General features: G+C 41.9%; 2 protein-coding genes across 2 annotated transcripts; both read left to right on the top strand.

Moving 5' to 3' along the window:
• Positions 1–5,406: 5,406 nt before the first annotated feature.
• Positions 5,407–13,700, top strand: fjx1 (four-jointed box kinase 1). The gene is made up of 2 exons (XM_087996780.1): positions 5,407–7,260; positions 12,720–13,700. Exons 1-2 carry the CDS (start codon positions 6,265–6,267, stop codon positions 12,828–12,830), a joined length of 1,107 nt encoding a protein of 368 aa, XP_087852906.1. The 5' UTR covers positions 5,407–6,264; the 3' UTR covers positions 12,831–13,700.
• A 13,062-nt stretch (positions 13,701–26,762) lies between these two features.
• On the top strand, positions 26,763–141,351 carry trim44 (TRIM family member 44). Its single transcript, XM_043706263.2, has 6 exons — positions 26,763–27,623; positions 54,327–54,404; positions 72,172–72,411; positions 74,023–74,042; positions 136,426–136,527; positions 138,909–141,351. Exons 1-5 carry the CDS (start codon positions 27,195–27,197, stop codon positions 136,508–136,510), a joined length of 852 nt encoding a protein of 283 aa, XP_043562198.2. The 5' UTR covers positions 26,763–27,194; the 3' UTR covers positions 136,511–136,527; positions 138,909–141,351.
• The last annotated feature ends 2,828 nt before the right edge of the window (positions 141,352–144,179 follow it).

Below are 144,179 nucleotides of genomic sequence, written 5' to 3'. Positions count from 1 at the left end.
CCACTTTCCATTATTTATATAAATGATTTGGATATGAACATCGAAGGTATAGTTAGTAAGCTTGCAGATGACACCAAAATTGGAGGTATAGTTCACAGCGAAGAAGGTTCCCTCAGAGCACAATGGGATCTTGATCAGATGGAGAAAGTGAGGTCTGCAGATGCTGGAGATCAAAGTTGAAACTTTATTGCTGGAACAGCACAGCAGGTCAGGCAGCATCCAGGGAACAGGAGATTCGACGTTTCGGGCACAGGCCCTTCTTCAGGAATGGGCCAATGGGTCGAAGAGTGGCAGAAGGAATTTAATTAGAGGTGCTGCACTGTGAGGTGCTGTACTTTGGAAAGGCAAATCAAGGCAGGACTTATACACTTAATGGCAAGGTCCTAGGGAGTGTTGCTAAACAAAGAGACCTTGGGGTGCAGGTTCATTGTTCCTTGAAAGTGGAGTCTTAGGCAGATAGGATAATGAAGAAGTCATTTAGTATGCTTTCTTTCATTGGTAAGAGCATTGAGTATGGGAGTTGGTAGGTCATGTTGTGGATGTACAGGGCATTGGTTAGGCTACTTTTGGAATATTGTGTGCATTCTGGTCTCCCTGCTATCAGAACAATGTTGTGAAATTCGAAAGAGTTCAGAAAAAAATGATACAAGGATGTTGCCAGGGTTGGAGAATTTGAGCGACAGCAAGTGGCTGAATAGGCTGGGGCTGTATTCCCTGGAGCATCAGAGACTGAGGGGTGACCTTATAGAGGCTTACAAAATCATGAGGGGCATGGATTGAGTAAATAGATAAGGTATTTTCCTTGGGATGGGGGAGTCCAGAACTATAAGTCGAGGCTGAGAGGAGAAAGATTTAAAAGGGACCTAAAAGTCCAATGTTTCACGCAAAGGGTGGTTCATGAGTCGAATGAGAGGCCAGAGGATGTGGTGGAGGCTGGTACAATTACAACATTTAAAAGGCATCTAGATGGTTATATGAATAGGAAGGGTTTAGGGGGATTTGGGCGAAGTGCTGGCAAATGGGACTAGATTAATTTGAATATCTGGTCGGCATGGACAAGTTAGACTGAAGGGTCTGTTTCCGTGCTGTACATCTCTATGTCTCTATATGTTTGTGAAGACAGAAAAGACAGCTGTGGGAAGTACATCATACATGTTGCTTCATCGGAAGAATTCCCAATCTCTTTGAACATTTATTACAGAAATCTTGTAGAGATTCAACTTTGTAGGTTATGTATTTGTCAGCTGTCCCATGACACTACAGTATTAGTCAATGGGGCAGCAGAGGTCATTGGGCTCACCAGATTATTTTAGAAAAGACAGGTTTTTGTACTTTTAGCCAATATTTAGTCACTGCAGTTTCCAGTAGATCAGCATCATGAGGAAGTGGATATTTCACAGCAAATGCACCGTCTGTACAGGGAATTTTAGCATGCAATGAATAGATTTTTCAATCCATTTTTATTATTCTCTCTTTTTTTTGTATTGTTCTTCTACTGCAGTTCTTCTTTCCCTTCCCCTTTGTCCCCTTTCTCTTAACCCCACTCCCTACACATTTACAATCCCTCTTTCCTGAAATAGACCAATATTCTCCATATACCTATTTAATTACAGGTCATATTTACATATGATACATAGGAGAAAGTAAGGACTGCAGATGCTGGAGATCAGAGTCAAGAGTGTACTGCTGGAAAAGCACAGCAGGTCAGGCAGCATCTGGAAAGCAGGAGAATCGATGTTTCGGGCATAAGCCCTTCATCAGGAATGAGGCTTGTGGTTTGGGGCTGATAGATAAATGGGCGGGGGTGGGGTTTAGGGAAAGGTAGCTGAGAAAGTGAAGGTGGATGAAGGTGAGGGAGAACATTATAGTTCAGAGGGGGGAGTGATGGACAGGTCCGGAGGGCGGTGCCAAGTTGGAGGTTTGGGATTGGGATAATGTGGGGGGAGGGGAAATGAGGAAGCTGTTGAAATCCACATTTATCCCGTGTGGTTGCAGGGTCCCAAGGCGGAATATGAAGCATTGCTCCTCCAGGCATTTGGCAGTGATGGAGACCGAGGACTGCATGTCCTTGATGGAGTGGGAGGGGGAGTTGAAGTGGTCAGCCACGGGGCTGTGGGGTTGGTGAGTGTGGATGTCCCAGAGATGTTCTCTGAAATGATCTGCAAGAAGGAATCCTGTCTCCCTGATGTAGAGGAGACCACACCAGGTCCAAAGGATGCAATAGACGACATTGGTAGGGGTACAGGTAAATTTCTGACATGCGGAAGGATCCTTTGGGGCCTTGGATGGAGGTGAGAGGAGTATGTGGGCGCAGGTTTTGCACTTCCTGTGGTGGCAGGGAAAGGTGCCAGGAGTGGGGTTGGAGGGTATGGAACTGATGAGGGAATCATGGAGGGAGTAGTCTTTTTGGAATGTTGATAAGGTGGGGAGGGGAATATATCTCTGGTGGTGGGGTCCATTTGAAGCTGATGGAGGATGATGTGTTGTTTGCGAAGGTTGGTGGGGTGGAAGGTGAGGACCGGGGGTGGGGGTCGGTTCTGTCCTTGTTGCATTGGGAGGGGTGGGGTTCAAGGGCGGTGGTGCACGAAGTGGAGGAGATGCACTGGAGGGCATCGTTGATCACATGGGAAGGGAAGTTGCAGTGGTGGAAGAAGGAGGCCACCTGGGACTTTCTGAGGTGGATTTGGTCATCCTGGGAACAGATGCAGTGAAGGCGGAGGAATTAGGAATAAAGGATGATGCTTTTACACGAGGTATGGTTGGAGGAGGTGTAGTCTAGGTAGCTGTGGGAGTTGGTGGGCTTGTAGTATATGTCTGTGGTTAGTCGGTCGCCAGAGACAGTGATAGAGAGGTCCAGGAAGGGGATGGAGGTTTCTGAGATGGTCCAGGTGAATTTGAGGTCAGGGTGAAAGGTGTTGGTAAAGTTCAACCTCCTCATGGGAGCACGAGACAGTGCCGATACAGTCATTGATGTCGTGGAGGAACAGGTGGGGGGTGGTGCTGGTGTAACTGTGGAAGATGGATTGTTCCACATATCCGACAAAAAGGCAGGCATAGCTGGGTCCCATGTGGGTGCCCATGGCTACCCCTTTGTTTTGGAAGAAGTGGGAGGATTGGAAGGAGAAGTTGTTGAGGATGAGGACCAGTTCAGCCAAGCGGATGAGGTTGTCGGTGGAAAGGTACTGGTTGGGACAGTGTGAGAGGATGAAACAGAGAGATTGGAGACCTTCATCATGGCGGATTGATGTGTACAGGAACTGGATGTCTATGGTGAAGATGAGGCTTTGGGGGCCAGGGAAATGCAAATCTTGGAGGAGGTGAAGGGCATGGGTGGTGTCATGAGCATAGGTGGGGAGATCCTGGACTAAGGGGGAGAGGACAGTGTCAAGGTAGGAAGAGATGAGTTCGGTGGGACAGGCGCAGGCTGAGACAATGGGCAGTCAGGTTTGTGAATCTTAGGAAGGAGGTAGAATCGGGCAGTGCGGGGTTCACGGACAATGTGGTTGGAGGCTGTGGATGGGAGTTCCCCAGAGGTGATGGGGTTTTGGATGGTCTGGGAGATGATGGTTTGGTGATGGAAGGTGAGGGGGGCAGTAGGACGAGGTGTCTGCGAGTTGGCACCTGGCTTCAGCAGTGCAGAGGTTGGTATGCCACATGACTACTACACCTCTGCCACTACTCCCACCCCTCTCCCCCCGACTGTGGGTTTGATGGCGAGATTGGGGTTGGAGCAAAGGGAGTGGAGGGCTGCACATCATGAGGGAGGGAGGTTGGAGAGGTTGACACGGTCGATGTCACGGTAACAGTTTGAAATGAAGAGGTCAAGTGTGGGTAACAGTTTGGCATGGGGTGTATAGGTGGATGAAGTGTGTTAGAGATGGTAGAAGGAGTCCTAGGTAGGTGGGCGGGTGGCTTGGTTGAAAAAGTGGGCATGGAGGCAGCGGAAGAAATGTTCAAGGTTGCAGTGTGTGTCGAAACTCATTAACCTGAGACTGTGGGGTGTTGGAAAGAGGACTGCTAAGCGCGAGTTGGGGAGATTGGGAAAAAGGGTTGCTGAGTGAGTGTTAGGGAGTACGTGTGCGCAAGTTGTCAGTGCTTGGCAAGCCTCTCTGGCAGTATGTAATGATGTAAATTGGAAATGTCAGCTATGTACAACAGACGGCGCTAGTCTAGGTTTCGAGTTAAAACACTTTGGAGAGGGGAAATTAGGTGCGTTACTCTGATCGGAAATGATCCGGATGAGACTGTCTAATTCTGACACTGGCAGTGAAAAGGTTTATGCTGCCTCAACTCGAATAAAATGTGTTCGATCCGGCTGACGAAAGTTAGCACTGAGCGTGTTAACAGTGAAACTGGAGGATATCTATTTTCCACAGACATCTTGCCCGCAAATCAAACTGCAACCTGGAATTATCAACACTTCATCAAAAGCAAAACAAGCCTGGGCAGACCAGACCTCTTCCCGCTGTCTTTACCGGGCCTTTAAGTAGGTTGTTACTGGAATGAAACATTCCTAAATTTTCTCCAATTTTACATGGCGCCCAGACATGGTCTCTCATTGACATTTACAGCTTAAAAAATAATTTGTATATGTAGAGAACCACTTTATACAAGTCAGCAACGAACTCTGCATGCGAGTTTGTTCTGCTTGAGAATAGTGCGTATAAATTTTGTATACGAGCAGGTTTGTATGCGTGCGTGTGAATGTGTGTATAAGTGTGTGTTATTCGTATCAGTTGAATGTGTTTAACAATGAGAGTGCGTGTGTCTTTGTGTGTCTGTGTGTGGTCTAGGACTGTCTGCGCAGTGGAATTTGCCGAAGGACTTTGTTAAATTCGGGGCGGCAGAAGACATCCGAAATAGATAAAGCTAAAACAAACATTGCCATCTCCAGGTTCTACGAACCAAATTGGACTTTCCTTCCTCGTTATCTGGTTTGGTTACAAGTATGATCATTGCTTCGTTGTCAGCCTGCTGTCTGCTTAATAATGCACAAGGCGGGTAGGAATTGGTGAACAGAAAAGGAAATTACGTTACTGAGAAAGATGATCTTACATCACAGAAGGGGATCACCGAGAGGAGGGATGAGGGCGTTAAATTGCCCAGTGAGTGAGTGGAAAAGTGAGACAGGGAAGGGGAAACTTGGGATTGGAAATGAGAGATATGGAAAGAGGAAAGAAGAAACAAAATCAGAAATTGCTGGTAAAACCCAGAACTAACGTTTGGGCCCGGTGACCCTTCCTCAGAATGGGAGAGAAGAAAAATTGGGGAAATGAGAATAGAATGTGGGAGAAAAGTAAAGAGGGAAGGGGGAATTTATTCGTTGAGAGGGAGGAGTGTGAGGGTTAATTACGGGAAGAAGAGGGTGTTAATCCTGAGGAGAAAGAGATGGGCAGTAAGGTGGCTCAGTGGTTAGCACTGTTGCCTCATAATACCATGGACCCCGGTTCGATTTCACCCTCTAGATGCCTATGTGGAGTTTGCACATTCTACCCGTGACTGCGTGGGTTTCCACTGGGTGCTCCGGTTTCCTCCCACAGTGCAAAGACGTGCAGGTGAGGTGGATTGGCCGTCGAAATGCAGGGTTACAGGGCTAGGGATGAAGAGCAGGATGCGCATAGTAGGGAAGGTGTGAACTCGAAGGGCCGAAAGACCTGCTCGACACTGTAGGGATTCTTGAGAGGCTTAATTCTAGGAGGGATTTAATCCGCTGAGATGGAGAGGTGGTCAACGCATTGAGTGATTACCTTTTGAGCAGGAAGGGGTTAAACTGAGGGAGGGGTTTAACCCACTGAGCAGGAGGGAGGGGTTACGCCAGTGAGGAGGGGAGGGCCGGGAGCACTGGGTTGAACGCGAGCACTTCATTGTGTGCGAATATCCACCGACCCGAGAGCCTGCCTCGCTTTTCTCTCAGCCGGGACTGGCTGCTCTTTTAAAAGGAGTTGGGCAATCCCAGCCTCTGATCACATGGTGACTTGCTTCAACAACAGAGTGAGAGCAGAAAGCGATCGGTGCCTGAGAACTGAGTTGCCGTCTTTGCAAGTGGCTGGAGTGTGTATATCTGTGCGAGAGAGAAGAGGACGAGTATCGGGCACTGAGCTCGGAAACCCCCGCAGCCAGCAACCGGTCCCCTCGCCTCTTCTTGTGTCGGACGGCGGAGATGCGAGAGGATGGCTGGCCGGTCGGCCGGAGCTGGGAGCCCGGCTTCCAGGCTGAAGAGGTACCGAGCTCTTGGGGATTGACGAGGGGCAGGGAGACGGCACCATGAATCCCCCTCTTTTCACCGGCCTGGCCGGGGTGAGGTTGCTGCTGGCCGCCCTGGCTCTCCTCTTTCTCCCGGCTGTCCTCGGCGAACCCGCCTCCAGCGCGCCGAGCCGAGCGAAAAGTTTGCGAACTCTGCTCGCCGTTCCCGCGGTGCCGAGTCGGAGGCCCCCAGCCGGAGAGGTGCTTTCCCAAGATGTGTTCTGGACCGATGGCCTGGACCGCTCTCCGGCCGCCGGTTTCTCCGAGTTGCACGTCAAGCGCTGGCAGCTGAAAGCCCGCTCCTCCCGCCTCGTCTCCCTGGACCCAGGCTGCGGTAGGTTGTCCAACAGGCTGGCCAGCTTCTCGGATGGCACCAGAGCCTGCCTCAGGTATGGCATCAACCCCGACCAGGTGCTTGGCGAGACTCTCTCGTTCTATCTCTCCAGGCTCCTGGGTATCCGCAATGTGCCGGCCCTGGCTCTATCTAGGGTCAACACCAACGTCGAGCAGTGGCTGGGGGTCAGACGCGATGTTCAAGACTCTCAATGGTCGGATAAACCCATCGTCAGTCTTACCGAGTGGATCAGTAACCTCAGCGACGTGGTGACCCCGCCATCCCTTCGGACAGAGGGAAGGACGCTGTACCCCAGCCTGGAAGACCTCGATAATGTGACCAACCGAGAGCTGATGGAGCTTGTGCAATGGTCAGACCTCATCCTTTTCGATTACGTGACCGCCAACTTCGACAGACTGGCCAGCAGTCTCCTGAACCTGCAGTGGGACTCCAGGGTAATGGAGAGGTCGACCAATAACCTCCACCGGACTGCGAAGGGGGCTTTGGTTTTTATCGACAATGAGGCGGGACTCGTCCATGGTTACCGGGTGCTGCCCATGTGGGACCGGTACCACGAATCACTCCTGAAGACAATCTGCATCTTCCGGAAGGAAACCGCCAGGAAAATCGCCGAGCTGCACAAGTCCCAGAATGTTGCCCAGCAATTATTGGATCTGTACAGGGTAAATGAACCCCTGGCCTCCCAGATGGGATTCCTGTCTGAGGAACATGCTCAGATGTTGCAAAACAGGACTGATCGTTTGTATAAACACATACTGCAATGTAAAGCTAAATATAGTAAATAAGTTTTCATGGCTGTTTAAATTTTAGATCTTGTTCTACAGTTAACCACCTCCTCCGACACCACCCCTACCCTATGTTTTTGATTGCAAGGAAATCGTACTCCAGCCATATGGGTGATATTAACCAATAGACCACAAGGAGGTGCTCTTGATAAAAATTATGAGAGATGTCTCTGGATAATTCTATGGACAATTGATAAACTCCTGGCCTGAAGGAAGGGAAATCTAAATTTGTATGTTGCAGAGGGCTGGAAGCAATGTGTTGAGCAGAAGCTGGTTGTGGATGTGGGCTAGCTGGGCCTGGCATGATGAAGCAGCGGCAACGTAAATCAGAAGAATGGGAGATTCTTATTCAAATTGTGGACACATAAACATTCTTATTGTAACTTGGTTTTATTGTAACATCTTGGAAGTCAAATTCGTAACTTAAAACAGCTGCCAATTTTAAACTCAATCCCAACTTTGAGTTGCCAAGTTGCTTGTGTCGCCCACTTGTAAATTTAATTCTTCCTTGCACAGTTTTAAACTGAGTATACACCATGAATTTGTTGTTCTGGAATTACTCTAAACAAAATAAGACTCTGTTTCCTTTTAGTTACTGCAATGTAGCTGCTTCCCATCAGGTTCTACCACATGCCTAGCACATAAAAGTGACAGATGATTATCTCAATGCAGTTCTCACCTTTCTCTTGCCTGATTCATTAAGACAATCCAGATAGTTGCAAGTCCACTATTGTGTAAGGAGTCACACATTTTAAAGTTAAAATATAATACATATTGCATTACAAATTGTTGATGGTAGATTCTTAAAAGTAGGAATAGTCCATTTAGTATCTTAAGCTTGTTTGCCATTCAGTAAGATTAGGGCAAATCGGCATATTAATTCCATATCCCTTTGCTCCATGTCCTTTGCTCCATGTCCTTTGATACCTTTAACAAAAAAGGCTAATCATGTTAGATTTTCATTGGCCCAGTCTTTTGGGGGAGAGTTCAACTTTGTACTAAACATTGTAAAGAGAAGTGCTTCCTGATTTTCCTGCTAAGTGTATTAGTTCTTATCTTAAAATTACAGGCCCCTTATTCTGAATTCCCACATTAATCATTAATTGCCAGCTATCCTAAATAGTGTTAAGAATTGTTACTGCATATTTGAAGCTTGATTGAGTAGCCTGGGTTCACCATTGGAATATTCAGTTATTGTATGAACATAACACTATCAGTTCTAGTTTCATTCAGTCCAATTGAAGCCCACTTTTCTCTCTCTCAACTTGACAGACAAGAAACAATTGCTCTTGGCCCATCTGTGCTACATAGTAGGAAATAATTGCTAGTGCCTGGGTCATGTCATGAAACAGTGAATCTGTTCCAGGCACTGTAATATTAAAGTGTCAGATTAAAGGGGACTGTCTTACAAACTCGAAGAAAAAGTTGCCCATCTCAGATGCATATGCGGAATGGAATGAAAAATCCATATTTACCACTAGTTTGATTTTTGATACATGTTATATTTTTTAAAAACCTAACCAAGAAGAAATGGAACACCACAGGAAATAAATTGGGAATTTAAAATAGGAAAATGTACATTTCCCTTCAGAATCTTGCAGCAACGATGTGTAAATAGTTATTTTGTGGGTGTCACTAGATCACTAATAATTAAATCCATCCAAAAGATTGCAACAATTTCTAGTTTGGAGAGTATATGAATCATAATAATATTCTAACTTTTTGAATGTGAAGCTTAGTCTATGTCAAACAGAATTGACTTTGGTTATAACTGTGACCAGGCTTGTCTCTCAAACCGACTAATTTCTATTTGGAAATATGACCAAGCACTAATGCAGCCAGCATCTGCCTGACACAGGTTAGGTCCAGTTTAGAAATGAGACAAATGCATTGGTAAGCAGGGATTAATATTTTAAAGAATTGCACAAGAAATAGTGGAAAATGAGAATTGTTTTTCAGAGAGGGTTGTTAATTTTTTTTGTGATATGTAATGGAGTGTTGGAAGTAAATACAGTAGGAGCTATCAAAAGGCACTTAGAGACTAATTTTCAACATTATGGGAAAAAGTTGGGATTTGGGACCAAATTTTACAGCATTTTTATTTTTTAACAAAAACCCCACATGGTTCTTCTATGTTGTATGAATCTATGATATGGAATTAGTTTTGTTTCTAATTGTGATTCGGATCCATCACTATCTAAAGGGAGCTGATAAACAATCAGACATGTTGTAACTGAAGTTCAGGCTTGTGATGGCTTCTTGTGACCTGTGAATCTTAATTGAGTATCTTTGAAATGCTCAGAGAAATTAATTGATCAATTTGTGAAATATACAGACGTGTAGGATTTACTTAACCATTGGAAACTTTGAAAGCTTGAATGTACCAGAATCATGCAAGCAGGCAAATGAGTTCTGTAAAGAGTTCAGAAGTTGCAGTATGCTGTCTATACACATGTGGTACTTATTAGTCCAGACAAAGTAATCTAAACTTAAAGCAGTTTTTAAATGCTTAAAGTGTTGACCAGATTTCTGATGTTTCAATGAAAACATTTGGTTTAGAATGAATAAATATTAACTGCTGCTTTGAGCCTTCAGTAATTTGACCTGCTCATCTCAGTATACGAATTGAGTTGTTACAGTGTGTATAAGGTGTTTACATAGGCTTACATACCACATACAGAAACAGACTATTCAGCTAATCATTCTACATTGGTATTTTAAATATGTTAGAAATGAGTAATGACAGGGTCAAGCCTCTTGCTTGTAACTGTGCTGATAGTCTTGTGATTTGTTTTGTTCAGGGAAGGGCGATTGAATGTGACTGGATAGGTTGCCACATGCTAGATTATGGTCTTAATATAAAATGAGGAACCTTCTGGTTTCAAAGCAAATGCCTGACAGCATGCTCCATGTTTTTTTGTGTTGACATTCAAGGCAGCGAAGTTCCAAGGAAATGGCTATATACCACCTGTGTCTAAAATGAAAACCGTCTGTTGCACATTGATGCTGCTTCTCAAAGAAGACATTGTAAAGCATATAGTTTAGAGGCAAAATGCAAGTCATTTTAATAAATTAATGTTTTATATTTTAATCATAATCCAGCTATTTTAATTAAATCTGCTATTTCTACTGGTTAGACACAAGCAGTTGAGGAATAATGAAGCTGTAAAGCAACATATCTAAATGAACATATCTAAATGTGGATATTTTGAAGCGAATAGCAAACCATTAATCTGCTATTTACTGTTGTATATTGATTGTCATCCATAAAGAAAAATACTCTTCATCTTTTCAAAAGCCATCCAATCCAAACTGTTAAATAGAAGATGCTATCTGTACATTTCCTCGTATCTCTCAGGCAACACTTGATTAAGCAATTTTTGTTTTAGAATTGCTGTCAGATACGATCTGAGTGGAGATGATTTGTGTAGCAAGTTCTTTGTCTTAAGTGGCACCCTGAACAGATCCAGTCATAACCCTGTGAAGTACAGAGCAAAATAGACTGAAATACCAATACTTGTGCAGACAGCAGTGACAATTTTATGGTCATTTTGTAGATCAGAGTTCTCCATTAAACTTCGTGTTTAGTCTTAGCTTCCATCAAAATCAATGGGTATGAATGATTGGGAGTGAGGAAGCATGGGTGGGTGTCTCCATTTTAAAATCTACAACATATTCATTAAAACTGCAGTACACTCTATAACCTCATGGACAATTTGGTTGATAATTGACATGATAGCTTCGTAACTGCTCCATTCATATTAAAATTTTATTATCTCTTAAAAAATATTCAGGAAGTTTCTCAGGTGGAACAATAAGTAAACAAATTACCTTGTGTGGTACTAATGATACATACCAGTGTCTATAATTCAGTGTTCGACCTGTGCTGAATTATCAGTTTCATGCCAATACCTTGATATTTTTAAACATACCTTCCCATAGCCTTGGCCAGATTTGGCACAAGCATAAGTGTCTTTTAAAATTTAATATAATTTCCAAGTAAAGTGCAAGGACTATAAAATGAATCTTTGCACAGCATTCCAACAAGGTAAACATTGCTCTTGGTTAAACCATACTCAATGTATCTGTCATCTCCAGATAGGCAGAATAGGCAAGGGCAGAAAATGTGGGAGGACAAATGAGTTCTAAGGATGTTGTCATACATGCTACCCCTTTAAAAACATTTAATGGTTGCTGTTCATGACTTCCTACCTTGCCCGCCCTCTAACCTCTGCTCACACACATACTGTCACATAAAACTGTCCATACAAGGTATAATTAGCGCTCTCCAGGTGAAAAGCATAAGAAAAACAAAAATGTTTTCTTTGTCCCTCTTCTGTATCGTGAAAAGAGAAAGCAAGTGAAAGTGGTAAGAAAGAATATGAAAAATTAGTTGCTCGGGAGCACTACGTGTGGGCATGTGGATGAGATCTGGGATCTTGTGACAGTAATTGAGTGTAGATTGTGCCCCCACCCCCCCCAGTCCTCACAACTAATTCAGAGGACAGATGGGTGGTATAATGTACTTTACTGTATCCATACATCCTTCCTGTAATTACACGCACAGTGCAGTGGTGGGAGGATTACATTATGGAGCAGATGAAAGAATATAAGCAGAGCACACACTAAGAATTACATACTAAATGGAATTTTCAGCATAAAAAGACTTTGAATGGTCTATATCTGTGATTATGCTTTGCATATAATGTATATAAATAAATCATAAATGTGTCTCCTTTATTCAGTTTGCAGAAATGCAACTGGGTTATCTGTGGTGTGGATATATTTAAGAATGATTATGGGTGAAGGAATGGGATATGATTTTGTAATGGATGCTTTCTGTGGCACTGCCAATCAATGACATCTGCTTGACTCGCTCTATTATTTTCTTGAAAAACTCTGTAGTATTGTTTTTGCTCACATATTTAAAGTGTGACGGTTACTGATTAAAAAGAAAATCTTTTGCTTGATTATCAAAAAAGCTGATGTGTTGGTTGCAGACCTAAGCCTGAAATTTTCTGTGGTGAAACCTCTGGAATCGCAACTCCTATCAATTACTTTTTTGAAGACATATTTAAAAATGGGGTCAGATTCCAATTCAATCTGAATCTGCTATGGCAAGGAGTAAGTTGTGAGTCAACAGCCGAGGAGTTTGTCTTGTGTACTTAGCCACAAGATGGAAACCATTTATTTTAATTTATTGGCAGAATCTATTAAGAATTTGAAAACGCGTATTGGTTCTATAATATACATTTGGTTTTTGTTCCTCTGATGGTAATGTATTGTTGGCACAGCGTATGACTGCACCAATTCTATCCCCTACTGATTTATTGCAGAATAGGTGCCTGCACAGTGCAAGATGGATGCAATATGGAAGGCTTCATCAATTCAGTTCCTTTTCATCCCATCTTGCCAAACATCCATTCCAGATATTCTTCAGTCTTTGAATGGAGAATCTTCTACAATCAATAGCTTAAAACTGTATTTCCCTGTCCTACTTCCACGGCTCAACTAGAATTGATATTTCAGTCATTATACCATGTTGCTATTTTCAGTCTTTCACAATTCCAGGACATTTCCTAAAGATTGAAGAATATAGGTTTCTCTAGTTCTTGGTAATCAAATCCTCCAGCACTAGAAATCAAACTTGTGGCCCTTCTCTGGGTGACAGTGTTTACTGTCTTGAAATATTCCTAAGGTCTACTCCACCTCATGGATACTCCAAACTAGATCTAAAAGTATCATCTCACTTTAGGAGGATTTTCTGTGGTCACAATGTTAGCAACATCATGAACATTATGGAAAGTTTTTTTATGTTCTGGTGAAATAATATTAAATTGTAATCTTTATAATTTTATTCAAAATAGTGCTCAGATGTCACCAATGCATGTTGATTGTTGAAAGTCCTTCTCCAACAATTGAATAGCTACCACTTCAATCTTGAAGTCTCCAGGTCACTTTACACAGATTCAGAGTGTGGTGGATTCCGCAATGTGTAGCTGACATATGACATCTTTTACCAGTCTATCTACACACCGCTCAGCACCAAGCCCTTTCTTTAATGAGAAGCCGTTTATATTTGAAGTCTGTGGCAATGTATAACTTTTACTTAAATTTCTGCAGTGGCCATTTGATGTCAGTGGAAAAGTGAAACTTTGTTTATTATTCACAATTGTACAACATTTCTCTAATGCACCTTATATTTTGTTAATACGTTTTTAAGGATGTCTGAATTATTGTATTAAGATATTGGAAGGCTTTATCAAACTAAAATGCCACGCATTGAAATAAAAGCCCATTCCTTTTGTCATTCTGGACTTTGTTGCCATCAATTGTAATTTATTTGAACTAGGGATTTGAGCACCCTGGGAAGGCCAGTATTCGTTGCTTATCCCTAACCATCTTTCAGAAGGTAGCAGGGACTGCTGCAGACTCTCTGGTGTAAATACATCTATAAAGCTGACAGGGGGCTTCCAGAATTCTGAGCAGTTGCAGTGAAAGAACAATAACCTAGTTCCATGTCAGGATGATAAGTGACTTGGAGGGAAACTTGCAACCACTGGTTGTTCTCATGCTCTTGCACTTGCCCTTTTGGTGACAGAGATTGCAGCTTTGGTACTATTTGGGGAGGCTTCATGATTTGTAGCATGGCATATATGGTCCACAATGCTGCTAAATTCATTGTCAGAGAAATGAACATGTGCTTGAATTTGCAAGAGCGAAAATAACACCTAAAATGTAACTCCCAGAAAAAAAAGTCATTATTTCGATCATTGGATCAGAGCAAAAGTAAACTGCAGAGATATTTTTATGGAGGGTAACAGAAAGAGGGACATAGCTAAGTGTAGTTGAACAAAGGACATTACAGTGGTTACAGATGGATTACAATGAATGTATAAGGATGCACAAGGCACAAACATGTCAGCAGATCTCCCTCAGACATAAGAAATAGGAACAGGAATAGGTCAGTCGGTACGTTGAGTCTGCTCCACAATTCAATAGGATCCTGATTGATCCAACATTCTTTGCATCTATTTTCCCTGTAATCCTTGATTCCCTGATTGATCAAGAATCTATCTACCTCAACCTTATAAATACACAAGGATTCTGCCCCCACCATTCTCTGTGGCAAGGAGTACCAAAGGCTCACGACCTGAAGAGAAGAAATTCCTCTTCATCTCAGTCTTAAATTGCACCCTTTTATTCTGAGACTATACCCTCTGGTCCTAAACTCTCCCTTGAGGGCGACTATCCTTTCAGCATTTACCTTGTCAAGCCCCTTAAGAATTGTATGCTTCAACAAAATCACCTCTCATTCTTCTAAACTCCAGTGAGTACTATCCCAAGCTGTTTAGCTGTTAACCTGTTAACAAAAGAGGTGAAAACACAGAATAAATCTCCCTCGATTCTTTCAGGGAGTCCAAAAGTAAATAACAATGAACCCCCGCCACCCCCCCCCCCCCCCCCCCCAACCAGATGGGCACCATATCAAAATCAAAAACAAATGAAAAAGTAGAATGAAACATACAGAATCTTATTAAATCAAAATGGCATAGTCCAGGCCAATGATACACTCCAGCCCCTGTAGCGCCACTGGTCTCAAAAGGCTTCAACTGTGCCGATGAGACCACGTGAAGACATTTTTGGGGATCATTCTAGCCAACCTTCTTTCAACTTCTTTTCATGAAATGATATCTATCCTAAAATAAGGGCTCCAAAACTGCTCACAGTACTCCAGATGTGGTCTCACCAGCACCTGATACAGTTTCAGTAAGACTTCTCTACTTTTACACCCCAACCCCCTTGAAATAAGGACCAACATTCCATTAACCTTCCTGATTACCTGTTGCACCTGAGTGCTAGCTTTCTGTTTCATGTCAAAGTATCCCCAATTCCGTTTGCATGGCAGTTTACTGCATCTTTTCTCCAAATAAATAATATGCTTTTGTTCTTCCTTCCAAAATGAACAACTTCACATTTTTCCACATTTTACTTCATTTGTCAATTTTTGCCCATATATCTATTTGTAAAACGTGCCATTCCACCTATTTTGTGTTGTTTGTAAATCTGGTACAGTACATGCACTTCCTTCCTCCAAGTCATTAATATATATTGTAAACATTTGTGGTTCAGGCACTGACCCCTGTTGAACCCCACGTGTCACAGATTGCCAATATAAAAGAGAACTCCTTATCCCCACTCACTAATTCCTGCCCATAAGCCGATACTCTGACCATGTTAATATACTACCTCCAATACCATGGCTCTTATGACTTAACTCTTTGTGGGTTACTTCGAATGTCTTCTGGAAGTCCCAATACAACACACCTACTGATTCCCCTCTATCCATTCTGGTTAAGACTTTCTTGAAAACCTCCATAAATTAGTCAGACACAATTTCCCTTTCATAAATCCATGCTGACTCTGCTTGATTAGATTATGATTTTCTAAATGTTCTTCTGTTACTTTCTTAATAATTGTATCCAACACTTTTTCAACAAATGAGTTAGGCTAATCGGCCTATAGTCACCCACTTTTTGCTGCCTGTTCTCTTTGATTAGCGGTGTCACAATGGCAGTTTTCCAATCCTCTGGTACTTCTCCAGAAACCCAAGAATTTTGGAAATTTACAACCAATGCATCCACTATCTATACAGTTACCTCTTTTAGGATCCTAGAATGCAAGCCATCAGGACCAGGGGACTTGTCTGCCTTTTGCCCCATTAGTTTGTGTCATAATACTTTGAGTGATGGTGATTAATTCGTTCTCTATATTCTTTAGAATTAATGGGGTGTTTGATGTATCTTCTACTTTAAAGACTGATGCAAGATAATCTGTTTAACTCCTCGGTCATTTTATTGTTCTCAATACTGTCTCCCTAGATTCATTTTCTAAGGAGCTGATGTTCACATTGATCTCTCACTTCCTTTTTATAAACTTAATGAAACTCTCATTGTTAGTTTTTATATTGCTCGCTAGTTTGCCCTCATAGCTTATTTTCTCTGTTTTCATTATCATTTTAGTCCTCCTCTTCTAGATTCTGAACTTATCCCAGTCTCTTGGGCTGTCATGACTTTGGCCTCCTGGTACATAGAACATAGAGCATTACAGCGCAGTACAGACCCTTCGGCCCTCGATGTTGCACTGACCTGTCATACCAATCCGAAGCCCATCTAACCCACACTATTCCATGTACGTCCATATGCTTGTCCAATGACGACTTAAATGTACTTAAGGTTGGCGAATCTACTACCGTTGCAGGCAAAGCATTCCATACCCTTACTACTCTGAGTAAAGAAACTACCTCTGACATCTGTCCTATATCTATCACCCTCAATTTAAAGCTTTGCGCCCTCGTGCTCGCCATCACCATTCCTGAAAAGGCTCTCCCTGTCCATCCTATCTAACCCTTTGATTATCATATATGTTTCTATTAAGTCACCTTTCAACCTTTTTCTCTCTAACGAAAACAGCCTCAAGTCCCTCAGCCTTTCCTCGTAAGACCTTCCCTCCATACCAGGCAACATCCTAGTAAATCTCCTCTGCACCCTTTCCAAAGCTTCCACATCCTTCTTATAATGCAGTGACCAGAACTGTACACAATACTCCAAGTGCGGCCGCACCAGAGTTTTGTACAGCTGTAGCATAACCTCATGGTTCCAGAACTCGATCCCTCTATTAATAAAAGCTAAAACACTGTATGCCTTCTTAACAACCCTGTCAAACTGGGTAGCAACTTTCAAGGATCTGTGTATCTGGACACCGAGATCTCTCTGCTCATCTACACTACCAAGAATCTTACCATTTGCCCAGCACTTTGCATTCCAGTTACTCCGACCAAAGTGAATCACCTCACACTTGTCCGCATTAAACTCCATTTGCCACCTCTCAGCCCAGCTCTGCAGCTTATCTATGTCTCTCTGTAATCTACAACATCCTTCGTCACTATCCACAACTCCACCAACCTTAGTGTCAACTGCAAATTTACTAACCCACCCTTCTACACCCTCATCCAGGTCGTTTATAAAAACGACAAACAGCAGTGGACCCAATACTGACCCTTGTGGTACACCACTGGTAACTGGACTCCAGGATGAACATTTCCCATCAATCACCACCCTCTGTCTTCTTTCAGCAAGCCAATTACTGATCCAAACTGCTATATTTCCCACAATCCCATTCCTGCGCATTTTGTACAATAGCCGACTGTGGGGAACCTTATCGAATGCCTTGCTGAAATCCATATACACCACATCAACCGGTTTACTCTCATCTACCTGTTTGGTCACCTTCTCAAAGAACTCAATAAGGTTTGTGAGGCACGACCTACCCTTCACAAAACCGTGCTGACTATCCCTAATCAAATTATTCTTTTCTAGATGATTATAAATCCTATCTCTTATAACCTTTTCCAACACTTTACCAACAACTGAAGTAAGGCTCACTGGTCTATAATTACCAGGATTGTCTCTACTCCCCTTCTTGAACAGATGCCGCTCTTTTCAACTTTATACTCCTTAACTTCTTTGGTTAGCCCCAGGGTGGATTTAACCTTGTTTTAAAATCTTTTCTCATAAGTGGGATACATTTATTTAAGAATCACACATTACCTACTTAAATATCTGACCCTGCCTGCTTACTGTTATTCCTGCAAATCTATCTGCACAGTTCATTTTAGTTCTATCCTCATTTCATTGGAAGGCACTTTATATAAGTAAAGTAGAATTGTTTCTGACCCAAGTTTCTCAGTCTTGATCTGAATATTAAAATCCATTACATTTTGATTACTACTTCTTAGGGGATCATTCACTCTGAGGATATCTATTAAACCTATCCCATTATACATTGCCAGATCCAAGACAGCCTGCTCTGATTGATTCCCTGATATATTGCTCTGAGAAACTATCCCAAATGCACTCTATGAATTTATTATTGTAGCTACCCTTTCCAATTTGATTAACCCAATTGACACAATGATTAGTTACCCATAACTATTGCTCTATCCTTTTTGCATGATAATAGTATTTGCTAATTTATAGATTTCCTGTAGAATTGCTACTGTTTTGCGAGTGTGCCTACTACTGCTTCCAATGTCTTCTTTCTCTTGTATCATCTAAGTCTAGATCATCTCTCCCATCTGGCCTCATTTGATCTCTTATGAACAGTGCTAGCTCACCATTTTTTCTATCTCCTGTGTCTCTCCAAAAGGTCAGTTATCCCTGAATGTTCAGTTTTGATCTTGATAGAGATGTACTGCATAGAAACAGATGCTTCAGTCCAATTTGTCCATGCTGACCAGATATCCCAAATGAACCTAGTTGCCAGCACTTGGCCCATATTTCTGTAACCACTTCCTATTCATATGCCTTTTAAATATTGTAATTGTACCAGCCTCCATCACCCTCTCTGACAGCTCATTCCATATGTGCACCACCCTTTGCATGAAAAACTTGGCCCTTGAAGGCCCTTTTAAAGTTTTCTCCTCTCATCTTAAACCTATGCCTCTAGTTGTGGACTCCACCGCTGCCCCCCCCCCCCCGCAACTGAGGAAAAGACCTTGTCTATTTACCCTTTCCACTCCCCTCATGATTTTGTAAACCTCTATAAGTCTCAAGGGAAAACAGCCCCAGGCTATTCAGCCTCTCCCTATAGCTCAAACCCTCCAATCCTGGCAACAAACCCTCCAACCCTGGCAACATCCTTGATTATCTTTTCTGAACCCTTTCAAGTTTCACAACATCCTTCCTATAGGAGGGAGACCAGAATTGCGCACAATATTCCAAAAGTGGCATAACCAATGTCCTGTACAGCTGCAACACGACCTCCAAACTTCTATACTCAATGCCCTGACCAATAAAGGAAAGCATACTAAACGCCTTCTTCACTATGTTATCTACCTGAGACTCCACTTTCAAGGAGCTATGAACCTGCACTCCAATGTCTATGTTCAGCAACACTTCCCAGGACCTTACCATGAAGTATATAAGTCCTGATTTGCCTTTCCAAAATGCAACACCTCACATTTATTTAAATTAAACTCCATCTGCCACTCCTCAGCCCATTGGCCCATCTAATCAAGATCCCGTTGTGCTCTGAGGTAACCTTCCTCACTGCCCACTTCATCTCCAATTTTGGTGTCATCTACAAACTTACTAACCATACATCCTGTGTTCACATCCAAAACATTTATATAAATGATGAAAAGCAGTGGGCCTGGCACTGATCCTTGTGGTACACTACTAGTCACAGACATCCAGTCTGAAAAGCAACCCTCTACCACCACCTTCTGTCTTCTACTTTCAAGCCAGTTATGTATCCAAATGGCTAGTTCTCCCTTTATTCCTTGTGGTCTAACCTTGCTCGCCAGTCTACCAGGAGGAACCTTGCTTTACTGAAGTCCATATAGGTTACATTCATCACCCTGCCCTCATCAATCCTCTTTGTTACTTCTTCAAAAAACTCAATCAAGTTAGCAAGACATGATTTCCCATGCACAAAGCTATGTTGACTACCTTGAATCAGTCCTTGCCTGTCCAAACGCATGTAAATCCAGTCCTTCAGGATCCCCTCCAACAACTTGCCCACCATTGATGTCAGACTCATCGGTCCATAGTTCCCTGGCTTTTCCTTACCACCTTTCCTATAAATAGAGGCACCACGTTAGCCAACCTCCAGTTGTGTCATCCAAAATTCTTAGCAAGGGGCCCAGCAATCATTTCCCTAGTTTCCTACAGAGTTCTTGGGTACACCTGATTGGACCCAAGGGATTTATTCACATTTATGCATCCTTGTAACCGTATGTCCATAATGGTTATGAGATCATATTAATTTACTTCAAATTGCGTCGTCACTTCATCTACCTTATCCCAAATGCTTCATGCATTAGCATCCTTGAAGTTTGTTCTATTATCAAATTACCTTACACTTTTATGGTTCATTGGTACAATATAGCATTCACACATTGTCCCTTCCTTTTATTTTCTGGTAACAATCAGCCCCAAGACAAACTTGTGTGGAAAATACAGCAGCCAATGTTTACACAATGTGTTCCCCAAAAAAATGTACGATGATGACAAGGTAATTTCTTTTGTGATTTTGTTGAAAGGATAAGTATTGGTCAGCACACAACAGATAAGTGGCCTGATCTATTCAAAATAGTGCCATGGGATCTTTTACAATCACTTTATGCTGCAAGCAGCAACTCAATTTAACTTATAATCTGAAACACTGAGTCCCAGTACAGTATTCCCTCAGAACTGCTCTAGTTTATCAGCCAATATATTTGTTTTGAAGTTTCTGGAGCAGGACTTGCACTCAAAACTTTTTGACTCGGATAAGATTGCAACCAAATGAGCCACAGTTGCAGTATTTAACATCAGTTCTGTTTCTCAATTACAAGTTACTTTTAATGTTTTGTATTTTCACCTCTTCTTTAGCTGCCTTTGCTTTTAAGTTTGGCTGTGTTTGCTGATGTTGCTGACACATGTTGTTCCTCATTTCCACCGCGTCCTCTCTCCCCTTGCCCATTCTTCTCTCCTTTTCCCTCCCCATCCCACATCCTTTCTCTCTTCCCTCCCATCCCATGTCCTCTCTCCCCTTCCTTCTTATCCTCCATTCCCACCCCTGCCATCCTCTCTCCTCTAAAAGAAGCAATTAGAGTCAACTGAACATAATCTTTATGTTCGAAATAATTTTGTAACAATGCGTGTTTAAGTTTGTAACTGTAAAATCCTTCAGAATTTCTTACTTAAGACTATGTACTGATTGAATGTATAAGGATATCTCATTACTTCACTCGTTATACACACCCTGTCTGTCAATTTATTTTAATCAGTGATCTTCTCTATTAGTTTTCTATAGTTCTGACGTTATAAACAACGTTTCCATTATATCTTTACTTCAAAAAAGGCACCGAAAACCACAGAGACAAAAACATCTGATGAACAGCCCCTTCAAAAGAACAAACAATCAATGTTTGATTTGATGAGTAACCTGGACCAATTAAATGAAAACTGAAACGATGAGCTCAAGAGTATCAGTCATGGGGGGCCTGACAATATACATCTCCCTAACCTAATCAAATCAGCAAATAAAGTATCTTCTTCTTAGCAAACAGTCATAAAAGTAACAATAACAGACAATAACGAAGAGGATTGGCCCAGAGATAATTGACACCTTAAGGAACCACTCAGAAGATAGTGAGATGTGGCATTACTTCTCAGTTCTAAAGGGTCCCATGTTATGCCATTTCAGTCTTTCCTGGTTCAATGAACAAAATGGGTGAGCTAGATATTTTATACAGAGTTATAAATGGAAATCTGTTAATCTTTGGAGGAAGCTCCTTGGAGTTCTTGTATTCTCTTAAATTTCCATCTGCCAAATCAGAAGAGGAGGCGGTCTTCATGAAGAAGTAAGTTACTATCTCTGAACCTTGCAAGCAGAAGCTGTGATGTTGGTACCATGTACATGTTGTGGTTCTGTTCGCCGAGCTGGGAATTTGTGTTGCAGACATTTCGTCCCCTGTCTAGGTGACATCCTCAGTGCTTGGGAGCCTCCTGTGAAAAGCTTCTGTGATGTTTCCTCCGGCATTTATAGTGATTTGTACCTGCCGCTTCCGGTTGTCAGTTCCAGCTGTCCACTGCAGTGGCCGGTATATTGGGTCCAGGTCGATGTGCTTATTGATTGAATCTGTGGATGAGTGCCATGCCTCTAATAAGCACATCGACCTGGACCTCAGGATAAATCACCACCAGTCGTTTCTCTATTCAGACAGCATGCCTTTAACCTTTTACTGCAGTGATCTTGCATTCATTCTTCCTTTAGCAAAAAAATGGTGCTGGAAAAATTGATAAAATGGAAAGCTAATAAATACCTAGGGTCTGATAATCTACATCCCAAAGTACTTCGGGAAGTGGCCTTGGAAATAGTGGTGTTTATCTTCCAAGATTCTTTAGACTCTGAAATAGTTCCTACAGATTGAACGGTAGTGAATCCAACCCCACTATTAAAAAGGGAGGTCGAGAGAAAACGGAATTAGATTAGATTACATTACAGTGTGGAAACAGGCCCTTCGGCCCAACAAGTCCACACCGACCCGCCGAAGCGCAACCCACCCATACCCCTACATTTACCCCTTACCTAACACTATGGGCAATTTAGCATGGCCAATTCACCTGACCTGCACATCTTTGGACTATGGGAGGAAACCGGAGCACCCGGAGGAAACCACGCAGACACAGGGAGAACGTGCAAACTCCACGCAGTCAGTCGCCTGAGGCGGGAATGGAAACCGGGTCTCTGGCGCTGTGAGGCAGCAGTGCTAACCACTGTGCCACCATGCCGCCAGTAATTATAGACCAGTAAGTTGAACATTGGTCATGGAAATGAGCTAGAGTCCAATCATCAAGGGTTTTATAGCAGAACACTTAGAAAAGAGTGAGCACGGATTTACAAAAGTGAAATCATGCTTGACAAATCTGCTGGAATTGTTTGAGGATGTAACTAGTAGAGTTGAATGGGAGAGCCAGTAGATGTGTCAGAGTATTGAGTACAGGCGTTGGGAGGTCATGTTGCGACTGTACAGGACATTGGTTAGGCCACTGTTGGAATATTGCGTGCAATTCTGGTCTCCTTCCTATCGGAAAGATGTTGTGAAATTTGAAAGGGTTAAGAAAAGATTTACAAGGATGTTGCCAGGGTTGGAGGTTTTGAGCTATAGGGAGAGGCTGAACAGGCTGGGGCTGTTCTCCCTGAAGTGTTGGAGGCCAAGGGGTGACTTTATAGAGGTTTACAAAATTATGAGGGGCATGGATAGGGTAAATAGGCAAAGTCTTTTCCCTGGGGTGGGAGAGTCCAGAACTAGAGGGCATAGGTTTTGGGTGAGAGGGGAAAGATATAAAATAAACCTAAGGGGCAACCTTTTCACACAGAGAGTGGTATCTGTACAGAATGAGCTGCCAGAGGAAGTGGTGGAGGCTGGTACAATTGCAATATTTAAGAGGCATTTTGATGGGTATATGAATAGGAAGGGTTTGGAGGGATATGGGCCGGGTATTGGCAGGTGGGACTAGATTGAGTTGGGATATCTGGTCAGCATGGACGGGTTGGACCAGAGGGTCTGTTCCCATGCTGTACATCTCTATGACTCTAAGTGGTTTTATGTGGACTTACAGAAGGCTTTCAACAAAGTCCACATAAGGGAATAATGGGTAAAATTAAACTACATGGCATTGGGGTGATGTCTTGAGACAGTGGGTACCACAGGGGTCAGTACTGGGACTCCAACAACTATTCACAATATATGTTATGATTAAGATGAGGGAATTAAATATACAAAAAGCTGGATAGAAAGATAAGCTATAAGGAGGAAGCAGGAATGTTACAGTGTCATTTGGACAAGCTGAGTGAGTTGGTGAATGCATGGCAGCTGCAGTATAATGTGGATAAATGTGAGTTTATCCATTTTGATAGTAAAAATAGGAATGCAGATTATTGTTTGAAAGACTGTAACTGGAGAGAGGGGAATGATCAACAAGACCTGGGTGTCCTCGTGCACCAGTTGCTGTAAGTAAGTGTGCAGATGCATCAGGCTGTAAAGAAGGTAAACTGTACGTAGGCCTTCATAGTGAGAGGATTTGAGTACAGGAAAAAGGATGGCTTGCTGCAATCGTACAGGACCTTAGTGAGACCAAGAAATTTTGTGTGTAGTTTTGGTCTCTGTATCTGAGGCAGGATGTTCTTGCTCTAGAGTTTATCAAATTTATTCCTGGGATGGCAGTATCAACATATGAGGGGAGAGATTGAGTTGGTTAGAATTATAATTGCTGGAGTTAGGAAGAATAAATGGAGAGGGTGGGATTAGTTTATTGAGTTGATGATCAGCCATGATCAGGTTACTGAGCTCAATGATCAGCTGTGATCATATTGAATGGTGTAGCAGGCCTGAGAGGTCAAATGGCCTACTCCTGCCTTCTATGTTTCCATGACATTTTCAACTCTCTGACTGAAAGTTATCACATCCTGGCAATTTGTCAACTTACAGTTTCATCGATTTTTCCAATACTACATTTTAACCATTATTAATTTCTTTTAATTCTACACATCCTCTAGATTGTTCAGTCTTAATTATTTGAGGAAGATGTACTGTGGCTATGTTCACAGTCAAAGGCACTAAAGAGTTATTTAGCTTCTCAGCCATTTTCTATTCCCTATTATAACTCTCTTGTCTCTGCCTATAATGGACCCACATCTGTCTGTTCAAATCTTTTCTTTATCACATATCTATAGATATAGATTGTGTATTTTTAAAGATTCTTGTGGTTTTATTTTCATATTGATTCTTTCATTCTTTAATAAATTCTTTATCCTCCTTTGGTGATCTCTAAAGTTCTCCCAGTCTTCATGCTCGCACTTTTTTTTTGGCAATTTTATAAGCCTCTTCTTTTGCCCTATTACTATATTTAACATTCCTTGCCAGCCATAGCACTCTCACTTTTTCTGTTGTGTAATTTAATCTTAAATGAATGCATGTTTTTGATAACCAAGTATTAACTATTTAAATGCTAGCCATTATATATCCACCATCAAATCTTTTAATATATTTTTCCATTCCATTATAGCCATTTCCTCTTCATTTCTTCATAATTCTCTTGTTGAGATTTATAACCCTAGTTTCAAATTGAACTACATCTTTTTCATACTGTTTGAAATATTCAATCATACTATGGTCACTATTACCTAAAATTTCTTTCAATATATGCTTATTAATTAGTACCTTCACATTACATAACACTAGACTAAAATAATCCCATGACCTTGTTATTTCCTGAACACTACTTTAAGAATGAATTTTTCCTTGACAACATTGGTGCTCATTAGATTTACCCAGACTATGTAGATTGAAGTCTTTCAGAATACTGCACTTGTCTTGCTACACACACTCTACTTTTCTGATTTACACTGTGTCTTACTGAGATTCTGTCAAACTAATAACTGGCCTTGTCCCTTACAATCAGTACTACTTCCACCCCATTCCCAATGAAGGACTTTTGCCCGAAATGTCGATTCTCCTGCTCCTTGGATGCTGCCTGTCCTGCTGTGCTTTTCCAGCACCACACTCTCCACTACTTCAACCCTAGCCCCACCACCCCATTTATCTCTCCACCCTGGAGGCTTCCAGCCTCTATTCCTGATGAAAGGCTTTTGCCCGAAACATCAATTTTCCTGCTCTACAGATGTTGTCTGACCTGCTGTGCTTTTCCAGCACCACTCTGATCTAAACTCTGGTTACCAGCATCTGCAGTCCTCACTTTTGCCTACTTCAACTCCTGTCTTGTGTCGCCTATATCTGCTAAATGTCAAATATCCTTTTATATTAGTTCCCCCTGTATTGATCACTCTGCAGCTATATTTCTATAATGGCAATTAACTTGAACCCTTTTAGTATTTCTAGCAGTATCATTATCCCATTGAAAATGTTGCTTGCACTCATACAATGTTTTTTTTTAACACAATTTGAATATTTAACCCGAGTTGATTCTAGGATTTGTTTCTGCTGATTTCCACTTTCATTTATAGCTTTTCTTCATATTTTACCAGCTTTTAAAAAATATTTTGGAATTCCCTTGTAAATTCCCATTGAACAATTGCTTAATTTAAACCTTCCGGATTGCATTAGCATATCTACCGAGAAAGGTATTTATTAGTCCCTGTCCTGCAAAGGTGTCACATATCCCCCTAGTTCAAGTTTCACTTACTCTGGAATTGGTCCCAGTGCCTCAAATCTAAAACCGTCCCTCTTGCATCTGTTTTCCAGCGATCTGTTCAGTCGCTTGATCTTGTATTTTATATTCACTAGCATGTGGTCTTGGCAACAATTCTGAGATTAGCGCCTTTTCAGTGTCTTGCCCAGCTCCCTAAATCCTATTTTCAGAACCTCCGCTACCTTTCAAAATTAAAACTTTAAATAAAGAATGTCCTACACCGCTCTTGATATCCTGAGGGGACACCAAACCATTCTTAAGTGACATCTGCAGTGGCAGAAATCATTCCTCTAATAAATGTACCTTTTCTGGTCAATTTGAACTTAGTCCTCTGGTTCAACAAGACAGATCACTAGCCACTGCTGCCCACGGCACATCAGTACATGTCACAAAACCATGCTGGCTCTTACCAACTAACACTTTGTCCTAGTCTTCAGACACTCTTGTTGAAGGTAGATTGTAGCAGTTTCTCCATCCCAGTTGCAAAAAGAACCACGTCAAGGGTCAAACCACGTGTAAGTAAAGGAGTTTGTCAGAGCCCCTGGCAACGTACGCATCCCATCAGTGCTTCAGAAAAGGAAGGCGGAGAAGAGGAGAACTGGAATAAGCTTCTAAAATAGATCCAACATATCTGGCCATCTATACTAATCGGTTTTATAATTGTGAATGGCCCTGAGGTCTAGAAAAATATCCTCACTTTACATTTAAATTGGATTGATTTCCCAGCTATGCAAGTGGCGTTTTGAAATTAGGACGCTTTTTTACCCTCAGCTATCCAAGGTCTCCGAGATGCCGTCAAACCAGGAAGTTGTGCGATTTTTTTTGCCCTGAAAAGAAAACGAGCTGAGAACGCGATTATCAACCTTTCCGCTTCCTGTAGTGCCTGTTCCGTGATAAATATTTATTTTTCAAAGTCAGTACATTTTCCCTAATCTTGTGGCGGGCTGAGGGAAGCAGGCTGTTTTGAAGAGAGAGGTGATCAGAGGTTTGCACTGGACAGATACATTGTGGCGGCTGATGTACATTGTTGCAGCCGCATAGTGGGCCCGAATGGCGAGCGAGGGCCCCAGCAGCAGCAGCCTGGCGCACGCAGACGAGCCTGCTCCAGACGGCTTCTGCGATGTCTGCGAGCCGGACGAGGCACGGCCCGCCCTCAAGCTCTGCGACGCCTGCTGCCTGTCCTTCTGCGAGCCGCACGCCCGCGAGCACGATGCGAAGCCGGCCTGGCGCCGGCACGGGCTCCGGGACTTCCAGGCAGCCGCCGAAAGCGGAGAGCCCCAGCCCGCGGACACGGCTGGCAACCAGGAAGCCGCCGAGGGAGACGGCAAGCAAGGCGAGAGGAAGAAATGCGTGGATCACAACCAGGAGATCACACTTTACTGCAAAGACGACGAGAAGATCATCTGCGTGTTGTGCGCCCTGGGCCCCCACTGTCAGCACCAGTTGATCACACTGGATGAAGCCTATCTAGCCCTCAGAGTAAGTTGCGTGCAAGTTCACAGGGATCCCACTAAAATGGGAGAAACAGTTCGCCGCCGTATTTCTGGGGGCATACTACATACTTAGAATACACACGACCATTGTAGATTGTAGTCAGGAAAGGCCCCTTGTGGTGTTGTGGTAGTGTCCCTACCTCTGAGCTAGGAGGGGTTCACATTCCACCTGCTGCAAGGGTGTGTAGTAAAGTTACTGAACAGAATGATTGGTGACTACCGACAGTGCAGTCAGGTTCGTGTCTGGGTGGGATGGTGTTCGGAGGGTCTGTGTGGACTCGATGGGACGAATGGCCTGCGTCCATACGATAGGGATTAAATGATTCTACCTCAAAACCTTTCAGACCCCGTGCTCCAGTATGGGGATCAAACCCATTAATGGACGATGACATCAATTCCTTTCAGACTGAATCACCACCGCTCCTTAAAGTTCCCCTTCGCTACAACCTCCACACCTGAGTTATCGGACACCAACAACTTGGATTTGTGTAACCCTGAACATCATAAAACCTTGTAAGGCATTCACAGGAGCATTGCAAAATGAGGTATGGCACCAAAACATAATGTAAGAACATAAGAACTAGGACCAAGGGTAAGCAATTCAGCCCCTTGACTCTGCTGTACAATCCAGTATGGTCATGGCTAATCTCATTTTGAGCTGAAAATGTGTTGCTGGAAAAGCGCAGCAGGTCAGGCAGCATCCAAGGAACAGGAGAATCGACGTTTCGGGCATAAGCCCTTCTTCAGGAATTCCTGAAGAAGGGCTTATGCCCGAAACGTCGATTCTCCTGTTCCTTGGATGCTGCCTGACCTGCTGCGCTTTTCCAGCAACACATTTTCAGCTCTGATCTCCAACATCTGCAGCCCTCACTTTCTCCCCTAATCTCATCTTGACCTCAATTCCATTTTCCTGCTGGCTCTCTATTACCCTTCAATCCATTACTAATTAGAATCAAACTCGAGTTTGAGAATTCCTTAATGTAACAAATCACGTCAAATAATATTGCTTAAAAAAAAACCATGTGAACTGCTGAGATCATTGTTAATCCTAGTCCACCATTGTTTCCAGTATTTGGATTCTTTTAGCTTGGATCTCAAGCTTTGTTATTCATTCACAGGAGGTAATGGTGAGTTGCTTTCTTGAACTGATGCATTCTTGCATTGCACTTATAGTGCTGTTACGGATGGAGAACGAGAATTTTGATTAAGTGAAAATGAAGGAATAGCGGCATAGTCCCAAGTTAGCATGACATTTGGAGGGAAAGTTACAGATGGTGCTGACCCCATACATCTGCTGCCATTTCCCTTCCACATGGCAGACATTATGTGGTTTGGAAAGTGAAGTCAATTTGGTCATTTGTTGCAGTGCATAGAGTCGGAGAGATGTACAGCACGGAAACAGACCCTTCGGTCCAACCCGTCCATGCCGACCAGATATCCCAACCCAATCTAGTCCCACCTGCGAGCACCCGGCCCATATCCCTCCAAACCCTTCCTATTCATATAACCATCCAAATGCCTCTTAAATGTTGCAATTGTACCAGCCTCCACCACTTCCTCTGGCAGCTCATTCCATACACGAATCACCCTCTGCGTGAAAAAGTTGCCCCTTAGGTCTCTTTTATATCTTTCCCCTCTCACCCTAAACCGATGCCCTCTAGTTCTGGACTCCCTGACACCATGGAAAAGACTTTGTCTATTTTTCCTATCCATGCCCCTCATAATTTTGTAAACCTCTATAAGGTCACCCCTCATCCTCTGACGCTCCAGGGAAAACAGCACCAGCGTGTTCAGCCTCTCCCTGTAGTTCAGATCCTCCAACCCTGGCAACATCCTTGTAAATCTTTTCTTAAACCCTTTCAAGTTTCACAACATCCTTCCGATAGGAAGGAGACCAGAATTGCATGCAATATTTCAACAGTGACCTAACCAATGTCCTGGACAGTTGCAACATGACCTCCCAACTCCTGTACTCAATACTCTGACCAATAAAGGAAAGCATACCAAATGCTTTCTTCACTATCCTCTCTACCTGCGACTCCACTTTCAAGGAGCTATGAACCTGCACTCCAAGGTCTCTTTGTTCAGCAACACTCCCTAGGACCTTACCATTAAGTGTATAAGTCCTGCTAAGATTTGCTTTCCCAAAATGCAGCACCTCGCATTTATCTGAATTAAACTCCATCTGCCACTTCTCAGCCCATTGGCCCATCTGGTCCAGATCCTGTTATAATCTGAGGTAGCCCTCTTCGCTGTCCACTACACCTTCAATTTTGGTGTCATCTGCAAACTTACTAACTGTACCTCTTATGCTTGCATCCAAATCATTTATGTAAATGACAAAAAGTAGAGGGCCCAGCACCGATCCTTGTGGCACTCCACTGGTCACAGGCCTCCAGTCTGAAAAACAACCCTCCACCACCACCCTGTCTTCTACCTTTGAGCCAGCTCTGTATCCAAATGGCTAGTTCTCCCTTTATTGCATGAGATCTAACCTTGCTAATCAGTCTCCCATGGGGAACCTTGTTGAACACCTTACTGAAGTCCATATAGATCACATCTACCGCTCTGCCCTCATCAATCTTCTTTGTTACTTCTTCAAAAAACTCAATCAAGTTTGTGAGACATGATTTCCCATGCACAAACCCATGTTGACTATCCCTAATCAGTCCTTGCCTTTCCAAATACATGTACATCCTGTCCCTCAGGATTCCCTCCAACAACTTGGCAACCACCACTGACGTCAGGCTCACTGGTCTGTAGTTCCCTGGCTTGTCTTTACCACCCTTCTTGAACAGTGGCACCACGTTTGCCAACCTCCAGTCTTCCGGCACCTCACCTGTGACTATCGATGATACAAATATCTCAGCAAGAGGCCCAGCAATCACTTCTCTAGCTTCCCACAGAGTTCTCGGGTACACCTGATCAGGTCCTGGGGTTTCATACACTTTTATGCTTTTCAAGACATCCAGCACTTCTGCCTCTGTAATCTGGACATTTTGCAAGATGTCACCATCTATTTCCCTACAGTCTATATCTTTCATATCCTTTATCACAGTAAATACTGATGCAAAATATTCATTTAGTAGCTCCCCTATTTCCTGTGTCTCCACACAAATACCGCCTTGCTGATCTTTGAGGTGCCCTATTCTCTCCCTAGTTACCCTCTTTGATATATTTGTAAAAACTCTTTGGATTCTCCTTAATTCTGTTTGCCAAAGCTATCTCATGTCCCCGTTTTGCCCTCCTGATTTCCCTCTTAAGTATACTCCTACTTTCTTTATACTGTTCTAAGGATTCACTCGATCTATCCTGTCTATACTTGACATATGCTTCCTTCTTTTCCTTAACCAAACCCTCAATTTCTTTAGTCATCCAGCATTCCCTATACCTACCAGCCTTCCCTTTCACCCTGACAGGAATATACTTTCTCTGGATTCTTGTTATCTCATTTCTGAATGCTTTCCATTTTCCAGCCATCCCTTTATCTGCGAACATCTGCCTCCAATCAGCTTTCGAAAGTTCTTGCCTAATACCGTCAAAATTGGCCTTTCTCAAATTTAGAACTTCAACTTTTAGATCTGGTCTATCCTTTTCCATCGTTATTTTAAAACGAATAGAATTATGGTCGCCTGCCCCAAAATGCTCCCCCACTGACACCTCAGTCACCTGCCCTGACTTATTTCCCAAGAGTAGGTCAAGTTTTGCACCTTAAAATCCCCTACCATAACGACCCTATTATTCTTACAGATAGCTGAGATCTCCTTACAAGTTTGTTTCTCAATTTCCCTCTGACTATTAGGGGGTCTATAATACAATCCCAATAAGGTGATCATCCCTTTCTTATTTCTCAGTTCCACCCAAATAACCTCCCTGGATGTATTTCCAGTAATATCCTCCCTCAGCACAGCTGTAATGACATATCAAAAATGCCACTTCCCCTCCTCTCTTGCCTCCCTTTCTATCCTTCCTGTAGCATTTGTATCCTGGAACATTAAGCTGCCAGTCCTGCCCATCCCTGAGCCATGATTCCGTAATTGCTATAATATCCCAGTCCCATGTTGCTAACCATGTGTCTTGTAGATGGTGCACATTTCTGCCAGTATGTGTCAGTGGTGAAGGGAGTGAATGTTGAAGATGATGGATGAGGTGCCAATCAAGCCAGATGTTTATCCTGGATGGTGTAAGCTTCCTAAGTCTTGTTGAAATTGCACCCATCCAAGCAAGTGGGTAGTGTTCCATCACTTTTCTGACTTCTGTCTTGTAGATAGTGCACAGACGTTGGGAGGTCAGGTGGTGAATCATACGCAGCAGAAATCCTCCAATCGCTGACTTGTTTTTGTAGCCACAATATTAATATAGCTAGTCCAGTTCAGTTGCTGGAAAATGGTTATCAACTTGATTGTAGTTCAATAGTAACACCTGGAATGAGCAGAATGTCTGTTGAGGAAAATCTAGAAAAAGGCTAGGCCTGTACCATATGGAGTCTAGAAGTGTCAGAGCTGACTTAATTGGAACATATAAGGTCATGAGGGGACTTGGGTGGGTAGGAGTTGAAAGGATGACTCTCTTATGGTAGAACCTAGAACTAGGGGGTCATAGCTTAAAAATGGCATTGCCCATTTAAACAGAGGTGATGAAACGTTTTTTCACTCAGATGGTTAGGAGTCTATGGAATTCCCTTCCTCCAAAGGTAGAGAGTGCAAAATCCTTAATTATTTTCATGACAGTCATAGATCCTCATTATCAAAGGGATGAAAGATTATCAGAGGTATGCAGGAGTCGAAATGAAGTTAAAATAATCAGCCATGATCGTATTGAATGGCAGAGCAGGCTCAAAGGGCAGAGTGGCATACAGAGTTCCTTACTCATATGATTGCTATGGAGGGGAGTGGCAAGTTTCTGTTTTGTTTGAGATGGTAATTGTCTGGCACTTGTGTGGCACGAATTTTATTGCCAAGCCTTGTATATTCCTTTTTATGTATTCTCTTGTGATATGTGGGCATCATTGGCTGAGCCAGTGTTTATTGTCCATCCCCATTGAGAAGGTGGTGATGAACTGCCTTCTTAAACTTCTGCAGTCTGTGTTATATGTAGATCCACAATGCTATTAGGGAGGGAATTCCAGGATTTTGACCGAGCAACAGTGAAGGAACAACGATATATTTCCAAGGCAGGATGGTAAGTGACTAAGAGGGGATCTTGGAGGTGATTTGGAAGATGCTTTCTAAGGATCTTTGGTGAATTTCTGCAGTGCATCTTGAAGATAGTATACACGGCTGCTACTGAGTGTTAGTGGTGGAGGGAGTGGATACTTGTGGGTGTGGTGCCAATGGAGCAGACTGCTTTGTCTTGGATGGTGTCAAGCTGCTTTAGTATTGTTGGAGCTGCACCCACCCAGGGAAATGGGGTGTAATCCATCACACTCCTCACTTTTGCATTGCAGATGGCAGACAGGCATGAGGGACTCAAGAGGTGAGTTACTCACCATAGTATTCCTAGCCTCTGACCTTCAGTGGCCACTGTATTTATATGGCAAGTCCATTTGAGTTTCTGGTCAATGGTAACCCCCAAGATGTGATAATGGGAGATTCAGTGATATTAACATCATTGAATATCAAAGGGTAGTGGTTAGATTGTAGGGTGCAAATGTTACTTGCCACTTGTAAGCCCAAGCCTGGATATTGCCCAGATCCTGATGCATTTGAACATGGACTGCTTCAGTATCTGAGGAGTCATGAATGTTGCTGATCGGTGAATCACTAGTGAACATTCCCACTTATGACCTTATGATGTAGGGAAGCTCATTGATGATGCAGCTGCAGATGGTTGACCGTAGGACATTACCCTGAGGAACTCATGCAGAAATGTCCTGTTGCTGAGATAACTGTCCTCCGACAACCACAACCATCTTTCTATGTGCTAGGTCTGACTCCAATCAGCAGCAAATTTTCCCCCAATACCCATTGATTCCAGTTTTGCTATGGCTCCTTAATGCCACCCTCATTTGAACGTGGCCTTGATGTTAAAGGCTGTCGCTCTCACCTCACCTCTAGATTCAGCTCTTTTGTCCAAGCTTGAACCAAGGCTGTAATGACGTCAGGAGCAATGGAGCCCAAACTGGGCATCAGAGAGTAGATTATTGATGATCATGTGCTGCTGATAGCAGTGTTGATGACACCTTCCATCACTTTACTAATGACCGAGAATAGACTGACAAGGTGGTAATTGGCCGAGTTGGATTTATTCTGTCTTTTGTGTACAGCAGATACTTGGGCAATTTGTCATATCGTCGATAGGTGCTAATGTTATAACTATACTGGAACAGCTTGGCGAGGCAAGTGGCAAGTTCTGGAGCACAAGTCTTCAGTACTCTTGTTGGAATGTTGTCAAGTCCCACAGCCTTTGCAATATCCAATGTCTCCAATCAATTCTTGATATTATGTGGAGTGAATTGAGTTGTCTGAAGACTGGTAACTGTGATGCTGGGGACCACTGCAGGAGGCCATGATGAATCATCCATTTGCACTTCCGGCTGAAGATTGCTTCAAATTGTTCGACCTTATTTTTTGCACTAATGTGCTGGGCTCTTCCATCATTGAGGATGGAAATATTTGTGGAACCTCTTCCTCCAGCGAGTTATTTCATTGTCCACCATTTATAATTGGATGTGGCAGGACTACAGAGCTTTGATCAGATCCGTTGGTTGAGGGAATGTTTAGCTCTGTCCATCATAGAGTCATAAAGATGTACTGCATAGAAACAGACCCTTCGGTCCAACTCGACCATGCTGACCAGATATCCTAAATAAATCTAGTCCCATTTGCCAGCATTTGGCTCTAAACCCTTTGAATTCATATACCCATATGCCTTTTAAACGTTGTAATTGTACCAGCCTTCACCACTTCCACTGGTATCTCATTCCATACACACACCACCCCTTAGGTCCCTTTTTTAAACTTTTCCTCTCTCAACATAAACTTATGCCCTCTAGTTATGCGTTCTGAGGCAACCTTCTTTGCTGTCCAACTACACCTCCAATTTTGAGGTCATCTGCAAACCTACTAATCATACCTTCTGTGTTCAAAGCCAAATTATTATGTAAATGTCAAAAATCAGAAGACCTAGCACCAATTCTTTTGGCACACCGCTGGTTGCAGGCCTCCACTCTGAAAAGCAACCCTCCACCACTCTCTGTCTCTATCTTCAAGCCAGTTCTGTATTCAAATGGCTAGTTCTCCCTGTATGCCATGTGATCATGTGATCTAACTTTGCTAACCAGTCTACCATGAGGAACCTTGTCAATGCCTAACTGAAATCCATATAGATCCACCTTTGTCAATCCTCTTTGTTACTTCTTCAAAAAGCTCAATCAGGTTAGTGAGACATGATTTCCCATGCATAAAGCCATGTTGACTATCCCAAATTAGTCCTTGCTGTTGCAAATACATGTGAATCCTGTCCCACAGGATCTCCTCCAACAACTTGCCCACCTCTGATGTCAAGCTCATTGGTCCATAGGTCCCTGGCTTTTCCTTACCACCTTTCCTAAACAGTGGCATCATGTTAGCAAACCTCTTCTGGCAACTCACCTGTGGCTATCAATGATACAAGCCAGAGGATCAACCCTGGTTCAATGGGAAGTGCAGGAGGGCATGCCAGGAGCAGTTAGGTGAAAGTGAGGACTGCAGATGCTGGAGATTAGAGGTGAGAGTGTGGTCCTGGGAAAGCACAACAGGTCAGGCAACATCCTAAAAATGAGGTGTCAGCCTAGTGAAGTTTAAGTCTGCATGCCAAACAGCATAAGCAGCAAAGCTTCACTAGGTTGACACCTTATGTTTTGGTGTGCCTGGCACTGCTCCTGGCATGCCCTCCTGCACTCTCCATTGTACCAGGGTTGATCCCTTGGCTTGATGAAAATGGTTGAGTGGGGTTGAGTGCAACCATGAGGTTGTAGATTGTGATGGAGTACAATTCTGCAGTTGATGGCCCACAGTGCCTCATGGATGTCCAGTCTTGAGTTGGTAGATCTGTTTGAAATCTGTCCCATTTTATCACAGTGATAGTGCCACACAATACAATGGAAGTTTTTCTCAATGTAATGGCGGGACTTTGTCTCCACAAGGATTGTGCAGTGGTCACTCTTACTGGTGCTATCATGGGCAAATGCATCTATGGCTGGTAGATTGGTAAGGATGAGGTCAAGTATGTTTTTCCCTCACGTTGGTTCCCTCACCACGTGCTGCAAGCCCAGTCTAGCAGCTACGCCATTTAGGAACCATCCAACTCAATCAGTCGTGCTGCTGCTGAGCCATTCTTAGTGGTGGACGTTGAAATTCCACATCCAGAGTACATTTGTGTCCTTGCCATCCTCAGTGATTCTTCTCAAGTGTTGTTCAATATGGTGGAGGATTTACCAGCCAAAGGAGGGCGGTACATGGTAACTAGTAGGAGATTTCTTTGCCCGTTTTTAATTCAAAGCCATGAGACTTCTGGGATCCAGATTCAATGTTGAGGATGCCCAGGACAATTCCCTACTGATTGCATCCCATACGGATGAGGAAGGACATCATCAACCCAAAGAAGCCCAAACATATAAATAGAAAGCAGGAATTATCAGCAGTGCTTTGCCTGAGGCCCACTGAAGATGTTAGCTAGTAGGGTGACAAAATGTCTGGAAATGAACTTTCCAACTCAGCGAACAAACCTACGTCCAAAAACTCTCAAATGGCCTACCAAGTCACTCAGTTGTATCAATCGCTATGAAGTCTCAACAAAGAAATGAAACCAGACGTACCACTCAAAATCCACCTAAGCACTGGAAAAGACAATGGCAGAAACAGCTCTGGTAACCCTACAAAGTCCTCCTTACAGCTCAGCGAGCAAACCTACATCCAAAACCTCAACCTGAGCTACAAATCTTCTCAAAACTCATTTGAGAGTCAACCATATTGCTGTGGGTCTGAAGTCACGTGTAGGTCAGACCAGATAAGGCTGGCAAATTTCCTTCCCTGGAGAACGAGTGAGCTAGGTGGGGTTTCCTGACAATCGACAATGGATTCATGATCATCAGTAGATTCTTAATTCCAGGTATTTTTTGTTGAATGTAAATTCAACCATTTGCCATGGCAGGATTTGAACTAGGGTCCCCAGAACATTAGCTTCAGTATCAGAGGAGTGACAAGTGGTGCTGAACATTGTGCAATCATTGGCAAACATCCCCATTTCTGACTTGACAACAGGAAAAGTCATTGATGAAACAGCTGAATATGGTTCAGCCTGGGATACTTCCCTTAGGAACTTCTGGAGAGATGTCCTGAGACTGAGATAATGGACCTCCAGCATTCACAACCATTTTCTTTTGTGGCATGTAAGACTTCAACCAGCAAAGACAAAATACATCAGGAGGAAACAAGTCAATGGTAGCCCCGAAGATTAGGATGAAATAAGAATCCAACAAAGATAATAAAAAGAAAGAAAGAAAATAAAGTACAAGACAAACAAGCGAGGAATATAAAAAGTGATAATAAGAGCTTCTTTAAATATATACATAGGAAGAGAAAGGTCAAAGTGAACATTGGCCCTTTAGAAAATGAATCTGAAGAGAGAGTCCTGGAGAACAAGGAAATAGAAGAGGAGTTCATTAGTCTTTGTGGTGGAGGATATGTCCATCATCCCATTCATACTAAAGAATAAGGGGAGATGAATTATGTACCATCACCATCACTAAAGAAGTAGTAATAGACAAAGTAATGGGACAAAAGGCAAATAAGTTGCGTGGCCCTCATAGCTTACATCCTAGGATCCTAAAGAGGCCAAAATTGGAGGAGCACATGGATCTTGGCGGGGGGGGTTATAGAAAATAAGAGTGAAAGTGGATGAGACTGGGGACAGTTTTGTAAACAAGGAGAGAATTTTTAAATTGTCAAACCAGAGTAAGTGGGATGAAAAGCATTTTCATCCCTCCAGGGAGGGTAGCAACAAAATGGAATCCAGGCTTGTTTGGTGATGTCATATTGCCCAGACAAACAATTGCCTTGCTCTGCTGCGGGAGACACCAGCTAAAGAATTGCTGTCTCTATTTTCTGACATTCTAATAATTTGTGTTATTGTTTTGGCAGAGTTTTGCACTTGGAGTGGAGGGTCGCAGAGTGAAGGGTAATAGCTGTTGCAAACAATGTTTTCTTGCTTTTACCAACAAAGTGTCATTCCCCAAATTTGGTGAAACATAAATTAAATACAGGTGAAGCCATTATTGTTGCATATTCCACCTCTATGACGTGCTGCATACTTGACCCAAATCAAAGGTATATGGGTGAGTTTTACAGGGTGACCAAAGACTTAATAACCCTAGTAAAGGATCAACATTTTAAAGAACTTAAACTGAAAATGGGAGGAGGAGTGTTTAAAACTATTAGTTAGGGACCTGGAGGAAACAATTTGTGTTCACTGCCAACTGTAGTGACTGCAGAATGGTCTCCACTGTTTGTGCCTGGCCCTAACCTACATAACATAATTCTCTAACTGGGTGGGTTCTTATGAAGCATAATATCAGTTAATTGTTGAAGGAAACCATTTTCTAAGATAATTAAATGGGCTAGTTTTGATTGTCAGAGGGGCTCAATGACTTTTTTCTCCATCCTGTTTGACCCTAGGTTTGTCTGGGGTTTTGTTTTCCTTTTCTCAGGTTACATATTGATGAGGATCAGGGTTCCTGTTGGGTATGCAGGAAATGTTAAGTCTTGCTTTTTCCATCGTCGGGACAGGCTCAGTAGACTACTTGTCATTTCCGACCCAGCATTTCTACAGTCAGTGGGACATGTCCAGCAAACGTTTAAACTACCTGAACCCAAACAGGGAAACTGTGGAAAACACCTCAGCACAACTTTGTGGAGAGGTAAGATTTAGGGTGTGAGTGGCCGAGAGAGCCTTCGGGGTCAAAACCGCTGCCAGTGGCTGCACCAATTAACCGACGAAGCAGTACTCTCTTTTTAGACCCAGTTGATGACCAACTGAATAACTGAGAACTTGGCATCGCCGTCAGTGGCTAAATAAGGGACATTAATTATGGGCAGAAGGCAAAGCACTGTACGTTCTAGGGATATAAAGTAAAAATGCTGGGAACACTTTTAGCAGGCAGCAGCAATGGAGAGAGGGATGAAAGGGTTAATTTTCAAACTAATGACTTGTTGACAGATCTGATGAAAACTCATCAACTCGACACGCTTGGACGTTTGCTTTCCCACTGATCCTGTACACTATCGATGCTCAGTAGCTGTAATATTGTTCTTAAAGGAGAGAGGAATCTGTGGCAACATCACAGCAGCCAATGCTACTACACATTGCCTTTTAAGATACAGCGTGTTGTTATTTATGTTTTTTCCACAACTTTCTGTGGGGAGGAAAAGATTCTTTATTGCTGGTTTCAGTTGCACATCTACATGCAGATTGTAACAATACATCTCTCAGTAAGTGGTTGTTAATTTATGCAGGGTATTAAAAGCTAAATAATGGCTCCTTTCATACAGGGCAAGTACAGTCTTGCAAGAGTTTGCTTTTCTTGGGTATAAGCCCATTAACTGCGGGAGTTACTTTGGATCACAAAGTACTCTCTGCACTGGACAAGTGACAGAGGATGTGGTAGTTGGCATCTATGCTCAGTGAGGTCTCATAATCAGTGATGACATTTCTGTGGAAAACATCCAAAATGGGACCATTTTACCAAAAGTCAAAATTCCCAACAGTCAATTGTCATAAACTAACAGTAGATGTGATCTTTGACTGCTGCTTTAGTTGCCTTTCCTGGAACCCACAATGTGATTGAGACTGGACACTCATGGCTTTAAATGCTGTTGTGCCACCTATTTTTTTAACTGTCACTCTCTGTACAATAGTAGCCGTGACCTGTGTTATAATGTCCACTTACTGAATAAAGAAAGGCTCTGTTCACATTGTAACCAACGGTCATCTTCATCTTAGTCAGTAGGATGTTAAATTGACAGTACAGATCACCAACTGTTACGTAACCCATCTGTTGTCCATCTGCAAAAAGACATATTGATGATTTCATCGAAATGTTCAAAATTTCAAGGGTGTTTTAATTAGGGAGATCAATATCTGCTCTGAGTTGTTGGTAATGAAAGGCAACAGATGTAAGATTATTGTCAAAAAAAGAGCAAGATGAGGTCAATTTCTTTGCATAGTGCATTCTGACTTTGAGTGCACTGCCTAAGAAGGTGGTACTGCAGAAGCCATCTGAACTTTCAGAAGAAAATTGGATACAAACATGAAAAGAAACATTTGCAAGCCTCTGTGAAATGAATAGATGAGGCTAAATGAACAGCTATTTGGAGAGGTGGCACAGGTATAATGGGCTTCTGCTGTAACATTATTTTATTCTGAATCTATACTCTGGATTGACTGTTTATATGAAAGCTGTCACTGATGCCTTACATGAGTAACAAAAACGTTAGTAGATGGTAACTTTTGTGTGTTCTGTAAAGTATCGGGACACTCTTGGTTGGATATAAATGTCGAACGTGGAGTGTCCTGTTGAGATGTTTGGTTTGAACAATAAGTATTCACAAAATAGAGTCAAGTAGGAAGCAGAGCTTTTATTATTATCACAAGCACGTCACTGGGGAAATAAAATGAATAATGCTCAATACAATGCACTATACCATAGAGAAAGTGAAGAATGGTTTGTCAAACACTTCTCGTGAAGGCACCTGTATCCCTATGCATTGAACAAATCAGAATTATACACAATTGAAAGAGAGGCTGGAGGTAAATTGTTAAAAAGTAGATATTTTTAATCAACCTGTTCAGACGTATTATAACAAACTTCTGGAGCAGGTGAGACTTGAATCTGGGCTTTTTTGCTCAGAGATAAGGATACGGTCATTGTGCCACAAGAGCCTCTTAAAATTTCTTTTAATCAACCTAGTCAAACATGTTATGACACTTCCTTTAGTAAGGTAGGACTTGAACCTGAATCTTCAGGTCCAGAGGTAGGAACATTAAGCCTTAGTTATTAAAAAGAAAACTTCATTTTATACAGATACTTTGCGAATTAGCTATTAATTGTTTATTTATTGTGTTTAATTGTTTGCAGGTGATGAACATTAACTGGAAAATAAGTAACAGTTTGTAGGTTAGGAATTGTGTAACTTTATAAATACATGTTATAAATATTTATAAAGATGGGCTCCAGTTCTGTAATTTACCACTTGGCTTCCTGAGATATAACAGGTCGTCTAAGGGTGAAGGTTGGGAGTTAAGAAAAAACATTGAGGTTGTGGTTTTGAGCTTGTTATTATCCTAAGAAAAGTAAAGTCAGAAGTACAATATTTTGTGAGCTGAATGTTAGCCAGTCAAATAATAATGGTGGTTTGGATCTTCTGAAGTTTTTGGATAAGATTTGGAAGAAAGATGATCTATTAAATTCCTGAAGCATGGTAGGACTTTGCTAAATTCTGGAAAGCAGATTGTGCACGGAGAAAGAAATCATGAACATTAATGGCTTGTGCAGACGATTGACAAAATTCAAGTTGGGAATCCCTGCATAAGTACTTGTGTTTAAATTGCTACATTTTACTAATAAGCCCCATATGATTTTAGTTAGTGTTGAGTCATCAGAAGGTCAACCTTTTGACAATATCTGGGCAGTGTGTTATGATCCTTGAGGAGACCAGTAATTTTTGACAAAGAAATTCAAACTCAATTTATCAACTGAAAGAATTTCACCACAAGATTATTGTGTAAGAAAGAGTTAAGTAAAGCAAGCCTGCTAACTTGACACAAGATTTTGTGAACACTTTTGTTCAAACCAAGCTACGAGGTAGTGAGGGCAGGAATAGGAGAATAGAGAAAATGAATGCATGGCTGAGGAGCTGGTATATGGGGGAAGGAGTTACATTTTTGGATCATTGCAATCTCTTTTGGGGTAGAAGTGACCTGTACAAGAAGGATGGATTGCACTTAAATTGGAAGGGGACTAATATACTGGCAGGGAGATTTGTGAGAGCTGCTTGGGAGGATTTAAACTAGTAAGGTGAGGGGTGGGAGCCAGGGAGATAGTGAGGAAAGAGATCAATCTGAGACTGGTACAGTTGAGAACAGGAGTGAGTCAAACAGTCAGGGCAGGCAGAGCTAATAAGTTAGACTGCATTCATTTCAATGCAAGGGGCCCAACAGGAAAGGCAGATGAACTCAGGACATGGTTAGGAACATGGGTCTGGGATATCATAGCAATTACAGAAATATGGCTCAGGGATGGGCAGGACTGGCAGTTTAATGTTCCAGGATACAAATGCTACAGGAAGGATAGAAAGGGAGGTGGGGGGGGGGGGGGGGCATTTTTGATAAGGGATAGCATTACAGCTGTGCTGAGGGAGGATATTCCCAGAAATACATCCAGGGAAATTATTTGGATAGAACTGAGAAATAAGAAAGAGATGATAACCTTATTGGGATTGTATTATAGACCCCCTAATAGTCAGAGGGAAATTGAGAAACAAACTTGTAAGGAGATCTCAGCTATCTGTAAGAATAATAGGGTAGTTATGGTAGGGGATTTTAACTTTCCAAACATAGACTGGGACTGCCAATTTTGATGGTATTAGGCAAGAACTTTCAAAAGCTGATTAGGGGCAGATGTTCGCAGGTAAAGGGACGGCTGGAAAATGGGAAGCCTTCAGAAATGAGATAACAAGAATCCAGAGAAAGTATATTCCTGTCAGGGTGAAAGGAAAGGCTGGTAGGTATAGGGAATGCTGGATGACTAAAGAAATTGAGGGTTTGGTACAGAAAAAGAAGGAAGCATATGTAAGGTATAGACAGGATAGATCAAGTGAATCCTTAGAAGAGTATAAACGAAGTAGGAGTATACTTAAGAGGGAAATCAGGAGGGCAAAACGGGGACATGAGATAGCTTTGGCAAATACAATCAAGGAGAATCCAAAGAGTTTTTACAAATACATTACGGACAAAAGGGTAACTAGGGAGACAATAGGGCCCCTCAAAGATCAGCAAGGCGGTATTTGTGTGGAGCCACAGAAAATAGGGGAGATACTAAATGAGTATTTTGCATCAGTATTTACCGTGGAAAAGGATATGGAAGATATAGACTGTAGGGAAATAGATGGTGACATCTTGCAAAATGTTCATATTACAGAGGAGGAAGTGCTGGATGTCGTGAAAAGCATAAAAGTGGATAAAACCCCAGGACCTGACCAGGTGTACCCTAGAACTCTGTGGGAAGCTAGAGAAGTGATTGCTGGATCTCTTGCTGAGATATCTGTATCATCGATAGTCACAGGTGAGGTGCCAGAAGATTGGAGGTTGGCAAACGTGGAGCCACTGTTTAAGAAGGGCGGTAAAGACAAGCCAGGGAACTATAGACCAGTGAGCCTGACCTCGGTGATGGGCAAGTTGTTGGAGGGAATCCTGAGGGACAGGTTGTACATGTATTTGGAAAAGCGAGGACTGATTAGGGATAGTCAACATGGGTTTGTGCATGGGAAATCATGCCTCACAAACTTGATTGAGCTTTTTTGAAGAAGTAACAAAGTGGATTGATGAGGGAAGAGCGGTAGATGTGATCTATATGGACTTCAGTAAGGCGTTCGACAAGGTTCCCCATGGGAGACTGATTAGCAAGGTTCGATCTCACGGAATACAGGGAGAACTAGCCATTTGGATACAGAACTGGCTCAAAGGTAGAAGACAGAGGGTGGTGGTGGAGGGTTGTTTTTCAGACTGGAATCCTGTGACCAGTGGAGTGCCACAAGGATCGGTGCTGGGCCCTCTACTTTTTGTCATTTACATAAATGATTTGATTTGGATGAGAGCATAAGAGGTACAGTTAGTAAGTTTGCAGATGACTCCAAAAGTGGTGGTGTAGTGGACAGCGAAGAGGGTGACCTCAGATTACAACAAGATCTTGACCAGACGAGCCAATGGGCTGAAAAGTGGCAGATGGAGTTTAATTCAGATAAATGTGAGGTGCTGCATTTTGGGAAAGCAAATCTTAGCAGGACTTATGCACTTAATGGTAAGGTCCTAGGGAGTGTTGCTGAACAAAGAGATCTTGGAGTGCAGGTTCATAGCTCCTTGAAAGTGGAGTCGCAGGTAGATAAGGTAGTGAAGAAGACATTTGGTATGCTTTCCTTTATTGGTCAGAGTTTTGAGTACAGGAGTTAGGAGGTCATGTTGCAGCTGTACAGGGTATTGGTTAGCCCACTGTTGGAATATTGCATGCAATTCTGGTCTCCTTCCTATCAGAAAGATGTTGTGAAACTTGAAAGAGTTCAGAAAAGATTTACAAGGATGTTGCCAGGGTTAGATGATTTGAGCTATAGGGAGAGGGTGAACAGGCCAGGGCTGTGTTCCCTGGAGCGTCGGAGGCTGAGGGGTGACCTTATAGAAGTTTACAAAATTGTGAGGAGCATGGATCAGGTAAATAGGCAAAGTATTTTCCCTGGGGTGGGGGAGTCCAGAACTAGAGGGCATAGGTTTAGGGTGAGAGGAGAAAGATATAAAAGAGACCTATGGGGCAATTTTTTCACACAGAGGGTAGTACGTGTATGGAATGAGCTGCCAGAGGAAGTGGTGGAGGCTGGTACAATTGCAACATTTAAGAGGCATTTAGATGGTTATATGAATAGGAAGGGTTTGGAAGGATATGGGCCAAGTGCTGGCAGGTGGGACTAGATTGGGTTGGGATATCTGGCCGACATGGACGAGTTGGACTAAAGGGTCTGTTTCCATGGTGTACATCTCTATGACACTCCATGTTTGACATTTATCTCCAACCAATAGTGCCCCTACACTTTACAGGATCTTCAGAATTACTTCACTTCTCCTGGCATGAAATCAAACATTTTGTTTCTACTTGTCTCAAATCTGCTACAAGGCTGATTTAAGCTATTTATTCCTGTGAAACATCACACAGATTAAAAACACAAAACCAAAAGAAAAATATCTCCCTCCAATCTGTCCCCGTTTCAGTTTGGAACACTACGAGACATCTGAGAAAGAGATTTAAACTAATTAACTTAACCTTCAAAATGGACTTGTTGGGCCAAATGGCCTGTTTTCACAGTGTAGGAATTCTATGATGATGGTAATGATCCGTTTGAACCATATGAATAGTGTAAACCTGTAGATTTGCTGTCTCCATCATGAAACTCAAAGGGGCAAAATATTGTTTGCTGTCTTCCAACTCCAATTCAGACTTTATTAAATGAACATATTTCCATTCAAATAATTTCAATTTCTAAACTCAGACATATTTGTAAAACACAGGAATCATAAAACATGATTCATAACCAATAGAACATTGAACAGTACAGCAATAGGGACAGGCCCTTCAGCTCACCAAGCCATTCTAAACTAATTTCATCTGCCTCACATGGTCTGTATCTTTTTATTCTCTGCCTCTTCATGTGTTTGTCTACTTGCCTCTTAAGCGTTGCTATCATATCTGCTTCCACCACCTCCCCCAGCAGCATGTTACAAGCACCTTACACGCTCTGTGTTAAAACAAAAGCTTGCATTGCTCATCTCCTTTAAACATTCCCCTTCTCACCTTAAATATATACCCCTTGCTATATGACATTTTCACCCTGGGAAAGAGACTCCAACTATCCACCCTATCCATGCCTGTTATAATTTTATATACTTATATTAAACTGCCCCTCAGCCCCTGATACTTAAGCAAAAACATTCCAAGTTTGACCAGGCTCTCTTAATGCACTTCAATCCAGGCAAAAACGGTGATAAAAGTCTTTTGCACCCTCGCCAAAGCCTCCACTTCCTATAGTGTGGTGACCAGCACTGCACACAGTATTCCAAATGTAGCCGAACTAAAGTTTTATATAGATGCCATGGCTTGCCAACTTTTCTACTCACTGCCCCAACCAATCCTGAATGCCTTCTTTATCACCTATTTCACTTTTTGTTGCCACCTTCAGGGGTCTATGGATTTGTACCCCAAACTCCCTCTGTATATTACTTCTAGTAATGGTCCCGCTTTTTACTGTACACTTTCCTCTTGTGTTTAACTTCCCAAATGTATCACTTGTCCAGATTAAACTCCATCGGCCATTTCTGCATTAAATTTTCCTACTGACCTATATCTTACTGTATCCTTTGACAACTTTCCTGACTATCCAGACCTCCACCAATCGTCATGTCACCTACAAACCACTAATTGTACCATCTACATTTTCATCCAAAACATTTATGTTGCAAACAACAGAGGCCCCAGCACCAACCTTTGTGGAACACCACTGGTCACAGATTTCCAGTCAGGAGAAAAGTAATCCTCTGTCTTCTGTGCTCAAGCCAATTTTGTATTCAACTTACCAACTCACTATGGATCCCATTTGGCTTAATCTTCTGGACCAGCCTACCATGAGGGACCTTGTCAAATGCTTTAATAAAGTCCATGCAGACAATATCCACTGCCCTACCTTCAATCTTCTTCGTCACTTCCTCAAAAAGCTCAATCAAGTTTGAGAGGCAAGATCGCCACCACAAAGCCGTGCTGACTATCCATAATAAGTCCATTCTTTTCGAAATGCAAGCGAGTCCTGTTCCTAAGAATCTTCTCCAATAATTTCCCTACCAGTGATGTAGGGCTCACTGCCTTATAACTTCCTGAATTATTCCTGTTGCCCTTCTTTAACAAAGCAACAACATTGGCTATTCTTCTGGGACCTTGCCTGTGGCTAAAGAGGATACAAAGATCTCTGTCAAAGCCCCAGCAATCCCTTCCCTTGCCTCCTTCAGTATTGTGGGATAGATCTCATCAGGTGCTAGGACTTACCTACCTTAATGTTTTCGAGACAACCAACATCACCATCTTTTTAATGTCAACATGCCCTAGAATTTCAACATACCCCTCCCTAAAATTACTATAATCCATGTCTTTCTCCTTGGTGAATACCAATGCAAAGTACTCATTATGGATCACAGCCACTTCCTCTGGCCGCACACATAAATTTCCTCCTTTGTCCTTGAGTGGACCTAGCTACCTTCTTGTTCCTAATAGTTGTCCCCAAGTGGATGTCATAGATTATTCCACAACAAATGATTATCTATCTGCTTCCTAAAGCATGAAGGAGGAAAGGTAGCAGATTGACTCTGCTGCCTTAAAACAAATGCAGTAGAGAAAGCAAATCTTTAAAATTAACGTGGGTGGATGCTAGCCATCAACTGTTTGATTGTTTAACAAAGAAAATAAAAGCAAAGGTTAAGCTTACCAGACCACAGGACTGCTCTTTCATTAGATGGAGATGACTGGTGGTAGTTTAACCTTACTGTCACCATGTCTCAGGTGAGGGGATAGGATGAGAAAGACAGTCCTTCATGGTAACCTCAAAGGTGCAAGAATTGAACTCACACTGTTATACCAAGTAGGAGCAAATTAATTGTTGCCTAGAGGAGGGGAATCCCACATTACATGAAGGCTTTTGATTTAATTTGTGTTAAAGTTTTAGTTGTATAAATATTAACTCTTTATTTAAATGGAGAGAAGAGAATATGTTCATTGTTTCATTTTATGGTGTTGATCAACATAATCTAGTGATTTCATTTGAATCTGTAGAAATACAAGCTGTGGTTGTTGAACTGTGGAGGTGGCTGATCATAATGAATAATACAATAATACAAATAAGTATAAATATAAAGCTGTGTGTAAAGATGAAGGACAAAACTGGAGCCAACCACTTTCTCAGTTATGATATCAGCTGTGTAATTGCACATGTAATCCTGATGTGGAGGTGCTGATGTTGGACTGGAATGGACAAGGTCAGATGGCACACAACAACAGGTTATAGTTCAAAAGGTTTATTTGAAATCGCAAGCTTTCAGAGCACTGCTCCTTCATCAGGTGGAGTGAAGAGAAACACACAGGCACAGAATTTATATGCAGAGAGATAAACGATGGTATAAATAGTGTAAGTGACTGAATAACAAGTCTGCAGGTAATCAAAAGTGTCAGATGGTATGAATAAAGTATGAACAGCTGAATAGCAATGGAAGGGATCACCTATGATGCAATTAATTGAGGCAGGGAGAGAATTACAAAAAATTAAAAATAAGATGGTGCTGGAGACAAACCAAATGGCTGGAATAATATGATAGGTATAAGAGTCACATGCCGAGGGTCTAACCAAAGTAACAAGTAATCCAAAACTGTACAAACTAATGCAGATAGAGAGACCATTGCAAGTTATCAAGGTGATGGTGTCAAAACAAATTAGTAAGGAAGATTTTACAAACACAGAACAGTATGGTGGGGTTTCATGTAGCACGATATGAACCCAAGATCATGGTTGAGGCCACCTTCATGGGTATGAACCTTGGCTATCAGTTTCTACTTGCGATTCTGCATTGTGGTGTATCTGAAAGGCCACTTTGGAGGACATTTACCTGAAGATCAGAGGCTGAATGTCCTTGACCACCGAAGTGTTCCCTTACATGGGAGGGAATATTCCTGTCTAGCAATTGTTGCGCAGGATCCATTCATCCGTTGTCCTAGCATCTGTATGGTCTCACCAATATACCATTCCTCAAGGCGTCCTTATTTGCAGCATATGTGATAGACAACATTGACCGAGTCACGTGTATCTGCCATGTATGTGATGGGTGGTGTTCCCATGTGTGATGGTAATATCCACGATGATCTGGCATGTCTTGCAGAGGTTGCGATGGCAGGATTGTGTGGTGTTGTTGTCAATGTTATCCTGAAGGCTAAGTAGTTTGTTGCAAACAGTGGCCTGTTTAAGGTTTGGCAGCGAGACGTGGAGGCGTAGGGATGATCTTGGCGAGTGTTTCTTCATTATCATCAATGACATGTTGAAGACAGAGAAATGGCATAGTTTCTCTGCTCCGGGGAAGTACTGGGTGACAAAGGTTACTCTATCGGTCTTGTCTCATGGCTGTCTTCTGCAGTTGTTGCACTTTTTTGCTGTGACATATCAAAACTGGCGATCGATGAGTTGAGAATCCTATCCCATTCTTATGAGGGCGTCTTTCATCATCTTTAGGTATCCATCACGTTCCGTCTCGACTGAGCAGATCGTATGTATGCGCAGGGCTTGTCCATAGGGGATGGCTTCTTCAACATATTGTTTTTCAGACAGTGGCCTGTGACCAATGGAGTGCCACAAGGATCGGTGCTGTGTCCAATGCGTTTCAACATTTATACAAATGATTTGGATGTGAGTATAAGAGGTATAGTTGGTAAGTTTGCAGATGACACCAAAATTGGAAGTGTAGTGGACAGCGAAGAAGGTTACCTCAGATTACAACGGGATCTTGATCAGATGGGCCAATGGGCTGAGAAGTGGCAGATAAATGCGAGGTGCTGCATTTTGGGAAAGCAAATCTTAACAGGACTTATACTCTTAATGGTAAGGTCCCAGGGAGTGTTGCTGAACAAAGAGACCTTGGAGTGCAGGTTCATACTCCTTGAAAGTGGAGTCACAGGTAGATAGGATAGTGAAGAAGGCATTTGGTATGCTTTCCTTTATTGAGTACAGGAGTTAGGAGGTCATGTTGCGACTGTACAGGATATTGGTTAGGCCACTGTTGGAATATTGCATGCAATTCTGGTTCCTTCCTATTGGAAAGATGTTGTGAAACTTGAAAGGGTTCAGAAAAGATTTACAAGGATGTTGCCAGGGTTGGTGGATCTGAGCTACAGGGAGAGGCTGAACAGGCTGGGGCTGTTTTCCCTGGAGCGTCGGAGGCTGAGAGGTGACCTTATAGACGTTTCTAAAATCATGAGGGGCATGAATAGGATAAAAAGACAAAGTCTCTTCCTTGGGGTGGGGGAGTCCAGAACTAGAGGGCATTGGTTTAAGGTGAGAGGGGAAAAATATAAAAGAGACTAAAGCGGCAACTTTCTCACGCAGAGGGTGGTACGCGTATAGAATGAGCCGCCAGAGGAAGTGTTGGAGGCTGGTACAATTGCAATATTTCAAAGACATCTGGATGGTTATATGAATAAGAAAGGTTTGGAGGGATATGGGCTGGGTGCTGGCAGGTGGGACTAGATTGGGTTAGGATATCTGGTAGGCATAGACAAATTGGATCGAAGGGTCTGTTTCCATGCTGTACATCTCTTTGACTCTATTTTTAGGGTCAAAACTAGAGAGGTGCAACATCATGAGGCCATCCGTGAGCTTATGGTAGAGTGAGGTACTGAGGTATCTGACCTTGATAGAGATGCATGTGCCCAAGAATGAGACTGATTCTGAAGTGTCGGCCATGGTAATCTGATGATGGAATGAAACTTGTTGATATCATTATGTAGTCATATCAGTGATTCCTCGTCATGAGTCAAAAGGAAGAAAATGTTGATTTATCTGGTGACAGCGTTGGTTGGAAGTCCAGTGCAGCAAATAAGTCTTGCTCAAAGTTGTGCTTGAAAATGTGGGTGTATTGGAGTGCAAATTTGGTCCCCATGGCTGTTTCATGTGTGGATGAGCTAGTTGTCCAAGGTGAAGACGTGGTTGAGGATGAGGCGGATGAGTTGTAGGATGGCGTCTGGAAATTGGCAGATGTTGGTGTTTAGTACTGAAGCTGTTACAGCAATGCCGTCATCGTGGGGAATGCTGGTATAGAGTGCCAAAACATCCATTGAAACAACGAGTGTTCCTGTTTCAACTGATCTGTGGGTGCTGAGTTTCTGTAAGAACTCTGTAGTGTCACGAAAGAGCCTGGGAGTTCCTTGTACAAGGAGTTTCAAGATGTCCTCAACATAGCTAGAAAGGTTCTCTCACAGGGTCCCATTGCCTGATACAATGGGACATCCAGGTGTGTTGGATTTGTGTATCTTTGCAAGGCAGTAGACGTCTCCAATGTGAGAAGTACGCAAGATGAAAGTGCATAGGATACTGTGAAGGTCTGGATCAAAGGTCTTGATCAGTCTGTTGAGTTGATGGGTGTGTTCTTTGGTCAGATCAGCAGGTTCTGCAGTGTTCTTGGCTGTTCAGTTGTCAGTATGCTTCTTTGCAGTAGACCTTTCTATTCTGTATGGCAATGGCTCCTCATTTGCCTGATGTTTGATGACAATGTTGTGGTTGGTCTTGAGAGCGTGGCTGGCATTGCGTTGTGCTTGGGTGACATTCTGTACTACCTTGTGAATGCAGCTGATGGACCTGGCGTTAACGCATCCACTGATGGCTTGAGTCTTGAGCAGTGGCCTTCCAGAGTCGTCCAATTCAATTCTTTCTGCTATGATCACTGCACTGTGGATCTGCATGTAATCCTGCATTAAGGATCTTTCAAAACTGAATGACAAATTGTGAAAAGTGAGAAAACTTGAGGGATAGTGTGAATAAGCAAAGCTGGTGGGAGACTGAGGACAAAGGAAGGGAGAAGGGCATCAAAGAACATAAGAACAAAAAAAATCAATATAGACAAAATATAAGAGGCAGGAATAGAGTGGATCATGAGATGTTCCCTCGATATTCATCATATGTATAAGTATCAGCTTGGTTCAGTTGGGAGCATGCTCACCTGTCAGTTGAAGACCATAGTAAGATGATAAGAATAGTATCAGAACTAGGCCATTCAGCTCCTTGAGTCGATAGAATCATGGCTGATCTAATATTCCTCACATCCACTATCCCGCCTTTTCCCTGTAGCCTTTGATCTCCCCTACTAATCAAGAAGTTATCTCAGCTTTAAATATAAACAAGGACTCTGTCCCCACAGCTCTCTGACAAGGAGTTCCAAAGACACTCAACCTTCAGTGAGAAGAAGTTCCTCTTCACCTCAATCTTAAAATGAAACATTTATTCTGAGACGTTGCCCCCTGGTCCTCGAGTCTCCCAGACAAACGCCTTAAAAATGAAATATTGGCATTTTTCCACATTATACTCCAAATGCTTACTTTTTTTCCCAAGTACTTAAACTATCAGTATATCACTAAGTTGTTTCTGTCTCTTGCACAACTTGCCTTTCCACCTATTTTTATGTTGTTTGTAAATTTGTCTCCAATACATTCACTTCCTTCCGCCAAATCATTAATATGTATTGTAAACATGTGTAGTCTCAGCACTGTCCCCTGCAGAACACACTGGTCACATGTTGCCAATGTATAAAAGAACCCCTTATCCCTATTTGTTGTTTCCTGCTCAAGCCAAATTTCTATCCAGGCCATTATACTCCTAGCACCATGTGTTTCTCTTACCTTATGATGTAACTTTATGAGGTATCTTGTCAAACAACCTTTGGAAGTCCAAATGCAACATGTATACTTGTCGGCCCGGTTCCCCTCTCAGTCGAAGCAAAACACTCAGAGACCCAATATAGTTTTACCTCCATTGTCTTTATTCGGAGCCCTGAAGGGAGAGAGAATGATCACCCACCTGCACAGAGACATGAGTTCATGGTCTTCTCTCGAACAACAGTTTCTCAATTAACTATATAGTCATTTTACAGGGAGGAGCATCCAAATAAGGCAACATACATGTTAATTGGGTGACTGTTAAAATCAATAAGTATCAACAGTAAAGATTAAGCCATCTGCGGTTACGCAATGAATAATTGACTTTACATAATGAATACTTTTCACCTTGTTTACTGACGTTACATACTGAATGCTACCTCATCTTGTTAAATGGCTCTACATAACGAATGATTTTCCACCTTGTTAACCCATTACCCTTGCCTCCAGCACCCCTGTGTTAACTGTAAGTTCTTGTCTGATCTGAGGCATGCTCAGCTGAACTTCTTGTTTCACAAAACTCAGAACTTAACTCTTTCTCTCTGCCTGCTTATACCCTATACACATTCTCATTCTGGTTCCCCTCTATCCATTCTGGTTGAGGCTTCCTTGAAAAACTCTAATAAGTTAGTCAAACATGATTTCCCTTTCATGAATGAATATTAACTCTGCTTGATGAGATGATGATTTTCCAAATGTTCAGCTGTTACTTCCTTAATAATTGATTCCATTACTTTTCCAATAATAGATATTAGACTAATTGGCCTATAGTTAACCAGCTTTTGCCTTTCTCCCTTTTTGAGTAGGGGTGTCACATTAGCATTTTTCCAATCCTTCCGTAATTCTCCAGAATCCAAGGGTTTTTGGAAGTTACAACCAATGTATCCACTACCTTGCATCTAGTACAACACTTGAGATATCTCTCTCCTTTCTATCTCTGAGAACCACGTGCATTAAGTGCGAAATTGATAAGTGGTTAAAAGTGTGTTGGCACTAGAATGGAAGCCATCAGGGCCAGAGGGATTATCTGCCTTTAGCCCGATTAGCCCTGTTTGTCTAATACTACTTCTTTAGTGACAGAGGTGGTACTTAATTTCCCAGTGATATTCTTTAGTATTGATGGAATGTTCAAAGTATCTTCCACCATAAAGACTGTTGCAAAGTATCTGTTTAACTTCTCTGCCCCTATTTCCTTACTCCCTATAGTCATCTCCCCAGATTCATTTTCTAAGGTTTCAGTTTTCAAGCCTCCCTCCAGCAACTGAATGTGTATGCTGACAGGGAACTGGAATACTGAGGGAGCACAGCATTAATTTTCCTTAAACACATGCTTTGACTGACTATTCAATGAATCTTAAAAATCCTAGGGAGTACTTGATGAACGACAGGGAGTTCTCCCAATTTCTTGGCCAACGTTCATCCCTCAAGCAATGCAATCCAAAAAAGGAATGAACTGTTCATTCACCTACGCACATGATAGTGATGATTGTATTGCAAAGCAATGAATTATATATGAATCACTCAGATCTTTCAGTGAAATATGATGAAGCATTGTGTAAATGAAGGTCCCTTTACTGAGCTGTGCCTTTTCTGCTAACAGTAAAGGTATACTTCTCATCCTGCCAGTTGGATTCAATTCTAGTTCAATATCAATGAATCCAAAATTATATTTTGTGGGAATCTGTGTGTAAGGGCACTAATCAATGCTAGTACTTTTGAATTATTTTACAGGACTGCCAACACACTTTTAACCACTTATCAATTTCGCACTTAATGCACGTGGTTCTCAGAGATAGAAAGGAGAGAGATATCTCAAGTGTTGGCAAGATTGACTTTTCTGATTGAAGTTGGAGAGTTTTTTTATCGCTGTGACACAGAAAAATGATGTTTAATCACTAAAGGGGCAAGATTTCCATTTATAAAGGACAGGTTTGTGATTCAGTTGCACAAGTACACAGAGTCTGTCATGTACTCATATTATGATGATCACAGTGAATAAAGCACTAACTTCTACTAGTCCCAGTTCCTATCCAAACAATATGCACTTGATCTCAAAGCAAAATGATCTGGATGTGAGATTGTTTCTTACATTTCTGCTAACAAGTGTATAAGAAATCATCTTTTCCCAGTTTTCCAAAACAAAAGTTGCTCCTCGGCTGGGACCCCACCATCGTTCTTTGGTGACTGAAGTTAGACTATCCCCGTTCCCCTTTTGTCCTCCAGTGTTCATTTCCATTTAGGGAATAAATTACTCTTTCAAAGGTATGAACTTTTTAAATATCCTTTACAGTATGTTTCATAGGATACAAAAGGGCGTGTATATATAAAAATGAAATAACATTGGGATATCCCTAGTGTCTTGTACCTATGAGGTCAAAAGCTGAAAGCTAAGCTGGGTGTGTTTGGACTTCTTTATGACTTATCTCCTTTCCTCTTCCTTAGAATCGACCTCCGATTGACCTGAAGGGTGCCATGCTGGAGATGGTGGAACGATTGAAGATGAAAAGCTCAGACCCCAATGTATGTGCCTACTCCTCTGTATCAATACTCTATTCTCTTTTTAGAGATAGTTTCTTGCACTTGAGCTAACATGAGACACCATTCTTAAAATAACGTTAGGCAAACAGGTGATATCTCGTAGACAATTTGTAGCTAAACAACAGGTTCTCTTGATGTCCTGGCTAATATTTCTCCATTGGTCAACACCATCAAAAAAAGTTTATCTGGCTATTTATTTCCTTACTGGTTGTGGAACCTTCTAATGTGTTACATTCTGACTAAATAATAACACTGATACTGTTTCAACATTGTATGATTCAGTGTGATGTGTTCTTAGAAAATTCACCGTACATATAGATCTTTGAGATAAATAAATACAGCAGTTGTGATCTTGTAGTTCATTTTAAGTTTCAGTCAAGAATAGAGTTCATACACTATCCCTGCTTCACAATTTCATGTCAAGTCTGACCCAGTGGTAATACTGTCGCCTCTAATTAGAGGTTGATCATTTCCTGTTCAACTGCAGTGAATTGAACATATAATCTCAGTTGGCTCTTCAGTACAATCCGAAGTGCCATCTTTCAGATAAGATTTTTTTAAAAACTGACCTGCCACCAGACCTCTGCTGGATGTAAAAGATCCCATCGCACTATTCAAAGCAGAGGAAAGGAGTTGTCACCCGTATTCTGGTCAATATTTACTGTTTGAACCACACCAAGAAACAAATTATCTCGTCATCATCAGATTGATAACTTTGCTTTGTTGAAACTGGCTTTGTACTTCCTACATTGCAATAGTGACTACAATTCAAAAGTACTTAACTGGTTGTAAAGTTTTTTGAGATGTCCTGAGGTCATAAAACAACAATAATTAAAGTAACATAAAATGTTCCAAGGCACATCACAGCAACATTTTAAACCAAAACATGACGCTGAGTGACATAAAAAGATTTTAGGTCGAAAAGGTTGGTCAAGGGGTTGGGTTCTAAGGAGCAACTTAAAGGAAAAAAGTGAGGTAAAGATGCAGACAAGTGTAGAGAGGAAATTCCAGAGTCTAGGAGTGAGGTAATTGAAGGTATGGTCAGTAATGCTGGAGTGATTAAAATTGGATAGAATTAGACAGCACAGATACCTTGGAGGATTGTGAAGCTGGAGGTGATTTCAGAACTCGTGTGCGGTGAAGCCAAGGTGGAATTTGAAAACAAGGATGAGGATTTTAAAATCAAGACATTGTTTGATCAGGAGCCAGTGTGGTCAGGGATAGGTGAAGTGGCCAAGCGTGTACACACAGTCACACACCACCAGAAGAAATAGGGGCAGAATTAGACCATTCGGTCCATCAATCCTGCTTTGCCATTCAATTACGTCTGTTGCGTTTCTTAACCCCCATTCTCCTTCCTTCTCCCCACAACCCATGATCCTCTTACTAATCAAGAAATTATTCATTTTTGTCATAAGTACACATAGTGACCTCCCTTCCAATCACCCTTCCTGGTAGGGGTTTTTCCTACTGATTCAACCCATTCAATTGTTTGACCTTCCTGCCACCTCAGAGACTAAGGTTTGGGCTGTAAGACCCAGAGTTGACTTTTCTGTAATGGTCAATTAACCGTTAAGGGCCCCATCCCTCAAAGGTCTGATTAACTGTGTTCCTGGTACCTTTTTCACTCAAAATAGGGTGGCCTACCAGCTGGATTATGTGTGTGGAGAGGCCTTGATCTGTCCAATCTGGGGTAATTATTGACATAAATTTTGAAAATCACCTCCTTGTCGCTGCCTCTGTTCCCTCCTACCTCATAAACCCTAGCCTATGACCAAACATCCCCACTTCACCCACCCATCCACCCCAAAAGTCACTTGCATTCCTGTTCCTTCTGGTCTTCAGTGCTGTTGTGCAGCTCGCTTTCTTATTTGTGTCTCGCTCATAAAGATGTCCTCTCTGCACATTTAAAAGAAAGGGAAAATCCTGCCCTTTGTTTCAGTGGAGCTTTGTCACTTTATTTGGCAGTTCTCATAACTCATGAATACTTCTGTGTTCTAAATTCAGGGATTAGGGTTAACCTTAACATTAACCCATCCAAGTGAATATTGGTTTTCAGCAGCCACCGTGTTAAGACTTTTGATAATTTCAATTTGATCAGTTCTCATCACTTTTAAACAGTATGGAGTTTAATTTTTTCAAATCTGTCCTGCAAGACTATCTTGTCAGCCCAGGAACCTATCTACTAAACCTTTGTTGCACTCCTCCTAGGCTGCCCTTGTATAAGGGAGCAAACTGTGCATTATACTTTGGGTGTGGTTTTGTAAAACTCTGGTTCCAATTCTATTCTTAGGGTGGAAAATTGTCAGAGGAGGTGGTGGGAGAAAAGTTGGTGGCCAGCTGAGTAACCAGTTGGAAGCCTCCCCCTACCCCCCTCTCCCCCTATCCATCTATCCATAACATATTACAGACAGGCTAAGTTGAAGCAAATTGGGACTTCAACCTCTCGAACTCCAAAACAATCCCATGCTTTAGGCATGATTTTCTAAATTTTACTCAAAATATTTGTTTTATGTCTCTGCCCTTTCCTTATTTCCCTTGTTATAATTTCAGTTGCCTGTGCACCTCATGAATCCATGTTTACTTTCACATATCTTTCTAGATACATATGTATGGGAACAAGGACAATCTGTTTTTGTATCTCTTGTGATTATATTCTTTCTTTTCAATTTCTTAGTCTTTCTTTGCTCAACTCTAAAATCTTTCCCATCTTTAGGCTTTTGTTAACGTCGTAAACTTATTGATTTGATGTCATATTATCTTTAATTCTCATGAGCTGCAGTTGGACCACTCTGTATGTGGGGGATTAATAACATAAAAGCCACTAGGCTAAAAGAAGGCTCCTTCAGACTCTGATAATCAAGTTGAGATTTGAACCCAGACAATTGTTTTAATTTTTGTGCTTTTAGGATAGACATTTATTGTCATCAGTTAAGTATTTCAAATTTACATTTTTAATTGCTCCTTTCTAATAATCAGTTTGCTTTTCAACTTCTTATTGCATATATTCCACAACACTCCTTGAAGTCAGTAATGTTGTATTTCCCACCCACTTTCTCAATGCTATCTGATATGCTGCCATTGTTGAGCCACTTGCTGTGCTCTGTGCTCATAGTAGCTTCAAGATCTATAATTTCTCACAGTTGTGTAGGAATTAGCTCCTTCATTCCAGAAATTGTATTTGTCAGATGGCCTAAACCAGGAATCTGCCACTTCTCCACTGCTTAATTATTCCTCTAGTTGTTCAGCATCAGCCGGTCAGCACTGAGGAGAGCTGCAGATTCTATTTTTTGTATCCAATGCATTCTACTCCTATAACAAGCACGGCTAAATGAGGCAATGAGACAGAAAACAGATTAAATGTGATGTAAAACTTCCTTGACACTGCCTTATCAGAGGTTCCCACAGCAAATATAGCATGTGTTGGATAAAAGACAAAGCTTCCTTGAATCTGCATAATCAAATATTCCCAAGTTATTGCATAATAAAATTCCAATGTAGAGATCTCCATACCATGATAATATTCCTTAGGCCCGGTCTCCTGGCTGAATACCTTCCCATCCCATCACTGCAATGAGCCTAAGCCTTGTTGAAAGGTGCTGAGACTACCCAAAGTCATGGCAACTATTTTATCTACCTTTTGCTATTACTGAAACTTTGCATTATCGTGCTCTCTCTTAATTGTGTGTAATCTTAGGCAGGTGGTGGGCACTAATTGGGGATTCACTTGTGCCATCTTAAGTAAATATTTGCTTATAATCTGTAAATGTGTAAAGGAATGCTTATGTAATTGTATAAAACCGTATATCCAGTTTTAACGTCCGCCAACTGGCTTTCTAAAATATAAGGAAAAAATGGTTGCCAAAAGATGAAGAAAACTAAGAAAAAATAAATTCAAATGAGAAATTATGATTCTAGAGTGACAGAAAGCAAATATAAATTGTTGGACTATGATTACCCTCCAATGTTCTTAAAGTCTGAAGTACCTCATCAGAACAAGGAAGTCGAAATATGGATATGACTCCCATCCCTAATCTTATGAATAAATGTAAATTTAGTTAATATTTTGCAGTAAGGTTCAGGTCTTGGACTTCAACAATTTACAATCGAATACATGATTGGTAAGCAGGGACAGAGTGTATCACAACAAAATTCATGAATGATTCTAAAATAGGTGGGAAATGCAGGCTATAATGAGGAGATAAAAGTTTGCAGATGGATTTTGATAGGTTAGGAGAATGGGCCAGAATCTGGCAGAAAGAGTTTAATGTGGATAAGGGCGAGGTTGTTCATTTTGGCCAGAAAAATAAAAGGACAAATTATTACTTAAATGGGAAGCAGATACAGTGCGGAGAGATCTGGACGTCTCTGTACAAGAAAGTTTGTCTCCAACAACAGTGGACTTCACCAGTTTCCTCTTTTCCCTTCCCCCTACCATACCCCAGTTCCAACTTTCCACCTCAACAATATCCTCATGACCTGTCCCACCTATCAATCTTCCTTCCCACCCATCCACTCCACCCTCCTTTCTAACCTATCACCTTCACCCCCACCTCCATCCACCTATTGCACTCTCAGCTACCTTCTCCCCAGCTCACCCCCCTCCCATTTCTCTCTCCACCTCCAAGGCTTCCAGCCTCTTTACTGATGAAGGACTATTGCCTGAAACATTGATTTTCCTGCTCCTCAGATGCTGCCTGACCTGCTGTGCTTTTCCAGCACCACTCTAATCTTGACTCTAATCTCCAGCATCCACAGTACCCGCCTCCGCATGGTCTCCAACAACAGCCTATAATAAGAAAGGCAGTTGGAATCCTAGCATTTATGCACTGTCTGGATTATAAAAGTAAAAAAAGTGTTGTTGCAATGATATCAGATGTTGGTGGGACTATACCTGGAGTCCTGTGTTCAGTTTTGGTCTCCTTACTTGTGGCACTTGAGGCAGTTCAGAAGAGGTTTACAAGGTTGATTTTGGGTATGAAAGGAGCAGTTGAATAGCTTGGGCTTGCAGCTGCTGGGGTTCAGAAGAATGAGAGGGGCATCTGATTGAGATACATAAAATGCTAAAGAGGATTGATAAGGTGAACATTGAATAGGTGTTCCTTCTTGTGCGACAGTCTTGAATAAGAGGTCATAGGTTATAGAATAAGAGGAGCTATGTTCAAAACGGAGATGAGACAAAACTACTTCTCAAAAGGGTGTGAATCTGTGGAACTCCCTGCCCAAGGGTGCAGTGGAGGCAAAATAAATCAACAGATTCAAGAAGGCAATAGATGGTGTTTCTGATGAAAAGTGGGATAAAGGGCTATGGGGAGTTGGCAGGAGGGTGGAATTGATACCAGGATAAAATCAGTCATCAACATGTTAAATGGCGGTGTGGGCTCGAATTGCCTACTCCAACTCCCAATTCCTATGTTCACATGTGTAACGAAAGCAGAGATAACATTTTAGTTTTGATTTAGATTTGTTCTTGTGGGCTTGATATTTGAAAATCAGGAGGCCTGTCTGTCAATGTGTGTTTTTTAACGAGGTTTTCTAACCTTTGAAATGAAGAGACGGGGGTAATAGTTTAGTGCATAAAAACTAGGTAGCAAAATAAATTGTTGTTAACTCGCAACAGGGGTCCAAATACACACACACAAGTCTAGAAGCAAGTCAATTAGTCAGTGTTTGTGTGTGTACAAACAGAGAGTGGATGTAAAACTTCATGTTAAGAAATCCTGCAAGGCTATTGGAACTGAAGTTTAAGGAACTCCTGTTTACTGTTTATTTTAATCTAATCATGAATTTAGTTTGCAGTTTATTTCAGGGGTTTCAGGGAGCAATCCTAATTCAAGAAAAAGTGTCGCGTCAATGTGCAGAAATTCATCAGAAGGAAACTGCCTGCAGAGTTGCCATCTGAACAGGAAGCCTTAATGTGGAAATTGTTGTAAATCTTTGCTGAGGGTTTGGTGTTTGTAATGACACAGCTGGGATAGAAGCTATAGTGTCAGTTGAAATAAAGGCAAACTATTGCAAATGCTTGAAATCTGAAACAAGCACAGAGTGAGAAACACAGCAGGTCCGGTAGCATCTGTGGAGAAAGAAGAACAAGGTTAACCTTCTGAGTCTGATAGAAGTCTTTGTCTGAATTAGTTTTAACCCTTTCTGATGTTTGTAAGGAGATATTTCCAACCTATTCCGCTTAGTGTCATATAGTTCACACTTTTCTCTTGTTTAAATAATGTTGTATGCTTTATGTTGAAGGCATTCTGGGAGACTATTATGAACAGATCAGTAACTGACTTTCACAGGTTAAAAAAGTAGGATCTGTCAAGGCAGGTTTCATACTGGAATTTGATTTGTCCATCAGGTGGGATCACAGTACTTAGCAAAGAGGAACAAGATATGGTTTTGGTGTTGTCACTTTCTCCAAAAAGTGAAATACTTTGTAAAATAAATGACAGTTGGATAGTGAAGAAGAATTAGTTTTTATGGACGAAATTTGCAGGAAATAATATTTGTTTATTATAATGAAGCATGGTCAGACCTTGATAGATTCCCGAGAACAGATAATCATTCCACGAAGAGATATATCATGGATGTTTTGAAGGATCGATAAAATTCAGTTTAGATATCCATGGATCAGTACTGCCTTTAAATTGCCGGATGGTGCTGAGGTACCTTACATGGGAAAGGATCCTAACCTGACTGCTGTTCAGTTCTTGAAGAGGGTGGATTCTGTTGGATGAGATATTTGCTGTTTTGAAATTGTTCCTGTGGAAGCTAACATCCCCTTCAGCTTTTGTGGAACAGATTAAACATTCTGGATTACCATCAGGAGTAGAGAACACAGTGATTGCCAGATTTCAAAATAGCCCAGACATTAGACAGAAACATCAATATAGCAGAGGGACAAAAGATAGGCAGAATAACAGATCTGGCTTTTCCAGCAATAAGACAGAATTGGAAAGTATTAACAGGCAAATGAATCCCAGGAACATCTGAAGAACAGAACAGATGATTTAGTGTGACTCAGAGTTTATTGTGCGATGAAATGCCGAAAGTGGAGAGGCAGGGTCTTGAAAATGACACCAACGTTCTGAGGAGTAGTTTAAAGATATTGTTGAATCCAAGGAAATTTTTACTTGTCACAGAGAATTATGATCATGTATGAGTCAGTCATTGACTCATTTGCCTCAGTTTGATTGTACTGGATTAAACTGGTTAAAAGTGTTATCTACACACGCAAGTAAACAGGATTGGTTTAAAGTAAAGGAGTATTTGCTTTACATTTGGGGATGGCAACACATTGAGTTAACAAAAGCAAGTTATGATTGCATATAAAATAGCTGGAGTAAGCCATTTACAAATAGTGATGTCGGGCTGAATCCTTTGGCACTGTTACTTTCTGAGTTTCATGAGTGGTTTTTCTCTCCATGAGGCTGAGCAAGTTTTCTCACACTATCATCTCAAACCTGCCTCATTAGCTATCCACCATCCCCTTATGGCACCCCTTTTGTGAAATGCTGTCCTACTTGCTATGGCTGGGATATATTGGCTCCTATGCCATCTTCGAACCCCAGCCATGGACCTGTTCATGTGGTAGTAGTCTGGAATTGTCCTTCATCCTTGATATAACTGCGCAGCAGCTGTAACTAAAGCATCTGACTGTATAGAAACGGCAAAGCTGACATCTTCTTGCACTCATACATTCCTATACCTGTTGCTGTTTAAGCACCAGGCCCCTCAGCTTAGCTGGCCTTAGCCACATCTTTAAGTCACTGCTGTTTTTTCCCATGGCCGACTCCAGCCCAGCATCTCATCATTGTTCAAATTGGGACAATCACATACAAAGAAACTTTCAGTTGCCTTATTTGCAAACATCTAAACCAAACAGAAATCAAATAAACAGAAGCAGCATTTGTCTCAGAAATAAGCTACCTGTAGTTCAACAGTCTTACAATCAGTGAATGATCATTGCACCCAGCTACTAGGAAAGTACAGTGCATTCTATATGGAATATGCTAAAGTGGCAGACCTGACTGGTCCAGGCAATGGAACCTCATCATCAGCCAGCTTATCATCTGCTCCACAATGGCGCTGGATGATAATGTTTCAGTCAGCAGCTTGTGGAAACATCAGCTACGATCACAGTGGGTAATCCTTGTCTTCCAGTAAAGACCATTGTAAAACATCTGGATCCTCCCTCATAGCCAGAACACAAATGTTCTCAAGGATATAGGCATTCTGCCAACCCCAGGACACCAGGCACAAATGTGTATGAAGTGAAGCCAATAATCACTTGCACATTGAAAGAATTCTATTCTGTTGATGAAGTGATCACAAGCATCATTAAAAACAAAGGTATCTCTGGGTCACAATGCACATGGCTAATGCAAGATCTCACACAGTGCCCTGGGACATTCAATTGGTTCCCTCTCAATCTGTACAGTAAGCATAATACAAGACTGTCTTATATGTAAAGGTACCTTTTTCAATGATGCCTATCATTGCATCCATTTCACCAAGATATCTGTCTGCAATAGGCAAGGACCAGCAACATAGTCAACATTGCTCGTGACCAGCATTTCACTCCACACACTTGTACACTGCATACTTTTCACATGCACAATGATCTGAATGAAAATGATTTCAGTGATTTGGACATGATATGGCAGTTATGTTTAAAAATCAGTTGATCCATGGTTTACTCTGTCAGGACAATTTTGTGGTGTTGTGATCCCAGTTAATGATATTACTGAACAAAGACTAAAGGCTGATTTGAAATCTGGCTTGACAGATCATATTTTATTTTGTTTTAGTTTTCGTGAGCTTTTTGCTGAAACATAGGAATGTAATGTTGCTGATTGAAGTTAAACAATAAAACTAAAGTTTTTTCTCAGCAAATGGCATTGAGGTAAAATACTGTCTAATAAACTTTTAAGGATTTTGAAACATATAATAGAAATTTAACCCCACAATCCCAAAACACCCTTTTACGAATCCCAAAACTATCCCATCCACATCACCAAAGTACAGTACTCACTCCAAAAAAATTCTAATACTTACGTAAATCATGACTTCAACTTCCATTCTGGAAAATCTGAAAGCTTTTTTCCTGGAGCTATTAAACATTTGCGTTTTTATGTTCATGGCTTCAAATAACCTCATCAGAGTTTAATCAAAACACTTATATCTAGAATTGTCACGGAACTTAATGTCCTAATTTAGTTTAACTGTCTTCTCCCCTTCTCTGGAGAACTTCTTTATACATACATCTTCTGCAAGAACTTCACAAAACTGCCCCCAAACTGGAAAAAAAATCTTTTTTCCAAGCTGCAGGTATTTATCTTATTTCCAGAATTTCGAACAGAAACCTTGATGCAAAATAGTTTACCTTGTTTTGTTTGGTTGTAAGCAGTCCTAAGGTAAATAAGCCAATTTGGTCAGAAAGGTGCTCCATCAAGATGTCATAGAGTCAAAGAGATGTACAGACTCTTCGGTCCAACCTGTCCATGCAGACCAAATATCCCAACTCAATCTAGTCCCACCTGCCAGTACCCAGCCCATAATCCCTCCAAACCCTTCCTATTCATATACCCATCCAAATGCCTCTTAAATGTTGCAAATGCACCAGCCTCCACCAATTCCTCTAGCAGCTCATTCCATACACGTACCACCCTCTGTGAAAAAGTTGCCCCTTAGGTCTCTTTTATATCTTTCCCCTCTCACCCTAAACCTATGCCCTCTAGTTCTGGACTCCCTGAACCCAGGGAAAATACTATGCCTATTCACCCTATCCATGCCCCTCATAATTTTGTAAACCTCTATAAGGTCACCCCTCAGCCTCCGACGCTCCAGGGAAAATAGCCCCAGCCTGTTAAGCCTCTCTCTATATAGCTCAAATCCTCCAACCCTGGCAACATCCTTGTTAATCTTTTTTGAACTCTTTCAGGTTTCACAACATCTTTTTGATAGGAAGGAGACCAGAATTGCACACATTATTCCAACAGTGTCCTAACCAATGTCCTGTACAGCCGCAACATGACCTCCCAACTCCTGGACTCAATACTCTGACCAATAAAAGAAGGCATACCAAATGCCTTCTTCACTATCCTAACTACCTGCAACTCCACTTTCAAGGAGCTATGAACCTGCACTCCAAGGTGTCTTTGTTCAGCAACACTCCCTAGGACCTTACCATTAAGTGTATAAGTCCTGCTAAGATTTGCTTTCTCAAAATGCAGCACCTCGCATTTATCTGAATTAAACTCCATCTGCCACTTCTCAGCCCATTGGCCCCTCTGGTCCAGATCCTGTTGTAATCTGAGGTAACCCTCTTTGCTGTCCATTACACCTCCAATTTTGTTGTCATCAGCAAACTTACTAACTGTACCTCTTATGCTCGCATCCAAATCATTTATGTAAATGACAAAAAGTAGAGGACCCAGCACCGATCCTTGTGGCACTCCACTGGTCACAGGCCTCCAGTCTGAAAAACAACCCTCCACCACCACCCTCTCTGTCTTCTACCTTTGAGCTAGTTCACCATAGCCACAGGAATATCGACAATTTAACCATAGGCACAGAACAAAATCAGATTTGAAATAAAATATGTTAAAAATTTAAATCACACAATCTACATCACAATAACCTTTTAACAAAACCTTTTGTTTCATGTCATTTTTAGATAAATAAAAACTAATTTTTTAAAATTTGCATAGATTCCTCATCATATTTGTCAAAGGTCAAAATCCTGCAGAAATATGCAGATATTTTTGATGAAGTGTATTGAAGGTGAGTACTAAAACCTAAGTGAAAAGGGTGAAAATTGAACAAAGTGGCAGAGAATGCCCCCATATTTTATGAGAACTTTTCCATTGGCACACAACCGTAATGAGGTAATTGCCATGGATCTATGGGATTGAGACAAGGACAAGGGCAACAGTATTTACATTTATCCTTTATCGATCCTGGTCAAATTTTGCCTTTCTTCAATTATACATATCAAGGACAAAAGGATTATGAAATGCAAAGTCATGGTGAAATGAACACAGATTTAGACTAGGAGGACCAGGAAAGTTTCTGATTGGTAAATTCTCCTCCATTATTAATGTCAATTTCAGAGACAGCTGGAAAAAAAATATGAACATGATTGCTGAAATCCTTTCAGCAGTCCCCTCTCTCGACCTAACTCCAATCCCAGCAATAAAAGTCAAAGTATAATTTGCCCTCTTAATTATTTGTTGCACCTGCATGCTAACTTATAGTATTTCATGTAAAAGAAAACTGTACTGCACTTCTGTTTAAAGGCTGTCTTCTCTTAAATATTGTTTGTTCCTACCAAAATGCATGACCTCTCAAATTCCTACATTCTACTCAATTTGCCTAGTCTTTGCCCATTCACTCAGCCTGTCTGTATCCCCTTGTAGATTCATCACACTGTGCCCTATTGTTGTATTGTCAAACAGAGGATGACTTAATCAAATAACCAAATTAAAGGGAATCAGACAGTTGGAGAGAGTTTGGAATTTATTCTGAAGCATCAGTTAGATGAATTAGCCATACCAAAATTGTCCATGGTGTTGTGTAGGTTAGGTGCGTTAGTCAGAGGAAATGTAAAGTAATAGGGTAGGGGAATGGGTCTGGGTGGGATATTCTTCTGAAGGTTAGTGTGGACCTGTTGGGCCAAATGGCCTGTATCCACACTGTAGGGATTCTGTGATTCTATGATCACTAGATGAGGGGCATTTGGATTTAACCCCCAAGTGGATTTGCAAGTGATTCTGCAGATGGAATAACAGGTTAAGGTGAGTTTGGTATTCTGAAGAGAGACTGAGTGATACAGATGTTAGCATGAACTCTCCTATATGTGATAAAGTAACCTTGAAAACATTTTTGAGCGTTTTTGACCACACATCAAGGCACGCATAAATCAATCCACACAAGGCATATTTATGTAGGACTTTACTTTTCAAAAGAATTGTTTCTGAAACTGTTCAAAGAGACAACAGATGCAGATGGTAAATTATAGACTAAAATGAATCTGTGGCCTGAATGATGCCCTCAGTGTATGGTATATTTAGGTAAGATCAGCTCAAAATTGGCTGTGTTCAACTAAGAGCAGATTCCACAATATTTTACTGATATCATAAAGGAAAAGTTACAGGTATCTTCATGATTCAAGTTGAAGGTTTCAAACAGTGTCACACTGCAGAATTTGAAAATGTATCAGTTGAGATTAAGTGTTATTAATAAGATTGGAGCAGAGGTAAAATTTAGTCAAATGTTTTAGGCTTTTAATTATGTTGGTTTAAACTTTGAGCAGAATTGGTCTGGAATAACTTTTAAATCAACAACCTACTCAGACTACAGCAAATGTTAGTTCTGATGTGTTTGGAGTTAAGTAGTGTGATGTTGAAACATCTATAGCTAAGAATATTTAAAGGGGGAAATAAAATATGAAAAATATTAAATCTGGATAAGTGTGTTTTCATGTACTTTGTGTCACCCAAGAATGATGTTTAATGATGTTTCACATGCTAATCATTTTGATGGGTAAGGCAGCTGGTTTCATTTTAACAAAATGAATGTTAAATTGGAAATGGTGTACTTTAGCTTGGAAAACTTAGAGATGAGATAGGGTTATTAAAAGTACTTTTGTAATTGTAGTTACAGTGAGTTTGGGATTATTTTTTACATTTTAAGTAAGATTATGTACAAGGGACTCCTGAAGATTGCATACCAAATGATAGTCAAGTAGATAATTGTCTTTGTGGAATAGTGCACATTCTACAGAAAGTGTGGACAGTATTTAGTGGAGCAATGGAAGCCTTTTCACTGACAGAAAAACCCCATGTTGCCTCTTTGAGGAAGTAACATGTGGATGAAAGGGAACTGGATGATTTGTCAAATTTAATTTTCAGGGAGGCATTTGATAAAGTGCCACATCAAAGATTATTGTGAAAAGTAAAAACTCAGTATTGGCATGGATAAATGATTGGTTAGCTCACAAGAAACAGACAGATAACTCCTTTTCATGTTTGGAAAGATGTAACAAATGATGCGCCACAGAGATCAATGCCAGCGCCTGAGCTTTTTACAATTTATATAAATGACTTGGTTGAGGGCCGAGGTATTTGCTGATGACACAAAGCTCATTAGAAAAGCAAGTTATGAAGAGGATATAAGGACTCGACAAAGACATATGGATAGTAAAAGTAAGTAGACAAAAATATTTTGTATAAATATGAAATTGTCCATTTTGGCAGGCACAATAAGAAAGAAGTACATTATCTAAATGGTGAGAAATTTCAACCTCTGACTTGCATGTGTCAGAATACATAAATCACAGAAGTGTAAGTGCAGCAAGTAATTAGGAAAGCTGATAGAATGCTATCGTTTATCATGAGGGAAATTGAATACAAAAATACAAAGGTAATGTTTCAACTATAAAGGACTTTGGTTTGACTACATCTAGAGGATAATGCACACTATGGGTCACCATATTTGAGGAAGCATGTAAATGTGTAGAAAGCAGTTGAAAGAAATTTGACAAGAGTAATAATGGGAATGGGGAGTTTGCCTTGTATTCACTGGAGTTTAGAGTCAGAGGTGAATTGAACATGGAAGATCTTGAGGGGTCTTGACAATGTGGGCGAGGAAGGTATGTTTTCACTTGTGGGAGAATCTAGAATAAGGGGTGTCTGTAAAAATAAGAGGTTGTCCACTTAAGAACATGACAACCATTTTCTGTCAGAAGATCATGAATCTTTGGAATTCTCTTCCACAAAGGTAGTGGAAGCAGCATCCTTAAATATTTTTAAGGTAGAAGCAGATGGATTCTAGATAAGCAAGAGGATAAGACGTTATCAGGGATAGGCAGCAATGTGCAGTAATCAAATCATCCATGATTTTATTGAGCAGCAAAGCTGACTCAAGTGACCCACTGGAGTGGTCCACTTATGTTTGTACCTCTATCAAATGAAAGCCCCTCAGGCACTTGGCAACAGAGGACCTTGTGGATGTGGGTTTGCTCGCTGAGCTGGAAGGTTCATTTTCAGACATTTCATCACCATACTAGGTAACATCATCAGTGAGCCTCTGGATAAAGCACTGGTGGCATGGCCCACTTTCTATTTATGTGTTTAGGTTTCCTTGGAGTGGCGATGTCATTTCCTGTGGTGACATCATTTCCAACAGTGATGTCATTTCCTGTTCTTTTTCTCAGGGGGTGGTAAATGGGATCCAAGTCAATGTGTTTGTTGGTAGCGTTCCGGTTGGAATGCCGTGCTTCTAGGAATTCTCATGCATGTCTCTGTTTGGCTTGTCCTAGGATGAATGTGTTGTCCCAGTCGAAGTGGTGTCCTTCCTCATCTGTATGTAAGGATAGTAGGGAGAGTGGGTCATGTCTTTTTGTGGCTAGTTGATGTTCATGTATCCTGGTGGCTAGTTTTCTGCCTGTTTGTCCAATGTAGTATTTGTTACAGTTCTTGCAAAGTATTTTGTATCTTGGGATCAAAGCCCTACCCTCTGAGAGCTGCTGACAAGACAGAGACCAGCAGCTCTTTCTTTCAGCAGCACCAGTGGGAGGTGTTGGTTGCTGTCAGTGAGACACCCACTGGAGATAAATCTCTGGATCTCAAAATAATGCTGAGTGATGTCAATCCAGGAGATTTGTAGGGGGAGGGTGCAGCGAGCAAAAGTAAGAGAAAGGTTCTCAACAGGCTCCAATTTTCTAATGCTGCATCCCTCAGTCAGGCACTGAGTGACTTTGCCTGAGGGGACTACCCAGAAGCCTGCAAAAGTTGTGCACCCTACAAGCCGAGACCCACCAATCCACTTGGTTCACACCTGTGGCAGAGGGATAGGAAGGCTATCCACAAGCTTACTCTCCATGGCCTTAATCAGGGTGAATGTGGGAAGGTGACAGAGTCGAACCCATCATCTTCTCACCTGATTAAATCCCCAAATGCCAGTCAAACATTGTCCAGGCAGTGAATTAAATGAGTGAGAAGAGTTTATGAATTGACCTTGCTAAATTGGAACAAAGAGAAAAGGGAATTGCTCAAATTAACTGGTTGACTCTAAGTAATCAACTGTCTAATTCATAAGAAGAAATGCATGAATGAAGAAGTAGTTTGGAGCAGGTGGGCATTACTCAGAGATTCACTTGAGCCCCCATAAATAAATGCCATGGCTGTAAGAGTTCAAGGTGCTTGCTTGGAATCTATAACTGTGAGTAAAAGTTTTTATATGTGCAGAGATTGGCTCCAGTTATGTCCTTCATTAATTGGCCTTCCTGAATCCAACACCCCAGTTCAGAATCCCAAGAAGGCTGTTTTATCACAGGCAGTGTCATCCATTTGTTTGGAAGCAGTTATTTAGTCTGAGAAAGAAGAAAACGGTAGAAAGAGTACTATACTAGTCTGGGTTTGTCGTTTTAAGAGCAGTCACCTTCCAGGAAGCATCAGTTCTCAGTTGTTACCTTCTATTGTTAGCAATGTGATAACTCATGATGCCAGAAGGTTCATCAAATTTCAGCCTGTCTTAATTCAGCCGTTCTTCAATGGCAGCAGTCCCTGGTGAAGGTGACCGCACCTATATTGGTGAGTTTCATTTATCCTGCCACTGCACCTGTCAGGTATGGGACATCACTTGCCCTTGACACAGTTGTGTTTGACAGCAGTGAGGAACTTGGAAGCCTTTGTGTAGTTTTGTCATCTGAAGGCTACTGTCTGATTAGCAGAAAGCACTACATGGCATTCAATTAAAACTTTTCTCCCAGAAGCTTTCAGCCCTGACAGGATCTCACGGTTCACTGCCTTTTTTTCTGCTGCTCTACTCACAGTCATTGTTCCCATTCATAGATTCAACAGTCTATACAATAACTGTAGAATTGTATTCTGAAGCCATTTCTTTTTTAAAAGTGTTTCAAAATAGCTAGACTCATTCTCTATATACAGAAATTGGAAAAAACCTGTTCCCCTTGGAAAAATCCTTGGTTTCTAATGAAGTCTCTGAGGATAATGAAGGGAATTTGTCAGATGATGTAAGAATATTTATTATATAGACAATAATGTCTCTGTAGCTAGTCAACCTCAGTAAAGAATGAGGTCAAAGAGGGGGGAAGCCACTTAATATATTTCTCATTGTGAATCCCTGCAGTTCTGCATCTGTCTTTGGAATGCACACCCACTGACTACATCAATCTCACAAATACCACTTTATATTTCACAGAAACTAAGCTATAAAAGAGTTGAAACGACTGATGTCTGCTACATCAACCTCCTCATTTATTTCAATACAACCTGCTATCGCTCACTATTATACCAAAGCCCCTCACTGTTTCCTATTCCAAATCTCACTCGGCACAATATTATCTGATATATATCAGGCCTACCATTCGACGAAGTATTGTCTAAAATAGCACACTGCTCATTCAATGCATTGGTATGGGCTCTCAAGCTTTTTGATTCCAAGGACTCCTGTCCCATTTATAAATATTCCAGGGACTCCTGAAACAAAACACAGGTTCATTCTTCTGTGTAGAATTAATCGTGTATACTTATTTTTGTTTTGTGATTTATCGCATTCTTTCCATCGCCATGCTGCATGAGAGAGATTGGAAACTAGATCTCAAAAGTTTTCAGAGAACATAAGCTTTTCTATTCTGCCACAGGATGAATGAGGTCTTAAAACGTTTGTCTTAATATGTGTTTTTGGACACAATTCTGTTACAGAATTAGGAGACATTCTTCTTTATTGATACTCAGTTTGTTGTTAACTACTGAGTAAGCAAAGGTAACAGTCATGTCATAAAGCAACATCAGATGCAGTAATATTTCCGTCATTACATATCCTTTCATGAGTGTGTGAGAACCTCTCAGTGGATGTAATCCATAAAGTTCTTCTTTTAAATAAGCAAAATGACCTTAATATATTGCAGTCAGTGAGTGTATTTATTAGCTGATTTAAAACCTTTTTAAATCAATAACTAGTAGTAGCTGCAATTTTGTTTTCAACTCTGAGAAAGTGAAGAGACAAACTAACAAAATTGAATTTGAACCAGTCCCTAAACCCAAGCATTGCTGGCACCTATTGGATTGATTATTGATTCTACTTCAAGGTTGATTATTTATTATCCACTTTATGGCTGCTCCTTATCAAATGGACTAAGAAAATCTTTTTGATGCCTTTGGTGATAACCTTAACATTCTGTTTGTCCCCTTGTCCAATTCCAGCTGTAATCACTGCGTCGATTGGATTTCCAGCACCTGCTCAAAGCGCCAAATAAACTGAATATCCAGATTGTCCATAACTCAAAAGTGCAAATTAAGCATAAATTTTAGTCAGCTGGACAGGTGAATGAATCATAGGATAAAAGAAGTCCTATTGTGTCTCTTGCTGGTAGCCTGTCTGAAATTTTCTGATGGATGCCTAAGGAATTGTGGACCCTCTGTTGGGAGCTCCTGTGATGTGGCAAATCCTTTATGCAGTACAAGACAGTATTATCTGATGTAGGACACCCCTCATGTAATACAACATTGTCTGATGTATATCCTTATTTAGTACAAAATTGTCTGATGTACCACGCTGTTAATTCACTCTGTCTGATATAGCGCACTACAAATTGTGTGACAGCCTTTACTTCCTACATGTTATTAGATCTCCTACATCCTTCTGTCACTACCGTACACTCATATCCTCAATCAGTGCCACACTGTCTGTCCAATGTGTTTTCTGACTGACCCTTTTATTGGTGCAGGTGACTCAGGGACAGATGGAGGACTGCATTAAACAGGAGTTTGCTAAAATGAGGCAGTTGGTGACTGAGGAAGAGCGCAAGGCCCTTCACCTGGTGGATCTACAGGAGGCAGTGGCCACAGCCCACGTAGCTGAGCTGATTGCTGAGATTAATGTCACCATGGAGAAGCTCACTGAGGAGATGCAGGAGATCACAAGACAGTTGAATGCCTTCAATCAATTGGCACTGCTGAAACCGAAGGTAAGTGATGTGCACTCACTGTATTTGTAGAGAGGTTGAATGAGAAAAATGGAAACGGTTGGTGCTGACTAGTCTTACTGGAATTAAAGCTCCCACTCCCAATCATACCATGTCAATACTGACACTATCACTAATTACTGCTCAGGTAAAAGGCCAGGTAGAGAATAGGAGCTAACTACACAGCTCCTGTGAACATTGTAAAGACGTTATAATGAATGTTTTCAAATTACACAGATGCTCAAGTAAATTTTGTTGATTTTAAAAATCCTGATTGCCGCTTTGATTTTCCTACACGTCCTTGCCCACAGCCTACATCTGCTGACTTTCATGAATTCACTTTCTTCTAGAGTCATTCGGCATGGAGATAGACGCTTCAGTCCAACCAGTCCATGCTGACCATAATCCCTAACTAAACTTTTCCCACCTGTCTGCACTTGGCCCATATCCTTCCAAGGGCAAAAGTGAGGACTGCAGATGCTGGAGATTAGAGTCGAGAGTGTGGTGATGGAAAAGCACAGCAGGTCAGGCAACATCCGAGGAGCAGGAAAATCGACGTTTGCTTTTGCCCAAAAGTTGATTTTCCCGCACCTCGGATGCTGCCTGATCTGATGTGCTTTTTCAGCATCGCACTGTCAACCCATATCCTTCCAAACCTTTCCTATTTATGAGCTTATCGAAATGTCTTTTAAACATTGTAACTTTACCCACATCAAACACTTTCTCTGGAAATTGATTCTACACATCAACCACTCTCTGTGTGAAAAAAAAATGCCCCCATGTCTTTTTTAAATCTTTCTCCTCTAACCTTAAAAATATGCCTCTTCGTCTTGAAATTCCCATCCTAGGGAAAAGATATTTGCTATTTACTGTATCTATGTCCCTCATGATTTTATAAACCTCTAAAAGGTCACCCCTCAACCTATGATTCTCCAGTGAAAGAACTCGCAGCCTATCCAGCCTCTACTTCTAACCAGCAACATCCTCATAAATCTCTTCTGAACCCTCTCCTGTTTAATAATATCTTTCCTATAACAGGGCAACCAGAACTGGACATAGTACTGTAGAAGAGGCCTCACCAATGTCCTTCACAATGTCAGCATAACATCCCAAACTCTATGTTCAAATGTCTGAGCAATGAAGGCAAGTGTGCTAAATGCCACTTAACCATCTTGTATACATGTAACGCAAACTTCAGAGAGTTCTGTTCCTTATGCCCTGCTGTAATGATGTGGGTCAAATACTTGCTAACACCCCCCATCATTGCTGGCCATTTTGGATAGTAGGTATTGATCCAGTTCGGTGCTCAGTCCCACAGAGAGCTAGATAGGCTCATGCATGTTTAACCTGCGTAACCAAGATCTTTGTGCTTCCCCTGAAGGACATGATATCTTACAAAATTGGGTACAGATCCTAAGGGGGGGTTAGATAGGGCAATGGTTGTTGTACGAATTAGGCTTGTAGTACAATGGCATTTTACATCATGATTTTCATGTAAGCCATATTTCCCAGTGGACGGGAAATATAAAGAAAGCCCATTGTGTAAATGTACAGAATAGTGTGATTATAATCAGTTGGGTGACTAACACTGAACCTTTGTATTGTTTCTTGCAGGTTATTGAAGAGAAACCCAGGTACTGTGGTCCTTATTGTTAATGTTGTGACAAGAAGCATAGCAATTTAGAACTTTGATTCACAAACATGGTCGTGTGTTATACAGGGAATGACACAGTCTGTATGGGGCTATGCACAAGAACTGATGTACAATATTTGAGTTGGTAGAAAGTAAAGAGGGTCTAAATTTCAAACGTCCCACACACTTCCATTTCTAGTTTGAACTGAGGTGAATGTTGTGGGGAGTGGTCACTGATATCCTTACAAGCAGATGGTGGATTGAAACCTTTTAATGAAGCTGTTTGGGTTTATTTTCACAGGGATTTTCTTTTTAACCATGTTGGCAAGGTGTCATGGTCCTCAGGAAATGTGGCAGGAGACCTGAAAGATGAGATCAGTAAAATCAATGTCTTTTAAGTACTACTAATCAAGTCGGGAGAGGTCAGAGTGTTTACCCCCTACCACAACAATTGATCCACCTACATCACTTCCCCTGAACATACTGCCCAAAATCACTAATCTCCCCATGATCACTAACTCTTCTCTGACTCGATCCTACCCTGCAATCACATCAAAGCTCCCAATCCCTACTTTATCCCCATCCCTTCAATCACTGAAAATGAGGTAGGTTTACAGGCAAGCAGTCTGGAACAAAGGGTTGGATATTCCCTCTTCCAGTGTGGTGTGTGTTTTGTGGTGCAGAGTGGAGGGATACATAATTAGATCAAGTCTCCTAGTCTAATCTAAATCCATTCAAAACGTATCAAGGAGATAGCCTAGTCCCCAACTTTTATCTTACTTAAAAACAAGTGTAAGGCACTGCATTCCAGATTGGTCAAACTACTAGGCTTTAAGCAAAACACACTTTATTCTTACACCACCGTTAAAATACAAATAACGAAAGAAGAATCTGCAAAACTTTAACTCTATTAAAATACTTCACAAATAATATATATTTTAACTACTACTCATCAACTGTTCCAATTAGCAACATCCCATAAGCATACCCTTGGCAGAGGCAAATTCTGCAAAATAGCTTTATTTTCTTGCTGTCTCCTCCAGTCTAGGAGAAAGAACACTGACAGAATGAATCGAGCAGCAGAGACAGAACTCAAGTTTATGCAGCAGCAGAGAGAGAAAGCGATATCTAGCAGCTTCAATTCCAAAAACCCCATTTCAACAACTGAAAGCAAAACTAAAACCCTAGATCTGTGTGAGCATGACTCAACACAGTCATGCTTCTTTTATCTAATTTTTCTAAAAAAGCACAAAGCTTCCCGTGGAGTAAACACGGCAACACCTGGTTTACAACATACTCTTCAAGAGAAACAAGACACAACAAATCCCTCTTAAAGGCACATCTTGTCACACTCCATCTGACCAACTTCCCATCCATGTTGAACTCAACCCCAAAATATGGAAAGTGAGCAGATGCAGAAATTGGCCACATGTAAATAAATAAATAAGAATCAGTCGTGTTTATTGAAATCTCAATTTACTATTTCCCTGCCCATGCAGGGTAGTATAGTTGGTGTGGGAGGCTGGTGGTTGAGGGCCACCAACTGGTGCTTTGTTTTTTAACCAAGGTTTTATAAATGTAGGAAAGAGAGGGGAAGCCATATTGCAAAGGGTATCCTTAGTGCATCAAAGTCACCTTTCCCCCTCAGTCCTGTGAGAAGATACTCGGCCCATTCTTTCTTCCCCACGTGAAATTGAACAGTTTAGAATTTCAGAAGAATAAGGAGGATCTCTCTGATATTTACAAACTTCAAACAGAAGGAGACAGGAAGGATGTTCTGGATACTGGGTTTAGAACCGGGAGTCACAGTCAAAGGATACAGGGTAAGCCATTTAGGACTGGGATGAGAAGAAATGTCTTTACCCAGAGAGAGGTGAGCCCGTGAAATTCTCTGCCACAGAAAGCAGTTGAGGCCAAAACATTGAATGTTTTCCAGAAGGAGTTAAATATAGTTTTTAAGGCTTAAAGATGAAAGGGAGAAAGCAGGAATAGGCTACTGAGTTGAATGATCAGCCATGATCATATTGAATGGCAGAGCGGACTTGAAGGACCTGCACCTATTTCCTACGTTTCTGTTTCCAGCACCCACAGTATTTTGTTTTTACTTGAGCTACAGAGCTCAGTCTTTGCCAGACAGCTGGATTTACTGACTAATCTGATTGGCCAGTCAGCTGTGGAAAGTGTAACCCCCATTCAGTGAAAGCTGTAAGTTCCCCACTGTAGTACCCTTTGGTTATGGTTGAAAAGTGTGGTGCTGGAAACAGCACAGCAGGTCAGGCAGCATCCGAGGAGCAGGAGAGTCAACGTTTCAGGCATAAGCCCTTCATCAGGAATGTAGTGGTGGAAGGGGGCTGAGAGATGAATAAGGGGAAGGCTGGGGGGAAGGAAGGTCGGCTGGCGATAAGTGGATGCAGGTACGTAGTGATTATGATAGGTCAGTGGGGCGGGTGGAGAGAATGGGTGGGAAGGAAGATGGACAGGTACGTCAAGTCAACAGAATGGTGCAAAGTTGGAGGGTTGGATCTGGATGAGGTGGCAGGGGTGTGGAGATTTGGAAACTGAGTGTTGATGCTGTGTGGTTGTAGGATCCCGAGGTGGAAGATGAGGCTATGGGACAGGCTTGTCACAGTCTGTCAGCTGATCACTGGCTTACCTTCCAAGGAGCCAAACCAAGATTTTTAGCCCAAAGTCTCTGACACTGTGAAATTGAAATTCTGCAATTGTGGAAAATCTATGCTTCAGGGTTTCCCAATCACATCTCCTCACACCAAATTACCCAGCCAAATAAGTAGAAGCATTGGAGTGGAGAAAGATTTGAAAATATGCAGGGAGCCATTCGGCCCATCACATCCACGCCAGCTGAAAAGAGTTACCTAACTTCATTCCGCTTTCTAATTCTTGGTCTAAGGCTCTGTAGATTATGAAACTTCAGATGCATATGCAAGTTTTATTATAATTCACTTGTGGAACTTGAGCATTGCTGGCTGACTAGCATTTATTGCCCGATCCTAGTAGTCCTTGAGAAAGTTGTAGTGAGCTGCCTTCTTCAACCACTGCAGCCCACATACCCTTAGGGAGGGAATTCTAGGATTTTGACCCAGCAACAGTGAAGGAATGGCAATATAATTCCAAGTTAGGATGGTGAGTGGCTTGGAGAGGAACATGTAAGTTGTGGTGTTCCTATGTATCTAGATGGAAGAGTTCATGCATTTGGAAGGTGCTGCCTAAGGAACTTTGGTGAATTTCTGAATTGCTTCCTTTAAATAATCCACCATTGAATGTCATGGAGGGTTAGTTTCATTGTTTCTTGTTGGAGCTAGTCATTTGCGGCAAATGGTCTTGATCATTGTGCAATCATTGGTGAACAGTACACTTCTGACCTTATGATGGAAGGAAGATCATTAATGAAGCAGCTGAATATGGTTGGGCCTAGGACACTAATTTGAGGGACTCCTGCAGAGATGTCCTAGAGCTGAGATGACTGACATCCAACAACCACAACCTACTTCCAATGTGTCAGGTATGACTAACCAATAGAGAGTTTGTTACCTGATACCCATTGATTCCAGTTTTACTAGGGTTTCTTTGATGCCACACTTGGTTAAACACAGACTTGATGTCAATGGCTGTTATTCGCCCATCACCTCTGGAATTCAGTCCTTTTGTCCATGTTTGACCCAAGGCTGTAATGAGGTCAGGAGCTGAGTGGCCCTGATGGAACCCAAACTGGGCGTCACTGAGCAGGTTATTGCTGAGCAGGTGCTGCTTAACAGTACTGTTAATGACACTGTCCATCACTTTACTGATGATCAATAGAAGATTGATGGGGCAGTAATTGGCCAGGTTGGATTTGACCTGCTTTTTGTGTGGGGGGCATACCTGGGCAATTTTCAACATTCTCAAGAGTATCCTCAGTGTTATAATTCACTGGTTCTTGCAGCATTCTTGGAGACCTTCTGTATTATTTCTGGTGCAATCATATCCTTTTAGTAGTGCACTGACCAGAACTATATGCCTGCTCCTAGCTGTAGCCAAACTGGTTTTTAATCTGATTCTAACATAACCTCCCTGCTGCTTTATTATAGCCCTCAGCCAATAAAGGCAAGTATGCAGTATACATTCCTCAACGTCTTGTTAACCTGCCTTGCTGTCTTCAAGGATGAGAGGAGGCGCATTCCAAGTTTCCTTTTGTTCCTCTGTAATTCCTCAGAAATCTACCACTTTACTCTATATTCTCCTGCATTGCTTGCTTATTCTTCCCAAGTGCATTACTTCATACCCAGCAGAATTCATTTCATGAAGTTGAGGATTTCAACCAAATGACTGTGAAGAAATTGTGATATACTTCCAAGCCAGGATGATGCCTGATTTGGAGGGTAACATGTAGATACACGCATGCACATTTCTATTTGACATTTTCCTGCCAACACGATTACTACCTTGATATCTTCCTACACTCAACCATTTTCTTCCTTCTAGTCATCTGCGTGGTTTATATTTTGTATCATCTGAAAATCTCTTAAGCTTGCCCTACATTTACATCTAAACCATTTAATAGATAATACCAAAAGCAAGGGACCTAGTATTAATCCTGCAGAAACGCACCAGAAACAAACTTCCAGAAACAGAATACCTGTCAATACTTGTTCTTTGACACCTGCGACTGAGCCAATTTTGAATACTATTCACCACTTGCCCCTGAATCCTATAGATTGTTATTTTTCTGACCAGTCTTTTCACTTGAGTCCGTGTCAAAAGCTTTGCTCAAACCCATATAGGTACATCAGGTGCATTGCTTCATGAAGCCTTCTTTTTACACCCTCAAAGAAATTCAATCCTGAAGTTAGTCATACATGACCATCCCTTAACAAATCCTTGTTGACCTTCTGATTAACCTGTGCCTTTCTAAGTCTTGATTAGTACTGCCCCTCAACTTTTTTCCAATATTTTTCCACCACCAAGGTTTGGTTATCTTGCTGTGTTTACTCGTGGTCTCCCTTTCTCCTCTTTGAAGTTTAACAGTACAAGGTTAGGAATTCACTACTCTGAGGCATACCTGTAGTCAGAGAGGCTTGGAAATGGATACTTTCAGCATCTATTATTTCCTTCCTTTCTTCTCTTGCATTTACATTTATATTTAATTGAGGTTTCAGAATTTATCCAATTTCAAAGGTCACACGTCCTTAACATTTATCCTCTTACAATATTTAATCTCATTCAATGTTTCACACTTCTCCCTGTAAATGTAATATCTGCATCATCCCTCTCTTTTGTGAGGATGGAAGCAAAGTATTCATTAGGATGAGGTGAGTTACTGCACTTTAAGCAATAGGATTTGACTGTGTGTGAGACATGGAGCCCTAACAAAACTGGTGACAATGGAAATTAAAATGAAAACACTTCACTAGCTCAACTCAGACCTAACACTAGGGAGGATGGGTGTAGTTGTTGAAGGTCAGTCAACTCTGCCACAGAACATGTCTGCAGAAGTTCCTCAGGATAGTGTCTTAGGCCCAGACATCTTTAGCTGCTTCATCAATGACCTACCCTACATCATAAAGTAAGAAGTGGAATGTTCACCATCATTCGCAACTCCTCAAATATTGAAACAGTCTGTGTTCATGTGCAGCAAGATCCAGCTTTAGCGCTTAGGTGGCAAATAACATTTTCAGCACACAAGTACCTGATAATGACCATCTCCATTGACAGAATCTAACCGTTCCCTTGATGTTCAATGTTCCTATCACTGAATTCTCCATTATCAATATCCTGTGGGTTTCCATTGACCAGAATCTGAACTGGGTTGCCCTATAAGGCAGCACAGTGGCTCAGTGGTTAGCACTGCTGCCTCACAGCGCCAGGGACCTGGATTCATTTCCAGCCTCGGGTGGCTATCTGTGTGGAGTTTGCACATTCTCTCCGTGCCTACTTGGGTTTCCTCCGGGTACTCCGGTTTCCTCCCACAGTCCAAAGATGTGCAGGTCAGGTGAATTGGCCATGCTAAATTGCCCATAGTGTTAGGTAGGAGGAGAAGGTGAGGACTGCAGATGCTGGAGATCAGAGCTGAAAATGTGTTGCTGGAAAAGCGCAGCAGGTCAGGCAGCATCCAAGGAGCAGGAGAATCGACGTTTCGGGCATGAGCCCTTCTTCACAAATGAAGAAGGGCTCATGCCCGAAACGTCGATTCTCCTGCTCCTTGGATGCTGCCTGACCTGCTGTGCTTTTCCAGCAACACATTTTCAGCATAGTGTTAGGTATGTTAATCAGGGGAATGGGTCTGGGTGGGTTACTCTTCGGAGGGTCGGTGTGGACTTGTTGGGCTGAAGGGCCTGTTTCCACACTGTAGGGAATCTAATCTAATCTAATATCTAGAACATCATACTTCCAAGTGACTTCTGTGCCATGAATTCATCTACCTTATTCACAAAGCTCCTTGCATTGAATTATATGTTATGTCACCAATCACTAAACAAATCCTTTGTCGAGTTTCTAATCCTTGGTTTGTCTGCCTTTCATATTCAATTACTGGTTTCACATTTTTGATTTTACTAATGTTTAATTATTGGGCCCTGTGTCTTATACTGAGCCTGAAAGGTAAGGTGAAGTCACCATAATCTTACCAGACCGTAGGGCTGCTCTCTCACTAGAGAGACAACTGGTGGTTGTTTAACCTGAGAGTCACCATACCTCAGGCAAGGGCAGAGATTGAGAATGATTGTCCTTTGTGCTGTTGACATTGCTGCATCCAGCCAACTGAGCTAAGCAATGCCCACTGAAAAGACCATTCAGTGTGCAATAAAGACTGACATGGATACAATGTATTATCTGAATCCTTTCATAATATTCCAACCTGTAGTATAATATGAATAAACTGTTTAAATTGCTTGATTAGATTCTGGTCTATAACCTCATCGTGTATATTTTACAATGTTATTGTACTAATTTGGAATATAATTGTGTTCTCACCTAAAAATAGTGATGCTGCTTTCTTGATATGTTTGAAAGAGTTTGCAACTATTTAGATTTTATTCATTCCCAAAATGAGTCTGAGGACTTTAACCCTGAAAATTGGGATTCTTTGCATAATGATAAATATTCTACTTTAATGTTCCCTTGGCTCTCACTTACCAAAATATAATCATGAACATCAGAGCATTTTGATGTTCCAGAATACTCCAAGGGGGGCTGCCTCAGATTGTGCTAACATTGAGTACCTTTTAATATCCTTAATATCCTCTTGTTCTCATTGAAGCTTGCAATTATCGCCAACTGTGATTTCATTTTTTTTTGTCTGTATCTCCCAAATCTAAACGATTTCTGGAATATTGGAAGGTTACATAGGACACAGCTTTAAAAATGCCATCAACTGAATACATTTTGAGCAGTTTGAGCTTCAAGTGAGACTTTAGTTTTTTAGCCAGCTTCTATCTGATGAATAATTGTCATATAATTGATATAAGCACCAACAATACTGGGTGGCACAGTATTTATAATAAGAAGATCTCCAACAACAAACACTGGTTTGAACCAGTGCTAAAGCTTACTTTGAGGTTAGCAAGTTATAGCTAATGTTGTTGAACTCCTTTCAAGGTTACGTGAATGTGGCTTGCAAGGTATCTTTAATCACTAAATTTCAGCATTAAGTCCAAAAACAAATTAGAGGAAACCTACAACACCATCAATAATATCCTCTCTGGCATAACCTTCACAAAAGAGAAGAAGAACAACAAACTGCCATTCCTAGATGTCACAGTAGAGTGAACACTCAATGAGGAACTTCAAACCTGCATCTACAGGAAACCAACACATACAGACCAAATACTTAGCTACAAAAACAATCACCCCAACACCCACAAGCGAAGCTGCATTCGGACTTTATTTCAATGAGCCACCACACACTGCAGCACTGAGGAACTACGAGCAGCAGAAGAGAAGCACAGCGTATTCAAGAAGAACGGGTACCCAGTAAACACAGTCCGCCAGTTCCTCAGCAACAAGCCCAAATAAGCAGACACAACACGCCCAGAAACCCGAGCCACCTTCCCCTACATCAAAGACATCTCTGAAATGACTTCCAGACTGCTCTTAACTCTTCTGCTGAACATCATGGTAGACCACAAACTTATCAACACACTTAAACAGCGGCTAATGAACTTAAAAGACCATGTACAAACAACAAGCAAAACGAATGTCATTTACAAAATACCTTGTAAGGACTGTAACAAATACTACATTGGACAAACAGGCGGAAAACTAGCCACCAGGATACATGACCATCAACTACCCACAAAAAGACATGACCCACTATCACTAGTATCCTTATATACAGATGAGGAAGGACACCATTTAACTGGGACAACACATCCATCCTAGGACAAAGTTGAAAATCACACAACACCAGGTTATAATCCAACAGGTTTATTTGTAAGCACTAGCTTTCAGAGCACTGCTCCTTCATCAGATGCTTCAGCAGCACTCTAGCCAACACTGGCACTCCAATCCTCGGACAAGCCAAACAGTGACACCCACGAGAATTTGTTGAAGCATGGCATTCCAACTGGAACTCTAACAATAAACACATCAATTTGGGCCCCATCTACCATCCTCTGAGAAAAGGAACCCTGAAAGGCATCACCCACTCAAACAAACCTAAATACATAAATAAAAAGTGGAACATACCACCAGCGCTCACTAATGATGTTACTGAGGATCGTGACGAAATGTCTCAAAACAAACCTTCCAGCTCAGGGAGCAACTTACATCCAGAACCTCAGGCTGAGCTACAAATCTTTTCAAAAATCGCCTTTGGCTATTTTCTGTTTATTCGACCTCTGCAGCACTTTGGGGAACAGCACAAGCTGTTGACGTTATTTTTATTCATTTGTGGGATATGGGTGTCGCTGGATGGGCCAGAATTTATTGCTCTTCCCCGAGTTGCACTTGAAAAAGGTGGTGGTGAACAGCCTTCTTGAACCACTGCAGTCCATGTGCTGTAGGTTGACCCACAATGCCATTAGGGAGGGAATTCCAGGATTTTGACCCAGTGATACAGGAATGATGATATATTTCCAAGTCAGGCTGGTTAATGGCTTGGAGGGGAGCTTGCAGGGGGCGGTGCTCCTATGTATTTACTCCCCTTAATGTGGAAGTGGTCATGGCTTTGGAAGGTGCCATCTGAGGATTTTTGGTTAATTTCATAGTGGATATCATTGAGTCATAGAGATGGAGAGCATGGAAACAGACTCTTCGATTAAACACGTCCTTGCTGCCCAAATATCTTAAATGAATCTACTCGCATTTGCCAGTATTTCACCCATATCCCTCTTAACCCTTCCTATTCATATACCCATGAAGATACCTTTTAAATGTTGTGATTGTACCAGGTCCACTGCTCCACAGGCACCACTGTTTGCATGAAAACGTTGCCCCTTAGTTCCCTTTTAAGTATTTCCCCTCTCACCTTAAAGCTGTGCCTTGTAGTTTTGGACTCTCCCACCCTGTCTATTTGCCCTATCCATGTCCCAAATGATTTTATAAACCCCTATAAGGTCACCCTCTCCACCTCCAATGCTCTAGGGATAACAGCCCCAGACTATTCAGCCTCTCCCTATAGCCCAAACCCTCCATTCCCTGGCAACATTCCTGTAAATCTTTTCTGAACCCTTTCAAATTTTACAATATCCTTCCTATAGCAGGGAGACCAGAATTGCACGCAGTATTCCAAAAGTGGCCTAACCAATGTCCTGTACAGTTACAACATGACCTCCCAACTCCTATACTCAATGCAGTGATCAATAAAGGCAAGCATACCAAATGGCTTCTTCACTATCCTATCTACCTGCAACTGCACTTTCAAGGAACTATGTATCTGCAATTCAAGGACTCTGATCTGCCACACTTCCAGGTCCTAACCTTTAAGTGTATAAGTCCTGCCCTGATTTGCCTTTCCAAATACAGCACCACACATTTATCTAAATTAAACTCTATCTGCCACTCCTTGGCCATTTGATCAAGGTCCCTTTGTCCTCTGAGGTAACCTTCTTTGCTGTCCACAATGTGGGCATCTGCAAACTTAGTTAACATACCTCCAATGTTTATATAAATGACAAAAAACAGTGAACCCAGCACCGATCCTTGTGGCACACCGCTGGTCACAAGCATCCAATCTAAAAAGCAACCCTCCACCACCACCCTCTGTCTTCTACCTTCAGGCCAGTTCTGTATCCAAATGGCTAGTTCTGTCTGTATTTTATGTGATTTAACCTCGCTAACCAGTCCTTCATGAGGAATCTTGTTGAATGCCTTACTGAAGTCCATATAGATCATGTCTACCACTCTGCCCTCATCCATCCTCTTTGTTACTTCTTCCAAAAACTCAAGTTAGTGAGACACTATTTCCCATGCACAAAGCCATAATGACTACCCAGTCAGTCTTGCCTTTCCAAAAATATGTAAATCCTGTCCCTCAGGACTCCGCCAACAACTTGCCCACCACTGATGTCAGACTCACTGGTCTATAATTCCCCGGCTTTTCCTTTCCACCTTTCTTAAATAGTGGCATCACGTTAGCCAACCTCCAGTCTTCTGGCACCTCACCTGTGGCTATCAATGATACAAATGTCTCAGCAAGAGGCCCAGTAATCACTTCCCTAGTTTCCCGCAGAGTTCTAGGGTACACCTGATCATGTCCAGGGGATTTATCCACCTTTATGCATTTTAAGACATCCAGCACCACCATCTCTATAATTCAGACATTTTTTAAGATGTTGCTACAGAGGAACCTCGATTATCCGAAGGACAAGGGCAGGGAGTATGTCATTCAGTTAATTGAATGCTGGATAACATAGTGAGCCAAGCATCGGGACCTTGCAATCTTGTTTGGATAATCCGAAATTTGGTTAATTGAATGCCGGATAATCGAGGTTCCACTGTATTTCTTTCCCCATGTATTATATTTGAAAATCCCTCTCCACAGTAAACACTGATGCAAAATATTTGTTTAGTATTTCACCCATCTCATGCGGTTCCACAATTAGACAGCCTGGCTGACCTTTAAGGGGCCCTATTCTCTCCCTTGTTGCTCTTTTGCCTTTGATGTATTTGTAGAATCCCTTTGGATTCTCCTTAACTCTATTTACCAAAGTTATTTCATGTCCCCTTTTTTCTCTCCTGATTTCCTCTTATGTATGCTCTTCTCGGGATTCACTCAACCTCTGTTGTCGATACCTGAGACATGCTTCCTCCTTCTTCTTGACCAAAACCTCGATTTCTCTAATCATCCAGCATGCCCTACACCCTAACAGAATCGTACTGTCTCTAGATTCATTATCTCATTTTTTGAAGGCTTCTCATTTTCCAACTGTCCCCTTACCTGCAAACATCCAGCCCCAATCAACTTTTGAAAGTTCTTAGATTAGATTAGCTTCCCTACAGTGTGGAAACAGGCCCTTCGGCCCAACAAGTCCACACCAACCCTCCGAAGAATAACCCACCCAGACCCGTTTACCTACATTCCAGTGATCCAAAAATGTGAATTCTTTTCCCTGCACCAACTCATCAGCATTCATCTACTCTATGCTCCTATTCCTACCCTCACTAGCTCATTGTACTGGGAATAATCCAGGTATTACTACCCCTGAGGACCTCCTTTTTAAATTCCTGCCTAATTTCCTACATTCTCTGCTCAGAATCCCATCCTTTTCTCTTCTGTGTCATTAGTTCCGATGTGCACAACAACCTCCTGATGGCCCCATTCCCCTTTGAGAATATTCTGCACCCTTTCTGAGATATCCTTGATCCTGACACCAGGGAGGCAACACACCATTCTGATGTCTCGATGTCGGCCGCAGAAATATCTGTCCCTGACTAGAGAGTCCCCTAATACAATCGATTACTTGGAACCTGACATGTCCCTCGTTGCATAAGAGCCACTCTCGTTACCAGAAACCTGGCTGTCAGTGCTACAGTCCCCTGAAACTCTGTCTCCAGCACTTTCCAAAACAGTATACCAGTTTGAGATGGGGACAGCCACAGGAGACTCCTACATAACCTGCCTCCCTCTTCTACCTTTCCTGGCAGTAACACATCTACTTGATTATCTTTGGTTTATCGCCCTTCCAGCAACTGGCATCCATCACACCCCCAGCTCCTGTAAATTTTTCATTGCCTCTAACTCCCGCTCAAACTATCCATGCGATCGGATAGGATTCACAACCAAACACACTTCCTGCAGACATATTCATCAGTAACATGGAAATTCTCCCTGATCTCCTACGTCCAACAGGAAGAGCACATCACTCTACTAAAGGTCATCTTTGCTTCATAACAATCTACAGACCCAGAAACTTGCACAGTCTTACAGCTCCAGGCTAACTTAAAACCTAAATTTTTCATTTTTAAAGTTTAATCAATAGACAAATCTCAATAAAAGGCATATAATAAAAAGGAACCCACTCTACTATTGTATATTTCTAAAAAAAAGACTCAGTAATATTACACTTTAAAACTAGCCACTTAGCTACTCTCCTGCTGTGAGCTCCCATACACAGGTTTCTGCAAAGTCAGCTGTGAATTTTGCTGTTTGTTAAAAAATTTTTAGATTACTCCAATGTCCAGAGCTATTTGAATTCTAACAGGAGAACAGTCAACTGTGCAGATTCACTTCTGGATCTGACAGCTGTTTATTTCTTTGTGTGAATCACTTCCTGTGTGGTCACTGCCATTGTCTGTCTTCCTTTTAAAATTCCATTGCTTTGACTTTTTTCCCCAAGGTTTCAACACAATGCAACAGCTTATAAAACAGTATATTACTCCTCCTAGAATTCGAGGAAACCAGCTTCAACACTGAAAATACCTCGACAAAGGAGCAATTTTTACAGCCACAATTTCTTCCCATCCCTCCATCTTGGATTACCCAGAATTAGGTAGACCATCAGCTGTGAACACCTCTCACTTGCATTATGATGCACAACCTGGAAGTATACATGTATATACAGTTATTCTTCTGCCTCTCTTATATTCAGTATATATGTAAATTTTTAATGTGTGTATTGCAATTCCTGCACTGCAATAACACATAGTATTCATTAAATGTGTGCACATGTTGCAGTTTCTCATATAAGAACAAAAAATGTGGAGAAACGCAAAAAATCAGGAAACATCGGTGGAGAGAAACAGTTGACATTTCAGATGGATGTCCTTTCATTTGAATTGAAGAGAAGTAGAAATGTAAGTATCAAAGTGAGGGGAAGGGGAGAGGGAGAAAGACAAATAAGGAAGAAGCTTTGTGGTAAGATGGAGACAAAAAAGATTTCACAGTGCAGCGGTCAGATGAAATGGTATTGGATACAGTAAAGGAATAAAGGTTGTACACAAATTAGGCATGAAATGCTGCAGTAGAAACCACCCAAAACAAAGTGAATGGACCAGATAAAGATTAACTCAGCAAAATGAGAAAAAATGGAAGAAACATATTGCATGAGGTAAAAGCTGAGGTTATGATCTAAAGTTGCAGAACTTGTATCTTAGTTAATATAGTGTATGTTTTGATGCTGCAATTTCTCCTACCTTGTGCAGGTATACTGTGTATGTGTACATTTATTTACATGTACACTGGTCCTCAGGCCTTTGTTGGTAGTTAATATGGGCTACTGTTGCATTAACTCTTAGAGAGTACATGAGCAGGTGCATGTACCTAAACTTCATTTGAAAGAGATGCATCGTAAATCAGTCCCCTGTGTATGAAAATGCCAGGATACATGGAGGACTGTTATAAAATGAACTGGAGCAGATGTTTAAAGTAGTTCACTGCAGCAATTTGCAAGCAGGAACAGGCACCATTAGACCATAATAAATGTAAACAGTGCTCTGGGGTTCATTTCTAAAGGAATCAAATTTCAAACGAAAGGAAATTATGTTAAGCTAGCAGAGAACTTTGCTAAGGCCTCAATTCTTGTCTAATATTACAAAAAAGATATAGAAGCACTCAAGTATATGCAATGGAAAATTGCAATAATCTTTCTAGAATCCAAAAGTCAGGATAGATTGAGCAGACTCCACTTCTTTTCCACAGATAAATGAAAACCAAGAGATGGTCTGGTAAAGGTTAAGATTATGAAGGAATGTGATAGGATAAACATAGATAAAGTGATTCCTATTTATTGGCAAATCCAAATCTTGGGGCAGTATTTTTAAGATCAACAGTCATCAATCCAATAAAGAACTCAGGAGAAACTAATGTATCCAGGAGAGTAGTTAGAATATCGGACTCAATACAACGTGGTGTACTTAAGGTGAATAGCATGCATATATTTATTTCATGAAGAAGAAATAGGAGGATGTGTTGCAGAGAAGTAGGAGGAAGGTTATGTGGAGCATAAGCACAGTCATAAATCAGTTGGACTGAATGACTTATTTCTGTGTTGTAAAATTCAGTGCTGTCCAATGTCTTGCTTCTTGCTGCCTCCTTACAGCATGACTGCTTAATGTGCAGCAGGATCTATCCTTGTATATCAGTGAAAGTATGCTGCTTGGTGCACAGCCTTACACTGCTTCAGTCTGCAACCTATTGCTCTCTGCTTAATTGTGGACAGACGATAAGGTAACCTTAAAAGGATACCACACGTTTTTCCTGCCATCATCATTTTTGAAAATAACTATCGGAAAACCTGTGCTTCCTGTGCAATCATATAGAATTGCTGTTAACTCATCAAGCAAACCAGAGAAGATAACAACACTGCACTAATTCATGTTCTATCTTCCAGTGCAGCATGCTGCTTCACTTTGTCTCTGTAGCTGCAATACGAAGGGAACCCCAGTGACCTTAGTTGAGAGGTTTGTCTGAGGAAGCTTTGTTCTATTGCTGCTAAACTCCAGTGCCAGTATAGATACTGATATGATGCAAACAGGATTATCTTTGGGGTCAAAGTTTGTGGCATGCTGCCTTGGTTCCCTATACTTATGTCGGCTGTGGCTGAGAAAAGGTTATGGATTAACGAACCACCACAGGCAAACATTAAAACCTGGGCTGACACGCCGGGCAATACTGAGAAAGTGCTGAACTGTCAGAGGTGGTGGAGTTTGGATGAGAAATTAAATCAGACCCTAACTGTCACCATAGGATGATGTAAAAGATTTTATAGCATCATTTCAAGGCAAAAGAGGGCTCCATGCTCTGGTCAATATTTGTCACAGAACGTGCCTCACCAAAACTAATGGTTTGGTTGTCATCTTATTGTTGTTTGTGTCAATTAGTTCTGTGCCCATTTGCTGTAAAACTTTAGAATACAAGGCTCATCATTACTGTTGGTGATTGTAGTGGGCAAATAATTGGCACATTGATCGCACATTTTTTGTTTGATTTTCACTGGAGGTTGTAACTCAATTAATAGAATTGGCAGAAGAATATCTGTCAAATGTGTTCAGCACTCATTGACTTTATCAATGAAAGCAATTTCTACCCTATTCTCTCAGCTATGTCAATAACATATTTTCTTATAGTGGAAATCAAAACTTATTGCATACTACATCCATTAAAAGAGTCTGGAGTGTGCTAAGAGATGGCTTGTAAAACATTGACTCAATTTTAGGCTCTCTCAAGATCTGGCCGCCTACAGTCTAGGGTTTGCAATTTTTTATTCAATATTAATATCTCTACTCACATTTCCCAGTAGATGCATGTTGTATAAGGAATTTTCTTAAAAAGTAAGTGAAAAGGGTGAATTCAGCTGTAGGGTATATGGTAGTGACAGTAGCTGAGACTAGCAATGAACTGGACATGGCAAGGGAGATAAATATTACAGGTGATAAAACTTTTGAAAGGATAAGGAAATTGGAAAAGGAGGAAAAAAAACAACAAAACTGACAAGGAATAATATTACAGATGTCATCAAGGGTTGACAGTCAGGAGAAACTATTTGGGTAGAATTGAGGAAAACAAATTCGGAATGAGGTTCGGAATAGGAAAGGTGAGGTCACCCTGTTAGGAGTCTTTTACAGGCCTCCCAATAGTCCTAGAAACGTAGAAGAAAGGATAGGGAAGGTGATTCAGGAGATGAGTGACAGTAATAGGGTGGTGGTTATGGGGGACTTTAACTTTCCTGATATTGATTGGGAAAGCTATAGCTCAAGTTCGTTAGATGGGTCAGTGTTTGTTCAATGTGTGCAGGAGAGTTTCCTGACACAATATGTAGACAGGCCAACAAGAGGTGAGGCCATACTGGATTTGGTTCTGGGTAACGAACCAGGCCAGGTGTTAGAATTAGAGGTAGGTGAGCACTTTGGGGATAGTGACCATAATTCGGTGATTTTTACTCTCGTGATGGAGAGGGATAAGTGTGTACTACAGGGCAAGAGTTATAGCTGGGGTCAGGGAAATTATGATGCGGTGAGGCATGACTTAGGATGTGTGGCTTGGAAAAGTAGACTCCAAGGCAAGAGTGTAAATGATATGTGGAGCTTGTTCAAGGAGCAACTATTGAGTGTCCTTGATAATTATGTACCTGTCAGGCAGGGAGGAAAGGGTCGTGCGAGGGAGCCGTGGTTTAATAAGGAATTGGAATCCCTTGTTAAATGGAAGAGGGCGGCCTATCTCAAGATGAGACGTGAAGGTTCAATTGGGGCGATTGAGAGTTATAGGGTAGCCAGGAAGGACCTGAAGAGAGAGCTAAGAGCAGCAAGGAGGGGACATGAAAGGTCCTTAGTCGGTAGGATTAGGGAAAACCCTAAGGCTTTCTATAGGTATGTTAGGAATAAAAGAATGACTAGGGTAGGAATAGGTCCAGTCAAGGATAGTAGTGGGAAGTTGCGTGTGGAGGCGGAAGAGATTGGGGAGACACTGAATGAATACTTTTCTTCAGTATTTACTCAGGAACAGGGCATTGTCGTCGATGTGAATACTGAGTCACAAATAAGTAGAATGGATGGCTTTGAGGTATGTAGAGAAGAGGTGTTGGAAATCCTGGAAAAGGTGAAAATAGATAAGTCCCCTGGGCCTGATGGCATTTATCCTAGGATTCTCTGGGAAGCAAGGGAGGAGATTGCAGAGCCATTGGCCTTGATTTTTATGTCCTCTTTGTCTACAGGAGTAGTGCCAGAAGACTGGAGGATAGCAAATGTGGTTCCCTTGTTCAAAAAGGGGAGTAGGGATAACCCTAGTAAGTATAGGCCGGTGAGTCTCACTTCTGTTGTGGGCAAAGTCTTAGAGAGAATTGTAAGGGATAGGATTTATGCACATCTGGATAGGAATAATGTGATCAAGGATACTCAGCATGGTTTTGTGAAGGGCAGGTCGTGCCTCACAAACCTTATTGAATTCTTTGAAAAGGTGACGAAGGAGGTTGATGAGGGGAAAGCGGTAGATGTGGTATATATGGATTTTAGTAAGGCGTTTGATAAGGTTCCCCATGGTAGGCTACTGCAGAAAATACGGAGATATGGCATTGAGGGTGAGTTGGAGGTTTGGATTAGGAATTGGCTGGATGGAAGAAGACAGAGGGTAGTAGTTGATGGCAAAGTTTCTTCATGGAGTGCCGTCACTAGCGGTGTTCCGCAAGGATCTGTTTTGGGACCATTGCTGTTTGTCATTTTTATAAATGACCTGGAAGAGGGGTTAGAAGGTTGGGTGAGCAAGTTTGCGGATGATACGAAAGTCGGAGGAGTTGTTGACAGTGAGGAAGGATGTGGCAGGTTACAGCAGGATATAGAGAAGCTGCAGAGCTGGGCAGAAAGGTGGCAAATGGAATTCAATGTAGCTAAATGTGAGGTGATTCACTTTGGGAAGAATAACAAAAAGATGGGGTACTGGGCTAATGGTCGGATACTTGGTAGTGTGGATGAGCAGAGGGATCTTGGTGTCCATGTACACAGATCTCTGAAAGTTGCCACCCAGGTAAATAGTGCGGTGAGGAAGGCATATGGCGTACTGGCTTTTATTGGTAGAGGAATTGAGTTCCGGAGTCCTGAGGTCATGATGCAGTTGTATAAAACTCTGGTGCGGCCGCATCTGGAATATTGTGTGCAGTTTTGGTCGCCATACTATAGGAAGGATGTGGAGGCACTGGAACGGGTGCAGAGGAGGTTTACCAGGATGTTGCCTGGTATGGAAGGAAGATCGTATGAGGATAGACTGAGACACTTGGGGCTGTTTTCATTAGAGAAAAGAAGGTTTAGGGGTGACTTGATTGAGGTGTACAAGATGATTAGGGGGTTAGATAGGGTTGACAGTGTGAACCTTTTCCCGCGTATGGAGTCGGGTATTACAAGGGGGCATAGCTTTAAATTAAGGGGGGGTAGATATAGGACTGAAGTTAGGGGTAGGTTCTTCACTCAGCGAGTCGTAAGTTCATGGAATGCCCTGCCAGCAGCAGTGGTGGACTCTCCCTCTTTATGGGCATTTAAGCGGGCATTGGATAGGTATATGGAGGATAGTGGGTTAGTATAGGTTAGGTGGGCTTGGATCGGCGCAACATCGAGGGCCAAAGGGCCTGTACTGCGCTGTATTCTTCTATGTTCTATGTTAAATAAATGCAAAACTTTGGATGCAATGTCAAACAGATCCCTGAATAGTAATGATAAATCAGCAAAACACAAAAATGCGGAGTTTTGGAAAAACCTATTACAAAAGGCAATGACTATTGGAATCTTAACTTTTAATTAGACTGAGGAAAACAGAACATCTCCATTTCAAAAGGAAAATTGCAGTTTAGTCTCCATAAGAATGTATAGATGGAAGAGCGAAAACAGAAAATAATGAGCCTATTAATCTAATGTCAGCTGTAGGAAAATTATTAGAATCATGAACAGAGAAAAGCAGCATGGAACTGCCTACCTGAAAATTAGCTGAATTATTTGAGAAAGTAAATAACATGCTTGATGAGGAATATTGATATATTTTATTAATATGAACTTCTAGAAGGCATTCAGTATTTTACCCCGCAGCGATAAAAGTATTTGCAATTGGAGACAAATTATTTGATGTGCTAGAGAATGGATGAGAATGTAAGGAGAACAGGCAGAAGGAACAATGGGAGCTTCCTCTGATTGGCAGGTTGTGTCTGGTTTCTTCCAACAATCTGTACTTTACTGTGAACTGAGTTTTTCACAGTGTTTTTCAAAGACTTAGATGAAGTAATAGAAGGCTGTGTATTCAGGTTTCCTGATGGTATTAAATTGAGTGGCAGAGTAAATAATGTGAATAGAAGCAGAAGATTGCAGAGATATAGTGATAGATTGAGGAATTGAGAAAAACTTTGACAAATGAAGCTCAAACTGGTGAAATTTGGTCATTTTCTTTGAATCAAAGAAAAACAGTGCTTTCAAAATAGTGAGAAGCTAAGAACTGTGGAGGACCAGAATGATTTAATAGTCAATTGGAAGAGGGATATAGGGGAAGCTGGAGCCGAGATTGAGAGAATGGAACAGTGAAGTTGGAGGGTCTGATGTCCAGGGTGTGGTTGTAGAAAAGAAAATGGAAGGCCACAAGGGTGGTGTAAGTGTGCTCATCTCAGGGTGTTGACTGACAGACTCTTGTGGTTCACTTGTAGCCTCTCATTTATCACGGCCGAGACTGATTTTAGACAACGTCCTTTACAGTGTATAAAAGGAAGGGCCAATTGAGCCTGCAAGTTCCTTAACATAGATATAAACATTCAATAAAGAGTGAATGTAAAAGCATCACATTCCCTTTATTGTGGAAGAAACAATGTCCCTAACTCCCCTGTAACCGTCAATTGAGCTGCCAGTACATCTAGCTTTTTGAATAGACTAAGCTCAACAAACAATGCACACATGAATAAAGTGAAACTGATGTCGTGTGAAATATTTGCAAGTGAAATTTAATTTTGAGAAACACCCTTGCGACCTTTGTTCTCTCAAGTCTTATGTTAATGTTAATTGAAAGTTGTGGCTGTGATGCAGAACCTCTCTATTTGACCAGGAGACTTTTTATTAGGCTGTTCATAGTTACAGCACAGCAGGTCAAGCAGCATCCAAGGAGCAAGAGAATCGACGTTTCGGGCATGAGCTCTTCTTCATTTCTAGTGCATCCTAATCCTGAGAACATGTTGCTTCACAGAGAGCATCTGATAACATACCTGATTAATTCTTGTGTAGTGCTCTTTCACCTCGTTCTTTTAAATATCTTTGGAGAGAGAAACTTAATGTTCAAGTTCAGTATAGGACTCAAAAATTTTGACTATGTGTCTCTCTCCACAGTTACTGCCAGACCTGCTATGTTTCTCCAGCATTCAGTGTTTATTTCAGATTTACAGAATCCTTAGTATTTTGCTTTTATTATCTAAGTATTGTTGTTTGGGATCCAGCTACAGTGAATGGGACATCTTACAGATAAAGGTTTCCCATACAAACCACAAGATGAGGAAAGCCATACCTTCGCTGGATTTTCTCAACTGATGTTGAGAAGGCTGCATTTTATTGACAATTCTTTAGTTTTAGTTAGGAAGGTAGAGGGAGTGATGCTTCTTGTACAACCACTGCAATCCTTGTAATAATTCTACTCCTGAGATAGTATCAGCTGGGAAATACTTGTGCATGAGATGTGGGTGTTGTGGCTAAGCCTTTGTTCATTGTCCATCCCTAACAGTTTTGGAGAACATGGTGGTGAGCTGCCTTCATGATCTATTTGCAGTGCTTGTGATGTTGTGAAGAGAGTTCAGGATTTTGACCCAGTTAATTTACATAAATGATTTGGATGTGAGCATAAGAGGTACAGTTAGTAAGTTTGCAGATGACACCAAAATTGGAGGTGTAGTGGACAGCGAAGAGGGTTACCTCAGATTACAACAGGATCTGAACCAGATGGGCCAATGGGCTGAGAAGTGGCAGATGGAGTTTAATTCAGATAAATGCAAGGTGCTGCATTTTGGGAAAGCAAATCATAGCAGGACTTATACACTTAATGGTAAGGTTCTAGGGAGCGTTGCTGAACAAAGAGACCTTGGAGTGCAGGTTCATAGCTCCTTGAAAGTGGAGTCGCAGGTAGATAGGATAGTGAAGGCGGTGTTTGGTATGCTTTCCTTTATTGGTCAGAGTATTGAGTACAAGTGTTGGGTGGTCATGTTGCAGCTGTACAGGACATTGGTTAGGCCACTGTTGGAATATTGCTTGCAATTCTGCTCTCCTTCCTATCGCAAAGATGTTGTGAAACTTGAAAGGGTTCAGAAAAGATTTACAAAGATGTTGCCAGGGTTGGAGGATTCGAGTTATAGGGCGAGGCTGAAAAAGCTGGGGCTGTTTTCCCTGGTGCGTCAGAGGCTGAGGGTGACCTTATAGAGGTTTACAAAATTATGAGGGGCATGGATAGGGTAAATAGACAAAGTGTTTTCCCTGGGGTGGGGGAGTCCAGAACTAGAGGACATAGGTTTAGGGTGAGAGGGGAAAGATATAAAAGAGACGTAAGGGGCAATTTTTACACGCAGAGGATGTGGTGGAGGCTGGTACAATTGCAACATTTAAGAGGCATTTGGATGGGTATATGAATAGGAAGGGTTTGGAGGGATATGGGCTGGGTGCTGGCAGGTGGGACTAGATTGGGTTGGATATCTGGTCGGCATGGACAGGTTGGACTGAAGGGTCTGTTTCCATGCTGTACATCTCTATGACTCTATGATAGTGAAGGAAAGTATTTCCAAGCTAGGAGGGTGTGTGGCTTGGAGGAAAACCTGCATGTGGTGCTGTTCCCATGTATCTGCTCCTGTGTTCTTCTCGGGGTGGAGGTCATGTGTTGAGAATGCGCTGTCTAAGAAGTCTTAGTGAGTTGCTGTGGTATATGTTCTCGATGGTATGCTCTACGGCTATGGAGTGTCAATGGTGGAAAGAGTGATTGTTAAAAGTGATGCACGGGGCCAATCTGTGGGCCTCTGTAGCCACAGGCAAGTGCCAGAAGAATGGAAGACTGCTAACATTGTCCCATTATTAAGAAAGGGGCTTGGCAGGGAATTACAGGCTAATCAGTCTAACCTCAGTTGTAGAGAAGTTGATGGACAAAATGCATCTGTACTTGGAGATTTAAGGCAAATCAAATCAAAGATCATGCTGACTATCCCTGATTGATCTATTATTGTCACATGTACACAGATAAAGTGAAAAGAATTGTTTTGCGTGCTATCAGGCAACTCATACCATACATAAGGGTAATAGAACAAAGTGCAGAATGTAGTGTTACGGATATACAGAAAAGGTGCAGAGAAAGATCAGCTCTAATATATGAGAGATCCATTCAAAAGTCTGTTAACAACAGGGAAGAAGCTGTTCTTGAATCTGTTAGCACACGTTTTCAAACTTTGATATCTGACAGAAGAGGGTAGAAGAGATTATAACTGGGCTGGGAGGGATCTTTGACTGACTATGTTTTCCTGAGGCAGCAGAAAATATAGGTAGAGTCAATAGATGGAAGGCTGGTTTGCGTGATGGACTGGGAGAAGTTAATGATGTCTGCAAATACTCCTGCCAGTTGGTCCATTAAGGGAAGATTGCATTTGACAATTTTGATCTAAATTTTTGCCAAGGTAACCGGGAGTATTGTTGAGAGTAATTCATGTGATGTAGTCTATGTGGATTTTGGCAAGGCTTTTGATAAGATTCCTCATGGCAGACTGTTCAAGAAAATACAATTCTCTGTAATTTCTTGCAGTTTTGGGACAGTTGCCATACCAAGCTGTGATGCATCTGGCTAGGATGCTTTCTATGGTGCATCTGTAAAAATTGGCAAAAGTCATTGTAGACATGCAGAATTTTCTTAGCCTTCTGAGAAAGTAGAGGTGTTGGTGTGTTTTTTTAACTGTAGCGACAACTGGAATGGACCAAGATAGATTGTTGTCGATCTTTACTCCTAGGAATTAGAAGCTGTCGACCATCTCCACCTCAGCACCCATTGACGCTGACATTGAGGGAGAAATTCTTGTCTTTCCTAAGCTCTCTGTCTCGTTCTTACACTCTGTCTCATCATTATTTAAGATCTGACCCGTTATGGTGGTGTCATTAGCAAACTTGTAAATGGAGTTAAAGCAGAATCTGACCACGCAGTCATGAGAGTATAAGGAGTATAGTGAGGGGCTGAGTACACAGCCTTGCAGGCCACCGGTGTTGAGAATTAAAATGGAGGAGGTCTTGCCACCTATCTTAACTGATTGAGGTCTGTAGGTCAGGAAGTCGAAGATCCAGTTACAAAGAGGGGGAGCCAGATGAGTTTGTTTGTAGGGATGATATTGAAAGCAGAGCTAAAGTACAGTTTGGTGTAGGTATCCTTGCTATCCAGATGTTCCAGGAATGAGTGTAGGGCCAGGAAGATCATGTTTGATGTGGATGTGTTGTACATGTAGGCGAATTATAGAGGAGCAAGGCATTTTGGTAAGTTGGAGTTGGTGTGTTTCATGATTAATCTGTGGAAGCATTTTATAATGATGGATATTAGAGCCACCAGACAGTAGCCATTAAGGCATGCTGCCTGATTTTCCTTTGGCGCTGGATGATAGTGGTCTTCTTGAAAAAGCTGAGAGCCTTACATGATAGTAAGAAGAGGTTAAAGATGTCTGCAAATACTCCTGCCAGCTGGTCCCTTAAGAGAAGTAAATTTTTGCCAAGGTAACTGGGAGTATTGTTGAGAGTAATGCATGTGATGTAGTCTGCATGGATTTTGGCAAGGCTTTTGATAAGATTCCTCATGGCAGACTGTTCAAGAAAATACAAGCTCATGGGATCCAAGGCAAAGTGGTACATTGAATCCAAAATTGGCCAAAAGGCAAGGAGCAGAGGGTGGTGGTAGAGGGATGTTCCCGTGATTGGAAAAATGTTTCTAGTTTGCATTGTTGAGGCTCTTCTTATTTTTTGGGGGGAGTACATTAATGATTTGGACTTAAATATAGGGGGTATGTCTGTTCAAGAAGTTTGCAGATGACATGAATATTGATAGGGTGGTTGGGTCCTGCCTGAAATGTCGATTTTCCAGCTCCTCGGATGCTGCCTGACCTGCTGTGCTTTTCCAGCACTGCTCTAAACTTGGTAAATAGAGAGGTTAGCTGTATACTGCAGGAGGATGTCAGTGACTGGTCAGCTGGACAGAGCAGTAGCAAATGGAATTCAAACTATAAAAGTGTGAGGTGATGACTAGGGAAGGGCTAACAAGTCAAAGGTTTAAACAGTGAAGCATAGGACCTTAGAAAGTACTGAGGATCCAGGGGATCTTCTTGGTGCTTAGCCACAGATCCCTGAAGACAGCAGGACAGGGAGTAAAGATGGTTAAGGAGACATATAAGATACTTGCTTCTATTAGCCATAGAATATAAGAGCAGGGAGGTTATGCTGGAACTGTATTAAACAAAAGGTCTTAAGTAGAGTACCGCATCTAATTGAATTTTACAGTACAGTTCTGGTTCCTACATTTAAAGAAAGGATACACTACATAGGGTGCAGAACAGATTTACCAAGATGTTGCCTGGCTGTAGAGGCTGAGCTATGAGGAAAAATTGGATATGCTGTGTTTAAGCAGTGAGGCAGAGACGATCTGATAGAGATGTAAAAGATTATGAGGGGCCTGGGAATGCACTTCTTTCATTAGTAGAGGAGTCACTAACCAGGAGGCATAGATTTGGGGTAAAAGGTAGAGAGCTAAGAGATTTATGGAAATATCTTTTCCCCTAGATGTTGTTGAGAGTTGAAAGTGTCTGGAGCCCTTAGACTGAAAGGTGGATTAGACAGAAACTCTCCTAGCATTTAAACAATATGTTATGAGTTTTTCACTGGTGATAAAGTACAATCAGGATAGTTTCATTTTGTGTGAGACTGGTCACAGCTCACAGACACAGTGCTTTTAACTTTTAAATGAATGCAAGCACAATCAAGTTTTCCTTTCCCCATCTCATCACATGAGTATTGTCGCAGGTGAAACTGCATAAAGGCGGGGAGCCAACGTAGAAATAGGCAAAACTAGAGAACTTTAGAAAGGAATATTGGTTCATTTGATCAATATGTTCAAGGATGGCAGTACAGCAAAGAAAAGATTGGATAGAGGACATTCAATTAATTGCTACCATGTCATTTGTTCTGCTTCATTATCTCTGTCTCATCTACATTTGCTTTGTCTTATAGTTTCTTGCCATTCTGACTTTGCTTCATGCATTCTGCCATTCTCATTTACTTTGCCTGTCTCTTTTATCGTGCTCTTTCTGTCGTTCTGGTTCCCTTGTTTACTTTTTCTTCTATTTATAATTTATTGCTCACTTTATCTCTTTCTGCTTCAGTCGTGCTTTGCACCACCCCTTGTGCATCTCTCCCCATTCCTTTGTTTGCTCCTCTAACTTTGTGACCCTTCCCTATCTTGCTGTACCTTTCTGTGTTTGTTGGACTCAGTCTTGTGTTCCTCCTATCTGCTTCTCTTGCTTAAAATTAAACCACACACATCCAGCTAATTTTATTTGATGTTACTTTTTTTTTTCATTTGTGTTCATTCATGCTAAACACTTGTTCACATGCACCGTAGATACTTTACACTTGATTGTAGTTGACTTCTGTTTGCTGAATACTAACCTTCCAATCCTGAGAGGATGCAAATTTGATAGTCTTTTCAAAATGATGATCATTAGTTAACCTAATAAAAGAGAATTTGTGCTGGCTACTGAAGGTGATCTAGTTATGCTGTGTTCTGTCTCTTGGTATGTCGGTATTACTGTGTGTACGTGAAATGCATGGGGTTGGATTCGACAGGCTGAACTTGGCAATGCTGTTCTGGTCATTAATTTTCCTTGAAGCGTAAAATAATCAAACCAGAAACATTCGGACAGGCTTAAATCTGAAGGAATTAGGGAAGGATAATATCTACTTGTGGGTTTTCTTCACAGATTGGCAGAGCCTGTGAGAATATTGCTTGTTTCCATCTTGTTTTAAGGACCTTGGAGTCCAATTAACTCTCTGGGCAGACATTACTCAGCAGTCAGAACAAGTCGAGCATAAAGCTGTGAGGTGGAGTAAGAGACAAAAGGCTGAAGCAGTTGTTTATCAGCCCTGCCTCCAAATTCTTAGTTGTTTCTTTCTCCACTTTCCCGCTGTGTGCTCCCACACCTCAGGCAATCAGCCCTTTGCGAGTGCAGAAAACATCCAAGAAAATATGTTGTTCTGTGTTTTGATTCATCTCCTCCCTGCTGCAATTTTAGCCCCCCCTGCCATCCTACCCAATTTGTGGACCATGCATTCGAGCATGTCCTGAAGAATAAACTCTCTTTTCACTTTGCAATGGACTCCTGTTTAATCTGCCACCATGTCTCATGATACTTGGGTAAACTGCATCCCCGATTGAATGAGTTGGCCATGCAGTTTACTGGCCACATTTCACTTGGGAGACCTCTGTGGTTGCTTTAGAACCTGACAGAGGTCCACTATTGTGTCTGAAAGTTTCAGTGGATCCTACCTCACTGTTGGAGCCTAACTGGGTACACTGCAGACTATATAGGTTGAAAATTGCAAGCTTTCCTCTCTTTCTGTCTCAATAATAGATTAGCTGCATGGTTTAGCTGATTTACTTTTACCTGTTTCCTTGTGCCCCCAAGTGCAGGGGGACATGTAGTTTCCATGGCGACAAACCATATTGGCTTGATTTGCTTTAATTTCCGCAATTATCATCACTTATTTTGATTACTGAATTGAAAGAAGAGGGGGCATTAACATAGTACGACAGAGGTTGATAGATTTTTTTTCCACAAACTATTCAGTTGAAGTGTGAACTATGAAGTAATTTATTTTCCTCAACTGCCTTTCCTTATCAATTGTTTGGTTGTGTCTCCTCATTAATGCAAATGCAGCAGTTTGTGGAAAAGTTCAGTAACTATCTCATCTTACAGAGCCCTCTGGGAACCGAGCTGTCAACTGTTTAGTGAGGCAGTACAGAGGAAATCTTATATTAAGGTCCAGAAAACCTCTATAGAGTTTCTATCCTGTGAACTTATTGTGAAGATAGAGTTTGAAGAAACATAAAAAATAAATCATCTGAAGGTGTTTAAATTGAGGTCTGTGGCAGAGCCACCAACAAGCAGGGCAAGGATTTTCCATGGGACCAATTGCCTTCGTCTCCAGGAGGGAATCCAGGTAGAAAACATGTACCAAGCAATGAGGAGGAGACCAGCATCCTCAATTCCCCACAGCTGAGAGCACATTCAACCTTTGCCAATAAAAACATTATGAACCTAAGAGTGATCTTTTCCCTGCTACTCCGTGGTGTGCACCTCGCAACTCAAGTCAGCTCTCAGTCACTTTCCTGTCCGAGCCCCAATTTCTCTAACTTAGCTCATAGCTCAGTGCTGTGACATGATTCCTGGTTTTTTTTTCTCTGAACAATATCTAAGGCTGAATGAATCCTGGTTTCACAGCAATGAACCCAGCACTGTTAATGGTGGAATTCAAAATTCATTCTCAAAAGGAGCAACTGATTTAGAACTGACAGTTTCTTTAATACTAGAACACATACTGTTCGAGCGCTGTAATAGTGATTTATGACGATAACAACTCCATTGTCACTGTAATAAACTATGATCATAAAGGTGAGAGACAAATTAGACAGAACAATCCCTTTCCCCATCCATGATGTGGAGGTGCTGGTCTTGGACTGGGGAGGACAAAGTTAAAAATCACACAACCCCAGGTTATAGTCCAACAGGTTTGTTTGGAAGTACAAGCTTTCAGAACGTTACTCCTTCATCAGGTAGCTAGTGGGGCAAGATTAAAGGACACTGAATTTATAGATAAAGATCAAAGTATCACACAACTGATGTGATGTATTGAACAAATCTGGATTGCTGTAATATCATAGAGTCATATAGGAATACAGCACAGAAATAGACCCTTCGGACCAACCCGTCCATGCCAAACTGATATCCTAACCCTATCAAGTCCCATTTGCTAGCATCCAGCCATATTCCTCCAAACCCTTCCTATTCATATACCTATCCAGATGCCTTTTAAATGGTGCAATTGTATTAGCCTGCATTACTTCTTCTGGCAGCCCATTCCATACATGTACCACCCTCTGCGTGAAAAAGTTACCCCTTAGGTCCCTTTTATATCTTTCCCCTCTCACCCTAAACCTATGCCCTCCAGTTCTTGACTCCCACACCCCACGGAGAAGACTTTGTCTATTTATCCTATCCATGCCCCTCATGATTTTATAAACTTCTATAAGGTCACCCCTCAGCCTCCGATGCTCCAGGGAAAACAGTCCCAGCCTGTTCAGCCTCTCTCTATAGCTCAAATTCTCCAACCCTGGCAACATCCTTGTCAATCTTTTCTGAACCCTTTCAAGTTTCACAACATCCTTCCAATAGAAAGGAAACCAGAATTGCACACAGTATTCCAAAAGTGGCCTAACATGACCTCCCAACTGCTGTACTCAATACTCTGACCAATACCAAACGCCTTCTTCACTATCCTATCTACCTGCAATTCTACTTTCAAGGAGCAATAAACCTGCACTCCAAGGTCTCTTTATTCAGCAACACTCCCTAGGACCTTATAATTAAGTGTATAAATCCTGCTAAGATTTGCTTTCCCAAAACTCCATCTGCCACTTCTCAGCCCATTGGCCCATCTGGTCCAGATCCATTTGTAATCTGAGGGAACATTCTTTGCTGTCCACTATACCTCCAATTTTGGTGTCATCTGCAAACTTACTAACTGTACCTCTTATGCTCGCATCCAAATCATTTTTATAAATGATGAAAAGCAGTGGACCCAGCACCGATCCTTGTGGCACTTCAATGGTCACAGGCCTCCAGTCTGAAAAACAACCCTCCAGCACCACCCTCTGTCGTCTACCTTTGAGCCAGCTCTGTATCCAAATGGCTAGTTCTCCCTGTATTCCATGAGATATAACCTTGCTAACCAGTCTCTTCCCATGGGGAACCTTGTTGAATGCCAGACTGAAGTTCATATCGATCACATCTACCGCTCTGCCCTCATCAATCCTCTTTGTTACTTCTTCAAAAAACTCAATCAAGTTTGTGAGACATGATTTCCCACACACAAAGCTATGTTGACTATCCCTAGTTCGTCCTTGCCTTTCCAAATACATGTACATCCTGTCCCTCAGGATTCCCTACAACAACTTGCCCACCACTGATGCCAGGCTCACCGGTTTATAGTTCCCTGGCTTGTCTTTACTACCTTTCTTAAATAGTGGCACCAAGTTTGCGAACCTCCAGCCTTCTGGCACTTCACCTGTGACTATCGATGATACAAATATCTCAGCAAGGGGCCCAACATCACTTCCTTAGGTTCCCACAGAGTTCTAGGGTACACCTGATCAGGTGCTGGGGATTTAGCCACTTTTATGCATTTCAAGACATCCAGCACTTCCTCCTCTGTAGTATGGATGTTTTTCAAGAAGTCACCATCTATTTCCTTCCATTCAATATCTTTCATGCCGCCTTCCACAGTAAACATTGATGTAAAATACTCGTTTAGTATTTCCCCCATCACATGCGGCTCCACAGAAAGGCTGCTTTGCTGATCTTTGAGGGGCCCTATTCTCTCACTAGTTATCCGTCCTTAATGTATTTGTAAAAACCCTTTGGATTCTCCTTAACTCTATTTGCTAAAGCTATCTCATGCCCCCTTTTTGCCTTCCTGATTTCCCTCTTAAGTATACTTCTACTGCCTTTATACTCTTCTAAGGATTCACTCGATCTATCCTATCTATACCTGACATATGCTTCCTTCTTTTTCTTAACCAAACCCCCAATTTCTTTAGTCATCCAGCATTCTCTACACCTACCAGCCTTTCCTTTCACCCTGACAGGGATATACTGTTTCTGGACGCATGTTATCTCATTTCTGAAGGCTTCCCATTTTCCAGCCGTCCCTTTACCTGTGAACATCTGCCCCCAATCAGCGTTTGAAAGTTCTTGCGTAATACTGTCAAAATGAGCCTTCCTCCAATTTAGAACTTCAACTTTTAGATCTGGTCTATCCTTATCCTTTTCCATTTCCATTTTAAAACTAATAGAATTATGGTCGCTGGTCCCAAAGTGCTCCCCACTGATACCTCAGCCTTATTTCCCAAGAGTAGGTCAAGGTTCGCAGAAGAATCAGAAAATGTTCTTGTACGCACTTAACAAATTCCTCTCCATCTATACCCTTAACACTATTGCAGTCCCAGTCTATGCTTGGAAAGTTAAAATCCCCTACCATAACCACCCTGTTATTCTTACAGGTAACTGAGATCTCCTTTAGATCCCTTCTTAAACAAAGACACAATATTAGCCATTCTCCACTCATCTGACACCTCACCCATAATTACAGATGGTACAAATATCTCTGCAAGTGGCCCCGCAATTTCTTCCCGAACTTCCCAGAACATTCTGGGACATGCTAGGTCAGGTCCTGGAGACTTATCCACTTTTACATATTTTTAGACTTCCAGCGAATGCCCTTCTGTGATGTGAACTATTTTGAAAACAGTTCTCCGCGGGCCTTACGCATCTTGCTTTGGGACACACCCCCTCCCTGGTTCAGACTCCCCTCGGGCCTTACCCATCCTGCTGTGGGACACAGCCCCTCCCCGGTAAAGACTCTCCTCGGACCTTACGCATCCTGCTGTGGGACATAATCCCTCACCGGTGCAGACTCTCCTCGGGCCTTACCCATCCTGCTGTGGGACACAGCCCCTCCCCGGTGCAGACTCTCCTCGGGCCTTACCCATCCTGCTGTGGGACACAACCCCTCCCCGGTGCAGACTCTCCTCGGGCCTTACCCATCCTGCTGTGGGACACAGCCCCTCCCCGGTAAAGACTCTCCTTGGGCCTTACCCATCCTGCTGTGGGACACAATCCCTCACCGGTACAGACTCCCCTCAGGCCTTACCCATCCTGATGTGGGACACAACCCCTCCCTGGTACAGACTCTCCTTGGGCCTTACCCATCCTGCTGTGGGACACAATCCCTCACCGGTACAGACTCCCCTCAGGCCTTACACATCCTGATGTGGGACACAACCCCTCCCCGGTACAGACTCCCCTCGGGCCTTACCCATCCTGCTGTGGGACACAGCCCCTCCCCGGTAAAGACTCTCCTTGGGCCTTACCCATCCTGCTGTGGGACACAACCCCTCCCCGGTGCGGACTTTCCTCAGGCCTTACCCATCCTGCTGTGGGACACAACCCCTCCCCGGTGCAGACTCTCCTCGGGCCTTACCCATCCTGCTGTGGGACACAACCCCTACCCAGTGTGGTCTCTCCTTGGACTTTACCCAGTAGCCAGAAGGAAATTAGGAAAAATATATCGAGAGATCTCAGATATACGTAAGAATAATAAGGTTTTAATAGTTGGGGAAAGGGGGTGATACAAGATAGTCATGGCAGATAAGGTTACGGATAATCCAAACAGATTCTGCACATACATTAAGAGTAAGAGAGCAAATGAAGAGAGTAGGGTCCCTTAAAAATCAAAGAGGTCAACTTTGTGTTGAACCTGAGGTGATGGGAGAGATATTAAATGAATATTTCACATCAGATTTTACTATGGAGGAAGAAATGGAGGCTAGAGAATGCAGGGAAATAAATATTGACTGTTGGGGGACCTATAATGCAGTGACTTTCACTGGATGACTTTTCAGAAATCTCTTTTCTCGACACAGCGATAATGTTTTCCTTAATGAAAAATGCCACTCCCCCTCCTGACTTGTCTCTCTGTCGACAACATCTAAAACCCAGAACATTGAGCTGCCAGTCCTGTTTATCCCTCAGCCTGGTTTTTGTAATAGCTATGATGTCCCAATCTTTTGTTCCCAAACATGCCCTGAATTCATCAGCCATACCTGTAGGACCCTTACATTGAAATAAATGCAGTTGAAAACTTCAGTTACTTATTTTTCTGACGTGCTCTTATCTGTCTTTTCTACTTAGCTTGCTCTTTCTGGATTCATAATCATCCTTATATATCTTTCTATTTACAATGCTACTCATCCCCCCTGTCTAATAGTTCACAGTCTTCCTTAATAGAACTAGCAAATCCCCCCACTAGGATATTGGTCCATTTCCAGTTCAGGTGTCACCCATCCTTTTTGAACATGTCTCTTCTGTCTGATAGTTTTTATTTGATGTTGCTCTACATTCTTCTCTCTCTACTACCTTCTCAAATCTATCTACGTTGAGGAGAGTCGAGACAAGGTCATTGCCATTTCATGAATAAGTAAAATAAAAATGTATAATCATTTTTAATTGCAGGGAGAATCATTATTATCCTATTATACTGTTAACAACAACATAACAATTAAGTATGGAAATTAGTCACCATTTTGAAATGCAAATTGCATTAATATTGGACTTGACTCAAAATATATTCCGGCTAAATGGTTTTTGAACAGTATCGTCAATGCCTTGTTTAGATCAGAATATTATTGTACTCCGGTAAATAATTCTAATATTCACATGCAAATTATATTATTTGGACACAATTACTCAGGATCTGCAAATTACCATGTGTGTTGGGAGATAGAGAAATCAATGTGCATTTCTGTAGAGCTTTTCTTGACTTTGGGCCATCCTAATGATCTTTTCATTCAAATCTATAGCTCACTGCTGAAATATTGTTTGTAATGTAAGAATTGTACCTCCTTATTAACTCTCGAGCAAACTAGGTAATTATAGCAAAGGGAACAAGAAACACTGCAAGGTTCACTAAAGAGAAAAAGAATTTGGAGTTAGAGAGTTTGTTGAATCTTGACAGAAACACGCAACATCAGGAAAGCTCTGCTAGTGGGGAAAGCAAAAATAATAGGTCCAGAACAGATCTGGTCATGATGTGGAATAGATTGTAAAATCCATGAGGAAATGAGAGAGCAAGAGCATAGTAAGACAGAAGCAGAAGAGAACATGATCAGAGAGAGGAGAGAGACAACAGGTGAACAAGAAATCAGTGTCAGTGACGGAAGAACATAGCAAAAGAAGGAAGATGGATTGTGGAGCCAAATAGGATGGGAATACAGAAGAGAGAAAAGGTGGCGAATAGACTTGGGGAGTGGAAACACATTTGGAGAAAGGAAGAACATGAGCCAGCTTAGGGAAATAAGGAGGGTGATATAGGGCTCTGACAAAAGAGACAGTGAGATCATGATTAGGGTGAAAGGGGCAGTGAGTAGAGAAATGGTGGAGTGTGAACAAGGGAGATGAGATGGACAGAAAGAGAGCGACAATGAAGACTGAGAAAAGAGAGAAATAGACATGGAGGAGGGTGAGTGAGAACATAGAGAGAAAGGGACAGTGAGATGGGAGAATGAGAAGAGATTGAAGAGTGAGAAGAGATTGAGAAAGGGACAGTGGGAGGGAGAACAGAGAGAAATGGATAGTGAAGAGTGAGATGTGAGAGTAATGATAGAAAGAAGTAAGGTGGTACTACGGGAATTAAGATGGGAGAACCCCAGTGTCCATATGTGTGTCAGTTTTACCAGAGCAATTGAACAGATGTTCAAGTTACTGCTGGCTGGGTCACTGTGTGTAATTGTGACAGTAATTGTATTCAGTAAGAACAATTTATTTAGTGCCTCAGACAAAGTAAAACATCAAGATGTTTTTCAGGAGAGCAGCACACATTGAATGTACAGTTGTGTGAAAAACATGCTTGCAGCAAGAACCCTTACATAGTGAGCACGGATAAAAAATAGAGGTGTGCTTTCTATATTTTCAATCCAGTTGTCAAAATGTTTCTTTGCCAGTATTAGAGTCACAGAGACAAAATAAATTCTTAGGAGCCGTCTTTCATTATAGTCTTGGTTGGAGAAAATTGCCAGCAATATTTATTGCCCCCAGTAGCTTTTCAAGTTTTTACAATGACTTCTGGCCAAACAGGCAGGAAGGTCAATCCCTATGTGTACTGTGTTAATTGAAAACTCTGTCAGAGGTACAGTACTTGTCTTGTATTGATCTTAGTGTGGCTGCATTAGATTGAGTTGATAGAGGGAGGAGCTGGCCTGTGATACTGCTTTTTATCATTTAGGTTTGGACAAAATTCAATTGTCCACCCCTACATGGTGCAACAGATGAACATTACATTGCTCATTCTCAATGCTTGTATGTCCTACACCAGTCACATGTGTTGAACCCAGGGGGTGATGTAGAATCTACATGCAAATTTTAAAAAGAATGATACATTTTAATATGATTCTAAAATAAGATTCATCAGCAGAATTAGAAATGGAGCCAGTTAGTGTCAAGTGAGACATTTTTGCTTAAACAATGAAGAGCATTTAGAAATTAACAAGATATTTGTAAAGGGCGATTGAAAGGGGCAAAATAAAGATGTGCCTTGAGTATGGCAGAAATGATTAAAAGTGCCTGAGCAGTAAATCTGACATAGTAGAGGATGGAGTGATAACTGTGCAAAGTGCGGGATGGAGAGACACTGCTCCTATCGTACTGATTAGTATTCTGCTCAGTCCAGGTACCTTGGTTACAATAGCACATCATTTTCTCACTCTTGAGTTTTGAATTACACTTGTAAATACATTAGAGAGAGTTCATTTTTACTACCTATGTAATGGTCTGGGAGTGGTGTTAATTCCTCTCTAATTAGGCTATTAAAGGTCAGGGTAGATTCCTATGTTAAAGGGGATTGTTTTTCTGACCATTACTTATTAAATCAGATGAATTTTAAGAGCTGGGAGGCTGTCAAATTGATTACACTAGGTGCCGGAAGAGAAATTAACTACTTCAGATCCTTTCTCCAATGAAAGCTGTTCTCCCACCCTTCCTGAGCCTCTGAGAAAAGATTAAGCCCTCAAGATATCGTTGATGTGTAAGCATCTCTGCCAGAGTCAGACTAGCCCTTTAGCTGACCATTTCTGTCTCTTCCGTCAATATTCACAGCTGCAGATGAGGTCATCTGGCATTGCCTCCAGGTCAAGGACTGTGCCAGCAATGAGCCAAGTGGCCCCATCAATAGTTTTGTGTGAAGAGTGCTTGTGTACTTTAATTTAACAGTAATATGCATGCTTTTTATTCAGCTCATGCAGTCTCTTCTAGTAATTCTGATCACATGTTGGATTTAGATGAAGAAGGCTATTCAGCCCATCTCCAAATCCTTATCCAGACATAAGACCTATATTTTCCTCATCTTCACCCAAAGTCTTTGCTAATCCTGTACAACAGTTGCATTCATTCTAGTGCCACCTTTTAGTTACTGGTACAGGAACAGAGGAAGAGAAAATTCAGTTAAATTCCTTATTTGCTTGGAATAAATGTCTTCCTTTGAAGTAAAGCACCCTTGTCTCATGAGAGGCATTACCAAACTTTAGGAGAATGTCAGGGAAATGTGGACAGAACCAAGATAGGAGGTGAAGGAATAATGAGAATATGAGAATAATTGGATAGGTCAGTGGTTAGCACTGCTGCCTCACAATGTCAGGGACGCATGTTCACTTCCAGCCTCAGGTGACTATGTGGAGTTTGGGCATTCTCCCCGTGTCTGCGTGGGTTTCCTCCAGGTGCTCAGTTTTTCTCCCACAGTCCCAAGATGTGCAGGTTAGGTGGATTGGTCATACTGAAATTGTAGTGTTCAGGGATGTGTAGGCGAGGTGGATTAGCTATGGTAAATGTGGGGTTACAGGATACAGTAGGGGATGCTGTGGACTTGATGGGCCAAATGGCCTGTTTCTGCACCATAGGGGTTCTATGATTTAAGAATTGCTTATCAAGTTGAGAATAAAAGAAAAAGAGTTACATTGATATAATATCCTTCATAACTTCAGGACACTCCACTTCAAGAGATTGCCATTGGCTGTAAAATCACTGTTTATGAGGTGCCACAATACAGAAAGGTCCTTAAAACAGCAAGGAGGTAACACCTAGTTAATTTGTGTTAGTGCTGTTGTTTGCAGGACTCTAGAGAGAACAATCCTGTTCTTTGAATAATGCTATTGGATCTACTAAAAGCACTCGAGATAACAGACAGAGGCTTGGATTTTCCTCACCTGAAAGACCAACTAAACTTGTGTCTCCCAACATTGAGCAAATCTGTGTTGGGAGAACAAAGAGTGAAGCATATGGGACCACTTTTTTTATGCTTTCCCTGCAGTCCCCCTGCCTACCACTTCTACCAGCCAGGAAATATGGCAGGTTGCAATTTGATACTCACTTAAAATGACATGTTCGCTATTTAAATACCTGTTGAATATTCACATTTCTGTGTCATTGCTGTTTTCATCAAGGTGAATGGGTTCCTGAAGGGTATGGAAGTTTTACCACCTAAGTCAATTTGTGAACCATAGACAAAGCCAACTACAAGGAGTTGGAAACCTGTTGTCAGGTTTTAAGTTTAATAGCTCTTGCCATACTGAACCATCATGAAATAATGGTGTTTGATAACTTAACTATGTTTTCAGTACAATAGGATTCCATCCTTAAAGATAAGAGACCAGCACTGTGTAAAAGTTCAGATACACTTGAGTCCTTTCTCAAGTTAATAAAGTCTCTATCTGCATTCTGCAGTGTGGACAATCTGACGTCAGTATACGTATAGGAGCCATGTCGTTTGATCTTCACATCGTTTTAATTTACTTATCTGTTGAGCTTTTGAGACACTCTTCTAATCTGCACTAAGTACATATAATTCTTATGCCTTTTTCATGAAATGTAGAAAATAACCAGCCATTCCAAAACCCCTGATATTCTCAAAAGAAACAATAAACACAGACGTGAAAGTCTTGTTGAAGAAACCTTTAATCTTCCAAACATCTTATAATCTTATCCAAATGTACAGAAAGGCATTGAAAAGCAACTTCAAAGGAAGACACATACTATAAGTTAATAAAACTGTCAATCAAGCAAAGCTGAGTGTCCCATTCAGGTTGGGTAAACAACGAGTGTTGGCTGAATGCAGTATAGTCCGTCTTGGAGATCAACTATAATGATACCATTTGGCAGGCTAGCAGTCTGGCCATTTGTTCAGGCTGCCTCTGTTAGTATAGCGGTGAGGTGTGAGGGTTAGAACATATGACAACCATGAATAAAACCGGGCCAATTTCTCAATATATGGAGGCAAGCCTTTTCAGTTAGCAGCCTCACCATCCCACCATGGGAGGTGGCATACCAGACCCCAGCCCACACAGCTGACTCCCAGAGACCAAACAGGTTTATAGAGACTGAACAGGAAAGTTGGGTTAAGGCCAAGATCAGCCCTGATCATATCAAGTGGGAGGATGGCAGGACTTGGGGTGCTAACTTGCCCAATCCTGCCCCTAGCTCTTATAATCTACAATGCCAACTAAATAGGTTTTCTGGTGGAAGATGATGCGACTTCACATTCTTAAACTGAAGACAGATATCTGACTCAGCACTTCTGACAGTTCAGCACTCCCTCAATCTACATCAATGTGCCAGCCTAGCTTTCAGAGTCATGGCCATCTTCATATCTATATTATCAGTGATCAACCCTTTAACGCAAGGAGTATCAGGAATAAAAGTGATGAATTTAGAGCATGGATCAGTACCTGGTGCTATGATGTTGTGGCCATAACAGAGACATGGGTTTCTCAGGGGCAGGAATGGTTGCTGGATGTTCCAGGATTTAGAGCATTTAAAAACAATAGGGAGGGGGGGAAAAATGAGGAGGGGGTGTAGCACTACTAATCAGAGAGGGTATCACAGCCACAGAAGCTTCCATTGTCGAGGAAGATCTGCCTACCGAGTCAGTATAGGTGGAAATTAGGAACAGCAAGGGAGCAGTCACCTCTTTAGGGGTTTACTACAGGCCCCCCAATAGCAGCAGGGAGATTGAAGAAAGCATAAGTCGGCAGATTTTGGAAAAATGTTGATGTAGTTGGGTTGTTATAATGGGTGACTAACTTTCCCAATATTGATTGGAACCTCCTTCGAGCAGAAGATTTGAATGGAACTGTTTTTGTAAGGTGTGTTCAGGAGGGTTTCCTAACTCAGTACGTTGACAGGCCGACGAGGGGAGAGGCCATTCTAGACTTGGTGCTTGGAAACGAGCCGGGGCAAGTATCAGATCTTGTGGTGGGAGAGCATTTTGGTGATAGTGACCACAACTGCCTCACATTCTACATAGCTATGGAGAAGGAGAGAATTAGGCAAAATGTGAGGATATTTAATTGTGGAAGAGGAAACTATGATGCGATTAGACATGAGTTAGGAAGCATGGACTGGGAGCAATTGTTCCATGGTAAAGGCACTATAGACATGTGGAGACTGTTTAAGGAACAATTGTTGCGAGTGATGAATAAATATGTCCCTCTGAAACAGGCAAGAAGGGGTAAGATATAGGAACCTTGGATGACGAGAGCGGTGGAACTTCTCGTCAAAAGGAAGAAGGTAGCTTACATAAGGTGGAGGAAGCTAGGGTCAAGCTCAGCTCTAGAGGATTACAGGCAGGCGAGGAAGGAGCTCAAAAATGGTCTGAGGAGAGCCAGGAGGGGGCACGAGAAAGGCTTGGCAGAACGGATTAGGGAGAACACAAAAGTATTTTACACTGATGTGAAGAATAAGAGAATGGTCAAAGAAAAAGTAGGGCCGATCAGGGATAGCATAGGATACTTGTGTGTGGAGTTTGAGGAGGTAGGGGAAGCCCTAAATGAGTTTTTTGCTTCTATCTTTACGAAAAAAACGAACTTTGTAGTGAATGAAACCTTTGAAGAGCAGGTGTGCATGCCGGAATGGATAGAGATAGAGGAAGCTGATGTGCTGAAAGTTTTGTCAAACATTAAGATTGACAAGTTTCCAGGCCCAGACCAGATTTGTCCTTGGCTGCTTTGGGAAACGAGAAATGCAATTGCTTCGCCACTTGCGAAGATCTTTGCATCCTCGCTCTCCACTGGAGTCGTACCTGAGGACGGGAGAGAGGCAAATGTAATTCCTCTCTTCAAGAAAGGAAATAGGGAAATCCCCGGCAGTTACAGACCAGTAAGTCTCACGTCTGTCGTCTGCAAGGTGTTAGAAAGGATTCGGAGGGATAGGATTTATCTGGAAGAGCATGGCTTTATTAAATGCAGTCAACACGGCTTTGTGAGGGGTAGGTCATGCCTCACAAACCTTATCGAGTTCTTTGAGGATGTGACTAGAAAAGTTGATGAGGGTCGAGCTGGGTGGATGTGGTGTATATGGACTTCAGCAAAGCATTTGATAAGGTGGGCTCATTCTGAAGGTCTGGAGGAATGGGATACAGGGGAACTTAGCTGTCTGGATACAGAATTGGCTGGCCAACAGAAGGCAGCGAGTGGTAGTAGAAGGAAAATATTCTGCCTGGACGTCAGTGGTGAGTGGTGTTCCACAGGGCTCTGTTCTTGGGCCTCTACTGTTTGTAATTTTTATTAATGACTTGGATGAGGGGATTGAAGGATGGGTCAGCAAGTTTGCAGACGACAGAAAGGTTGGAAGTGTCGTTGACAATATAGAGGGCTGTTGTAGACTGCAGCGGGACATTGACAGAATACAGAGATGGGCTGAGAGGTGACAGATGGAGTTCAACCTGGATAAATGCGAGGTGATGCATTTTGGAAGGTCGAATTTGAAATCTGAGTACAGGATTAAGGATAGGATTCTTGGTAGTGTGGAGGAACAGAGGGATCTTGGTGTGCAGGTACATAGATCCCTTAAAATGGCCACCCAAGTGGACAGGGTTGTTAAGAAGGCATATGGTGTTTTGGCTTTCATTAACAGGGGGATTGAGTTTAAGAGCCATGAGATCTTGTTGCAGCTCTATAAAACTTTGGTTAGACCGCACTTGGAATACTGCATCCAGTTCTGGTTGCCCTAGTATAGGAAAGATGTGGATGCTTTGGAGAGGGTTCAGAGGAGGTTTACCAGGATGCTGCCTGGACTGGAGGACTTATCTTATAAGGAGAGGTTGACTGAGCTCGGACTTTTTTCATTGGAGAAAAGGAGGAGGAGAGGGGACCTAAATTGAGGTATACAAGATAATGAGAGGCATAGATAGAGTCGATAGCCAGAGACTATTTCCCAGGGATGAAATGGCTAACACGAGGGGTCATAGTTTTAAGCTGGTTGGAGGAAAGTATAGAGGGGATGTCAGAAGCGGGTTCTTTAACAGAGTTGTGAGAGCATGGAATGCATTGCCAGCAGCAGTTGTGGAAGCGAGGTCATTGCGGACATTTAAGAGACTGCTGGACATGCATATGGTCACAGAAATTTGAGGGTACATACATGAGGATCAATGGTCGGCACAACATTGTGGGCTGAAGGGCCTGTTCTGTGCTTTACTGTTCTGTGTTCTATGTGACCCTTGATTCTGGGGAATAGAAAATATGGCATGAGGAGGAAAAATACTGGACAACAGGGCCTGGAGTGTGCTTTTCTCATCCATGCATGTCCAGGCTAGGAATTGTGCCTGCTGGGTTAAGGAAGATTGCTTAAGCAGAGTTAACATCCAAGGGAATCCACGAGAGAGCTCAGTCTGTTCAGCTGATGAGAAATATTCGAGAGTTACAAAATTTGTCAAATTGGAGGCCAACTTAAAGTGACATGATAGCAGAACCAACTTTAATGTTGGTTCAAGACCTAAGGGGAGGTCTAGAAAAAGGTGTAGGGGCTAATGGGATTAAGCTGTCCTTTTAAAAGGAGCTCTGCGTGTCCTCTTGCATTTAATACAGGCATTATAGTTAACCCCAGTATGTTGGACTCAGGGAATGGTGTAAGCAGAAATAATTTACATATTGGAGGGTAAAAGATCAAAGGCTCCACCTGAAGAATGTGCATTAGGTTCTATCACCCCGTTTCCACATAGATTTTGCTGCTCCTTTACCCAAACATTTGTAGAAACATAATAGAAATTGTAGGCCTGAATGTGAAAGCAATGACTGAGAAAAAAGCTTGAACAGCAGAGATTGTGAAAGGGGTGAGTGGGAGATCCAAGCAAGACATACACTGTGGTATTTAATGTAGATGATGGGAATTTCTCGCAGTGGCTGGAGGGCCAGTGAGAGTTTCATATTGCCTCCTTTCAGGATGGCTTTCCAAATTAAGTAACAGTCAAGCATTGAAGTGGCCAATGAGAGGAATTCCCTGACTCCAGGCCATTGGGGATAGATGCCCTATCTCACCAAGAGCTGCTGACCAATTAGAGGCCAACATTGCATTACTTAGCAATGTATTTAGGAATGCTGAGAGCAGCCAGTAATGCATCCAAGCCCAAGATTGCTGAGGAACCCAGGCCGCAAGTGAGTGACAATGGGGTGCGGTTTACAGGGGTAGGGAATTGGCATCAGCGGCAAGGGTTTGCTCAGAGCACAACCTCTCCCTCCTTCTGATGCTGGCAGTGTTCAGTCAAGCACTGAGGGCCTTTGAACATTAACCACACACACACACACACACACACACACACACACACACACACACACACACACACACACACACACACACACACACACACACACACACACACATATAAAACCCCCAGTCCCCACCCAGCCACTCAACACCGGAAGCCTGCAAATAAACTACCTATAGATTTACATCTTCCCACATGGTGATTCCCAGGACCCCAGCAGTGATGAAACAAGGCCTGTCTGCAGACGACTGGAAAGCTACCCACAAGCTTTTCTGCCGTGGAGAGCCTGAAGGTTCCTTCACCAGCACCATACCACTTGATTAAATGCTTTCCTGCTACCAAATCCATGTCTTGAGAAGATATTAAAAGCCTTTCACAGAGAGAAAAAGCAAAATGGTTTACAAGAGACCTGTGAATCACAGAGACACAAACAGATGTGGAAAGGCCAAAAGACATGAAAGGGAGAGGAACTTGAAATATTTGTGCTGGACACATAGAAAACCAACACATAGGTACAGTGGGTAACCAGGAAGACTAACGGAATGTAGGCCCTTATTTCAAGGGGATTGGAGTATAAGAGTGGGAAAGTCTTACTAAAACTGTACAAGTTGCTGGTGAGACCACATCTGGAGTACAGTGAGCAGTTCTGGTCCTTTTATTTAAGGAAATATATTATTTCATTGGAGGTAGTTCAGAGAAGGTTTAACTAGGATGATCCCTGGTCTGGAGGGATTGTCTTCTGAGCAAAGGCTAAACAGGTTGGCACTCTACTCACTGGGGTTTAGAAGAATTGGAGGGGATCTCGTTGAAACATTTCAGATTCTTAAGTAACTTGACTGGGTAAACGCTGAGAGGATGTTCCTCTCTCAGGATGGAAGTGTCCAGCACCAGAGGGCATCATCTCAGAATAAAGGGGCACCAATTTAAGATTGAGATGAGGAGGAATTCCTTCTTTCAGTGGGTTGAGTGTCTTTGCAACTCCTTGCCACAGAGAGCTGTGGGGGCGGAGTCCTTGTGGAATTTCAAGCTGCGATAGATTTTTCATTAGTCAGGGATTTGGGAGTTATGGGGAAAGGACAGGCAAGTGAATGTGAGGAATTTTGGATCAGCCATGATCCAATTGATTGGTGAGGTGGGCTCAAGGTGCCAAATGGTCTACTCCTTCTTCCTATTGCTTACAATCTTATGATTTTACAGAGCTCATTCAGGGGAGAAAGGTTTATAGATGGTCAAAGCAAGAGAGAAAAACGGGAAGAGATATGCTAACTAATTCAGTGGTTTATCCGGTTTGTCCTAAAAGCAAAACTAAAACACCTCACATTAATTCATATGTAATACAGTTCAGTGAGGCATTTAAATCCCTTCACATTTGAACAGTACAATGAGCAAATATAAAAAAGTCTCCAGTGTGTTAGCTGTGAAATAGAAGCTGTTATTGAGGTCTGTTACACATTTTGTTGCTGTAAACACAGGCAAGATATTATAAATGACACAAGTTGAATAGCTGCATAGAGAATTCAGTCTTTCCTCAAGCCAGATTTGCGATAGAAAGAAGACTCCAATATGCTATTAGGATACTGAATGGGATTGACCTGCTGCGCTTTTCCAGCAACACATTTTCAGCTCTGATCTCCAGCATCTGCAGTCCTCACTTTCTCCTACTGAATGGGATTGCCTACCTCCACATTGGCCAGGGGCCTCCAGCAGACACACTGCTGAGTTCTCAATGTATCCTTGGAGAAAAATCTTTTGAGACTTGACCAAAGTTTGGATTGTCATTTTCTTTGAATGTTTATCTCTTCCTAATATAAAAATACTGAAAAATGGAGGGAAAGGTCTGTTCAGTTGACAGTCAAGCATCATCCGATCAGATAAAGTCTTCTTACCTTGTGGTTGCTATAGGAAGGTAGCGTGTCACAAGGATGGATGTTTTAGCTAATAACTGGCTAGAGGGTGGGAGCAAATGATTAAATGTTTAGGAATACATTTACGCGCACACAGCACCATCTGTCATACCAAATCATATTTATATTTGCCTGCACCATATTTCCTTGAAGCAGTTTGGAACTCAGATCAAACACTTCCCAAAAGAGGGGGGATGTAAGTGAATCAATATTGCTTTCCTCACATCTCCAAACACTTGCATGCAGTAGTCATATACTAGGGTTAGGATGAACACAGGATGAGCTTATTCAAGCTTGTGTCACCTCTCAAACTCTCACTGCATCTATCTGTTGCTTTATGGCTTTGTATCTTCCTCACTTTCAAACATTTACCCACATTTTTCCTGCAAGTGGCCTCTGCTGTGCTGTGTATGAACAATCTTCTCCTAACACACACATACTGATGATTTTAAACTGTTGATTTTCTTGTCACTGATGTCCCAACTGGAAGCACTTTTTAATTTAAAAAAAATTAGTCTCCTTATAGCCTACACTGCTTTTGTGGAAATAGTTCCAGTATATGAGTCTCTCCTCATGACAATAATTGACAAACGAAACAATAGTGCAAGTGGTTCTGCAACAGTTTAAGAGCTGGTGGAGAAAAAGTCATAGGCATGTCATATCCTGACAGGATCGAACAGGAATGGAGCAAAACATCAATGGAGCTGAAATCCCTTTGCCTGTTAGCAGCACTGACAGCTATCATCCAATGATTAAAGTGACATAGTTAGAATGAGAATTCAAGTGTGTTCAATATCATGACGAGGGCCATCAAGCTGATTACTTTCCTCAAATATAGGTCCCATATTTCCACATAACCATTGAAATATTTATTGTGAGTACAGCTGTGTAGAACACTGCATGAGACTACTTTCTATCAGAAAGGATGTTATTGAAAGCGAGCATTTCGCACACCAATCAAACTACTTGTTAGCAATCACCTGTAATTGATTGCCACTCGAGTCAAATCCTAAAGGAATATTGGAGTAATTATTTGATGCTTTTATCATGTTCAGACAGCCTACAAACCCTGCCTTTAATACAGAAGTCAAAAATAGAATGTCATCACTGAGACCCGTGTCATCCTTAGTCAGCCTGGCTTCAAACACACTGGGCCAATTATTCAAACCACTTTAACCATTGGATGACATTGTCAGTTCTACTGGTGGGCAAATGGTCTGTGGCCCCATCAAAAGTTTTGCTCTGTTTCTGTTTGATCTTGTCAGCATAGTTCAGACCGCTGCAGGATTTCTGATGAGTGACTTGTGGTGGATCATTCATCTCAAGGGCTTTGGTAATTTTCAGAGAAAAGCAGAACGAACACTTTCCTTCCTTCAACTCTGGGGAGTAGTACATTGCACTGGTCGAGCCGCAGGTGAATAATGCTGTCTTTGATGGTGATCACTGCACTTTTCCATCGCTGCGAGTGTGATAGTTTCCCGGACAGGACAGAGCTCTCAATTGCATGAAGAATCTCAGGATGATACGCTCAGTTAAACCTGTGATCTGTTGTCTGGTCAAAAGAGTATTTTCACATTTTTCTGTTTGAGTTTCAAAGCTCCAGAATTGGCTTTTTTTTTGCAGTTATTTGTTCACTGAGCACAAAAACAGGACTTGGTTTCACCAATTCATTGGCAGCAAGCACAATACCTAGTTCCATAAAGACAAGTTAATTACATAATGGTTACACTCAATTAGCAAAATGTTTACTGTGTTCACTGACCAAACAGCCTGTTTGAAGATGGATACTGGTTTGTACAGACACTGATGTTTCCATTTGATATCTTATTAGAGACAACACGCTGTTTAACAGTCAGATTACTCTCTTCAATGGTACTCACTCAGTACCAGTCACCCCAGGGAAATGGGTCAGATTAGAGCTTCTCCAGAATTACTCATCCAGCACCAGTCTCCCAGGAGGATGGGGCAAATGTTTTGGAATGCCCCTTACATAACACACATGCCTGAACAGTGCTCTTAGCTGTGATTCAAACCTGTTAAAAAGAATTGTGAAGGAGCACAGTTTCCCCTCACCTTTCAGAATGGATGGATGTACCAGATGGAGAATGTGTGCAAATTACTGCAGTGTGTCTCTGGAGCAACGTAACTCTGTGCTGACAGTTATGGGAGTATAATATAGACTTACTATGTTAACCCATTTCCATCTGATTTAAACTTTTCAAGGTACCAAGGATGCACTGCACAGTTAGCGATGTCTCTTTTAGAGGAGATGTTAAGTCTTCTTTCTGAGCTGAAAGTGAAAGATTCCATAGCAGTAGTCTGAAGAATTGCAGGGAAGTGCTCTACTGCCCTCACCAATATTTATCCTAAAAATGATAAATTATCTATGTTGTTGCACTGTTGCTTGTGGGAGCTTGCTGTGCACATATTAGCTGCTCTGTTTCCAAATTCTCAACAGTAATCATATTTTCAAAAGTATTCATTGGTTATCCTGAGTCCTGAAAGATACTATAGAGGTTTGTGTCGTTTGTCCAGGATAGACAGCCACATCACAGGAGGAGAGAAATAAAGACAGAGTAGCAGCGATGACTAAGGTAGGGCTAAGTGCAGCAGGATTGCACTATGCTGAAGAGAATATGTAGGCTCATGTTAGATTGTTCAGCACTTATCAGAAGAGGTCAATGTTCCCTGCAAAAACTGTTACAAGGACTCTTTCCTCATACTCAATTACAGGCATTGTGTGGTGCTTGTATGAACTTTTAATAAGTGCTTCTAATGGCAGCTTGACACCAGATATCTTGTCAGAAACATTGCGAAATTCAACAGCAGTGATTTCAGGTATTCTGAATTCAGCCAGGGCATCTTTGTTAATGCTCTACATTCAGAACATAGAACATAGAAAAGTACAGCACAGAACAGGCCCTTTGGCCCACAGTGTTGTGCCGAGGATTAATCCTAATGTAAAATAAAATAACTTAACCTGCGCACCCTTCAATTCACTGCTATCCATGTCCATGTCCAGCAGTCGCTTAAATGTCCCTGCTGACTCTGCTTCCACCACCACCGCTGGCAACGCATTCCATGCATTCACAACTCTTTGCGTAAAGAACCTTCCTCTGATGTCCCCTCTATATCTTCCCCCTAATATCTTAAAACTAGGACCCCTCATGCCAGTCAATTCTGCCCTGGGGAAACGACTCTATCTATTCCTCTCATTATCTTGTATACCTTGATCAGGTCACCTCTCTTCCTCCTCTCCAGAGAGAAAAGTCCGAGCTTAGTCAACTTCTCTTCCGAAGACAAGCCCTCCAGTCCAGGCAGCATCCTGGTAAACCTTTAATACTAGACCCCATACTACAGTAACTGTGAGTATATAGACCTCCCTGCCTCTCTACCTTTTACTTCCTTCCAGGCTCTCTTTAAAACTTATCTCACCTATCCGAACCTCTCCTTCACTGACGGTGTCAGTTTTTGTCTGATTTATGCTCCAGTGAAGTGCTATGGGGTGATTTACTGCACTAAAAAAGGACAACTTGGGGTGGCTGCCCTGTCCTGTTGCCACTGCGGTGAAATGTTCATAAAAGATACCGGTGTCCATCTGTTTGCCATAAGTGCTATTTACTTAACTGACTTAGGATTCTGAAGGTCGGTCCAGGCTCCTGTCTGCATTTTCTCACAGGGAAAATGAAAACACTGCTTCCAACACACACTTTTGTCATTTCAGGTTTCTTGAATCTGCACTCAGCTGGTTGAGTAGCATCTACTGAGTGGAAAACAGAGTTATCATTTCAGACAAAATGTCACCAAGCTGAAAAGTTAACTCTGTTCCCCATTCCACAAATGCTATCCAGCCTGCTGAGTATTTCCAGCATTTTCTGTTTTTATTGCTGACACACTCTGACTGGACAGCTTGTTTCTGCTCCATAATTTCTGTGTTTCAAAACCAACCTTGAGATAATGAAGTGTTGGCCTGGATTTTCCGATGGCCAGACAGTTGTTATTCCAGTCATTACCCTATGGAATTCCCATTGGAGCAGACTCCAAAGGAATTGCCTGGCAATGGACAATTCACCTACATTTGGAACCTTCTGAAGGTCTTAACTTCATCAGAACTCTCTGATTTAAATAAAGTAAAATAGATACTCAGAAAAATTAGACTATTACTTACATAGTCTAACTCCTAGGTAATTGTTAAACTGATGCCATTCTTAGTCAAAAAATGTGTCACTGGAAAAGTACAGCAGGTTGGGCAGCATCCGAAGAGCAGGAGAATTGATGTTTCGGGTGGGGTTGAAGTCGCTGCGAAGGCAATAGGTAGATGGAGGTGGATGTTTAATAGTGATAGGTTGGTGGGGAGGGTGGAGTGGATAGGTGGGAAAGAAGATGGTCAGGTAGGACAGGTCAAAAGGGCAATGCCGAGTTGGAGGGTTGGATCTGGGATGAGCTGGGGAAGGGGAGATGAGGAAACTGGTGAAGTCGATGTTGATGCCGTGTGGTTGGAGGGTCCCAAGGCGGAAGATGAAGCGTTCTTCCTCCAGGCATTGGGTGCCTTGACCTGTCCTACTTGTCCGTCTTCCTTCCCAACTATCCGCTCCACTCTTCGCTCCAACCTATCACCATCATCCACCACCTGCAACAGCCTATCACCTTCCCAGCTACCTCACCTCCACCCTCCTTTTATTTCACAGCCCCCATCCCCCTCCCACGTTTCTATGAAGGGCTTATGCCAGAACCATCGATTCTCCTGCTTCTCGGATGCTGCCTGACTTGCTGTGCTTTTCCAGCATCACACTTTTGGACTCAGATCTCCAGCATCTACAGTCCTCACTTTCTCCTGATGCCATTTAGCTCACACAGTCCCAACAGCATTCTTTCCAAAGATTACTGAGAACCCCCAGACCCTACCCAGAAATCCCACTGACTCTGTCCCACCAACACTCTCCTTCCCCCACCACTGGTTTCCCACTTCTGGACCCAACTCCCCCTTGACCCGTCAAGACGCGCCACAATCCTCACAACATGATCCCCAATTGTCCCTGCCAGATCTTGTTTCAGATGTAGAAAGCCCCCTTCCTTACTTACCCCACTCTGGATCTGACCCAATCCATCATTCACTCTGGATCTAACTTCCTTCACCCTGGGGATCTGAACTCTTACCCCACTCCAGACTTGCTCCCCCTTCCCCTGCCCCTCTTTTCCCCCAACTCTCGACCCGGTCTGTCTGCACCTCTGTCCAGGTCACAGCCCATCCCTTCACCATCTCTAGACCTCCAGTCTGTGACTCTGCATACCCCTTTCCTGGCGTACCCTAATCACTACCTCACTTACCAAGCCTCTGTCACGTTACTCCTTGAAATTCTATCCACCTGGCATTCTATACCCCACCCACTAGCATCCTACCCCTGGCATCCTGCCTCCTGCCCATGAGCAGCTGTCAAAGGAGCAGCTATCAAAGTGACTGTGAGGAGTTTTAAATGTCCTGTCATCCTATCCACCTGTCCACTCCACCCCTCTGTTACCAATCCCTCCCCACAACTGGCATCCTGCTTACCTGACATTCTATGTCATATCTGGCACACGAACCTCACCCTTAACCTTATGTACTTGGGGTTTGACAGCAGCTGTCAAGGGGACTGTCAAGTCTTTGAAATGTCTGACTGCGGAGCTGACTGCTGTGAAAAAGGGGGATGGTTTGCCTCCCCCTGACAGCTCGATGCTGCAAACAAACAGTCAGAATGGAATACGGCTCTGCACTTCTGGGGGAGCCCTGAGTGGAATCTCTTGTCAGACTTACAGAGCTCTGTTCTTTCATTTAAAAAGAATGGGGGGAATGGCAATCGTGTAAGACAGTGAATTCCTGGAAAATCCATCCCATTGTATTGTTGAGGTCCCTCAGCAGCTGAATCATACGAGTCCTACGTTGGTGGAGTGCGTATGACGTAGCAGTTAAACTCCAAGGTCGTGTCTGTCGGTGAATGTTAGCTCTTTCATAGTGAATTTGAGTCTGAATTTAAACCAGCTACTTCACTGCCACTCTAGGCTGACAATTAGCTGTCACCACCATCTCTGAGAGATCTGGTAATCCACCATGGAAACTAACCAGTACTTGATGCAGCCACTCCCCATTGTGTATCCCATCCAGCACCTCCTCAAGATGGCATACCCTGCATTAGGAGCTCTCTCTGCATACAGTGGAGTGGAGGCAATGCACAGCCATCTTTGCCAGAACCTTCTATTAACTATAGAGCTAATCAAATCAAAGAGGACCATACTTGCCCAATGAGGGTGAAGAAAAGGGAATTAAACAGAGTTCACTAAAGTTTTGACAGTCTAGAAGTTATATTTGTTATCACACACTGAAAATGTTGATTACTTTTAGAATGTAATTGAAATATCAAGGAGATCATTACCAAGGTAACAATAATGGTTTCATCCTCTGAAGAGTTGCCATTGCCAAGTCTTTACCTCTCCTATATTTCCTTCCAGTTCAAATTGGTGAATTCAGCTTGGGTCCAGTTCACTATCAGTGACGAGGAATTATCTCCTAGATCTCCCCAAGTATTATGGTTTTTGCTGAACTAAGTAGGGGAAGCTTACGTCAACTGATTTTTGAATATTAGTAATTAAGAAGCATTAAATTAAAATCATCGCTGCAAAAATGAATGGAGGTAATTTTTTTTAAAGTTTCCATTTGATAGGGTTCTGTTAGCTGTGCTACAGTGCTGGACTAGGGGTCCAATTTCTTTTAAGAATTGAAGTTTGTAAAGCTAAGATAGATAATTATTTTGAACAATAAAGGAATTAAGGGATGCGGTGATAGCATGCATAAGTGGAGCTGAGTCCATGAAAAGATCAGCCGTGATCTTATTGAAGGCTTGAAGGGTCAGACGGCCTACTCCTGCTCCTAGTTCCTATGTTCTAAGTGATTTTTTTAATGCACGTTGTTGTTGGAATGTTAGGACCAGAAGCAGCAATGGCAGGAGAATCTATAGTTATTTGTGAAAAGGAAGGGGATAAATATATGAAAGAAACTTCAAAGCAGGCTTGTGAAAAGTGGCAGGGTAATGGGATTAAGGGAGGATTAACTAGCAGTTTTACTCCTGTGCGACAAAGCATTGCCCTTTGGCGTTTTGCTGCTGCAGTGCTTCCACTCTCACTCGGGCCAAACATCAGGGGATCCAAGGACATTCAGACATATGTTTTAATGCGTTTCTCTTGCATGTCAGTGTATGAAGTAGTGGTACTCCATCGCATCAGGGTGAGGCATACCACCACCAACCACTGCTGCTGAGATCAGAGTGAGATGAGCCAGTGAGAATAGCAAAGAAGAATTACACCAGACTTGAAACATTAGCTCTGTTTTTCTCTATCTCCAAACAGTTGCTGCCAGGCGTGTTGACTCTCTCCAGCGTTTTCTGTTTATTTCAGATTTCCAGCATCTACATTATTTTGCTTTCATTACAACAAGGAACTGGCCTGTATCTCCCGGTTTCAATCCATCTCCTGGTTTTAGTTAGCAGGGTCTCAGGCAGAATGGCAGGGACTGGCCACAATGAGACCAGTGGGTTAGGATGAGGAAGATTCACATGGTCCTGATCTCGACCTAGTGAGCTATACAGGCAAGCACATTGTTTATTTGAAAATCATCACTTTTCAGCACGTGGGCATCACAGGCTAAGCTGACATTGTGTGCTTGTCACTTGTTGCCATTTAGATCCCAATCATGAGCTGTCATCCTTAATCATTACAGTCCATGAAAGCATTACCCATTATTGTTTGATAGGGAATTTCAGGACTTTGAGCCAGTGGGGATGTAGGCAGTGGAGATCTGGCTGAGGAGACCCTCCAGTTTGGATGGTTGTCATTGTCTCAAAACAGCTACAGAATGATCACTAAGCCCAGATTCCCTTAGGGTGGTCTACATTCATGGTACAATAAGTATCAGAGCCTTCAGAGGGGAACAGAGAGGATAAAAGAATGTTTGCTTTTGAAATTGCAGCAGATATGAATATAATTAAATCCCGTTTTTTTTTGGAGTCTTTAACCCACTTCTGGGGGGTTGGCAGGGATTAACTATCTTCCGCTGTGTTACAGAAACTACTCTGGAGATTCCGCAGGTAATTGCTTGCTGTAAATTATACCGTTACCATGGAGATGGTGTCGTATGCGCTGAAGCGTGAAATGCTTTAGTGCTGAAAATGGGAAAGATTCATGGTCCTGTCATGTTTTATTTTTTCATATGTGGCACCTCTGAAAGGCTGATAAAATACCGTATTTTTTCGAATAATCGCTGGCCCCAAACCATCTTCATTAACACACATTATTGTAACGTAAACACTCTGGTCCAGACGGGAAGAGATTTCTCTGCTACTCTGTAACATTTCCCTATTTTCTGACTCTACTCAATAGGTCAACTGACAGTCAGTTAGATTGCTAAGGTCAGGTCCACTCCTTACTGCGCATGAAAGACAGAGGATCTCAAATATCTGACAAACATGATCATTCTTGATGGATGGGCCTAGCCACTTGTTCATGGATTCGCTGGCCTATAGTTTGCAGCCATGGGTATGTCCTCTCCCTGTCGTCTGCCAGTTGCCTGTGGACCAGTCTGCAGTCAAATCTCTTCTAAAAGATTATTCTTCATTAGATGGCACCATACTCAGGTGACCCCCTACTTACCTGGCACCCAACAACCTGCCTACCTGGCAACTTACACTCCTATCCATTTGGCAGCCCATTTAACTCGTACCATACCCACTGGCATCCTACTTATCTGGCACCCATCCCTTCTTACTCTCCCAGTACCTCTAATGTCACACTTACCTTATGTACTTAGACATCAAGACCTTTAAAGGTCTGAATACGGCAGCTCCTGTTGAGAGGGGACATGAATTGCCTTCCTCTGACAGTTCGGTGTTACAAAACAACTGTCAGAATGGGAACAACTCCACATTTCTGGGGACCCTTGATCAGGGTGTCCTGTCTGAAATGTGGAGCCTGAAAGAAAAAGTTGCCTCAAAAAATCCATCATACTACACTATTATTTTGAACTGATTTGGAGATGCCGGTGTTGGACTGGGGTGTACAAAGTTAAAAATCACACAACACCAGGTTATAGTCCAACAGGTTTAATTGGAAGCACACTAGCTTTCGGAGCGACGCTCCTTCATCAGGTGGCTGCAAGGAGCGTCGCTCCGAAAGCTCGTGTGCTTCCAGTTAAACCTGTTGGACTATAACGTGGTGTTGTGTGATTTTTAATTTTGAACTGAGTTTTGCAATGGTGTTAACTCACTGCACCATCAAGACCACTATTATGATTTGTTGCTCTGAAAGCTCGAAACAAGGCATATGGGTTGTGGCTGGATGGTACCCAGGTCCATCTGTACGAGGAATATGTAAAAGTGAAGCTATTACTGTGTCACAAGTTATAGTCCATGAGTGTTTTCGTTTTCACATCCTTGTGGATATGTTTGCAGCCCATGAAGGTGACATTCCTCTCAAGTATAAATCACATCACGTGTTAGTAAATGAAGATGAATTGTCTCGGGTGAACTCATTTAAACCTGAGCCTCTCCGTGCCCAGAAAATAAATCAACCATCCTAAGACAGAGTTACATCCTTTTTTTTCCACTTATCCCAATTAGACTGCTACTCATCATCCCTTGTCATGTTCCTCACCAATGTTGCTGATTACTAACACATGTACGTGTCTCAAAACACAATCACCAATCATGCACAGTTGCCAAAAATAATTAATATGCATCACCAAGCTATTAAGCAATGTCATAATCTAATCAGGACAATACTGACATACGCAGTTCCTGTCAGGCACCACAGGATATTATTGGCATGCCTTTGTACACAGTCTTGGAAGAAAATACATTTTGCAGTAAATCAGAATATGCATCTACCTTAAAGGATATGAAATAATGACCACTAAGACACTTAATGACAAACTGGCTCGAGTAGGAGCTAAATTTTTGGGACCTATGAAGAAGAGTGAATCTGAGAGGAGTAGCAACATGAATAAAATGCACAACTACTATAAAAAAAAGGAGTGTAGTAAGTTGATCAGGCAGTGAACACATGATAAGTAGAAATAAAGATAACAAAGCATGCGCAATTTCCTAAATTTTAGAACAGTTCCCAAGGATTGGATGGTTGTAAACATAACCTGGCTATTTAAAAAGGAGGAAGGGAACAAAGAGGGGCGTGAGGCCAGATGGGTTAACATCTATAGAAAACAAAGTATTGGGATCTGTTAGTGATAATTGGACACACAGAAAATCATAATATGATTAAGCAGAGTTAACCTGAATTTATGGAAGAAACATATTTGTTCACAAGTTTTTTTTTTTACAAGACTTTCTTCAGGAGCTTGCTTTGTTTTTGTTGCCACTGAAATAACTCTGCAGAGGCCGGTATCGCATCACCAAGTCACACTTTATTTACTTGTGGAAAGTCCTTGACACTGATCCAGCTCCCTCAGACCTACCTCTCTAGATGAACAGGATGTCTGACACTCATGTTTTATCTGTCAGCCAGATTAACTGCCTCAATCAGGGAACTCCTATTCTATGAGGTCCACCTAGCTGACCTCATTACAGTCACTAAACCCATAGCTTTACTTTTATATGACACTGTAAAATGTTGTAAAGAGGTGCAGTTATCAGATTGAAATGTGAATGTGACTGACCTGACAATACAATAGCTCAACTTCTAAAAGCAATGCTTAAAAAAACTACAAGCAGAAAAAGTAATTAATGTAATTCTCCAGCATACACATTTCCACAGACGTTTCACAAAAAATCTGACAAGAGCAAATCTTGAGGCACCAGTGCACTGAATTAATGTACAGGACGCAAAGTTAGAATCATAGCTCCTGAGATGGAGGATTTCAAGACTGTTGGGGGCGGGAAGGGGGTATTTTTAAGGTGAAGGAGACAGATTTAAGAAAGACATGAGCAAATTATTTACACAGAGCGTGGTTCGCATGTGGGTTGAACTTCCTCAGGAAGTGGTGGATGTGGGCAGAGTTACAAAGTTTAAAAGGCACTTAGATAATTACATGAATAGGAAACATGATTTGGAGATGCCGGTGTTGGACTGGGGTGTACAAAGTTAAAAATCACACAACACCAGGTTACAGTCCAACATGTTTAATTGGAAGCACACTAGCTTTCGGAGCGACGCTCCTTCATCAGGTGGTAGTGAATAGGAAAGGTTTGGAGGGATATTGACCAGGAGCAGAGTACAGAGTAGAATAATTTTTTATTTGTCATTTTTACCATATACTGGTACAGTAAAAGCGAGACAGTGTTCCTTCAGCACCGAGGGTATTACATGGACAGCATAAACTACACACTCGTACATGGCATAAAGTGCATAAGTGCAAAACATGCAAGTTACAATGTAATAGAAGAACGATAAATAATAGACATTTTTCTAGCAATAATTTGAAGTCATGCAAAGAATTTCAGATGGAAAAGAGTCCAATCATACTGTGTTAAGGACTTGGGGGAGGAAACTGTTGCACAGTCTGGCCATGAGAGATGGAATGCTCCAGTATTTTCTGCCAGATGGCAGGAGGGAGATGAGTTTCAGTGAGGGGTTTATGAGGTGATCCACAATGCTCTTAGCCTTTCGGATACAGCATGTGGGGGAAATGTCTGTAATGGAGGGAAGAGAGACCCCGATGATCTCCTCAGCTATCCTCACTATCTGTTTAAGGGTCTTACAATCCAGGTTTATGCAACTCCTGAACCAGGCAGTGATGCAGCTGCTCAGGGTACTCTCAATGAACTCTCTGTAGAATGTAGTGAGGATGTGGGATGGGAGATGGGCTTTCCTCAACCTACACAGAAAGTAGAGATGCTGTTGGGCTTTCTTGGTTATGGAGCTGGTGTTGAGGCACCAGGTGAGATTCTCTGCGAGGTGGACGCCAAGAAATTTGGTGCTCTTCACAATATCCACAGGGGAGCCATCGATGTCCAGCAGAGAGTGGTCTCTCTGTGCCCTTCTGAAGTTAGCAACTATCTCTGAATGTGGACAAGATGAAAGAGACAGGGTGTTGGCTCTGCACCAGTCCATTAGCCGCTGCATCTCCTCTCTGTATGCTGACTCGTCATTCATGCTAATAAGACCCACTAAAGCCATATCATCAGTGAACTTGATGATGTGATTTGACCTGTACATCACTGCACAGTCATGTGTCAACAGGGTGAACAGCAGTGGACTGAGTACATAGCATGCTCAGTGTGATGGCATTGGAGATGCTGTTCCCAATCCAATTGACTGAGGTCTCCCAGTCAGGAGGCAGGCAGGTGGGATTAGTTTTGTTTGGGATTATGTTCAGTGTAGACTGGTTGGACCAAAGGGACTGTTTCCATGCTGTATTACTCTATGACTCTAAGTCTGTTGAGGATGTAACTCGATGGTTAAGGGGAAACAGCATGATGCAGTGCATTTGTGTTTTCAAAAAGCATTTAGTAAGATGCTACACAAGATCTAATGACATGATCTTAGCACTTGGGCTAATAAGTGTAATGAATTGAGGAGTGGTTAATGGACAGAAAGAGAAGAATTGAACGGGACATTTTTGAGTTGGCAGGCCGTAAATAGCAGGGTACTAGTACCTGGGCCTCAGGTATTTATATTCTATATCAATCGTTTAGAAATGGAGGTTGAGTGTAGAACATTGAAATTTGCTGACAGTACAAAATTAGACAGGAAGGTAAGTGATGAGGAAAATGCAAAGAGGCTGCAGAGGAATTCGGACAGGTTAGATGGCCATATGACGTAGGAGCAGAAATATACTATTCAACCCATCAAGTCTGCTTCACCATTCAAATAGATCATGGCTGATTTGATAATCCTCAACTCCCCTTTCCTACCTTTTCCCGATAATTCTTGATTCCCTGTCGATCTCAGCCTTGAATATACTAATGACCCAGCCTTTAGAACCCTCTGTGATAAAGAATTCCACAGATTAACTGAGAGAAAAAATTCCTCTTCACCTCTGTCTTAAATGTGCGACTCCATATTGTGAGATTATGTCCTCCTATCCTAGATTTTCCTACAAGGTGAAATGACCACTTCACATCTACCCTATCAAGTTCCCTAGGAATCTTATGTTTCAATTAAGTTACCTTTAATTCTTCTAAATTCCAAGGAGTACAGGCCCAATCTATTCAACTTCTTCTCCTAAGACTATTCTTCCATGCTTGGTGTCAGTCGAGTGAATCTTCTTTGAACTGTATGTGTTTGCGTGGTTTTCCTTCCACAGTCCAAAGATGTGCAGGTTAGATGAATTATCCTTACTAAATTGCCCATAGTGTTCAGGGATGTGTAGGTTAGGTGCATTACTCAGGGGGAAATGTCGACCAATAGGGTAGGGGAATGGATCTAGGTGGGATATTCTTTGGAGGGTCAGTGTGGCCTGTTTCCACATGTAGGGATTCTACGATTCTATATCCATTGTCTTTCCTTAGATAAGCAAAACTGCTCACAGTATTATGGCTGTGATCTGATTGGTTCTTTGTATAGTTTTAACAGAACCTCCCTACTTTAATACTCCATTCCTTTTGAAAGGAAGACCAACATTCCATTTGCCTAAGGGAGGAGAAAAAATAGATAATGACTGACTCAGTGGTTTAACATTTTGTTTAGAGAAAATATGAATCTGTCAGTGCAGACATAGGGATTGAACATTGGAAAAAATATTAGCTGAATGGAAAGGGTCTATTTGAAGGATAGACTATGAAGGACTAATCTAGTCAAATTTATTGAGCTAACAAAAACAGAACTGAGGAAGGGTTACTAGATCCGAAACGGTAACTCTGATTTCTCTCCACACATTTTGCTAGACCTGCTGAGCTTTTCCAGCAATTTCTGTTTTTGCTTCTGATTTCCAGCAGTTCTTTTGGTTTTTAAATTTATTGAGGTGATCACGAGCATGTAGCTGGAAACTGTCAATCAGTTTTGCCTGTAGTGGCTTCCTGAAAGCATCCAATACAGTTCCAGATTGTTAATAAAAATGAAAGTGTGCAGAATTAGAGGTAACATTTTAGGTGGGAGGTGCAAGTTAGAGGTAAAGGATATTCTCTTATTGCTCATCATTGTCCACCAATGTTTCCCCGTGAATTTGTTCTGAGGGAATTATCAATAAGCTTTCATCCAAGTCAAAGAGATACATAGGCACATTTTCACAGTAAGTTGTTTGATTGGAGCCAACAGCCACCAGCTCCCCATATCCACAGCTTCCCGTATGTGCCAGCCTCTTGAGAACCCTGACAACACCTCTCTGACCCACTCACAGGATGCTTCGGTCCTTCACTGCTGCCCTTGGGCTGCCCCAGTAACTCATTGTAATGATGCAGCAAGGACACTGTGCTCAGGGACACACACCCAGCTCCCAGAGAGCAGGGAAGGGGGTAACAAGTGGAATGACAGGGGGCACAGAGAAAGGCAGCATATATGCCAGGGTTTCAGGTTGATGCTTAATTGTTCCTGTGCACAACAGGAGTTTCAATGAAGCAAGATAGACATGTATATTTCCAAATCCTTACACAACGCCCAATAGTCTCTCTCAGCCAAGTTGAAGTATTGGTCCAACTGCAACAGATGTGGAGAAAGACATGACACAGTGATTACAAATGTAGGTCAACAAACTTATCACTTGTACTATCACTTGCTGCTTATGCTGTTTGCCGTGCAAGTAGTCCTGTTTAGTGGCTTCACAGGTTGACACCTCATTTTCAGGTCTGCCTGATGTGTTCGTCACATGCCCTCTGGCACTCTCCATTGAATCAGAGTTGATCCCCTAGCTTAAGGATACGCTGGGCCATGAGGTTACAAATTGTGCTGGAGCACAATTCTGCTGCTGCTGCTGCTGCCGTTGGCGCACAGCGCCTCATGGACGCTCAGCCTAGAGTTATCAGATTGGTTTGAAATCTGTCTCAAACAGATAGCGCCACACAACATGATGTAAGGTATTCTCAAGATAAAGGGTGGGACTTTGTCTTTGTCTCGAACAAGGACTGTGTGTTGAGCACTCTTACCAATACCGTTATGGCCAGAAGCAAATTGGTGAGGATGTGATCAAATGTGTTTTTCCCTCTTCTTGGTTCCCTCCCACCTGCCACAGATCCAGTGTAACAATTAAGTCCTTTAGGATCTGATAGTTCGATCAGTAGTTCTGCTACCAAGTCACTCTTGTTGAATACGTTCTGCACCCTTACTGCCATCAGCGCTTACTCCAAGGGATGTTCAGCATGGAGAAGAGTTGAATCATCGACCATTATAGTGGCAGTATATAGTGATCAGCAGGAGGTTTCCTTGGCCATGTTGACCTTGTGCCAGGAGACTTCATGGAGTCCGGAGTCAATGTGGAGGCTCCCAAGGCAACTCGCTCTCAACTGCATACCACCGAGTTTCCACCTCTGCTGCGTCTGCACTGCCAATGGGATAAGACACATCCAGGGATGGTATCTGGGACATAGTCATACATATGGAATCATACCTAACAGACAATGTCAAGCTATTGCTTGACTAGTCTGTGAGACAGTTCGCCCATTTTGTGCACTGGCCCCCAGAAGTTAATAAGGAGAACTTTGCAAAGTCAACAGGGCTGTTTCAACCATTGTTTTTCTCGGTATCTTAGTCAGTGATAGGTCATCCAGCTGATTTCATTCTTTTTTTCTAGTGATAGATGCAACTGATTGTCTCACTTTCAGAGGGCAGTTAAGAGTCAGCCATGTTGCTGTAGGCCAGTCATCAGTTTCATTCCTGTGAAGGACATTAGTGAACCAGATGGGACTTCCCAACAGTCGACAATATTTCCATTTTTATCATCAGACTATTAATTCCAGATTGTTTTTGAAGTTCACGTTTCACTATCTACCGTGGTCAGATTCAAACATGGGTCCTAGAACATTACCAGTCTCTGGATGACTGGTACAATGACACTGGTACTGTCGGTCATCACCTGCCATCAGTGGATTTGCCACTAAGAAACCAGACATACCAACTCCTGCCATTTTGTTGGATGACAGCTGATTTCTTGGTGAAAACAAGCATTTATTGCTATCTCACGAAGAGAGCTCTGAAGTCTTGGGATTTTCACAAGTTGCAGTATCCTTAAGCCAGTTACCAACTGTTAAACCCTTGATTTCTTTGGCTGACTCCAGCGTAATGTCTGCACATTTGCACTGGATTAGATTGAAATGAAACCAAGTTAATAAGCTATTACTCTGCATTTGCCTTTCAATTGCTGCTCAGAGAAGCAGGTTAAAATTGAGTTATTGACTCTTTCTGCTACTTGGTGACTTTGTTACGGAGAGTAGATCTTCAAGGCCCCAAGGTTGCCTTTGGTTTCTTTTCTGTATATTGTGCTCAGCTGCCAATCTTTCTCCAAATGAAATTTAAACATTTTTAAAGAAATATTTGATGATTGTTAAATGCATTGCACACACAACATTACACTTACTGAATTATACATTTTCCTATATCAACTTTTGCATAAAATATGCATTATATGCCAAGATACGTACATTTGCAATAAAATTTTAAAAATTTAATGTAACAGAGCTCATGATATAGACCAATTTATAATCCATTTTTAAAAATTAATTAGACTTTAATTTGCCTGTACTTCTATAAATTAAAATGGCCGAACATTGAACATGATTTTTCTTTCAAAGTATTCAGAATACTGGGCAGCACAGTGATTAGCACAACTGTCTGACAGTGCCAGCGACCCAAGTTCGATTCCAGCCTTGGATGACTGTCATGTGGAGTTTGCACATTCTCCCTGTATTTGTGTGCATTTCTTCTGGTTGCTCCAGTTTCCTCTCACAATCCAAAGATATGGAGGTTAGGTGGATTAGCCGTGCTAAACTGACCCGCAAGTGTTCAGGGATGTGCAGTCTGGGTGGGTTAACTGTAGTAAATGTGGGGTTTTGGGGATAGGATGGGATTCTCTTCAGAGGATAGGTGGTGACCCAATCAGTCAAATGGGATCTGCCTGCACTGAAGGGATTCTGTGATTCAATACATGGAAGATATTGATTTTCATGTTCAGATAATTAAATGCAGGAGCATTCATTTTAATATATTAAAGTTATTATTATCTACATATGCAGCTTCCTGGTGTTAGGAGGATCCTTATTGATGTGTTTGAAGTGTCACCAATGGTTTTTTTTATACAAGTGATTCCCCTGGAGACCCAGTGAGAGCCAGTTTGTCCTGAGTCTAGATGTTGTTGTCACATCGTCATCTACAAGTGAACATGTTTTGAAATATTTGGCACTTTCAATAGAAGATATATGTTTGGCCTTGTGATACACAAGTGCCATCTGTGTCTTGGCTGCTTGTGTTCTCCTCGTCAAATCTATTAACTGGAACCGAGCAATAGAATCATTGACTCCTGGTCTCCTAATCAGTCTACAGGATGAGGGAGACAGTTTAACGATATTAATGTGGGGAGCCAATGTACAAGGTTCGCTTTCCAATATCCAGAACTGGAGAATTGACAAATATAGACGCATTCAACTCACTTTCCTTCTTTATGGAAATGCTAAAGCAGCCTTATCATCAGCAAGTCATCATATTTTGACCTTGTGCCAGAGAAGTGATGCATTGTTTCAGCACACTCACTGTAATACAAAGCTGAGAAAACTATTTTGAATAGACATTTTTCTTTATTCCTTCATGGGATGGGGCAAAGCTGTTGCTACTGTTGCCTCCAGCTCCTTGAGGCCTCTCTCCACCCCCACACTCATCTCACCTCATGAGAGGCTTAATAACAATACACACTTCCTTATCATTCTATCCCCAAAGAGTACAGTCACAGTATCCCTACTGTGTGGAAGCAGGGTATTTGGCCCATTGCATCTCTGAAGAGCATCCCACCCTGACCCTCTGAAGAGCATCCCACCCAGACCACCACCTCATCCCCATAATCCTGCATTTCACATGGATAATCCACCGAGCCGCCACATCCCTGGACCTATGGGCAATTTACCATGGCCAAATCATCCAACCTGCACATCTTTGGACTGTGGGAGGAAGTCAGAGCACCTGGAGGAAACCCATGCAGACACAGGACAAATGTGGAAACTCTACACAGTCACCTGAGGATGGGGTCAACCCGGGTCCCTGGCACTGTGAGGCAGCAATGCTAACCTATTGCCCAGTAGGCTTTGACCAATAGCCTTTAAGACCCAGAAGCTGCCAGTCTCTGATTGCTCACCACATAACAATCAAGGCTGAGGAAGAATGCAGTCCCACAACTCACAGATCCCATTTTTTTTTCAGTTACCAGGATGACCAATCAAATATCTCTGGTTTGAAGCAGAGATCTGTCAGGTTTCTTAATTAACACAACTACAGGCTTATTATCAAACAGAATGTTTTAAATAACAATAGTATAATTGGTTAACATACACAGTCAGTAATTAGGAAATACAAATATCCCAAAGACACACACACACACACACACGATTTCTCCGCAAGGATTGGTTTTCTGACACAACAAAAACACTGAGGCTATGGGTTGTACTTGAACACAAAAGAATAAATCACAGGATGATCCAGAGGCTGTTGCTCTGATGTTCTGGCATATATAATCAAGTGACTCATTATGCATCATTGTTTCTGAAATCTTCTGGACACAACTTACTCAGGAACTACAATCTTGAGATGTTCTTTTGAAAGAGCGATTGAATAAACTGATGTAGCAGGTTTTCTTTTCAGCAATGAGAGATGAGCTAAGCAGCTTGTTAGGTCAGTATTTCTCCAGCTCAGCTTGTTCTTAGCGGGGACGTTGTTCCAATTGGCCTAGATAAGACAAGAGCCTTCTCCAATCTAGTCACAGGTCTAAATAGCCCCAGCAGAGTCTCCAGCATAGCAAACCGTTATCGCAAGTTATCTGATTTCCAGAAAGCCTTGTTAAAAAATTCTCCGATGTGCATAGTAAACCTACACGGACCTCCTTTAAAAGATATCACTCTAAGTATGTCCACTAAAACTGGAAAACCTGGAATTTCCTGTTCTTCAGCCAAACCTTTGCTGGAAGTACACTATAAAGGAAATTTATTCTGTTTTTTGCACCCAGGTTAGAGCAGCAAAGTGAGAAATTCTCAGCTGTTGTGTATTTGTTTAAAATTACATTTCTGTTCTTTGGTTCCAAAGAGAAAACTCCCACAGAGACGATTCCCCTCCTCCAGGGAGAGGTGGCAGTTTTAGTGATGCTCCCAGTGCTAATGGACCTTGGTGAAGTACGCAAAGATGGAGGTAAGCTGACACCACACTTCATTCATTAATGCAGAGGGTTACAATTTGAACTTGGTTAAGATTGGTTGTTTGGACAATGGATGATGTAGTCTGCACATTTTCATTGCATCCATAAAAATTCACCTTGGACTAGTTAAATGTAAGATTCTGATCTCATAGCCACAGGAACGTTGACACCTTTTCAAAAAGACCATGGTATTTAAAATTTCAAAGAGATGGAGCAAAGTAAATGAAAATGAATTTTTTTTTAATGATTCATTAGAAGAAAGAGACATACAGCTCTTTTACACTGTTCAGTTTGGATCGAAATGAATTTACCAGCAGTCAATTATTAAGCCCCTGATTGAGTTAATTACCTGCTTTTTGTCAATGATCAAGAAAAAGTCAGAACACAGGTTGCACATTATTTGGTTACAAATCTTAATTTTACAATTAACATTGTTTAGTATGTATGCATAAGTGTTAGCAGAGTTATCTTATATTTGAGGTTGTGAGTCATAAATGATTGAAGGTAATCAACAAAATGAGTAGCATAGGTTCCACAGGCTTTACTGTATCTCTGTATAAATCAATGCTAATGGATATTGAGTAGTAGTTGTAGCAATAACCAGATTCTGAGGTTTTAAACTGGTACAGTTACTTTACGCTATTTTCTAAAATAACTTGCAGAATAGCAACTTTAAGTAACCAGTCAAATAGCTGAAGTAATCAAGTGTGATTAACAATATGCAGGGTTCACACAACCTTACAAGTGCTGAGGTTGCCTCCCATTGCCTTTCGCCCTGAACAGCGTGCATTTGCTTCCAGAATGCTAAATTGCGGAAACCCTTTGTGGCAGCATTAACTGTTCCATTTGGATCTTCAGTTCCATAAGAACCTATCCAACACAAGAGTAATAATTACTGAGCTGATTTCACTTTCACCTTTCGTAATCTCAGACTACTCGTAGCACTACCTTATACTGAAGTGATTTTTACAGCAGCTCAGCAAACATTCTTACAGAAAATGTTTCAAGGAAATAAAGTCTTCCTTTAAGTGGCAAAGACAGAAAACAACAAAGAAAACCTACCTTAGAATGAGCTGTGTGTCCTAATGCCGTGGTACCTTTCTTGTTTCAATTATCCATTCAATTCAGAATTGATGCACTAAGCCAACAGTAGATTGGCACCACTTTTACAATTCACACCTTTCCCACAACTTTTGTTTTTTACATTTATGAGGAGTAGTGATCCATTTGAATCTCATGATAAGTGCTCCTTCCCTCGACCTGATCCAGGGATGATGACTGAAAGTGAATTGGTTCAAAGCCTATATTAATTATTCAAATCAGTCTTCACTTTAACAACTGAGGACCTCCATTGGTGTAAGGATGTGACATCCTTTCCTATCCCACATTTGTGGGTGGCCCACAAACGCCCCCTTTTCCTGTCCTTGCACGGTGTGACAGTCTCCCCCTCACCTGTCCCTGCACCGGTATGACGGTCTCCCCATTCGCCTGTCCCTGCACCGGTATGACGGTCTCCCCCTCACCTGTCCCTGCACCGGCATGACGGTCTCCCCATTTGCCTGTCCCTGCAGAGGTGTGACAGTCCCATTCGCCTGTCGCTGCACGGTGTGACAGTCTCCCCATTCGCATATCCCTGCACGGGTATGACAGTCTCCCCATGCGCCTGTCCCTTCACAGTGTGACTGCCCACTCGCCTGTCCCTGCCCGGGTGTGACAGACTCCCCATTCGCCATCCCTGCAAAGGTATGACTGTCTGCCCCCTCACCTGTCCCTACACAGTGTGACAGTCTCCCCATTCGCCTGTCCCTGCATGGGTGTGGCCGTCTCCCCATTTGCCTGTCCCTGCACGGGTGTGACAGTCTCCCCATTCGCCTGTCCCTGCACAGTGTGACAGTCTCCCCATTCGCCTGTCCCTGCATGGGTGTGGCCATCTCCCCATTTGCCTGTCCCTGCACGGGTGTGACAGTCTCCCCATTCGCCTGTGCCTGCAAGGGTGTGACACTCTCCCCATTTGCCTGTCCCTGCACTGTAGTGACAGTCTCCCCATGTGCCTGTCCCTTCACAGTTGTGACTGTCTGCACATTTGCATGTCCCTGCACGGGTGTGACAGTCTCCCCCTTCGCCTGTACCTGCACGGGTGTGACAGTCTCCCCCTTCGCCTGTTCCTGCACGGGTGTGACAGTCTATCTTCACACCTTGGTGGATGATTGAATGGTTGTGTTTTTTTCATCATTCCCACATTGGATCTAGAGGGAACCAACTGAGAGGAAATATTGACTTCCGGGGAGAGTAGTGGAACTCAGATCATACAGACTAGGCAATGCTTTATTAGTTAATAACAATAATCGTCTCTCTCCTTTTGATTCTCTTCCAGGTATTCGTGATTATTTTTTCCAACTGGTTTCACCACTTTTCCAAACTGAAATGCTTGATTCTGACATAGGATTCGATCAGTGTTTATACAATCAACATGTTGACCTGATGACGATTGAAATTTGAAGTTTCTGATTGTATGAGCAATGTTTTTAATCACTGGCCATTAGTATCTCTGAGCTGGAAATCGAGGACAGCCCAGGCACCAGCAGCAAGAGATAATCATTATTTACAGAGTTGAGACCTGAATGGAGAGCCAGTCTGTAAATGACAACCCAAACAACCTCACAACAGATATTCTTCATTCTCGTATCCTGCTACTGACTGGGATGTGTTCAATTTACAAACAAGACTGTTATACACTGATCTGAGATTTAAACAGAGTCCAGGGCCACACTTTTAATGAGAGCTTTATTTCAATTAGCCACACTCCATAAACACTCGCCTCACTGATTACTAACTTCCCATATTTACACAACCAATTCACACTCAATTAACTCTTCATTAATATACCCATCACTTATTATTTCATTCCATTAGGCTTGAGACATCTTTTCACACCGTATTAGATGATGATAAAGTCTAAACCTGGAATTGAAGATTAATCTCTGCGACAGATGAAAAAATCTGAACGGGCAATGATGAAATGAACCAGGCAGGTTTCAGAGAGCATGTTCACTTTCCTAGTGGATTGGGAAGGCTGAGTCATGTAGATTGATTTATTAGATTACTAATGAGGAATGGGCCTGGATGGAGGAACTTGGGGCTTTTTAAATTATTATTTACTTAAGGGACATGGGTGTTCCTTAATTGCCCTTGAGAAGGTGGTGGTGATCTGCCTTCTTGAACCTGCAGTCCATGTCCCTGTAGGTACACCCACAGTGCCCTAAGGAAGGGAATTCCTGATGTGATGAAACTTTTGAAAATACATTCAGATGTGGCAGTCTCAAACACGAGGTTGTGCAACTCCAAGACCTTCCCCAGGCTCTTAATCCTTGTGATGTGTAGCCATTTCCTCATAAACGATCTGGACCTTTGAACCATTTTGTTCTTTTGCCACATTCACACACTGTCGATTTACCTCCATTTAAGGCATTGCTTCCCAAAATTCTTTAGTTGATGGTTGTGTTTTGAGGATTCAAAATTGACCACTCAATGAAAGCTGTAACAGCGGAAAGGTTGGGGTGGGTGGAGCTGTGAAATAGGATGGGAGGGCTTGTTAACTGTGATACAACCATGGGGATAGAGGGCATTGGGGAGATGACAGACAAAATTAACATCTTCCCACTCTCCCATCTTAAAGAGATTTTTGATTAATTGCATTTTCACTGGCATCTTTAGAGCAGGAATCAGGCCTTAAAGATTGGCCAATTAGGTCATGCCTGCCTTTGAAATTGTTTGATGACTTAAAGGGGCCACCCAGCTGTTAGACCTCAGTTTGAGCTCAAGAGTAGCCATTACAAAATCAGAGCTCATAACTCCAGAACAGGAGCTTCCCACAGTTCGGAAAACTCCGATTGTCCAACAAAAGAAATCCACTTTGAGTTGCACATTGGGAGTGACTTTGACAAGACTCATACCTATCAAAAGAACCTTCAATTCTCTTGAACTCAATGCAAATGTAATTTGGAGATTTCTGATAAGTAATTGATGCAATTTCACTCAGAAATCAACGTCCCTGTGTAGAAAGCACTTTAAGATATTTCTCTGAGACTCGTTCCCATTTTGACGTAACGTATTTCTCCTTTACGTGAGAAATAGTCAAACTACTGAAGATATTCGCTGTGTCGTAACTGCGTTGCTGGAGGCATCACTCAGAGGGATGGGGAATGAAGGAGCTTTTCTTCAGGTTTTCCTTAAAGATACAGCATAGTTCACTTGATTCGATCAGCCATATTGACTGCAAGGTAGGAGCAGTGCCAATCGTAGTCTAATCATTCTCACTTGGTTGGTCCAAACACCCTATCTCCTCTGATTTATCATTGAATAATATGTAGCAGAGCAGTCTGTGAAGCAGCAGAACTTTATTTTGTACATGTATGAAATATATGCTGCTTCGACCTCATTGCAGTAGTCCCTTATAATTGTACTCAAACAGATCACCAACACTTCCTCCAGGGGCCAGTCTGTGGCCATCAATCACAGCCCTTTCAATTTGTTTTTGCTCTTAGAGAATTGTAAGCAGCCAGTGTAATAGAGTCTTTGTTCAACATGCACTTGCCTATTACTCCTCTACCATGAATTAATGCAACTTGCTAAGAGTATAGAGCTCAGTAGTGCCCTCGAAATGGGCAAAGGGATAGTTCCGTGTAACAGGCTGCTTGACAGAGGTTTGAACCATTGGAAAAGGTGTAAATAACTATGCTGTAGAATAGATCTCTGAGCATTCTACTCAGAACATACGCGATTTTTGTTCATATCTGTAATAAAAAGTTTTTATATAACTTACAGGTGTATTGTTAATTAATTCCAAATGGGAATTGGAGATCTTATGACTTAATTCTATGTTCCCCTCCGTATCATCCCGGCTAGTCAGTATAAAATGTAATATTGACGTTTATGAAAATGGATTAAAAATTACAATGGGCCAGAATTTGATAACAGACCTAACAATTTATGGATAATGCACTTAGTTAATAATGTGCAAATTGGTGAGCAACTTGTGGCAAGGAAGAATGAATTGTAAATCACCACATGTTGCAGAATTCATCCTCCATTATCTTTGTGAAAACTGCTGCTTGTACCTGACCACTCTGTTGTTGTTGTTATGGAGTCACTGCAATTGCATATTAATTGTCCATGAAACTCACCACAGAAAGTGGTATCCATTAATAGTATCAATATCCTTTTAACAAAATGACAATATAAACTTGTGAATTTTGTATTCTGCTAGTAAATTGGTGTTATTAAGAATATCGAATTTTACTTAAATGCTATTTTCCAAGCTATCTTGTATATCTCTCTCAGTCCAGCTTTTTCTCTGCCTCTCCTTCTTCCTCTTTCTGTGCATAATTTGGCATTGAATTCACCCCCTTTATATTTCCCTCCTCAGTGTTTCCTCTCTTTGTTTCTCCATCCCTAAGGCTGATTAGTTAAGGTGAGACAGTTTGTCTCATTTGCAGATCTCCCAGGTGCTGCCTTGGCCTCAAGATGGTGTCATTGCCTTACAACTCCAGCAACTTTATGGGGAAAATATTTTTTAACTAAGAAGTGAGGAAAAAGTTTAAGAAATGAGCCCCATCATTTTACATTCACAGTGAAACAAACTTAAATTTGCAACTTAACAGTCAGGAAACTTTGGATTAAATCTTACATTTTGTTTTAATTACGTGCAAGTTGTGTCAAGTTTTTTTTGGGAGGCTATCCGTGGTGAAGCCTAGCGAGTTCTCTGACTGGATTTTACCAAAATTGTCCCATTAATTACGTACCCTGCCCTGATGGCGTCCCCTCCAATTTCCAACGGAGCACCCTTCCCGGAGCAACTCAGCAGTCCGTGTTCCTGACATTTGCCCCAGACACTGCAGAAGAGGAGATCTGTACTCCACTTTGCATGCAGGGACCTGAAGATCCCGCTGGAGGAGAGGTGCAGCAGGGAGACTCACCACCAACTCCCCTCCCCTCCAGGACCAGCAGGGGAGGCCATGATCATACACAGCCTGGTCTGAGGTTGCCACCCAGGTCAGTGCAGTCTCAGCCATCTGGAGAAATGGCCAGCAGTGAAGGATATAGGTCAATGACCTTCTCCACCATCCACTCTATCTCTAATACTGTACCCACCTCCCACCAAACCTCATTCTCTCCCACTATTGCAAATCCTCCAACATCTATCTTCATTCACCCCAAAGCCTGACACCACAAACTCTGCAAACCATATGTGCTGCTAGTTACTTACTCACTCGGGATAGTGAGGCAGTGTGGATCTTGCAGCTGCTCCTGGGATTGCAGGCTTAGTTAAAGATTTATTATAATTTTGTTATAAAAGTTATATTAGTAAATCATAATCACTATGATAAGATTTTTATTCATTTTGTTTCATTAACATTCAAAAACAAGCAAACAAAAATGAAGCTATTTTATTTCAAATGGACTTTTTTTAAAATGAGCTTTTCAGCATCTACTGTGAATGGCTAAGGTTTTTTATTTCTAAATTCAGAAGTTAAAAAAGAAGATATATGTTTTAGAGAATTGTTTTAACATGGCTTTTTCAAAGAAAAAGAACTTCTGCAAAGTGTTTTTTTTAAATAAGGAGTTGTGTTTTCATTCTGGGGAGTCCTACACGTGGTTAGCTTTGGAGAAGATTATTTTCCTTTGAGGAATTTATTGAAGAGGAGTCTTTTTTTATTCAGTTAATCAGTTAATTGCTTTTATTTAAGCTTTATATGTTTGAGATATATATTTTAATTTTTTTTCCATTTTAACATTATTCTCTAGAGGCATTGAAAGATAGTTTATTTTGCCGTAGTTGTGGGTATGTTCACCGAGCTGGTAAGTTGAATTGCTGACGTTTTGTCCCCTGTCTGGGTGACAGCTTCAGTGTTTTGGAGCCTCCTGTGAAGTGCTGCTGTACTGTGTCCTCTGGAATGTATTTGGTTCTGTTCTTACTGCTTCTGATTGCTCATTGTAATAACCGGTATATTGGGTCCAGGTCTATCTGCTTCTTGATGGAGTCCGTGGATGAGTGTCATGCTTCTAGAAATTCTCTAGTCTGGCTGTCCCCTCTTTGGCTTGTCCTATTATCGTTGTGTTGTCCCAGTCGACTGTTTGGTCATTGTAATCCGTATGTGTAGCCATTAGGGACAGCTGGTCATGGCGTTTAGTGGCTAGTTGATGTTCATGGATACAGATTGCTGGTTGTCTGTCCTACATTGTGTTTCGTGCGGTCTTGTAAACTATGTTTATACTCATCCGTGGACTCCATCAATAAACATGTTGACCTAGGTCCAATATACCAACCACTTTAACAAACAACCGGAAGCAGCAGGAACGGAACCAAATACATTCCAGAGGACACAGTACAGCAGCACTTCACAGGAGGCTCCAAAACACTGAAGCTTCATCCAGACAGGGGACAAAACGTCAACAATTCAACTTCCCAGCTCGGCGAACATACCCACAACTAAGGCAACCGGCACCGGAGCTACAAATAGGGTTGTAGAGATGTACAGCACGGAAACAGACCCTTCGGTCCAGCTTGTCCATGCTGACCAGATATCCTAACCTAATCTAATCCCATTTGCCAGCACTTGGCTCATATCCCTCTAAACCCTTCCTA

Source organism: Chiloscyllium plagiosum, unplaced genomic scaffold (assembly GCF_037043375.1).
Source record: "Chiloscyllium plagiosum isolate Xiang-an unplaced genomic scaffold, Cpla_swu_hap1 HiC_scaffold_18, whole genome shotgun sequence".
NCBI classification, from domain to species: domain Eukaryota; kingdom Metazoa; phylum Chordata; class Chondrichthyes; order Orectolobiformes; family Hemiscylliidae; genus Chiloscyllium; species Chiloscyllium plagiosum.
Note: the sequence above shows the minus strand (reverse complement) of the source record. Positions and strands in the feature narration are given on the sequence as shown.

Excerpts from the sequence above, each read along its gene's own strand:
- fjx1 (XM_087996780.1), top strand. The coding sequence starts at position 6,265 with ATGAATCCCCCTCTTTTCACCGGCCTGGCCGGGGTGAGGTTGCTGCTG. Across the intron at positions 7,261-12,719 it reads AATTATTGGATCTGTACAGG|AATAGGTGCCTGCACAGTGC; the intron begins GTAAATGAACCC and ends GATTTATTGCAG.
- trim44 (XM_043706263.2), top strand. The coding sequence starts at position 27,195 with ATGGCGAGCGAGGGCCCCAGCAGCAGCAGCCTGGCGCACGCAGACGAG. Across the intron at positions 54,405-72,171 it reads TGAAAAGCTCAGACCCCAAT|GTGACTCAGGGACAGATGGA; the intron begins GTATGTGCCTAC and ends TTATTGGTGCAG. Across the intron at positions 72,412-74,022 it reads TGGCACTGCTGAAACCGAAG|GTTATTGAAGAGAAACCCAG; the intron begins GTAAGTGATGTG and ends TGTTTCTTGCAG.